At 41.6% G+C, this 140782-nt stretch overlaps 6 protein-coding genes and 2 long non-coding RNA genes across 16 annotated transcripts; 2 read left to right on the forward strand and 6 right to left on the reverse strand.

The window, feature by feature from the left end:
• Positions 1 to 15950: 15950 nt before the first annotated feature.
• On the forward strand, positions 15951 to 85675 carry LOC119119323 (potassium voltage-gated channel subfamily D member 3-like). 4 transcript variants are annotated; one of them, XM_037245712.1, is made up of 8 exons: positions 15951 to 16249; positions 17703 to 18882; positions 75635 to 75803; positions 81012 to 81113; positions 82871 to 82903; positions 83135 to 83227; positions 83343 to 83596; positions 83664 to 85675. In XM_037245712.1, the coding sequence occupies exons 2-8, from the start codon at positions 17780 to 17782 to the stop codon at positions 83836 to 83838; spliced, it is 1929 nt and encodes a 642-aa protein (XP_037101607.1). In that variant the 5' UTR covers positions 15951 to 16249; positions 17703 to 17779; the 3' UTR covers positions 83839 to 85675. The 4 variants fall into 4 exon arrangements, with proteins under 4 accessions (XP_037101607.1, XP_037101609.1, XP_037101610.1 ...); XM_037245714.1 differs by having other exon boundaries at positions 75635 to 75797; XM_037245715.1 differs by lacking the exon at positions 82871 to 82903.
• A 255-nt stretch (positions 85676 to 85930) lies between these two features.
• On the reverse strand, positions 85931 to 89223 carry LOC119119400 (5-hydroxytryptamine receptor 1-like). The gene is made up of 2 exons (XM_037245725.1): positions 87798 to 89223; positions 85931 to 86814 (listed from the first exon to the last, which is right to left on the reverse strand). The coding sequence occupies exons 1-2, from the start codon at positions 88830 to 88832 to the stop codon at positions 86659 to 86661; spliced, it is 1191 nt and encodes a 396-aa protein (XP_037101620.1). The 5' UTR covers positions 88833 to 89223; the 3' UTR covers positions 85931 to 86658.
• A 67-nt stretch (positions 89224 to 89290) lies between these two features.
• On the reverse strand, positions 89291 to 105095 carry ddx20 (DEAD (Asp-Glu-Ala-Asp) box polypeptide 20). 2 transcript variants are annotated; one of them, XM_037245710.1, is made up of 11 exons: positions 105059 to 105095; positions 93045 to 93139; positions 92513 to 92681; positions 92211 to 92339; positions 91978 to 92120; positions 91756 to 91894; positions 91599 to 91657; positions 91372 to 91454; positions 91191 to 91296; positions 90674 to 90775; positions 89291 to 90523 (listed from the first exon to the last, which is right to left on the reverse strand). In XM_037245710.1, the coding sequence occupies exons 3-11, from the start codon at positions 92536 to 92538 to the stop codon at positions 89457 to 89459; spliced, it is 1854 nt and encodes a 617-aa protein (XP_037101605.1). In that variant the 5' UTR covers positions 92539 to 92681; positions 93045 to 93139; positions 105059 to 105095; the 3' UTR covers positions 89291 to 89456. The 2 variants fall into 2 exon arrangements, with proteins under 2 accessions (XP_037101605.1, XP_037101603.1); XM_037245708.1 differs by lacking the exon at positions 105059 to 105095 and adding an exon at positions 93474 to 93707 and having other exon boundaries at positions 92211 to 92325.
• Positions 94402 to 97026, forward strand: parapinopsina (parapinopsin a). The gene is made up of 5 exons (XM_037245730.1): positions 94402 to 94957; positions 95622 to 95712; positions 95786 to 96023; positions 96108 to 96350; positions 96424 to 97026. The coding sequence occupies exons 1-5, from the start codon at positions 94627 to 94629 to the stop codon at positions 96541 to 96543; spliced, it is 1023 nt and encodes a 340-aa protein (XP_037101625.1). The 5' UTR covers positions 94402 to 94626; the 3' UTR covers positions 96544 to 97026.
• Positions 105096 to 105320: 225 nt separating the features above from the next.
• LOC119119404 lies at positions 105321 to 106802 on the reverse strand. Its single transcript, XR_005097291.1, has 2 exons — positions 106661 to 106802; positions 105321 to 105437 (listed from the first exon to the last, which is right to left on the reverse strand). It is a non-coding gene; the product is annotated as an uncharacterized LOC119119404 (long non-coding RNA).
• Positions 106803 to 109559: 2757 nt separating this feature from the next.
• LOC119119401 (rho guanine nucleotide exchange factor 7) lies at positions 109560 to 114398 on the reverse strand. Of its 3 annotated transcripts, XM_037245727.1 has the most exons (12): positions 114144 to 114391; positions 113849 to 114057; positions 112807 to 112924; positions 111802 to 111948; positions 111561 to 111647; positions 111404 to 111491; positions 111109 to 111245; positions 110878 to 111024; positions 110587 to 110673; positions 110413 to 110488; positions 110261 to 110337; positions 109560 to 109990 (listed from the first exon to the last, which is right to left on the reverse strand). In XM_037245727.1, the coding sequence occupies exons 2-12, from the start codon at positions 113944 to 113946 to the stop codon at positions 109871 to 109873; spliced, it is 1182 nt and encodes a 393-aa protein (XP_037101622.1). In that variant the 5' UTR covers positions 113947 to 114057; positions 114144 to 114391; the 3' UTR covers positions 109560 to 109870. The 3 variants fall into 3 exon arrangements, with proteins under 3 accessions (XP_037101622.1, XP_037101624.1, XP_037101623.1); XM_037245729.1 differs by having other exon boundaries at positions 111404 to 111458; positions 113849 to 114398; XM_037245728.1 differs by having other exon boundaries at positions 112810 to 112924; positions 113849 to 114390.
• A 271-nt stretch (positions 114399 to 114669) lies between these two features.
• Positions 114670 to 121094, reverse strand: ttll10 (tubulin tyrosine ligase-like family, member 10). Of its 3 annotated transcripts, XM_037245723.1 has the most exons (13): positions 120950 to 121094; positions 120367 to 120540; positions 120025 to 120268; positions 119810 to 119891; positions 118835 to 118953; positions 118629 to 118749; positions 118047 to 118132; positions 117424 to 117613; positions 116624 to 116795; positions 116374 to 116514; positions 115598 to 115714; positions 115425 to 115518; positions 114670 to 115354 (listed from the first exon to the last, which is right to left on the reverse strand). In XM_037245723.1, exons 3-13 carry the CDS (start codon positions 120257 to 120259, stop codon positions 115116 to 115118), a joined length of 1596 nt encoding a protein of 531 aa, XP_037101618.1. In that variant the 5' UTR covers positions 120260 to 120268; positions 120367 to 120540; positions 120950 to 121094; the 3' UTR covers positions 114670 to 115115. The 3 variants fall into 3 exon arrangements, with proteins under 3 accessions (XP_037101618.1, XP_037101619.1, XP_037101617.1); XM_037245724.1 differs by lacking the exon at positions 120367 to 120540 and having other exon boundaries at positions 117424 to 117610; XM_037245722.1 differs by lacking the exon at positions 120367 to 120540.
• A 4577-nt stretch (positions 121095 to 125671) lies between these two features.
• Positions 125672 to 131217, reverse strand: LOC119119403. Its single transcript, XR_005097290.1, has 2 exons — positions 130857 to 131217; positions 125672 to 128770 (listed from the first exon to the last, which is right to left on the reverse strand). It is a non-coding gene; the product is annotated as an uncharacterized LOC119119403 (long non-coding RNA).
• Between the last annotated feature and the right edge of the window lie 9565 nt (positions 131218 to 140782).

The following is a 140782-nucleotide window of genomic DNA, read 5'->3' on the forward strand; positions in this document are numbered from 1 at the left end:
CATTTTTCAGTTCAGTAAAGCGGAACCACAGACAAAAAAAAAAACATGACGCGGCGTTCCGTTCTCAATCTCATACGAGGAGAATCAGTTGGAGAATCAACGGCACAAGGTGTGTCGCGAAGTGCAGTGTGAAAAGGAATATGTGAAGAAGGCGATGTTTGTTATAATCACTTAATTCTGCCTCCCTAGAAGTAAATAAAAAAAAAAAAAGATTTTGATCCAATATTAAAAGATGTACGATAAGAAAAACACCTTCAACCAGTAAGCAGTATCTCTTCTCAAAACTCATTCACAAAGTGACTTTCAACTGGGTTTTTTAGTACCTCTCTTGCTTTTAACGCAAATACCAATAAAATGTAATTATACACTTAATTGATACCAAGTCGTGATGCCAAGTGTTCCAAATCCTCCCAAGACACAAAGGATTTTTGTATTAAACGATTGTGCGTTTGCTGTGGTTTTTGGTCTAGTCTTGATCCTCATCGGATGATTAAGTCTGGGTGAAAGAAAACCATCAGAGTCAGAATCATCTTCATTTTATGATTACATACAGTACGTATGTCCTAGAAGGAAGTTATTGTAAATCTATTTAATAGGTTTGATATAATGAAAGTATTTAGTCACAATCTGGCTCAGGTCAGCCTTGGAATATTCGAAATTGACGGATGGCACCTTGTTACTGTGGCAACAAGCTCCCGCTCTATGCTAAAAAGGTGATATGATCATCTAAAGAAAAAGATCATTTCACTCCCCATTTAAAAGATAAGCAGAGCATTCAAAAGTTGGCCTCATCATTTTCTTTTTTGTACTTTATTAACTCTGTCCAACAATGCAAAATGTTTGTTTCGGGTTTTCAATCGTTGCCTCAGTTGAATTCAGCAGTGATCATCAGGACCGCACATCCAATATATGTTACACACACCATTTCTGACAAATCGAAAATTACCATAATGATTAACCAGCCGCACTTGGCATTCATTAGATGTGGTTTTCCTCTGCTGCTACCACAAACAAAGATGAGAGAACTCATTATCAAGGCTGTCGAGAGATCAGGCAGGTTATGAATACATAGCCGCTTCTTATCTGTTACATAATTATATTTCATGTTCTAAGTATTGATAATCTGGTCTTTGTTTTTTGGGATCGGATGTTCTGTGCTGAATATCTTACGTCGGCATTATTTCACGTGTAATATGTATAAAACATAACAACATGCATCATGTGTCAAAAGTGGAATGCATAAATTATCTTGTTTTAACAAAACTAGCGAGTTGGACTTTGCCCCACTAAACGTGTCCCTGTTTTATTTATACCGGCTGGGCTACGTATAGAAATGATTGATTCCTTCGAAAGCTCAGAGAGATCCCGTCCCAGGATATTCTGCACACCTTTTATTAGCTTACATCCATTTTACTCGCCGGTGCATGATTCCCCTTTATCCTCGGGGTTCAGACATGTTAGATGAATCCTTTTCATCCACGATTGACTGGAATAAGATGCTCAAGGTTAGTGGAGCTGTGTGGCAGCACTCTTTATCCATTGCTGTAGACTACGATAATAAAAAAAATGAATCTGTCTTTTTAGACATGATAATGGTATTTCAGATTGATTAAATGTCTAGGTGTTTTTCTAACGTGTTTAGAGTGATTTTCGGTACGTTAAAATTTTTTTGATTTCAGGATCTGGGTTAGGATTGGGCTACTATTTTTCTGATCTCAAGAATTCTTAATTATTATTGTATGTAATTATTTTCATCCTTGTAGCCGACAAGATTATTTACATTGTATGTACATTACATATTATTCTGGTTTTTATATTACCTTTATTTGTCCAATATTTTTATCATCATTATATGTAATTATTTTCATCCTTATATCCTACAAGATTATTTACATTGTATATACATGTATATACATAATATATTATTCTGTTTTATTATTTAACCTCGATTTGTCCAGCAGAGACAATTTAGAACAGTGCTGACTTGACCAAGAGGCCGCGGACAACAGAATAAGACAAAGCAATATAAAATACATATACTAGAACTTGTACAGTATTATTTCATAGCATGTCGGCTCAAAATAGACCAAAGACAAGTGCAGCAGTCATATACGGTTACCCTGAATAACTTTTCGAAGTGATGACATAGAGATTAATAGAATGAGTTTCATTGTTAATGCCATGTAATTTGAGCAGGCTTCTTTGTTAGCCTTTACAGTCTTGGCTTCATGCATGTCCTCACTAGCTATGCTTCTTTTTACTCAACTCAACTTAAAAGTCCGAATCAATATCTACGTGTGTAGAATTTACATCCGTGAACATAATTTTGGAAAAGCAAAAGTCATTATCAAGCCACAGCAGTGATTTCTGTGGCTTTGATCAAGATGCATCGCCTACAGAAGTCAACGGGGCAGTGCACAAATTGCAGCACATTTCTCCATTTGCACTGGTCTGCAGGGACGGTGAAGTTTTTTTGCTTGCTTTATTTTTCACAAGCCTGTTCACGAGCCAACCTACAGTCTGGCTTCATCATATGTGGCAAAGTATGACAAGACAGAGTGGACCTCTTGGGGAGCCTTGATTTCACCCCAAGAATTTGTCATTACTTCCTTCCCATCTCAACCCCATTGTGAGGGACCTTATTCATCAACCTATCTGGGTGTGAGTGATGAGTTTGGAGGCCGCGGTTGCAATTCGTCGAAGGGTTCTGACACCGTTTCGGAGCAGCTGCTCATACTTGTAGCGCAAGGCACCCTCGGGCTGTTGTCAGGAGAGAACCACTGCCGCTTTGAATTCCGCTCAGACAGGAAGTGGCTCGAGCAGATACGCTGCCTCACGCCTCAGTGACCACGTACTGTAAGTGTTCTGTTTATGGCGCAGGTAAATTAATATTTATGATGGAATATTCATCATTATGAAACCCCAGCTGCAATATTGAAATGTTTTGCAGTCTGATGACATTTGGAGGCAACTGTAAAGTCAGTACGGTCTTTTTCAGTGAGCACTCGACATGCACGTTCATATAAAGAAATCAAAAATGAGAAAATGCTGGGATTTAGGAAACACGTGGGAATTTCTTGATTCTTGTCGCTGGCTAGAATGTACGCTGTACTTAAATTAGCAAGACAGGAAAATTGGACTTAAACTCCACTGTATTATAATTATTCCAAATTTGACCTAATAACAATAATGTGCAATTCAAGCAACAAACGCGTTGAAAAGTTCATCATGACTCCGTGCAGCACCACTCAAATGATAGCAGGCTGCCTCGAATTAGACGTGTGCGAAGATGACTTTTTATAATTAAGCTGTGTGCAAAGGTTAAGGCTGAATCATACTTCAAAAGTCTCTTTAATTCTGACCTGTCACTCACTTTGTAACTTTATCAAACTGGATCTCTCACCTGAAAAATGTCAGTCACCAAACCACCACATTTAATTAGTTTCAGCAAGAATGCTTGGGGGAATGAGGTTTAATTAACTCTCATGAATTATTTCAAAAGCTTGAGTTGATTTTACATTGCTGTGTCACTGAGTTATTATTATTGTGCTCTTGTCCTGTTACTTATTCATCTCGTTTCTTTTTATGTACTGTGTTATTTTCCATGGTGTACACAATTATTAGGTAATGGAGGGTATCCCGTATCTGACATGCCAACAAAAAAAGTCTCAGACCTGAGATTGTCAGAAATATGTTTTTTAAAATTTTGAGGAATTGAAAAAATGTTTTTTTTTTTTAATTCATCATCCCAATTGCAAACGTCAGATACACCATTAATACAGCATAAATTGTATGGACAGTATTTGTAAATATGCCGCACAAGTGACCATTAAGGGGCACATCCTTTTGTGTTCAATCCCCCTATAAAAACCCTCCAATTTTTTTTTTGCTTCAAATTTCTTGTGTGCGCGCCTGCATGCATTTTATGCTCCTGAGAGCAGCACAGCAGGCACCTCCACCCTGGTGGTGTGAAAGAGGTCCACAGTGCTCTCGGGTGACGTAAATGCAAGGGTCGGCGCTATTCCGGACCTGAACCTACGTATTCTGTGTCATTAAAGGTCATGCGTCAATGTAGAAAAAATAGGAATGCTCACGCTAAAGACTACTTCTATTACTGTTCGTCCGTATTGCCAATTCATTTTGTCGTTTACAACCAAGTCGAAATTCAATTCTGAACTTTTAACTCTATATTATATTTTCAGATGTTTAAAGCAGTCTTGTACAATGTTCACTTCACACATAAGTAAAGAGATGTTACATGTTTCACAACAAACTGTAAGGGAAGGTTTGGTATGGGCCTTACCATGACAAACTACGAAAAGGCCAAACAAAATAGCTCAAAAGTTTTTACACACTCAAGAAACACACACCAAAAAAAAAACAGGCCAAGTTTTAAAATGTTTTTCATCAGTTTTGTGTGTATTTGCTAATGCAAACCTCTGCTATTACTTTCTTTTATGTTTACATGTGCTCCTGTGGTCCTTTTCAGACAAGAAAAGAAACAAACAAAATAGGTAATCTGCAAAATAGAGGCGACATGGGAACGGATGACATTAAGCGACTTAGACATCAAAACCTCGCTGAGGGAATTGAAGCTTGTGTTCCTAAATACTCATTTCTAAAATCATTTTATCATAATCCTTGAATTACCACTGGCATCACTTGAATGGACACACTTCTGGGAAACATAGAACACTCAAGCTTTTAATCTTTCCTTAATCCCCTTTCATTACAATGAGTATCAGTTTGCACTTATCCATCTCCACAGATTGAAGAACCAAATCTCACTACCGTTAACTGTAAATGGAATTCTTTGTCCCTCCTTGGACTGTGATTATTTTACGCCCCTTTAGTCTTTTGAACATTTTAATTAAAAGTGAATTTTGGACTGTGGCAGAAAAACACAACGATGGATGGTGATGTCATTGTCAACTCGGAGACAGTTGAAGAAGCCAGCAGACACGGAATGCATTCCGCATATTTACCGATAATATCGTTGGAAGAAGATTTTTTTTCCCCCTTCTGTTTGAAATATAGTCACACAATCCATCCCATGAGGTACATCCTGTTCCACTTCAACTGAAGAAGTTACTTGACTACCGACTCGATGCAGCGGAACAAATCGTCCCATTTCATTAGACTACATCGCAATAGTTGCCAAATGCCACTTTTGTTGGTTCAAAAAAGTTGGACAACTATGTTTATGGATATAGTACAACTAACACATGGATCACCACATTTTAAATTATAAGTCTGATGAAATATGCTGCAATGTCAAATAAATAGTAGTAATTGTTTAGCTGTTGAACAAGCAGCCATTAAAAAAAACGACAGATGTACCAAAATTAATTAAGCACTTTTGTGCTACCTGCTTAGAGCGAGAAAGCACACCGAGGAGATGACAATAATCTTCCACTAAACTGAAATGGGACCAGGGAATTAAATAAACTAATTACATAGTGAAGACACAGGTAGGTAAAACCCAACACTCGGCAAGGATATGATTGGCTGACACGGAAGCTTTGGCGGAAGGTAATACCAGTCTGCACTTTGCAAACTGTAAGAAAAATTGAAAAATGTCCCTGTTGTATGCGATCCAACACAATGCCTCAAACTAATTTGCTGGCAGCAATTGTTTTGGAAAGTGTAGTAATATTTTCTTAATCAATAAATTTGATTTGATGTGAAACAGAATATTGCCAAGGGACACCAAAGGAATTTCTAAGCTAACTCATAAATATATATATATGTGTGTTTTTTTAGCCATTTAGAACAACTAATCTCCCTTTCCTGGGAGCAATATACACAATGATCCTCCAATTAATTTGATACTTAAAAGCCACTGTATAAGAACACGCCCACTGAAACGCAGGATCTTATTTGTATCTATACTCTTAGATCAGAGAAGCGCACGGGTTTAAAAAGGGAGGTCTACACAGCGAGACCCTGCAATAAAACATTCATGTGACAGCTAAGATGAATAAAACATACAGGTGAGATGCACGGGTCAAGTCAGCGGTAAATGTGGGTGTAGCCCGAGTCAGAAAATGTAAATGATGTCACAAGAGTGACGTTCCAAGCAGATAGGGATGCTCCCTGTCTGAAAAAGAAACATCCGGAAAGAATTCCCCACAAGAGAAAGTAACCTTGCCTGTGATTCTTTATGATAAGAGTCATTCATTATGGATTCGGCTTTGGATGTGGCAGCCTTGAATAATGTTGCCGTTGCCTTATGGGCTATATGGTGAAAATACTAAATGGGTACAACTTGAAAGAAGTTAGCTGGTTGTAGCAGTTGATGGAGTTGAGAGTGAGTTGAGAAATTATGTGACTGGAAGGTTGACATGGTAAAAATGAAGAGAAGTCTCCCTGAATCAACAGCACGACAGATGGAAAAACATAATTTGCTAAACCCAGCAAGCCAAAATAAAATGTCTTTACGCTGAAATACATATAGTGTTGCATAATATCATCCATTAGCATTCGAGCGATGTGTGGAAATGAGCCTTGACAGTAATTGGTTGGAACAGACCACTGTGGCCCATTAAAAAGGCATGGGATGTGACCCACATAAAATTAAATTAAACTATTACCACTCAATATGAGGACGGCATTAATCACGAGCTGGCGTTCGTACGGACAGACACTGATACATAAACTGGGGGAAAAAAAAAGGTTCTCTCTGTTCCCCCTCAGATATTTGCTCTGCTCATTTTCAGCCTGCAGATTAGCCTCGTTGGATCGCTCGCTCAAAGGAAGCTCCAATGTCTCTGACAAGCCGCCGGTCGGAGATTTTGCGCTACGTTTGAGTGGAACCGTCGGCGCTAACACCGACCCTGCTTGGATTCCCTCACAGACGAGCTGCTGGAAGTTGATAGATGTGTGATTGCTGTGCACTTCTCCAAGGAATGCTACTGAAAGAGAACGTTTAGCGGTGCATTCAGAAAAAATGATACGTCAACGGCTAATGTCTAAAAATGCCTCATATAATAAAGTAAAGCCACCGCATGGGAAAGGGATTTTAATACTTTACTTCAATGAGTAGTAAGATATGCGGAATATCCAGCCTGCATGAATCTCTGAATGTGGATTATACAAATGAATATAGGATGCTAATGTGGCTAAGCCTCACATAGCTACACCGCAATGGCGATTACTTTGTCTGGATATTCTCTCCAAAGAATCCGAGATACATTAAAGCGCCAACTGAACATTAACTGGAATCAATACCAGAACCGTTGCAAGCTATCACTGTGCTAAGATTCCCAAGCTGCAGGGGAAAACACTTTGTTCCAGGAGATCATTTATTCTGGAAACGGCAAAACACTGCAGCTTTGTGATCAAAGATTTAAAACAAAAATGGGGAAAAAGTCACAGCTATAAGAGAAGCAAAACCCCGCTAGAAACCTGAGCAAAGACCCCATAGTCACGTAAAATGAGAAGTCCGTGAATGAAAAAGTAGGGCAGGAAATCCAGAGGGGATCGTTGAGCACAAGCCCACAGTGCTACCTGGGCCGGAGCCTCGGGGAGGCTTCTCTCATTCATCATTAACTGCAGCTTTTGGTGAATGACGGCAGAGCAAAGAGGTGGCTGTGAGGAAAAGTGACAGATAACAGCTGCGATGGAGAACCGTTCTTAAGGGCTTTTAGAGGCAGGTCCAAGAGAGCCTTGAGTTCAGATTCAAAAGGCCGACCGAGATGGCTTCCTTAATTGAAACGCTGAATAACTGCGGGGTCTTTGTGGAAATTCTCGATCATCCAAGTCAGGCTGAGGATTTAAGTCAAGTGCTTGTGTCAAGAAGCCTTCTTGGGTCAAAGGTGAAAAGTCTGCAATAAACAAGAGGAACACTTGCCTCAATTCAGTAACTGCAAAACAGGGTCAAAGGGTGAATGGACAAAAGAGAGTAAGTTACAAGTCTTAATTTAAAATGGTTCTTAATAGATTGTCGAAACAATTGTCTTTTTTTTCCCCGTCATTCACTTGCATGTTGATGTCCTTTTTTTTGGATTTGCATTAAAAAGCTGGCACAAAACTGGAAGAATACGTCATGCCGTGATGTTAGACGGAACTCGGGGTGTTCTTCCGCTTTTCCGTAAAGCTTTCAATTCATGGGTGTTCTGCTCTACCAGCGAGCTCCAGCGTCCAAATTTGCAAATTCCTTTCATGCTAGCACGGCATGAGAGAACAACAGCAAAGTCATTCTAAAGGCATTGAGACCCTTCCTGGATAACAGTTTGATGTAGCCAGCTAAACATTCCTATCCATGCGCAAAAGCTTCCACATCACACAAACGTTCAAGTAACCCCAATCCACTATGATTCATCCTCACTCCAATCCTAATATTCTGACTCAGCATTCATTTTTAATGGCCAATTTGCATCTCAATTTGAGTCACTACCGTTTCGCGTAGAACCCTAATATACATACATATGCATATTTACATTTGTTAGAATTCATTTGTTCTTTCAAGAAGGAAATCATCATTCAGAGTGACTGTCATTTATTTCCACGCGATGAGCGGTCAAATCTGAACGACACATTTTACATAACAGGAGGACGACATAACAAGAGGAGGATAAGCACCTGTGAATTCCAGCCTTGGTCCGACAGAAATGATCAATAATTTCATATCACAGCATCTCGATAAGCTCTGCCTCTGCGAGTAGCATTGTTGATACGCATTTTTTGTTATTGGAGCTTCCATCACTCTCCCTCCTCTGCACCCACTTTGAAGGAACAAAGATGTGATTATCAGAGAAATGTGCTTGAGCGTAATATCTGCAAACAAGACACTAGGTTCCAACCAATACTATGAAGCTTGAGGCAATACGGCTTGGACTTGAATTTCTGCTTGCTTTCTGCAAAAGTAAATAAATGATATAGTGCGTAACTATACGTTGTGTACTTTGGTGCACCGTTCATTGAAGCACTGACTCAGCATACAGAAATTCAAAGAGTGTGTTGCATCTTTTGGGTGTCTGTCTGATTTATGGTAATCAGCTTGAGAAGAGCTTCTTCAATGCCCCGTGCAACTCTCTCGGCTCCGGTTTTTGGGCCAGAAGTGCGTTTTCAGCAAGAACCCGATGACGGCGTGGGAAACCATATGCTGCACACCGGGGTGAGATTACATCTCGTTATAAATGGATTTATCTGCTTTGCATACTGTCCAGTTTTTCATACTTTGGAACCTTTCATTCCATCCCACTGTAATTACTCAAGGTTGCCCCGCGAGACAGAACCAAGGATGGGGTCTTATTGAATTGAGAATTTCAAGGCAAAGCGGGTTTAACAAGTATAATCATTTCAAAAGAAATGACACTGTTAAAAGATTTCTGAACTCAAAATTTCAAGGCAACAAACGAATTTTAGGTTTTCATTTTTATTCTGAAATCAACAAAGACTTTACAGAAGTACTTTTTATTCCATGTAATTTTTATATTATCTTTGTCACTGATCTTCTTTCAATGCATGTATCGATGCGCTCTTATCAGGAAGCAACACAGTTGTTGATAAAGGCTTCGGGGTTGCCTGGCTAAACCCAAATAGTAAACGAGCCTCGAGTTGTTTACTTAATTAGACCTTCCTAAATCTCTCCCAAACGCCTTTTGGCAAATTTCCTAACAAACGTGCATAATTACTCATCATGCAGAGCTGTGATAAGGTTTACGGTTGGTTAGGAGGATTAGGATGCCCTCTTGGCAAAGATTTGAACCTTGGGCACAATTTGAGGCAACACATGGAAATGATGATGCTGTTGTGGAAGTTTCCCCTGAAAGAAAATGAGGCAAACACAGCTAGTCATGCAGCATCAATAGGATATTGAACCAGGTGTTTGTCGTGAGATTGCAGAGATGCTTTTATTGCCTTGAACCCAGCAATGAACGTTTGAATTACAGATTAGAACAAAGTCATTCGGATACTGCCGTTGCGTTGCTTTTTCGCTCTTGAATTTGTCTTGTTTACTAGACTAATAATCAATTATGCTTTATCTGGCATTATTATTTGTTAGACGAATTCAGGACATAAGAAAATACCTTGTCTTATTGATAATAGGAACACATGTTGGGAATATAGATTGGTCATTCCCATGTGTGTAAATGAATTCAAATTCAGCACAAATCAGTATGTAGATATTTTTATTTATGGTGCACAGACTGGGATTATTAATTTTTCTATCAGGCCAACTATCAGTTCCAATATTTATAAAAAAATGCATTTTGTTATCGATATAAATAGTGATCAATCCCACCAATTACACACCACACTATGTAGTTAAAGACCCTCATTACAATTTAAATTTACCAGCTATAGTTGTAAATTTAGCAATTCCCTTTTAAAGTAAAAAGCATGACATAAAAAAATAACTTCACAGACAATAATATTGTAAAGAAACCTATTACTTTCGAATGCAAATAACTAGAAATGTGAAATAATGACATTTGGAAGGAAACTAGCCCAACATTGTAACGTTCCTGTGGGGGCAATCCTCTACTGTACAATTTTTTTATACATTCAATTTATTGCAAGATCTTTTCCATGTTGCCATTTCTGTGCACCTTAACCCCATCACACAGGGCGAAATCTGTCACGTTCAACAATGACACACAATCCATTTAACAACACTGCCAGGAAATGCAGAGACCGCCTTGTGAGGTAACAGTGAGTTCACATCCTCTGGGAGGGCACACACAAATTTGACTGATGGATTTTGACATTGACATTGTCCTCTCCAATATAGTGTAAAATTAAGTCTAGTACTAAAGCAGAACTAAATGATATTATCAAGGCAGTATTCTCACATGGATGACTGCAATGTATTCGTTGGTTCACTCGCGGCATGTCGTGTTCTGCTACGTTAGCCATGAATGGAAAGTAATGAGCGACACAATCAGATGAAATATTTAAATAACGCACGCTATATAGCACATAGTGCCATGGACATGTCTATTGCCGGACACACGCAGGAGCACAAATTCAATTATCCCTACGATAAGAATAGCTCTAATAAATGATGACTGAACAAGTGCTGCCAGATTAATGTTGCCATGGTTACAGCAGAAGCATTAGAAACCTTGCCATCTCCTCGCTGGAAGGTGACCGTGTCAGACAGGCAAGCGTCTCATCGCAGAGGCCATTACGCTGTCTTCTGCCATACGGAGCAGCCATCAGTACTCCTTCTACAAATTGGGCGCCTCACCCGGTGATACGGCTAATCTTGTCAGAGCTCACTTGTGGAAAGGCTGGCTCATGGTGTACAGCCTATGGCTTGGGCCCCATTTGCGGCCCGCTAGATTTTGTTTTAGGCCAGTAGCATATGTATACTAAAATTGACAATTAATGCTAATTTCCCAAAAGACTATACAGCTACTTAAAAATGCATCTGGATGCAGATGATTTAATTTTATGCAACCAATTGAGTAACAAATTGCGTAAGATCAACACACTTACTGTCAAGGTGACCTTAAGGCCATTCTGACATTTGCATGCATGTTATGCTCCTCTGTACGCTGTGCTGCAAAAAAATATATACAGCAGGGTGTTAACTGAATTTACTTGTCGGAGTATAATTAGTATGAAAAATCAAAATAAACAAACTGAGCAGCATGGAGTGAATCCTTTGATGCTCACTGCACTGAGGTCACATTTGCTGATATGTGTAAATGTGAAAAATACATGCAGAAAGACTTCTGAAGAAAGTCGATCGTGTTTAAGTAATACGATCAAAGTGGCAGCGGATTGGAAAAAGAAAAATATTAGCAGCCCGAGGCTCGCATTTGAAGAATACATGTGAAGTATTTGTCAATGTTTCCCTTTATTATCCCTTTGTCAAATCAACAGAAGTGATAAGACATTAAAATCCATCATTTTGGCTTCAAAGATTTCTCACTCTCTTGATTAATGCGATGCATCCTCGTTAACCTCCCTTGATTACGTCTCAACCTCAGAATTAAGTTGAAGTTCAGGTGCTGAAGAATCATTCAAACCGTTTCCCTTCTCCAATTAAGCACAAAAAGTCGGCCCAGCTTTGAAAAAAGACTGACTTCGTTTGAATCGGTGAATTGCTGCTTTGTAATGTGCATAAATTATGCTTTTGAATGGATAAAATTGACCACATCAAAAGGTTTAGATCTCGCTCTTCGGCCTCGTAAATTTTCTTGACTAAACATCTGCACATTTATTTTGTCTGATGTTTGATATTTACTGCTTGATTGCATGTTTTCCATCACCGCATACAGACGAGCCTCGAAATGGAAACTGAACGCTTTATTAATCTTATTTAAGCATCAGTGATGAGTCAGACTCTGGGAAATGATATGAGTGATGCTTTTATTCACTTTGTGAAACAGAAAGTTTGTACCCACAAAGAGGAACCAATGCATCCTTTTGTGCACAGAAGAGTATTTGTGAAAAGTGCTGATGTCATTTCGTATTTCTCCGTCGTCAACAAACAAACTTTCTAAATAAATCATTTGATATTAAAGTGACTATCTGTTTTTTTTTTTTTTCCTGTAATCAAATTGTGTCATTTGAGAACATAAATGAAAGAAAAATGGAATTTCACTTGTCACTTGAAGCTTTGTAGGCTGGAAGGGAGCCAAAAGCTCATCTATATAACCCCTCTGTGCCAATGCCTCGCCGAACAGTAGACTAAAGAGCTGCCAGATCAATATGAGACACACGGAGAATAAACTCCACCACAGTTACAGACTAAACCCTTGGAGGACAATTTCAGTCCCACTATACATGTCGATAAAACAAACCAAGACAGGTTGCGGCCAACTTCAGAGTTAACCAGCCTCTGTGAACCCAAAAAGCAAATGAATAAGTTTAAAATGTCAAAAATTAAAGCTAGACACTCTCACCTCTTGTTTGTCAGTGCCAATCACTGACGGAGCTCGGATTGTTTTACTTTGGGGGGGCATGGGGGGAAGGATATTTCAGTGATTTGAAAAAAACTCAAATTCCTGGAAAAATGTTTTAATTTATACCAAAAGTCGAATTTCTGGCCTAGAACCAAGCATATTTCTGGGGCAGGGTGGGGGGGGCAGTACCCCTGTGCACCCCCTTAGTGCCGCCAGTGCTACCAATGCTCAGTCACTGTCTCATCACCATGAAGCACTGTTGAAAGTCTGTTGATAGAATGTCTAGTGGTATGTTAGATTTTCCTTTGAACTTAGCTGGAATGGAATTTATTCAATGCAAATGTAAACAAACATAACCAAGTGGGGAGCGGCATTAGCTTTGTAGATTCAAGCGTTACAGTATCGGTAATAAGGAGTAAACTTGCACGTTAAATCAAAATAATTTGAAGGATGTACTTGCTATGCATGTGTTGATGTTGTGCATGAACATGATCTTGTAAAACACGTTTGAAGGATTTATGTTTATGATATTGTCACCTTGACAAAACTAAAGAAAATGTTCCACAAGGATGGATTTTGGTTTGATTTTTTTATTTGATTTGGTTTCCAAATCCCCTACAATGAGTCATTTATTTATTTGAAACAAGTGTAGGTAAAAGTCAGAATTATGCTTAAGAAAATTAGTTCACAAAATAACTGACATTATACACTCGACCTTTGACCATGGTCAGATGTACTGCATATACATACTTATATATACAGAGCTGGGAACACTGACCTTATTGATTACGGACGCCATTGCAGAGAGATGAAATCCCAGTTGACTCAATTAGGTTTGCATTTTGTCATGCGAAGCATTGAATAATGTGGGAAGCGAGAGACTCTGACGCAAAGCAGGAATGCAAATCACCACATTCACACAAATCTATTATTATTCTTATGAGCTTTAGCACCCGTAACCTTGGGGTGCTTGATTGATACGAAAGTAATTCCTCTAACTACCGTAATTTTCGGACTATAAGTCGCGGTTTTTTTCATAGTTTGGGTGGGGGGGCGACTTATACTCAGGAGCGACTTATATACATATATACGTTTTTTTTTCACTTTTTTGGGCATTTTATGGCTGGTGCGACTTATACTCCGGTGCGACTTATACTCCGAAAATTACGGTAGTTCTACATCTTAATGAAAGTATTGGGACACGTTGTTGAAGTGGGCTCCATTTTGCATACGACCTGAGATTTCGGAGTTTGTCACAAAAAAAAAAAAATTCTATCTACCAGAAGTAGACTTAGACTTAGACTTAGACTTAGACAGAACTTTATTGTCATTTTGTCAACACCAGGTGTGTACAAAACGAAATTTCGTTGCATACGGCTTTCAGCAATGTAGAGGTATTTCGGCTGGTTAAAAAGAAAAGTGACCTTCTATATAAAAATATGAAATAAGATAATTATAAAGTACAAAGTGCAGCAGTGATAAAGTATGTGAACAGTGCAGGAGACAAAAGCAGTATTTACAAGTGCGCAGAGGAACGCTACGTTTGAATGTTCAACAGTCTGACGACAGCAGGGAAAAAACTATTGCAGAACCTGGTGGACCTGCAGCGGATGCTGCGAAACCTCTTCCCAGAGGGCAGCAGGGAGAACAGTCCATGGTGGGGGTGTGATGGGTCACTGATAATATTTCGGGCTCGGGACACGCAGCGCTGGGATGACAGGTCCTGAATGGAGGGAAGAGGAGCACCGATGATCCTCTCTGCTGTCCTCACCACTCTCCTCAGGTTCTTCCAATCGGAGGCGCTGCAACCTCCACACCACACCGAGAGACAGCTTGTCAGAATGCTCTCTATGGTGCTTCGGTAGAACGTCCTCATGATGGGTGGGGGCAGGTGGGCTCTCCTCATCCTCCGCAGGAAGTACAAGCGCTTCTGTGCCCTCTTGACCAGTGTTGTGGTGTTCACAGTCCAGGTGAGGTCGTCTGTGATGTGGACTCCCAGGAATTTAGTGCTGCTGACCACCTCCACAGCTGAGCTGTTGATGATCAGTGGAGCGTGGTGAGGCTGGTTCTTCCTGAAGTCGACGATGATCTCCTTCGTCTTCTCCACATTCAGGATCAGGCTATTTTCTCTGCACCAGCCCACCAACTGCTCCACCTCCTCTCTGTAGTCCAGGTCGTTGTTGTCCCTGATGAGGCCCACCACCGTTGTGTCGTCTGCAAACTTCACGATGTGATTGGTGGTGAACCTGGGGGCGTACTTATTTTAGGTCGGCATCACAGCATTTGTGTGTGTTATTTGTTCATGAGTCACCATAATTGAGATAATCAGCAGACTGAGACTACTAATGTGAGAAAAGTAGAGACACAACTCATGCACAAGTCTGCTTTTATCGCAGCACTCGTGATTGTGCATTGTGCAGACTAATAGATCTTATCGTTCACAATTAAAGTTAAACAATGTTTATTATGCTTAAGCTCTCGTGATCTTGTCCAGCGGAGACAAAAAGGCTGATAAACAAATCAAATGTCTCAGTTGTAACATTTCACATCATGTTCCATTTCGATCAACATTAATGGAGTTGGAAATGGTTCACTGATGGTGTCATTCTGAGAACGCTTGGGATTTTGCCACCTGGAAGCATGTGACGTCATGATGAAACGTTCTATTTGCAGACTCTATTTTTGTCAGTTCTGATAATTAAGGAGAGGGAATTCATGTGCTTTGTTGATTGACTTTGGTATGGAGCAAAATGAGAATCACCTTTTAATGAAGATGTGCAATTTTACTCTTATTAATGTATCACTATAAAACTCATCATCATTCTCTCCAATGACAAAGTCAGAATTTATTTTTGTTTGCTTTTTTTCTGCATCCATTATTGTAATCATCAAAAAGTGTTTTGACTTCATCAATGGAGACCACCACCCCCAGTTTCCAAATGATTCAGAATAATGTTTCAATACATTTCTACGTTTTGAGCGGGAGAGATGAAGAACGAGGGCGAGAGAGGGAGGGAGCGAGAGGGGGGGGGGGGCTCCTCCTCCTCCGACTCGCGTCGGTCTCGCAGCTACGCTCACGTCGAGAAGCCGACGAGCGAGCGTCTCTCTCGGGCGGCGCGCTCTCCCCATCCATCCCTCAGCAGCCTGCAGGATGGAAAGTGAGCTCACCAAGCTGTGCTGCTTCCACTCGTCGACACTTTACTGCGCTGTCGTCTCACGGTGACACCTTTGCCGTTTTCACTTGTTAACTTCGTCACTAGTGATCATTTAACAGACTCGCCTTTTTTTAAAGGGAAAAAGAGAAAGAAAAGAATAGAACACGACTTAAACGGAACTAAACTGCCGTGGAAGAAGGTCGCCTTTTTTGGATGGAGAATTTCCGATCGGTGAGTTGAAACTGCGTCTTTTCTGTTTAAATGCGTGGAGGGCTTTTATAGGCAAATGGTCAACAGTAACTTGTTGGCATTGCGACTTAGTCTTAATAATTTACATTAGCGATGTTTAATTCGTTTGGATTCGTTTTAATGTGGATTAACAGGTGAAACTCAACAGGTTTTGGGTGAACCCCTTGCTTGGTTAGCCTTTAGAGTGAGAAGCTCAATAGTAGGTATGCAATGACAAGATGCAGAAAGCTGCCAAGATATAAAAAGTCTACACACCCATGTTCAAATGCAATTTTTGGTGTTTGTAAAATAAAAACAAGACCAATTTACCTAAAACCATATGATGACAAATGAAGTCAAAATAAACAACTGATATAATGTGATTGCATAAGTGCGCACACCCCCTATAACAGTCGGTATCTGAATTTACCAATCGCGTTCAAATTTGTGTCAAATCATTTATCACTGAATAAAGCTCAAATATTTGAGTAGGCTTTTCGTGACATTTTTTTTTGGGGGGGGGCGGTTTTCTAGCTGAGGCTTAGAGGATTTTTGCTCACACTTACTGGTATTTGGAAATGTTTATATTTCCTTCCATTTCACCTGAGGCCACATCCCCATCTGAAACGCATCAAAAGCTGCCAACATGCTTCAGGGGAGGTAGAATGTTCTTTAATGTTGTGGTTGCACCAAAAAGACCACTCTTGGTTTATTTAGACCATAACGCCTTACCTGGAAAGCATTTGTATGATTTTCTTTCTTCTTCATAAGTTGCCATCAGAACCCATAGCTCAGAGGAACATGGCCGATTGTTGTCACATGTATTAAACAACCAGTACTTGCCAGAAATTCCTGCAGTTCCTTCAGTGTTGTTTTCATTCTCTTGGCAGCCACCAATTTCCTTTTCATTGGTCAATTTTGGTGCAACATTCTGTTGTTGGTAATGCAACTGTGGTACCATGTTTACTCCACTTGGTGATGACTGTCTTCACTGTGTCCCATAGTGTATTTCCTGCCTTGGAAATTCTTTTGCACCCTTCTCAGTTACCTATGCACAATGATATATCTCCGATGCTGTGGAAGCTTTGTAAGATATGTTTTATTTGGGGGGGGGGGAGAAGAAGACAGGGTTCTGCAGAACATTATGTCTCAGTTGTCTGTCCACTCTTGAAAAGATTTTTAAAAAAAAATTCACTAATATAGATTTATAATACCACTAAAACCTGACATTTCAGAAGGGGTGTGTGGATTTTTTTATATCCACATTAGCTGTAGGTTTTAAAATTATTAGTGTGATGAAAATTGCAATTGACCATATTTAAGTTTCTGATGCCGAATTGTCTTTCAAATTGAGCAAACTTTTTTTTACTTTAATGTGATTATTTCATTTTTGTCACATGACAAGTTATGAAAACACACCTTCCTTCCTCCCTCCCTCTCTCCTTTCTCCTCCCAGTTAGCGAATGAGCTGAAGTCAAGCTGGTTGTGAAGGTGCAGGATTTGTTCCCGCCTACACCCCAGGTCGGAGACACCATGGCAGCGGGCGTGGCGGCATGGCTTCCCTTTGCTCGGGCGGCAGCCATTGGCTGGATGCCTGTGGCTAATCTGCCCATGCCGGTGGCGCCGACCCAAAAGAACAAGCGTCAGGATGAGTTAATTATTCTAAACGTTAGCGGACGGCGCTTCGAAACCTGGAAGAACACATTGGACCGCTATCCGGACACCCTGCTGGGAAGCTCCGAGAAGGAGTTCTTCTACAATGAAGAGACCAAAGAGTACTTCTTCGACCGGGATCCCGACGTGTTTCGCAGCGTGCTCAACTTCTATCGCACCGGAAAGCTTCACTACCCTCGCTCTGAGTGCATCTCCTCCTACGATGAGGAACTGGCATTCTTTGGCATCGTCCCAGAGATCATCGGCGACTGCTGCTACGAAGAGTACAAGGACAGGAAGAGGGAGAACGCCGAGCGTCTGATGGATGACCAAGAGGACAACAAGGACGCGAAGCTGCCCAACATGACCTTTAGGGAGACCATGTGGCGGGCTTTTGAGAACCCTCACACTTCTACCATGGCGCTGGTCTTCTACTACGTCACTGGCTTCTTCATCGCGGTGTCCGTCATCACCAATGTGGTCGAGACGGTGCCGTGCGGCTCGGGGTTCAATAAGAAGGAAGTGCCGTGCGGCGAACGTTACACGGTAGCTTTCTTCTGCATGGACACGGCGTGCGTCATGATCTTCACCGTGGAGTACCTGATGCGCTTGTTCGCCGCGCCGAGCCGCTACCGCTTCATGAGGTCCGTCATGAGCATCATCGACGTGGTGGCCATCTTGCCCTACTACATCGGCCTGGTGATGACTGATAACGAGGACGTGAGCGGCGCCTTTGTGACGCTGCGAGTTTTCCGAGTGTTCCGTATCTTTAAGTTCTCCCGCCACTCGCAGGGCCTTCGCATCCTGGGCTACACGCTAAAGAGCTGTGCCTCAGAGCTGGGATTCCTGCTCTTCTCCCTCACTATGGCCATAATTATATTTGCTACAGTCATGTTCTACGCAGAGAAGGGTTCAAGCTCCAGCAAATTCACCAGCATCCCAGCCTCCTTCTGGTACACCATCGTTACTATGACAACACTTGGGTAAGTGCAGAGCAGCGGACACCTTATCGGGTTACAAGTGCATAAGTGAGTGTGTGCGCGAGTGTGTGCGTAGCTTCCCATGTGGCCCGAAAAACCCACAATTGCTTCTGCAGTTTATGCCATTTTTCCCCAGAGATACTTTTTACGATTGATGCACAGTGTCGAGACTACAGAGAAAACAGTCGTCAGTTTACAGCTGTTTTTATAACTAATGGTGCTCTTCTGGGGCATAGCAGCCATCAAGATACTCTCTTCTCCCTCACTAATGGTTGTAGCGTGTCCTTTATACGCAATAGATAAGAGAGACTTGGGAGATTGCACTCCAACAGAAATGCCAGAGTTGAAAAGCATCGCAGTGAGACAAAAACATCTGCTTGGAAACAGAGATAACACCATTGTTTCACATTCTGAGTGACCTCAAGCACTGACTGCTGTGAGGGACCTCACGCTCCCTCAGTCAGATTATGGCACTAGTTGCTGGTTTGGTAGCAAGTGCTTCTGGATGCTTTGATATACTCAACAAGCTCTACATTGGGTGCAACTGCACAGCTGACGCGATGGCATGCGACAGCGCAGAAAAGATCCGATTTTAGATGCTCAATGCTGTCAGGATTGCGTTTAACAATATGTTTACAGTATTAGTGTGGATCCATCCATCCATCCATCCATCCATCCATCCATCCATCCATCCATCCATCCATCCATCCATCCATCCATCCATCCATCCATCCATCCATCCATCCATCCATCCATCCATCCATCCATCCATCCATCCATCCAATCAGGTCTCTCCTCTGTTGGAGCAGGGAGTCACAAATACTTTGATTGACATGCATGTGTGTGTGTTACGTTATTGTACAGTGACGAGACCTAACACACACACAAATGTTTGACTTTCTGCTTGTGCTATTCTAAAGCTGTGTGCCTGAGAATTCCGTGGTTGAACGTGTGAGTCAGAAAGAGAGGCTGACAAATGTAGCCCACTTTGAAATGTCAGAGATGCGGAGGCCTTAAAAAAAAAGTTTTTGACTTAGTTGCTCTGTCACACTCGGTGCCCTGTCATCGTGCCAGTCTGTTGAAAAGCAGATACCGGACTGTGTGGAATCTGCGGAGAGATGAATTTGCTCAGTTGTCTGTGCTCTTGTGAATAACACACAACTCTGTAATACACACCGAAATCTTTTCCCAGTGGAGTGAGACCTCCTGTCTCTTGATGCTTTTTGCACTTTTTTGGGTTAGGAGAGTGAGTGTCCACTACCGTTTCTGTTTCTTAGTAAGCAAGAACTGGAAGTTGACTGATGATGTGGCCCACTACATCTGCTGACAAATACAAACCTGCCCGACGTTCCGCCTGCTGCTCTCGGTTGACACCATAAACAAACACAGATGTTCAACTCAAGCGCACACGTGATATGGGTGTGTTTGCGTTTGTGAGTGAAGACAAATATTGTTGTGACATAGCATGAACGTAGTAGTTCCCTTGCAGGGTTGTACTTTAGGTTTTGTTGTCACTGCTAGGAACATTATGAGAAGCTTCATGTACGACTGCTGTTTAGAACAGGGATTTGCAATTAGATCACCGAGGGTGCCACAGGAAGTGATTCAATTTCAGTTCATTAATTTGAAGATGTTCATTTGTTTATTACAAATATATATTTATCTATCTGTCTATGCCAACCATGTATAGTGACAGGCAGAACAATTTCATGCTCCTTTATTCAAAGGCAGAAGCCACCTGTTGTGAGTATATCAGCTTTGTGTTCAATTTAACAGGCCCAGATTTCACAATAAGTGCATTTTTAGTATATCGAGACAAGATCATTGTGATTTCAGCATTTATACTTTTTGTGACATTTTTGTTTGGTGATGTGGCATGTGTAAACCTCAGCGGAGCCAATTGTTCAAATGCAGTAAATTAGTGATGATCAATTTTCCCGACAAGCTTCTAAAGTAGAGAAATTGTGCTGGATGCACTGGCAAAGCCAGGATTTTGTTTTCCTTGTGGGGGGCATTGTGAATGCCAAGCAGATCTCAAAACAAAAAACTTCAAAAAATGCTGATGAAGATTGAGTATGTTCCCTACAATGGTGGGATGGAAATGTGAAATCAAATCTCAGAAAAATGTGAAAATACAGAAATGTCATTTATCAGGCCTGGTTTCTGGGGGGGTCCAGGCATATTCTACAATGCAATGCCCCCCAAGCCCCTATAGCTCCGCCAATGTTTGGATGATATATGGCTTAGTTCGAACTGCATTATTTAAATTCCAAGAATGTGTTATGCAACTATGTGAGAGATGTAGCTAATATCAATAATGACTCCCATTTTAGTAGTATTATGCCCTGGAAACAGAGATAAGTCTTGAAAGCCTTTCATTTCATTTTACATTAAATTTGATCATTGGGAAGGACAAAGAAAGATTGCTCACATTAACAATATTTTGCTTGTCTCTTGTCTTCTGTCCTGATGCTGCTGGCCAAGTCTCTCTCTTTGCTTTTCCACATATCATTTTCACACTCATATTTAACTTGTCGCTCAAAGAAAAGTTTTCTGCTTTTGCCCGCAAATGTGTGAGTGAGTTGTGTACCTTCTAAGACATAGGTGTCAAACTCAAGGCCCGGGAGCCAGATACGGCCTGCCACATCATTTTATGTAGCCCCTGAAGACAAATTGTGCATCAACTTCATGCGTCAATACTAAGATGACGAATTTCTTCACTTTTAAAGAAATACAGAAATGTTTGTTACCCTTGATCTTTTAAAAATATTTGAACAGTTTTAGTCTCAAGTTTCAAAACTAGTCATTCATCATTTTGTTTTCTAGCCTATACTGCCGTTGACGGTCATAATGGCCCTCCTAAGGAAATTATGACTTCGATGCGGCCCACGACAAAAATGAGTTTGACACCCCTGTTAGAATCTAAGAGGACAGCTTTTTGATGTTGCATCATTCCAACCAACTGTTGGTCAGACAATCAGGTGTATATTTATTATAGCTAACATGTCAGTGTTACTTATAGCGTGTGGTGACATAGGTAGCATATTTAGTGGGACAGTTTTAGCCAGGCACTATAACCAAGCTTATTGCCCTTGCCTGCTGTGATGCTTTTCTTTTTCATCTGACAATCCATCCATCCATTATCCAAACTGCTTTATCGTCACAAGGGTGTGCTGAAGCCTAGCCCGCTGAAGTTCAAAAGAAATCCAACAAATGGAAGATAAGCATGCACATGCTACGGTATATAAAAAAATAAACAACTTAGTCTGTATTGCAAAGGCTAGCATCCATCCATCCATCCATCTTCTGAACCGCTTAGTCCCCACGGGGGTCGCGGGAGTGCTGGAGCCTATCCCAGCCGTCATCGGGCAGTAGGCGGGGGACACCCTGAACCGGTTGCCAGCCAATCGCAGGGCACACAGAGACAAACAACCATTCGCACTCGCACTCACACCTAGGGACAATTTGGAGTCTTCAATCGGCCTACCAAGCATGTTTTTGGGATGTGGGAGGAAACCGGAGTGCCCGGAGAAAACCCACGCGGGCCCGGGGAGAACATGCAAACTCCACACAGCGAGGGCCGGAGGTGGAATCGAACCCGCACCCTCCTATCTGTGAGGCGGACGTGCTACCCAGTGCGCCACCGAGCCGCAAAGGCTAGCAAGTATATATAATTGATTATACTGCTAAACTAAATATATTTATAAGGACCACAATCCATTCCGTATAGAGAATTTATTGCGCCCTTCACTCCTTGCACCACAACCTACACGAATGGATGCACTCAAACATGAACACGGTTGATGTAAAAAGTCATGCTTTATCTATCATGTCATTTTTTGTGGACACACTCATTCGGCCGTTCAAATCGACATCATTAGTGTAGCTCCCGTTTCCCTATAATTAATATCTTCCTTTTGATCGTTGCTCCTTTAAAAATCTATGGTCCATTCCTGGTCTCCCAGACAACCACCGCGGACCTCTCACGGTTGCTGTGTGCCGTACACTCTTTCATTTACAAGTGCATGCGAGGAAGATAAAATCACGTGTGTGCACAACGGGCCATCTCTTCGGCGCCCCAATCTCAGTTTTATTATCGTGTGTGTTGTGACTTTAAAAAAAAGAAGTGCAACTCTCGCCCCGTTCATAATTCATCATCGTAGAACTTTTTATAAAAAGTACATTAATTTTGGCGGGTAACAGCTTGTGAAAAACGATGATCAATGCAGATGAGTGTGTATTGATTTGGGTGGTAAAGAGAAATGTGCAATTACTCTGGTGGCTGATGAGATTGTGATTAAATGAGAGGCTCCTTTTAGTTTTTTTTTTATTAGAGTAGTTAATGAAGCAAAGGATTAATGAAGCAGTTTGTTGCAAAGGATCTAGGTCTACTAGTTTTATTCTTCGTCTTTTCTTAGTCAAGTTGAGCTAACCTGCTCTCCTATTAATTGTTTGCATAATTCATGACATGCATGTTCTGGGAGTCTTCTGCCTCTGTAGTTGCTGGAAATCCACATGGGAAATTGTTGGTTATTTTTAAACTGTGTTCTAATATCGAATGATGATATATATAATTTGCGTCACAGCATCAAGGGTGTACTGTACTTCAAATGAAATGATTTCATAGTGGCCCTTTACAGTCGATTATCTTCTCGATCATCCCATCAGATAGCCGAGCAATCGGATGGATTTGAACAAATCCTCCAAAGGTTTTGTGTCGATCTCTTTCAACAGACTCAGCTGACGTTTTTCCTTTCACCCCTAGTTGGGTTGTCATTGGCCCTAACCATGAGACACTAGTTACATTTCTTCAGTCGTGTTATTATTAAAATAAATATAATAAATAAATATAATTTTTCATTTGCAAACAAAAAATTCCAACAGTACATTACAAATTCATCTGCAGAAGTCGTTTCTATTATCTGAAGGCCAACATAGTCTCATGGCCTCATAGCGGTCTGAGTCTCAAGTCTTGGCATAAAGGAGAGACATTTTTGTGTTCATAGGCGTTCATGACATCTATCATAGTGTGAGTGCATTCCACAACCACCTTTGGCCTTTCAATGCTTTCTATGAAACACTAACCTCCGCATGAACCCCTTAATGTTGAAATACTGTAGATATCAAAAGATGAGGACTCGGATGCCAATCCCTCGCATCTCAACTCTGACCCTACCAGCATTGTTCTCTCTCTCTCTCTCTCTCTCTCTCTCTCTCTCTCTCTCTCTCTCTCTCTCTCTCTCTCTCTGTATATATATATACATATACATATATATATATATATATATATATACACACACATACTGAGAGTAAAGTTTATTTTCAGTGCCATTCCTTTGCTTTGCGGTCAATATGATATTGCTTTCACAAAATGCATTTACCTGGTATAAGCAAGGAAGGGGAGGGGGGAAGCGGGAAGGGGATTGTTATTGCTAATGTGACTGTGAAGGGTCAAGCATGTGCCTTATCTCACATCCCGCCTTTTCAATCATGTTCTTGCTATGCATGCAAATGCTGCCCAGTCATAGCCAAACTAATTAGAGTGATGCACTTGGTGCAATGAAGAAAAAAAAAAGTATACATCGGAAGTGTTGAAATTTCATTATCGAAACACTTTACCTGCTTTCTTGTCTCTTTCGCTCTCACTGCTTTTCATGGTGGACTGCCTTCCAAACCCACTACACTTAAAGTAAGTCCACCCCATTCAATTCAATTACTCTACCAGCAGACATTTACTGAGCAGGCCAATTATAATCAATGGTAAGTTTGCTTGGCATTAAGCATATCATAATACTAAATCTACGATCAAACATAGTTCAATACTCGAGTTTCTGGAGGGCCTGCCCACCCATTAAGTGTAGAATTAGACAACTAAGTAAAATCATCTGCCTAAGAAAATGAATGCTTGAGTGAGCTGTTCTGTTTTTCTACCAGTGAGGCTGATTATCATAATCACCACCCACACAGATTTTCTCAGTTGTAAACAGCTCGGTTGGCAGACGCGAGAGGACAGCGTCCTAAAACCGAAAGGTAAGCAGACCTGCAGTGTTAGCACAAATCAGCTAACAGTGTTAGCAGCATAAGCTTCTGTTAATCATGGATGGCTCAGATAGGTATGGATGGAATTGGTGTTCTTTCAAAATGACCATTACATGAATTGATGTGTAATTCAGTGTTTGGTGATGAAGTGTTGCCTCGACAGGTGATGATGAAGTCTCAACATGGTTGCTTGCCTTTAGTGTGTTTGTGTAGAGTTGCATTGAATCACAGTTGTTTGTGTTTGGCGTTGTGTCCATGTGCCACTAAAACGCTTTTGTTTTCTTGGACACTTTCTTGGCCGCCAAGAAATGTAATAGAGGAGACGGCCAAATTTCGGCGGGGAACTCTGGAAGAGACATTCTAACGAAAGCCAGTCTTTTTGTTTGCCGAGCAGTATGTGGGGCATTTTAAAAGCTGGTTGCACTGCATTCCACAGATATGCCCTTGAAATGTGACAATATATTCTGATGATATAGCCATTTTTGATCCTTGGGGAATTTTGACAAGCGCATCCCACAAACATTTTAAGACACCTGAGGAATGTTTTAAACTTAAAAAAAAATAGACAAAAATTCTCCTGTTTTTTAATGTTACCTACAATAACTCAACTCTCATAGTATTAAGTGCATTCATGCAAAGATACACTTACAATAATAAAGGTGTTATTAAATTGATGGTTCTTTCAACGTGTAAATAGCACTCCAGTTTTATATGTCAGAGTAGGAAGAAGTCTGTTTTAATTTTGCACATTTGACGAGTTTACTCGCAAAAGACTCCAATAAAAAGCCCAGTGTTTCTCAGGGCACTGCGTTCAAAACTGATAATATCACACCATGTGATTTTCATCACATTCTACTGTTCAGTGCTAATGTGAGAAGTATATCACACTTTCAGATGCAAAGCAGCAAAAGGGTGTGATGAATTGGTCACGATTAAATATACAGTCAGTGCGAGAAGTAACAAATGATAGAAAAACTGGAGAAAAGCTAAATTGCATTTGCACGCTTATTCATCTTCTGCCATAAATCACATGACTGCTCTTCACAGTCATGTCAATCATGACGATTTCAGTATTCATCATCTGTGACTATCTATATATAGCAGACTAGCATCCTCCTGCAGATCACTGTATTTGCTTTGTGAAGAGACTGTATCATGTAGATTCAAAATTATGTTTTCAAACCAATGTAAAAAAAATGTACAAGCAGTGCTACTCCTCCCTCTGATTACTAACTTTGCAACTCCCAGTGAAATGTGAACGTTTTACCTCGATGCTCCTCTTCATTTCAATTTCAAGTTGGACCATTGAGCCCCATCTCTTCATCTCTGTGTATTTTTGCAGCGTCAATAATAAACCGCAAATCACTTACTGTGTCCCCCTCACAAACATGCCGCAGAAATGAGGTCCCCCCCCCTTCCTCCCTCCCGCTGCGTGTCTACAAAAGCCTAAGGCTATTACAAACCGAGCACAATATCTTCCGAATTAATTGAAATGTAGCCTAGTATGAGTCTCTTATGTCTGAGAATGGCTGCAATTCAGATGCAGTGTGTGTGGAGGATTTTCCTTGCGTAAAATGTGTGAGGTTTAGGGACACACACTGTAAATTGACCTGCAAAGTAAATTATTCATCACACTCATTTTCAATAAATTACTGATAAATGGGCTGAAATGTGGAGCAGAAATTTGTCAGCAACAAAAAAACTAGATATACAAGTGGAGATGTTATTTTTAAATAAATATATCTGCAAATTTGAGGACTGCACTGGCACGTGTTAATGAAAATTGTAGTTTTTTTTGGGTGTTTTTTTTTTTTTAGGGGCCTATCAGGAACCATGGGGAGCTTTATTTATCTGACACAGTTCATGCAAGAAGTAAGTCAATGTGCAAAAAATAATTAAAAGTTCGACATTTAAACGCAGTTATAAAAAAGACATGTAAAAGCAAAGTATTTGATTGATGATGAAATTATTTTAAAAACGCTTAGAACAACCTTAATCATAGGTTGGGGAAAAAAGCACTTTTAACTTGGATTTAAAAGCTTTAACACTTTGTTGGTATGTTTGGAATCTTTGTTCATTCATATTATTCACTCTATTAATTGCAGATAGCAGTTAATTGACGGACCATATTATACGACGAAGGGAAAAAAACAGCTATTAAGACTGATTTGTGTGTGTGTATTACATATTCCTATTACATAAGGAAGCGTATTATTCAAATGAAATTACCGTTTGGGGATCTATACATGCCAGCTCTTGCATCTAAAATAACCATAATGTATTTATTATGTTAGAACAATATAGGTACAAGATTGACATAATGGGATCACACAAAGATGGATTGTTAAGGGTTAATGAAAAGGGTTAGGGTTAGGCAAGTAAAATTCATATGTCTGTGCCGCACACGTTTTCACGCGTCTCTCGCGGGGAGTTGATAAGCTGTCCCTGTGATATTCAGATATCAGATATTCAGATGTTGATTTTTTTTCTTCTAATGCTGCTAATAAGATTAAAACAAAATGCAGCTTTTTTTTTGCTGCGGAATTCAGCAGGAGGGAAATCCTTTGAGGAGCCTTGTTTTAAAGTGCCAGTGGTCTCACTCAGTAAGCAGAGAAGTGGATTGGTTGCGAGAGAGATGGGTACAGAAATTAAATTGATGGTGCCACCAGTCGAGGGCTTACTAACGTCTATTAAATCTCTTAAAAAAAAATTGGTAATCCGCTGAAACCATTTACAAGTTATTTTTGAAGGTCATATCTTGTGTAGATCATGATCGGGAAGGCCTCTCAAATTGATTAAGTGGACATTTTCCCTCAGCTCAAACGTCATACAAAAATACTTTTGCTTAGTCATTTTTAGATAACCTATGACGACAACTAAATTCGCAGATGCACCGCGCGACCGGCTCATACAAACGTTAATCCTGACAGATTTATTGTAGATCAACGACTGGTTTTGTCAGCCGGCATGAATCTGAAAATGACGAATCGGAATAGTTGAAAGAACACGTACACCAAGTGAATGCGCAGGGAAAACAATTGTGAGCGTTAAAAAATAAATAAAAAATGGAACAGTCTACCTGTACAAATGTAGCAGATTAATCAGATTCATTCAAACGGCGTTTATCACAAACTGCAGGGGAAATGAGAGACAATTTATTTCTATTACCTGGCCCAGATTCATGGAGAATTATCACTCACATTCACCTCTAGCACCATTATCTGCTCAGTAATGAGTGTCTGCCCAGTGGACACAATTGTGTCTTAGCCATAATTGCTCACAGTCGGGTGTTTGCTCCGAGCAGGCTAAATCATTGTTGACCCCAAGATGACTGCAGCAATGATTGGTTAAATCTTGTTGTAATCTGTTTGTATTGTGTCAATGAGATTAAAACAAAGACTTGTTGGTAAGCATTAAAAGGGCCAAATTAAATTATGATTTTTTATTTTTAATAAATGTCGCCATGGGGGTACATTTCCAATACACACAAAGAGCTACTGAGCCTAATTTGATTTTACCTCCTTTTTGATTTAGTTGCAAATGAAGACATGCATAAACATGGGAGTGTGTGGGATGGCACGGAACAAAGGTCCCCTGCTGGAATGGAACTGGCTTCATTGCATGCTGATGGCTTGAGAGCTGTGCAGGACGCCCTGTGGTTCTTTTTGTTTTGCATTTATTTGACAGTGGCAATGTGGTTCGGCATTGTTACAAGATAGGGCAGGAAACGGATGAACTTGAAGCAGGCACAGTTGGCATCTACATGTACATTTATTTATTTATTTTTTATAAATACAATGACAGTAGCGTGGTATTCGACTGACTCAATTAAGTTGTGGATTTGAAAAAGAAAAACGGATTGTTTATTTTTAGTCAACACAACTATATTGCTTACAGCTGATTTTGCATTCAAAGTGAGTTGTCCACAGCACTAAAATGTCACTGGCCATCCTGGGGGAGGCATCCATCCAGTTTTCTATCCTCTCACATTACCAGTGTGGCTAATCAGTGTTGGAGTGTGATGATAGCAGCAGTCTAATGAGTGAATATAGATCAGCCTGTAGTGATGGATGCTGTTGTCAAGTGATTTGGACCATAATAAATGTTCCCAGGCCAGGTGGACTCGTCTGGCAGCAGGAGACTGTACGCACAGCGGCTTCTCAGTCATACCTCTTGGCTCAGTCGGGCCACACGCCAAAATCTTGCTCCTCTCCCGCCTCCAGCAGCTTCATACAATTGGACAATTATGGATGAGCAATAAAGTCAAAATACATTATTAAGCGAACCCTCATTGCACAGCTGCATGGAATACTGGTATAGTGTTTTTGTCTCGCTTTAGTTTGCGAGAACAGATGCAAATGAAGCATGGGCTTCCATAATTGGCTGCGGGTGGATTGTGGATCATACATAGCACTGCTTTATCCACTGTATCGCTCCAAACAAGCAGAGGAATGTAAACAGCTTCCTGTGGACCCATGTGGCACATTTCACTGGGCCATTTGCTTTATATTTTAACCCTCTGAAAGCATGTTTTATCATTAGCATTTTAAACCTCCAGGAAGTGATTATAATTTGAAATTATTAAAGGTTTGTGTCAGTTTCTTGGTTTCTTGTTTATAAAAATTCTCAATGATTTATTTCAAGCTGGGAATAGGATATCTACTGGTCTGTAAATATAAATAAATAAATGAGTGTACGTATTTGTGATGTCTAAAACATTTGGCATGAAACACAGAAACAAGAGTTACATGTAACTGAGAAAGAAGAGTTGTGTTCAGTATATTTGACTCTCGGAGGGAAAAAAGTCACAACTTTACAGAAAATATTTTTATAAATTGTTAGGTATGCAGGACTACATGATAAATATTTTAATGCAAGAGTCCTGCACATTTTTCAAAGTGAATCTGCAAGTGTATAGCTTTACTTATAGTATGGCAAGCAAGAAGGGACATTAATTTAATGCAGGAACTCGTTATATCAAGAAAAGAAAAGACGGAGGCCACAAACTCCTTTGCACATCTAAAATATTTTTTTAAAATAATTTTCATATTGTCATTAAAAACATCAAATCAAATACAGTAGTTTCATCCTAGATCGGCTTTTAATTGACTGGCCTCATGCCCTTCGTCTATTGAGCACTTCTCAGTCATAAAGTCTTGGCCTGCGTCTTGGCCTGTTTCCGTCTCCAGCTGCGAGGTCATTGATGTGTGCTCGATGCACAAAGTATTCTGGTAAACAGTAACAGATTGGAGCCCAGCCCCATGGACAACCAGATTGAGATGGAAAAGCCAGCCAAATGCTTTCAGAACGTCACAGATAGTTGCTATTGTTGAGTCGACCATCACAAATAGATTTTATGCGGATGTATAAATGCCTAACTCACGAGCGGGCACTGTACAATAATTGCCAGCCAATATAGAAGAAGAAAAATTCATGTAATTGAAACTCGATTGCCTAAATTTGATTTATCAGTAAGAGTATGTATCAGTGCTTGGTTCTAGTATCAGTGACTGCTCAAGAATAGAGTACTCCTGGTATCGGTCTGAAAAATAAGTGGTATTGAACATCCCTAACCTTTAGCCTCCTAAACATTAGTAAGCGCTAATCTTTTGGACAACTGGTCCCCGGCGATCTCTGGTTTAATTGTTTGGCCTTTCGTAGAGGATTTCCAGAAAATGAGACAAAAGTAGCCAAGTTGGTCTCTCGTGAAGGAAAACAAACGTATGATTAGTCAGAAGATGGTTCAATTCATCAGGCTATTTATGAGCAGATCATCAGATAAATGCTTTGGTAAGAAGAGGCTGGGCAGTGTGCAGTGATTGATTTGATTGTCACGTAATCCAATAAGCGAATGTGGCTTCTGCATTGCAGCGCTGCAAAACAGAGATGCATCACAGAGAGGGGAAAGCGCTTTTGAAATGACACGCTCATGGGAACTCGGCCGTGCCAATACGTATATCTGTTCCATCGTAATTGTGTTTTGCATGGCGTTGAAAAATCTCTTGGGATGCTTTCATTTGGATTTTATTGATGGGTGTTACTGATCCGTGTGTGTGTGCGTGTGTATGTGTGTTTGTATGTGTGTGGTGCGTGTGTGTCTCAAACTACAATCATTTGGGGATTAGCAAGTGATGGAATGGTTTTATAGGTAGGCTATAATCCTGAGTTGATTTCATAACGTTTTTTTTTTTTTTTAACTGTTTTGTCCGCAGTACACTCAATTTAATTTCAGCACATTCAATTTACATGGCTTTGACCTGGGTTTAGGTACCCTTGACTCTCGGTAAGAAAGGAAAATTACGGGCGACGATATTTAAAGAAACACCCACGTGCCTATTTTAATTGTCACTGTGGTCGTTTAGCTCTTAATGAGGATGTTAAGTCTCCGTTTCGACTTTGAAATGTAAAGAATATAAGAATATATCCTGCCGATCCTGCTTTCTTTTTCTTCAAACACGTATTATCATTTCAAAGTCAAAGTCAAAGTCTGCTTTATTGTCAATTTCATCACATGCCAAAACACAAAGAAATCGAAATTACGTTCCCACTATCCCACGGTGACAAGACACAGTATATATCGCACATGCAGGTTAAAAATAGAAAGCCTCCTCACTCCCACCATCAGCTTTTCTTTCTATGCCACCTCCTCTATCTCCCATTATCACCCTGTTTTCAACACACCCCTCTCCTTTGCCTCCTCCTGCAGCGCTCACGCTGTCTATATTCCACCGCACACACATGCTAGTCAAACATGTTTTTTGGGGTTTTGTTTGGTCCATGTGATATTTTTAGCCATATCATCTGCTGCTCAGTTCATTGTGTTTCTGTGGTAACCCCCAGGCTATAACTGATGCTTCCATGTTAAGTCATTTTAAGTTTTGCATTACTGGTGTGTTACCAAACCGTTTCTTTTTCTATTTTTATAGTATTCTGTACAAATGATTGATAATCTAAAGCTCCATTTATTTTCTGTTATTTCAAACACGTCTACTATAGCAGAGGCTAAACTACTCCCCTCTCTCCATCACTTTGAATCATGCTTTCATTACCAATTAAATTACTGTAAGCTATTGCAACATACCCTCAGATCCACTCAAAATGTTTTTGTTGAATGTACCGTAATTTTCGGACTATAAGTCGCGTTTTTTTTCATAGTTTGGGTGGGGGGGCGACTTATACTCAGGAGCGACTTATATATGTTTTTTTTTCACAAATTTCTACTTGATCATTAACACATCACTTACTTACAAGTATAGTTGACCACTTCACATGTTATTTTTAGTATAGTTGATCACTTCACATGCTTTGATATCTTTATCTTGAACATATTCAAAACATGAAAACTAGAGAGAAAAAATCAAATAAAGTAATTAACACTTTAAAGCGCCATATCCTCTGGACATGTCCCCTGTCACCAGGATGACATAAAGGACGAGAAATTTGATCGATGGATTTAATGATTTGGAGTGACACAAATGGTTTGATAATATTGTTGTTTATGTGATAGTTATTTAAAATATAGTTTATATATCGTTGTATGGGCCTGTGGAATAATTTGAACTGCGGCGCGGCACACGGCATTGTTGACAAAGGACGATCGATAAAAGACGAGAAATTTGATCGATGGATTTAATGATTTGGAGTGACACAAATGGTTTTATAAACGTGTTATTTATGTAATAGTTTTTTTAAATAACTGAATGTTACGTCAGGCCCGTTCTCAGCTCCTCGTTTGTATTTGTCACGTTAGCATACCATATCGTTTAGCCTGTTGTTGCTCGTTCATGTCTGTTCTTGGTGTTGGATTTTGTCGAATAAATTGCCCCCCAAAATGCGACTTATACTCCGGAGCGACTTATATATGTTTTTTTCACATTTTTGGGCATTTTATGGCTGGTGCGACTTATACTTCGGTGCGACTTATAGTCCGAAAATTACGGTACTCAATTTTTCTTTGTCAAACGGTTGCTCAAACACAAAATCATTTGGATCCAGATGCATTTTTTTAGGGAGATGTGTTGTCTACTTACAAAACTGTATCTGAATCCAGATCATTTTATTTCGTACAACCACTTGAGGAAATAAAGTCAATTGGCACAGCTGTTTTTTTTCTTTCCCGTCCAGACATCACTGGCCTGACTCCAGCGAATTCAAATTGCCTCTGCGTGGCTTTTTATTGGCACACAGAAAAAAGAACACATCACTCAATCATATCAATTTTAAAGTCTTTGCACTGGTTTCCAGTTCGTTTTTGTATTGACATTATTATTATTATTATTATTATTGTTATTATTATTATTATTATTATTATTATAAATCAATTCACATATTTTTTTTCCTCCAATGTAGGCTATTTGTCCAACAATCGTCACAATATTATATTGCTTTTATGTCTGCCTAAACATCTCATTTTTTCCTTTATGCTGGGTTAAGCACTTTGGTCAGTTATAATGATAGATTGGATTGGAACTCATTGTAATGTTCTTGTTTCTCTTCCACCACCATCACTTCAACCGGTCCTCTCCTAAAATGATCAGAGCTACCTACAGTACAAAACCCTTTTTAAAATCGACGGTTTCCTCCACGCTGACACGTTTTTCCAAGATGGCATGCAATCTGAGTAAAGGGAGCACACAATTTCGTACTTGCTATTTGGGCTTTTAGCAAAATGAAACATTGCAATCTCATGAGATTCAACAACACGCGTGATACATTCGTGTGATCTTACTTAAATCAACTCCATAGTGTTCTCTTCTCACTGTCTCCATCACACCTGTTGAGACTCAAATTCAACAGGGTGACATGTTAATCATGCTCACGTGCAAGGCTATGAATGGCGGTGTCTGCGGCCACTCTGAAATAGCACTCGGCTTTTACTTGCCGTGTTTGTCAGCTTTTGGTTTGCGGTGAGCATAGCGACCGCGTGTGAAGCTTTCAAAATGCGCCTCCTCTCCGCTGTGTCTTTATAAAGAAATGTATGTATGTGTTTATCAGAGTGAATGCCTCCAGACAGGCTCTTCTCGACAGGCTCTTTTCCTGCGAGGCTCTTCTTGTCGCCCATCCATTATCAGCCTCTTTTTTCCAGAAAGTTAATAATGGACTCTCTTGTTTTTCTTTTCACACACAGCAATGCGTCAGTCAACTTTTAAGTATGTGCGCAACACGTGGGTAGCATTGTTTGGAGGCTTTTTTCTTTTTTTAATTTGTTTTGGTAATTCGATTGAAAAGCACGCTGGCGGAAAAAAAAAATGCGTAAAATGATGCTGTGCGCATCAAAGATGCACGAGTCGCCGACGGAGTGTCATTGTTGCCAGGAGAGGCAGACAGGCATGGAGATAGCACTGACATTCATATAAACAATGAATGGAAGCATGAAACATTCATCTATCACAGCTCTATCTCATTTGTACTGTACTGCCAACATCCATTATTCAACACGTGATGAGTGTACTGCCAGCAAAAGAAAGGAAGCAAATGTGGATAATAGACAGAATGCTTCAAAAATGTTGGTTTGATGCAAAAAAACTACTCATAAGACATTATTGGAAGTCTACAGTTTGAGTATTGGCTAGCTCATTATTTCCTAACGAATAAATGTGAATTCATGTTCGGGTTGTTGGCCGTGCAGTATTGTTTATGTAACTGAACTTGAAATGACCGCGCAAATCTTCTGGCAAAGCGCCGGGCAGTCATTTGTGGATAAAAACAAATGGTAGTAAAGCGCACAGTGTGGACTCCTCACAAAACCTTTTATTGGTTAACAGTCAATAACATTGGTTTAAAAGCAATTAAAATACATCCACCCCTCCATTCTCTGTACCGCTTATCCTCTGTGACAATTGATTTGAATGTAAAATGTGTAAATGATAGAAAAACCGCAATTAGGACACTGATTGCACTGCAATTTGGTCACTTACCATTTGAAAGGAGATTGCGTTCAAGATGGTAATGGTTTTGGAGAGATAATTTTCGCTGCAACATCAAAAATTATTACTCGCAATAATAATGGCGTGTCAACTTGAAAAAAAAAACACTGGGGTCCATGAATGTTTAAAAAAAGGACGTGCAGCTTTGACCTTTGCCCTCAGGTTCCTTGTAGCTTCTGCGCCAGATCTAAAAATTACATGACATATTTTAGGTTCAATATTAATGATTAACATTTGTTCTGAGTTTTGTCAGACGTCTTTATCATGTGGTGGAAGTTTGGGGCTGTACAGCTCGTTATAGTGTCGTTTTTTATTCATTCAACCTACATAAAAGAGCCTCTTGAGGTAAGATATTTTTATTTTTCACACCTCCTCATCACCCCACTTTTCTTTTTGTTTGACAACCTCAGAATATAATGACTGTTCAAGTGGACAGAGTTGTTAGCAGACCCCAAAGGGAAAAGAAAACTCAAAGTCCAGAGAGGATGAAGCACTTGGATAATGACCTCGAGGCAGGCTCCAAAATAAGTGTGTCTGTCTCTCACCTTTCCTGACTGCCCAGGTAGCTGGTAGGGTCACAGTCTTGCTTTTGATTGGTGCACGGTCGCCATGGCTGACGCATTTGGATAGGCAGTGATTGGTTAAAAGCAAAGCCCTGACAGGGTGTTCCAAATTGACGAGGACTGACTTTTACACCCCTGACCCCTTTCCGTGAGATCCTGTCCCAATGAAGTGGCTGGGAGGGGGGAGTGCTATTTTTAGTATTGGGGTCAGCATGAGTGTTGAAAAGAGACAATGGAGAAGAAACATAGAAAGTGTGATCGCAATTGGTAAGGATGATGCAATACAAAATTATATATATATATATATTATATTTATATATTATTATTATTATATATATTTTTAGACATATTGTGGAGCCCTTATATATATATATATATATGTGTGTGTGTGTGTATATATGTATATATATGTATATATATACACAAACACATATATATACACACATTCATTGTGTACGATAATAGTGCTTTTTTTTTCCCGAATGTATGATTCTTGGACATAAAAGATGCAGAGTGTTGTACGTGGGAGAGTTGTATAAGTGAGGAGGCGCAGAAAGGGATGATAGGTCAAGTAGCCCTGATTATGTAAAAAGATTCAGGGAGTTGGTTACACATTTTGCCGTACTTTCTGAGAAATTAGATTATGGGAACATCACACTGAGGGGCGTACTCCAAATGTGCTGATTGAGTAAGTGAGGCATGTCATTTGTATTCACTTTTCGCCTTGATTTAATCAGAATTTCACTGCCTCTGAGGTTTTATCTCAACTTCATTTCTGTTATTATTTAAACCTTCTTCTCACTCTGACTCTCATCTTTCCTCTGAAACCACACACATCTCCAATTCTTAATTTTCTCCTTGGCAAGCTTTGGCTGAGTTCTTGGCTGCATGAGCAGCAACACCAACAGCAGTTTAGCCTCAGATAATGTTGGAGGTGCAGAGATACATGGCCTTGGCAAATGTGCCTACACTGTGTTTTAGACTTGATTTGTACTATTACTTTTACCGGCGCATTATGCGAGGGGATTTATGACTTTCTGGCACCTTTGAAGGCATATACTACGCAGTTTTGTCAAAGGAGGCAGGTCCGTGATTAGTTCTACCCTAAAGACAGATATTTCTACCATAGACCGACAACTTATCCATACATTGAGTATTTGTCACTTGTCTTTTCTATTTCATCATTCTTTTATTCATCACCCCCACGAGTCATTCTGGCCCGTTGAAAGCAAAAGAAGACATATAAAGGAAACGGAATGAGAACACTCTCCGCCCACATCGATGAACAAACATCTGATCTGAGTCATAACTAGACCAAAACGCTCTTCTTTTTTTTGAAGCACTGATAGATGAAGAGCAGTCATAGCGACAACAAACAAATAAGAAAAAAGGACAAAGGGCATCCGGTGAGGAGCATTGATTAGCAAAGACACAAATGTTAACTGATAACAGACTGTGAATCAAGTCGGTCTCGAAGAATGTGAGAAATGGACAAATGAGGCGATGGAAGACGGATGATTTCCCAGAGGGGATGGAGATGGATGAGTGAAAAAGACATTGTCGATGGAGAAGGCAGTAGAGAGAAAATGAGCACTTAATTGAAGTATTTTTGATTGAAAGATGTATACAGTAGCTGCTTGCCCTGAGGAAAGTCAGTCTGTTTTGGCAATCAATGCCCATGAGCAAGGCGGAGAACACTCTGTCATGTATTCCTACAAGTACGTGTGCACCTGATCCTACACTGGACTGTAATTACCGTTTTAATTAATTTAATTAATTGTATTACACCATGGGTGTCAAACTCATTTTTGTCGTGGGCCGCATCGTAGTCATAGTTTCCTTCTGAGGGCCATTAGGCCTGTCAACCCAAATAAATGTATGAACGTTTCATGTTATATCCAGTATAGGCTACTCAACAAACTGATGAATAACGAGTTTTTCAATCAGAAACTAGTAAAAACTGTTAAAAAAATTTAAAAGATGAAGTGAAATAAAAATTGTTAGCAACATCTCTAATTTTAATAGTGAAGATAAATTTGGCCCACGGGCCAGGGTTTGACATCCCTGTATTACACCATATAATAAGAATATGAGGTATCCAAAGTACACTAAATTAGTTTAACAGCCATGGGAAATTTTCTGTTTAACGTTGTTCTTTTTTTTCTATTCATCACAATCTCGGGAGTCTTAATAGGATTAGGCCAATTTTTATTTTCCTCGCCTGTAATGAGATTTGGGGGGTGGCGGGGGGGAATGCTGCTACTTAGTGCGTCTCCCAGCTAATACACAAACACAAATATGTGTTTTGGATACCATGTGCTTCGTTACAAAGGTCAAAAGTGAGACAATGTTCGAGCATCGTTTTCGCACGATAATGCAGGAATAAAAATAAGTTTTGCGGTTACACTATTGTACGGCGCCAAATTCTTGGCTAGTAATCTGGCATCATATTGTCACCAGTGTTTTGTCGCTAAGGAAACTGTGAGAGAATCCAGGTTTGTTTGAAACTAAAGATTGCGTCTTCTAAAATAGGTTATAAATGGCACGCATATACAGTACAAGGCACGAATTATTGGTACCCTTTGCTTCAAACTCACAATACTTACTGAAATACCTTGCAAGGGATAGAGGCCACTGTGCGAATTGGAACCTTCAAAGCAGCAGAAATTATTCCGTAGCTTTCCCCAGATTTGTGCCTCAGGACAATTAAGCTGTAGGAACCTCTGAAGGGTGATCCGTGGAAACATGAGGCACCTGAGCTCAATTTTGAGGCTGTGTATCCTTTGAAAGTTCTACTCTTAATAAATGTGTCCCCTGCCCTCTAAAAATTTTTTTGTCATTATAGGGCGTTGTGTGTAGAATTTAGAGAAAAAATAATTTTGGAAAAAGGCTTTAACATAACAAAATCTGGGAAAAGTGAAGCACTATTAATCAAAGCACTGTAATCACTATTCGAAAGTACGCTAGCTCACCAGTTAGGAATGACCGCTTTAAACAATGATCAAACTTACCAATTGTTTAATTAAAAACAGTATGCCAGTCTACATAAATATGAAAATTAGCATCAATTGGTATTGGTAAAATGTTTGTGTTGCCAACAGACATCCAGGATCATTTCCGGGAATTTGATGAAACCAGAGACAAAGCAGAGCCATAAGACTGATCTCAAATCGGTATCTATGAACCAGAACAATGAATGGCAAGCCTTGGGTTAAGAAGAGTAACGTGGCTAGCCGATCATGATGAACTGGAGGTTAGATCTCACTCACCTTGGAGCAACTAGAAAATCGCCTCATTCATCAGCTGGCAACCTCCAGCTAAACTAGAAAGGCTGTGAATCTTTAATGGCAACTCGTGTGATTTGCCGACCATCAATGAGATAAGGAACATCTTATAAATGTGCTCTTAAGGGCTGTCAGGTTTATTTGCGGAATGCTAAATGCTAATGTGCACCTTTGGTAGCTTACGGCATGCTAATAGCATCATTATGTTGACATTATAAGGAGACCTTTCTTGGGGCTTTAAGGCTTATTTGTGTGTACGCTGTGATCATGAAAAGCCAAAGTAGAAAAGTGTGTTGCTAGGCGATATGATGTAGCTGGATGGATTTTCATTCTCTTTCCAATGGAAACAGGTGGAGGACGTGTGGTCCTGATAGATGACAGCGAGCTCCCTGGCGTGACAGATTATTACAAGTTTGCATGCACGACTCGCACACATTCACATCTAATCTTTTTATCTGTGTTGCATCCACCCCGTTAGGGGTGCTTATTGGTGTTCCACCTCCTAGTGCCGTGTAACGTATCACCTATACTGTTATTTAAAGCACTTCTATTTAACACTGTAGAAGTGTTATTTGTTAAATGCTGTAAATTCACGGATCATGTGGGAGTTCCTTGTGTAAAAGTGCATTTAATTGATAACTAGTCGATTATCAAATAGTTAAATGCGATTAATCGGCAACTCATCGATTATCAAATTGTCCATTTGATTTTAATTCGTTTGATAAACAATTGTTTAGTTTTTTAATTCCAAATTGTCCAAATGGATTTCAGCTTCTTAGCAGTACATATTATCCGATTTCAGTCATCCTCTACGAAAGCAGGTAGATTATCTTTGAATCTATGAGTGAAATGAAACAATCGCTTTTAGTACTTTGAAAAACAATTATTTTGCCTGTTTTTGATTATGGTGTGGACCAAACCATTAACTGAATTCTAAGTATAAATAATGTCATATTTTTTGATAAAGGGATGACATTTTAAACCATTTCAAAAAATGTTTACAATATATTTTTAAATTGTAGATTCCCGTAAACGTTCTAGATAAATTTTTTGCACTGATTCTAAATCGGCCACTGTTTTTTCTTTAGTACATCCATCCATTTTCTGTACATCATATTTTCAAAATTACATTATATGTACTACAATCTAGCAATGTACTTGGTTAAATTTGTGAGGTTATCAACAGGTGGAATGTTTTTTGAAACACTGAATTAGATTGTATGGTATAATCCGTGTTGCTCAAGGTTTTATAGGTCAAACTTAAAAACCAAAACTTTAAATATCTCAAAAATACATTTCTTGCAAATCATGGTCAAAAATACATTTAGGGACACAGACATCTCTGACTAAAAATTGCTGTTGACGAGTATAGACTGATTAATCGAGTAATAAAATCCTCTTGAGTTGCAGCCCTAAATGTTTTGCATTCAAGGCGGCCATGTTAATGTGTACTTCTGGCGAGATTTGCCCCGACAGATGGGGAGAGCTCTGATATTGTCCTGAAAGGCCTGAACCGCTGACTTTTAACAGTGGGGATCATGAGAGCCAGCTATTGGATCCCTCCAGGAGGGAGTTGGAGCAAAACAGTCGAGGCAGGTATCACGCAGAGGCACACGGCGAAGCAGGTGGAAATGCTTGTTCTTCAGGTCAGAGGCTGTGAGGAGGAGATAGAGGGGAGGGAAAATTGTTTCAAGGAGCAGCATTCGAGGAGGGTGGAAGTGATTACGGCATGATGACATCACCACAGATAGCAGGACAGAAAAAAAGATGAAGCACTTACGTCATTCTGCCGCCACACATCACAACTCCTCTCTAATCTTTTTATCTGCCTTCATCCTGTGCTTTACCTCCTCGACATGTGATTTTTCTTCGTTTTCTACTCACAGTACAAAAATGTTCCTGTAACAAAAAAAAAAAATCAATACTTGAATTCGTCCAATGCAGACATGCAAATTTTGCTGAGAGAATTTATTGGCAGTGTTTACTCTTGTCATCCACCAAAGCTCAAATTAAATGCTTTTTATCGTTGTCTGATAGAAAAAGAAAACTCGTGGGGTTCTCTCGAAACGACGGACGCAGGCCGAGAGAAAGACTCGGTCACGTGACGCAAGCTGATTCGTCAACGCTAACGAATAATTGCAAAACGAGAGATTGTGCTGTTGTGGCTGCCTTGTGGTAGCTCGCTCTGTGTTGTCTCTCCTTTTGGCACGTGGAATAATAGATCCGAGAAATTATTCAGAATCTCTTGCCTGTGGCTGCGGGTGGCTGGTATCTGTTAGACAGGGCCACTTGCTTCCTTCCCCCCACTATCGATGAACAAACTAATCTTCAGGCTAGAATATCCGATTAGAGAAGCATTTTGACCTAACTGAATCTGTTGTGTGTGTTTGTGTGTGTGCGTGTTTTTAGATTTTGGGTCCCAAGAATTCATAAAATAAAGATGGGCTGCATCAGAAGTGCGTGGGCAAGAAAATAACAATAAGGCAATGCTTTGTAAAGAAATGTGTTTATATTGGTCTTTTGTTTTGTTTCTTCTTTTTCTAACAATCACAACAACATTTTAAATTCACGAGATTGTTTATCACATCTGAACAAACTTGGATGAGCAAGTCTGGTGCCGCAGTTTGAGTATTTTTGTCTAGCAGTTGATTTATTTATGAGCTCTGTTTAATTGTGATTCAGCAAAAATCTCCGTTTTACACTTTTAGCAGTGGAGCAGCTCTGCTCGAGTGTGGAAGTGTGTCAAGCGGGGAAATCGCTCCCCGAATTAGGAACAGCTCGTCCCATCTACTGTCATCCACAAGCAATTTATGACGATGTCACTTCCTCTAATAGGAGCCAAGAAAAAGATGCGGTCTTGCTGGCAGCTGCATTTTTAATATTAGAGTTGATCAATAAAAAAGGCTGCCTTACGTAATAGCTCTGGCTCTTAAGGCTTATTGGTTTTGTTTGGATCATATTGCAAACATAAATGTACTTAAGATGAACACATTGAAACGGTGACAAAGTGCTGTTGGCTGCCTGATTTTATTTCCTTAACTATCACTTCCTCTCAGACTGAAAATTCTGGGAACTGACAGCCATTTAAAATGAAGCTTTTATCTCTTATCCAATTATGTGCCTCCTTTGCCTCATCAAGAAGTGCTTTGAATAACCTCCAGCATGGTCACATTTTTCTATCGGCTCCGTCTTCAGTATGTTACTACGATGTTGTTAACTCTCTTGTCGGCTTTTGTTTTACTTTTAAATATTTAATCTTTGCTCTCCACATTTTCTGTGCAAGGGCAACGTCTCCCTTGACAAAACTGGAACAACATGAACAACACGATCCTCCTTCAAGTCGCATCGCTCTAAAGGCCCTGTAAAGTACTGAAAACATGCACAAAGGCTAAAAACAATTTACTGGCAGATTGCTGAGAATTGAATTGTTAATCTCTTTTTCACCTTGTCAGTCGTGATGCACTTGGGCCCAAAGCATGAGTTGGCTTTCCCCCCACTATATATAAATGCTCAGCACCCTTATTTTATATGTGGCTATCCTTCACAGTTGAGAGTTTTAATAAAACATTGTCCCATTTCTATTCCTACAATGTGCAGTTACGCATCTCCTAGCTATGCCTCCAACCTTCAAAAATACATATTCCCTGATATGTTATGTTGCGCGCAGTACACAACTCAACTGCAAATTACTATGCTACTTGTGGCTAGTAGCCAGTAGCCACCTATGGACTGGCAATGAGTCCATCCATTATTCCACACCCACCCAACTGAGACACTCGAGGGAAAGGTAACTGTTTATTTTGTCCGCTAGCCCCTGAGCTAACAAGCTAGCAAGTTAGTGAGTTCTCTCGATCATGGCATGGTTCTTCACTATGCTAGCGATTTGCATCTGGTTTTTAATCATACAAATTTAGCAGGCTTTTTAACAATACTCTCCTGTGTTGTGCTAGATTTCCAAGACATTTTGTGTCCCTTTACAAGTTTACAGGATATTTAACTTTAAGAGACTCTATTCAGCTACTGTATGTTTTTCTACCGCAGTACAATAAACTAATTGGTGGTCTATGTCATGTGATCACTCATGCCTGTATATTTATGTGTAAGTGTGCACTGTTGTGAGAATCACACGGTCGCCCATAACTAAGTGTGATTGTGCGTGTGTGTGTGTGTTTGTAATTATCAGTACAGAGAGCTTGTCTCCATTCATTTTTAATGAGCTATGAGGCTGTGTTGCCACCATTAATAGAAAATTAGAGCCGACCATGAGCCAGCACGGCACATAAAAAGCCCAGAATCAAGGATGTGGAGTGCATTGCGTGAGGCGGGTTAATGACATGTTGGGGCTCACTGTCTGCTCTGACAAAACACACGGAGCTGGAGATGGACAGAACGATGTGAAGAGGGAGAAGGGAGGGCAGACTCAAGGGAGTCCTTCAGCATTCACAACAGTCAGCGTGAAGCAATGAGGCTTAACTACAAGGGCTTGGGTTTCAGTGGGATTCATTAGCATGAGACTTGAAACTGCAGTGATATTATCATTCCATGGACCTCATTTTACTCAGTAAATTGCTGAGGTCAGGAGAAGAGCGGTGAGCTTTCTAAAACTTTTACGATGTCAAAGGCAACGGTGACCTCCATCCAGTCAGAAAAGCAGACTGAAATTTGGTAATTGATTTAGGCATGAACGTGAAATATTTGGATGGGGCCCTTGACAAGATGAGATACAATTTTTTTTACGTAAAATCCAGACAATTTTTGTTTGCTTGTTTGGACAGGAAATTTGTGAAAATTTGATAGACTATAAGCTCTGTGCGGTGGCAGCGACTTCACAACAAGAAGCAGTTTGGCAGATGGTGAACTAAGCAGACCCTTCAAGCCGTTTATTGGTGCTCCAAGTTGCAGTTTACTGGCCAATGAAACAAAACAAAGAATAATTTTATTCATTACTCAAAACAACCTCATGGCTTTTTGCCTCATGTGAGTCCATTTAGTCTAATGCTAACAAACAATGCAAAAAGCCATAGACAAGCTAACAAATAACATCTTTGTCTCTGTGTTATAAATCTATAAGCAAAACAACACTCGCAGGAAAATATATTCTTTAGCTTTTTTTGAAAATGACATAAGTTCAAAAACATATATCATTATAGCTATTTTTCATACTTAAACATTTTTTTGTTGTGTTTTGGAAGGCTGGAATGGATTCAAAGAATTTCAATTCATTTCAATTCATTTCAGTGTGAATTCCAATATGAATCTTTTCACTTAAAAAGGATTTGGATTCATCTTGAACCTGTATGTTAGCTTGCCCGTAGTTTGTTCGGACTACACATTGCACCAGACTCTGTTTTTTTGATTGCTTTTGCCATCTCAGGTTTCTGGTAACAACAATATTGCTGCAGCACTATAATAAAATGTCGTGCACCACTGCTGTCTCATAATGAACACATTGTAAAACAACTTATTTTATAGTTATGTTTCTTGTAGTGGCAGAATTTCTGATACAGCGCTTTTATCATATCTCATTAGATTGCACAGATGTACCTTGTGTTGTGCTCTCAGAGCGTGTTGAGGCAAAGTGGTGTTCTTTATAAGCCTTCCCTTGTGTAAGATATTTAACAGTGGAAGCAATTAATTTGCATAATAGTGAATCATACCTCCTCTCATGGTCAGTCATGAAAAATGAGTCCACCAGGAGATTCTGCATCAGCAGATTTTACACAACTCTGCTTCAGACCCCACACATGCTGTTTGTTCACGAGTAAACACGAGACCAAGATCCTGCAGCCTGACCTTCATTCTTTGCTGCGAATAGGACGACGGCGCATTACCCGAGTGATTTGTGAGGCTTCCGTCACTGTGATGTTGACAATTTAACCTGCATTAACATAACTCTTCGTCTTCGCCAATGTCAGACCCTTGCCGCACCGTTGCCGGCCCCCCTTGCTGCCATCTCGAGAGTTAACAAAATACTGTTGAACTCTCCATTTTTACACTACAATGACAGTGAAAAAGATGGTATTTTTTTCCTTGTCGGGAGGTCCAAAGACCATTTAACAACCTGCTAATCTAGAAGACACACAATGGAACAGCAGGCAGCTACAAGGTTGCCGCTTGATATAATGTGCAGCGCATTGCTCTTCCTTCGTACAGCCTAGCAAGGACTTTTAATGGGCCTCTTGGAAGCAGTGGCGCGCCAATGTAGACGTGGCTGGGTCAGCAATCCACCTCAATGGGGTGGCAACGTTAATGCAAAATTTGCATTTTCTTCCATCAGGTGTGGGACCCCAGCCACTCATTCGACGATTGTTTACCAGCAGCCGTTAATAAACCATTGGTAGAGGCCAGAAAGACATAAGGCCTATCAGAATTATACCAAAATGTAGTGTCCAGAAAACCCCCAGGGTTCAAATTATGATGGATTAATTCCAACAGACGACAGTAAGTTCCACCCCTGCTGGGAGCCAATATCTAAGTTCTTGTTGTTCTAAGAAAAACTGTAACAAACATGACCGTTGGTGTGATTCATCCTCTGTTGAATGACCACATGATCCGCCTCTGGAGTGTGCATTTTTGTCCGCTCGCCTCAGATGTTTACCCTCATTACATGACTCTACGAAGCCTCCCAAGAGAGCCTTGGCTCTGTAATGCGGCATGTTGGCGACATGGATTGTGTGTGTGTGCATGTGTATGTGTGCGTCAACACGCTGGGATTGAAAACGCACACACACACGCGTTACATAATACTGACAGAATACGCTGGCTTTTTAAGCACTATAATAGAATTCCAAACCATAGTTTAAAGGTCAAAAGGGAGCAGAAAAGCTGTGCTTGAAGCCCTTATGTCGGAAATTAATACGACACGTGCTTTATTTGAGCAGAAAAAAGTATTTTTAACAGAAATTTAGGAAAACCTACTCAGGCTGATACTCTGCATCACCCTTTGCCCCTTGCTTCTTGTGAGGATTTCTGTTTAAAGAGGATTTGGGGATTTCATGTGGATAAATGTCCTCAGAGAGTTTTTAGGCATACGGTTTCACTTTACTGAAATTCTTTTCACTATATAATGTAATGTAATATATAATAAAATACGGTTTCACTTTACTGAAATTATTTTCATCGTATAATATAATATAAAATAAAATATGATATGTGTGTGTTTGTGTGTGTGTGCGTGCGTGCGTGTGTGTATTTATATTTATTATGTGTGTATTTAGTCAGACACGATTCCTGTGGGTGCAGACAGACAGATCAATAACCTCCTAGAAAAGCTCTAAATAGAACTAAATCATTTTCCCAAATGGATTATTGTGGCAGCAGCATAGGTGAGGACACAACATTCAATGTGCGCTCTTGTGTATTCTTTGAAACATGATTACATCAATACTTGTGTGAACTGATAAAGGTGGCGGCAGTGGTTCGGAATATCATCAAAGCAATATGGGTGTCAATTAAAAAAAGCAAAACAAGAGACGGGATTCCTTACACGTACCATTTGTACCAATCTCAGTCGTTGGTAAACATTGCACAGGTTACACCCAAATTTATTTTCAATGAGGAAGTGGAAGACTGACAAGATGGGCAGGTGAGAAGAAATTGACAGACTGATTTGCTAGATTCAAAAACTATATTTAATATATATTTTTATCATAGAATTTGGCTTTTGTTCCAACAGTTTCACTATGACGTTCATACAGTAAATTTAAATGCATTATGTTGCGTAATAGGATACAAAATGTCGATTACTGCTGTGCTTTCACAATTATTGACGGTGTGAATATATTGACCTTAGCTTGGTAAAATATTGATTTACTTAAAAGCATCTAAGATTAAATTAGTGGGTTGGAATACTACTTGCTTTAGTTTTTAGATATTTTTGCAGAGGCCATTCCCATAGATGCTCTTTGAAGTGATAGCAACAACAAAGTTTTGTTATGTTGACATTTTTTTATGACTGAAGTTCACAGCCACAGGCTTTGATAATAATTAAAATGAAACCAACTGAGACAGCACAACATGTAAAAGAGGAGTTGAAAAGGAGAACGGAATGGGGGGGGGGGGGCAAAAACTATAACGCAACCTCAACCAAATATTGATGTTGGTTGAGGTTACATCTTATCGTCTACACCAGACATGGGCAAACTACGGCCCGCGGGCCACATCCGGCCCACGGGGCCGTTTAATCCGGCCCGCCAAACCTGAATAAATTGTATTGTTAATTTTGTTTTGGGTTATTTTCCCTGCAATTACTATGTTTCCCCAGAAGATGGGGAAGCGCATTTACTCCCGGGAGCCGTGTCAGAAAGCTCAGTGCGTGTGCGTACTCAGTAGTACGTAGTAATTTCATCTATCAGTGCCGAATTTCGAGGGTAGGCTGTGACGTCAGTATTCTCGTAATTCGCGCGCTGAGCTTTCAGATACAGTTTTATGCTAATGCCACCCACGAAGCTTCCCCTGGAATCCTTCCATTAAAATGAGGGGCCCGAAGAAAAGAAAGGTGGACACTGAGTGCCGAATGTTAAAAAAGAGTGGACAATTTGGCTCGACCTAGTACGTGTGTGAGAAGACGTTCAGCCACATGAACGTCAACAAAGCCCGTCACAGATCTAGGTTAACGGACCGACACCTCGGCTCTATCCTAAGAATTACCACAACAAAGTTTACTCCAGACTATGATGCACTAGCAAAAAAGGGAAACCAACAATACTATTGATTTCTTTATTACTTTATTTAGATGTATTCTTTCACTGATTCTTCAAGATGATGTATTTGGTCAGAATGTTTGCCGTTGGATGTGATTTCACCTCATTCGATAAACATATTTCATAAATCTGACCTGCAGGCGCTGAAGTGATGGAAAATGTTATTCATCACAACAGTGTCGTATTTAATAAGAATCACTGATAGTAGTTTTTTGGTGAAATATTTTTTTAATGCTGTTAATAAATGCATTTGTTTTCAAAAAGCTTTTTTTTAATATCCATGTTTTAGTATCTACTAAAAGTAAAAACCTTTTATGCAATGACCTTTACATGTCATTTATATTACTTCACACAAACACTACATCCATCTGCTCCTGGTTCGGCCCCCCGGTCAAAATCTAGACCCCAATTCGGCCCGCAAGTCAAAAGGTTTGCCCACCCCTGGTCTACACCATATCGGTGAACTAAAACCTTTTTTGTAGCCTGTTTGAAGAGAGGAGGATTATCACAGGCATGTAGCATGTGTGGACTTTTAAACATAAATTACATTTGGTTCATGACAACCAGGACACGGGAAACACAAGCTGAAGATTTAAAGTAGATTGGAGAGTTGAAAGTGGTTATGAGGTCACGAGAGGTGTTAAATAAAACACAATCACAATTTGTTTCTCTTCCCAAAGGTGTTTTACAGTGTTGAGGTCAGGGCCAGCAAATGCTTCTAAAAATAAAAATGACTATGGGTGTGGTTTTGTTGTTGGCCCCTCATTGGGAGACGGGCTTCAGTGCACTCCATTTATCATGTTGATCAAATTGGATTTTTCATTTGTTGGACTATGAAGCGTTTTTCGGGAAAAGCGAGATGCAACTTTATTTGTTACGCACACATTAATGTGAACACAAAGAGCAAACACAGATTTTGGGTGCTTCACTTAACTCATTCACTGCCATCTCAGTACAAAGTGATGTTTGATGTCTATTGTCGTCAATGGCAGTGAATGACTTAACACAATGAAAATGTAGTACTGTACTAAATTAAAAGTATTTATTTCCCACAAAATGAGTACTGTATTTTCCGCACCATAAGGCGCTTCGGGTTAAAAGGCGCAGACTCAATTGCGGGGTCTATTTTGTATCTAATCCACACATAGGGCGCACCGCATTATAGGGCGCATGCATGCCATGACTTACGGTAAAAACAAAAAAACGTCACGGGAGCAAGACAGTGAGTTCGGTTGTACTTTATTCTACTGTACTCTCCTGTATTCACATTATTGTTGATTGATATTCATACGCAAATCCGTCCAAGTCCTCATCTTCTGTATCCAAACTAAACAGTTGGGCAAGTTCGCCATTAAACATGCCAAGTTCCTTCTCGTCGTTGTCACGTTGCTCTTCTGCAATGATCCTGGCTTTCTAGAAAGCTCCGATTGTGCCTCGTAAGCATGTCTCGTTGTCTATGCCATTTTAGAGGGTCCTAATGCTGTTTCCTTTGCACAAACGATTGTATTTATTCATCAATGGCGGCGGAGGTACGTACTCAACGTGTTACGTACAGTCCTCTGATTGTTTTTTTGCCCCGATCTACATAAAATGTAATGCCCTCTGATTGGTTCATCGTGTCTTCATGTTACGCCTGTATATTATGGAAGCCACACAAAACAACTTTACAGATTTTGGAATTCGGTCCACACAAAAGGCGCATCTTATTAAAAGGTGCACCTTCGTTTTTTGAGAAAATGAAAGGCTTTTAAGTGCACCTTATGGTGCGGAAAATACTGCAGTTACTTTTCTCCCCTTTTCCTCTGCAAGTTGGCCATCTTTAGGCAGCAAGTCTGTTTTATTTCACCAATTGCAGACATGCTCACTCACAGCTGGCTGCAAAGCTTCTTTTCAAGACTGTATATTTTAACGTTACCTTGAGTTTTCCAACAAGAAAATCCTACCTCTCTCCAAAGAATTAACTTCATCGCCAAGGGGAAAATTCATTGGGCCGTACGTGTCACTTTGCCTGCACTGATGAAAAAAAAATAATAAAAAAGCTTAAACTGCTGATGGAAAGTTTCAAAACTGTGACTTGTGGTAAAACATGTACCGGTATCAACCGGTAACGTAGCCTCAATACTTCTGCCCTCAGTTTTGTCTTTACTTTCTGAATTCTTTTTGCTTAAGATAAACGGAGAAGTTCAAGTTGTATAGTGATTGTTTTTATTCCCGGTGTGTCAATACAGACTCAAATCAACCAGCTCATGTCCCCAAAGTCTTTCTATCTTTTCAAATGTTCACCTCATGCTTCAGTCTTGTGTCATTTCAGATGGATACGGGGGAGTGGGGGTTGGTAAACATGTCAACAGGAGCTCCTTAGGGGACAGGAGACAATCAGCAAATGTTAACAACAGTTCGACTGATAAAAAGAAAAAAAAACTTCCAAAAGTCTAACAAGTAGTAGACCTGTCATCAGGTTACCTGCTAAGTTTGTGTTTCACTGTCAGCTGAAATCGACAGGTGTGTTTTTTAGTGAGGTGAATTGTCGTTGGATGTCAGGGGGAGCTATTAGTGGCTGCTATTGACATCATACTGCAATGCCAAGTGATTCTTCTTCCTGACAGCAAATGAAAAACCTCCTTTTTCTGTATACACATTTCATTGCTGGCACAAATAGAGCAAGGATTACACAGTGGCCCCATGTCCACATGCGTGCCAGAGTGACAAGAAAAAAATGTGGGAAAGATCGCAAAGACTAAATAAAGAAGGTTAGAAGAATTACAAGAGGAGGTAGAGAGAATATAAAATGGTGGCATGTGTTTAAACGTCAGACAGAAAAACGTCGAGACATTCAACAGGTCTCCGTGTTCAAATGTCAGGTACTCGGTTGTCTGGAGGAGCTCTAATTAAACCGAGAACTTCTCTTCTGCGCTCTCTAATTCTTCTCTGAACCTCATCCTTACCCTTTGGGTTCTCACCCTCTCTGTTTCTCTGCTCATTCAAACTCTTCCCGTTTTCGGTTTTGACCACGTTGCCCTCAACAGGCTGCCAATTAGTGAGGCTTGATAACAAATCGAATTCGATAGCGACGCCGCTCTGTCTTTTGTGGAAGTCTTGTGATAAGAACAGACGCATTTAATCTGTTGTGATTAAAATCCGTCTCGAACCATCAACGCGGTGACGGACGCAAACGTGTCAATGTGTGTGTGGAGGCACACTCACTTTGTCATTTAAATCAATCTTGATTGTCACATAGGCTCCTCATGGGCGGATGGTTACCATAGCAACTCCATATGAGGCCTCTGATGGTCTTGTGCGGATTTCTGTGGCCGTGCTTTTGTCCCTTGTGATCCAACTCAATCATCAAAATGGGACCATAACAGATTATGGATTGAAAAATTATTCAAGCATACACTGTATTTTATTTTATTCAATTTTAAAGGGCTATTGTCGAACGCAACAGTCTGTCTCTATTTATTTAAAGGGACAGTGTGTATAATATTTTGCCATCTAGTGGCAAACTAATAGAATGCAATGATCTAAGTCAAAAGCACATACATTTTGAATCATGCAAGCGACGTCCTGAGTTGAGAAAGCATAGGTACTTGAATGAGCAAGTACTTCAATCAGAAGTGTTTTAATTTGTGCTATTGTCGTCTAACAGGAGACCAGACTCTGATATTGTTGATTTACGCTTTCACAAGCAGGATGTTGCCAAAACTCAGATTTGTTAAACGGAGAATAACGGCGCTGTTGGATTGTCTGCGATGATACAGTGACGATGTTCCCACCCAACGGGGAACCGAATGCATCCCGGACAAGATATGCAGAGGGAAGAAAGTTGGGAAGAATATCCAGCTAGTGAAAATTCACCAATGGCCGCGCTGCTATAAAACTGCAGTTGCGTGTTTCAACTATTAAATAAAAAAATTAACTCGACCGTTGAAGCTGTGTCGATATTTCGTACCCTTCTGATGGATGAGCGTGCAGCTGTTACTATTTATATCCAGTGCTTTGTTAATTCTCTGCATGAGGAAGGACAGAAAAGAATGTAATTAGCTGGTGATGCGTGAAAATAGAACAGCTGACTGAAACGTCTTGGACTATTGAAATTCAGGCATGTGTGTGAGCATCTTGTTGTCAGGTCTTTGAGTCCAGTCGCTGTAATCCCTCGCCCCCTCTGACCAATTAAAGCAATCACAGTGCGGCTTGCACGTCGCACGGGGGAATTGTGCATCGAGCGTTAATGTTCCTGCTCTGAATTGCATTGTTTACTGTGAAGTCTGCTAAAAGGCCTTTTTCCCATACTAGCACATAACAGTTCTTTGTGAGGAAATGAAACTGTCTCAAATGTACTCTCTAATTATAGCGCCGAGCATACTCCAATGGGAGAGACGGCGCGGAAGGAGAAAGGCTGAAGAAATCCGACTCATCTTGTCTCTAGCAAATAAGGCAGTGAGCTAACAGTTCTACAACTCGCTTCCTGTTCAAAGCCAACCTGGCCACATGGCACGGGGCTCATTACTGAGGCTCACGGTGGCAGCAGTAGTCACACTCTGTCACTGAGAAAGGCATTTCGGCTTGCCGCCATCACAAACGTCAACGTGGCCGCCTAGCCCGCGGCACGAGAGCTAATAGTCGCTGTTTCATATTCAAAGTCAGCTGCTATCAAGAGGTTGTTGGTGTGGAAGTCTGGCTGTACGTATTCCCAGCTGTTATTTGTGATCGGGAGACTGAGCAGATCTGAGCCATTAATGGACACTATTTGGCAATGCCACAGTGTCAGCCTTTGCCAGCTGAGGCTCCTTAGAAAGGGAAGAGGGAGACAGAATGATGTCACGACTTATTTGCTTTCACCTACAGAAAAATCGAAATCTGTATAGATACATAGATTATTCCACCAAATCGGTGTCAAGGAAGTAAAGCATCATCATTAACCCTTAGGTTTTTTTTTTATCAAACAAAAAAAGGATGTGGGTCACCTTAATGGTAGAAAATGTTTTGAAAGGATATATTTTAGTCTTGATTCAGACTTCTAGTTAGTCTAGAAACTATTTGGGTTTACAAAGGAATCTGCGCATCTATGTGCTCGTGCATGTGCCGATTTATTCATTCTCTGACTTCATACTCTGCCTGTGCTGCATAATTCATGAACGTTCTTTTCACAGCGGAGCATGGTGTGATTCGATCCATGCTTCCATAATGATTCTGGTCTTGATATTGTAACTTGTCATACTTGTGTACATACACTGTAAGATATTTTGAATTTGAATTGAGTTTGAACGGGAAGTCCCTGAAGCATTGATGGTAAGTGTTTGAACCAGTTGACGGTACATAATACTTTAATATTGTTTCATTAAAGACAAGAAAATAAGCAATACATTATAAGTAAGCCAAAAAAAATCATCTTTCTTAAATGTGCCTAATTACGGGGAAACGCAGTTTCTTGCTTTTGTTCATCAGTAAAACAATCAGTGCAAGCGCCTTGTTTTATTTTCAACAAAAATAATTCCTCAAAGAACATATGAGGTGTCGATAAAAAGTAAGATTACATTGACTGCAATAACACATCAGTTTTGCCGCACTGCACACATTTCTTACCTTAAATAAAGTATAAACCAGAACACAAATCCCCAATACAGCCATCACTCAAACCAAGGTTAACATGTTCTTACAGCTTGCAAACATAATTAGAGAAAGTGTGAGGCAAAAGAAGACAACTAACAAGAGTGTACTGTCGCTGAAGAACACAAAGAGAGTTGGGCCACAATGGAGGACAGCCAGCAGGGAGAGAAGAATGTGGCCGTAGGCTCTCGCACAACATTGGGCGGGAGGAGGGTCGGGTAAACAGTAAAGGCAAGGTTGCAAAAGTCTCCAGAGGAGAGAGGACTGCATTATTAAACAACTTTTTGACAGCCTTAGAATCTCCAATTTATGCTTGAGTATCAGACCACGGAGCATCTCTAATACCTCAGCTGTAGCCAAGCCCATTGATGGAAGTCAACAAATCATCTTTAATTATATGCAGGAGAAAATGGCTTTTGTTATCTCTGCCGAGCACGAAGACAGGAAGACTTGGTAGCTTTGTTAGCAGGATTAGACAGCGCCGATTCAAAGAATGCAGGGAGATGAGAATTTTATATATTTTTTTCAATCACTATGGCACCTCAAAATGATAATGGCTCCAGTTCCTTTCACACACCCAAAAGTAACGTTTTCAAAAGAAGTTATGAAGATTGAGCGAGGACCAATTGAGCAACTTACCAAAGACCATTTTGGAAGATATTTTAGACGGGTGGATATATTTGTGCAATTTGAGTCACTCTGCTGTCAGTGGAGTATTCTAGGTGTCCAGGCACAAAAAGGCACACCGCCCACTCCTTTGTTCCATCTTATGTCATCCTTCATGCACCATAAAGCAGCCCACTAACTAACAGCCCAGTCTTGTTGGGGGTTTATGCTCTACTGAGTGTCATTCTAGTTCGCCCTTTTGCTGTCATACATTTCCAACATCCTACTGGGAGTAATGAATTGTAGCATCGTGCAAAGTATGAGTTTTTTAATCTGGGACAATCTATCAACCTTCACTTCAACGAGGTAATCCCAACATTAATCGATCCAAAACGTTAGTTGAAATAAAAAAAAATAACGTTTTATGTTTGGCTACTTCTCTGGAGTCTTGAAATCATGATCAAACTTTAACACTGATTTGTTGTTGTTGTTGTTGTTTTAAGTAATGTATCATATACTCTGTAGAACTGGTGTCAAACTCAAGGCCTGGGGGACAAAAATGGCCAGCAACATCACGTTATGTGGCCTGCGGCAGAAAATTCTCCACTCTCCATGTTTCTTGCTAAATTCTGTAACATTTCTAATTGTCATATGTAAATGAATAACGTTGCAATATTACAAACAAGCCGCTTTTTGCTGGAAGTTGAATAGTTGAACAAACTGTTATGCGGGTTAACACACGTTTGTACCAAGAAGGTTTTAGATGTTTTTGATATCCTGAATCTGAAAATGACATTGGTTTTACCAAATAGGCTGTAGTATTACTTTTTTTGCTTTACAATATTTCTAATAATACATAAGTTATGAGTGTGTGAAACTGTCAAAGCACACTCATTATTAACTAAAAAAATTCCAAAATATCATTACCTCAAAAAAATCCTTTTGTTTCACAGACCTAATGGTCATCTGAGGTAAACCGTAAATACAATGTGGTCCAAGACAAAAATTAATTTGACAACCCTGCTCTACAGTGTCTTGTTCCCCATGTGGCTTGGTTTAACTGCCATCCACCGACCACATTCCAATTGCACACTTTACAAAGTCACTGGAGCACGGTTTTAGGAGCACAACCCCTCCGAGATAAATAAATGACTGTCACATCACCGGTATTGTTGCTGACCAGAGGCATTGAGATGTACAGACATTGTGAGTTAACCGTCTGAGGACACTTTTGGCTAAAAATAGCTCACAGCACTGAGGTGCGGTAGCGCCACAAGCGTGAATCAAGATGTGTGTGTGCGTGTGTGTGCGTGCGTGCGTGAAACTGTATCTCCAAGGCTGCATCTACTTATTGCCTACTCCTTGTGCAACCTCTTAAACATAGAAAGTTAGTAAAGTCTAATATGGTGCACCAGAGACAAAGGAACATTTCCGTCACAGGTTTCAGCCCTCACTTTACTTAGTCGAAAGCTGAGGGAAGGGCAAAATAATGTGTGATGAATCATTGCAAAAGAGGGAAGGTACATTGAAAAGAAATGGCGGTGTTTGCCATGGTGAAAGAAAAAAAGAGAAGGAGCTGGAAAAAGTGGAGAAAGAATTATAGGAGTGAACGAAAGGCATCAGCAGGGAGAGGCAAGAATTCTCTTTCTTCCAACTTCAAAAGGCGCTCGGAGGCACCCGGCTTCGTTCGCGAACGCATGCAGGAATATGAAAGTAGGATTTTGCTCAGTGATTACTAGCGCTTTTAAAAAAGAACCCACTCGCGACAGATTGTAAGGCGGCGGGCCCTGACAACATCCCAGGTCGAGCGCTGAAGGACTGCGCTGGGGAGCTGACGGGTGTCTTCACGGACATCTTTAACATTTCCCTGGAGCAGGCCATCGTCCCTTCGTGTTTCAAGGCTGCCACCATCGTACCTGTGCCGAAGAAACCTGCTCCGTCCTGCTTCAATGACTACCGCCCCGTGGCACTGACGCCCATCATCATGAAGTGCTTTGAGCGGCTTGTCATGGAGCACATCAGATCCATTCTCCCCCCCACCATAGACCCCTTCCAGTTTGCGTACCGAGCCAAACGGTCCTCTGAGGATGCCATCTGCTCTGCCCTCCACTCGGCCCTCACCCACCTGGAGAGAAGGGACTCGTACGTGAGATTGCTGTTTGTGGACTTCAGTTCTGCCTTCAACACCATTGTGCCACAACGACTCAGTACCTACCTCTGCAACTGGCTACTGGACTTCCTCTGTCAGAGGCCTCAGGTGGTACGTGTTGGCGTCAAAATCTCCGCCAGCATCACGCTGAGCACGGGGGACCCCCAAGGCTGCGTGCTCAGTCCGCTGCTCTTCACCCTACTGACGCATGACTGCACTGCAACCTACAGCGACAACCGCATAGTGAAGTTTGCTGACGACACGACTCTGGTGGGTCTCATCACCAAGGGTAACGAGACTCAGTACAGGTTGGAGGTTGACCTTCTGACCGCGTGGTGCAGGGACAACAACCTCCTGCTGAACGTCAACAAGACCAAGGAAATTATTGTTGACTTCCGGAAGGGTCACACCCAACACCTGCTGCTGACCATCGACGGTGCTGTGGTGGAGAGAGTGAGCAGCACCAGATTCCTGGGGGTGCACATCAGTGAGGACCTCTCCTGGCCCGCCAACACCGCATCACTGGCAAAGAAAGCTCAGCGCGCCTGTACTTCCTGCGAAAACTCAGGCGAGCAAGTGCTCCGCCCGCCGTCATGGCTACATTCTACCGTGGCACCATTGAGAGCGTCCTCTCCAGTTGTATCGCTGTCTGGGGTGGTAGCTGCACTGAATACAACATGAAGGCCCTGCGGCGCATAGTGAACACGGCTGGTAAGATTATTGGTGCTTCATTCCCCTCCCTGAAGGACATTTACGCCTCCCAGCAAGGCGACCACGATTGTGAGTGATGAGAGTCACCCCGCTCACTCTTTGTTCGATCTTCTGCCCTCTGGGAAGAGGTACAGGAGCCTGCGCTCCCGCACCACCAGACTCACCAACAGCTTCATTCTCCAGGCTGTTAGGATCCTGACAAATTTAATGGGATAACAGAGGGTGATCTCGAGGATTTATCCCCACTGATTCTGCATTACGTGAGTTGATATTTGAGCACAATGATGATTGAAAGTGCCTAATATGAATAGAAACTATTGCGCAGCTTGCATATTAAGTCCCTACTAAGCTTTTTGGTCATTTAAACCTCCCACGCCTAGGCCAGATGGCTCAGTGGTTTGATGCTAAACCATTCCCCAAACTAAACAGTTAATGTAATTGCGAAAGCTCATAAGGAGCAGTTAAGATGCGGCCAAACATGACAAGCGTATGCCAAGTGATACTCAAAGGTGATTCTTAAATGTAAGTTTTGGAATGGGCACACATTGATGAAAAAAAATAGACCAAAGCCTCATCTTTCATTCATTCATTCATTCATTCATTCATTCATTCATTCATTCATTCATTTGTTATTAATAATATACTTTCTTTTAGTAAGTCAGAGGCGAGTTTCACTACCTGCTTAACAGGAAATAGCCAAAACATGTTAAGCAGGTAAACAAATATGCCTCTGTTTTACTATATAAAAGAAAGTACAGTAATGCCTCGCTACTTCGCGTAATCGTTTATCGCGGCTTCACTATATCGCGGATTTTTTTTCCAAATTAAAAAAACATTTAAAAGTCAAAATAAAACTTCTAAATTGAGGAAACGTGTCTAACCTTTAGGACAATGTAGTATTGCTCCAAATGTTCGTTTACATTCCTTTAGAAGTCCGTTTTCACGTGTTAGCACGATCGCGAATTAGCATCTTTCCGCTAACTCGTTAGCCTGCCCAGTACTTCTTGTTGGTGACTGTACTTCGCGGATTTCACTTATCGCGGGTGGTTTTTTGGAACCAATTATCCGTGATAAACGAGGGATTACTGTATTTTTAAATAAAAGTTATAGTGTGCTATCAGGTTCCCTTCAAGGCATTTTAGAATTCCATTGACCTCTCCATCACATCTTTTTCTCTTTGAGGTTGCCATCCAGACATGTGAGAGTCGTTCATTGGATAGAGAATGACCTTTTGATGTACACGCGTGTTGTTATTTCTGTTACATTGCAAAGGTCAGCAGCGTATTCATGTGTGTGTCTGCTATTATTAGGAATCGGGCACAAGACGACACCGCAAAAGGTGCTTTGATTTCATTCTGTTGGGTGCACGCACACAATCTACTGTGTAAAATCTCTTCTTTTTTTTTCATCCCGAGGGCTTGTACAGGTGTTTGTCTGGGGATTTAGTGCCAGAGTGGAGGTCACAGCTCCTCCCTGATTCAGTTCCAGCATGGACACTTTTTTTACACCTGACTTTTGGAATTTAAATCTTCTCTGTGGGTGTTCCACACAAAACAAGCAACAAAGGACCCTTGAGCTCCGTCCTGTCAAAACTGAGAAAACCCATTTCTGAATTCGCATTGCATGGACTTTAATTGAAGACTTTTGTGAATGTGATTTCCTGTTTGTCTATGTGTACCCTGTGACTGGCTAGTTTGCTTTTCCAGCTGCACTGCGACTCTTCCCCAAAGCTGGCCCCAAAAGCAGTCAAAAGCATCTTCCTCCACAGAACCCATCAATGCTCTTAAGCACATGCGTAAAATAGCCTATTTTTAGTTCTTTATAATTCATTGTAAGGATCTCATTCACAAGTTTTTTTTTGATTCGGGTTGATTTTATCTTTCCTAGTCTCCTGCGCCGGCTGGAGAGTTTTTAATGTGTGTGTTGTTCCTCCTTATTTTGCTGCTTTTGTCCATTTGTGCTGGCCTACATAAACCTTGCACACACCTCCCATCAGCCCCTTGAGTTCCACATGAAACGGCAGCTCAACCGGCCAGTGCTTTCTGCTTTGGAGTCCGAGCGGCAGGCCGACTGTCGGCAAAGCCTTACAAGGCTATTCTGAGCCGCTTCAGCTCTGCTGCCGATGACCCGCTAGACCTGTTCCGTGCTACACTCATGCAGTTCGATATGCGGCGTGGGCCGCGTAGGAGTCACAACATGCTCGCTCTCTTTGGCTCACTGGAGCTCACCGTGAATGCTGAATTTAGCTGCCTGATTTTTACTGTCTTGCCCACTGTAAGGCTTTTCTTGCTGCGTTGCATTTTGCAGTCATGAATCTTGCCATGTCACTTTGTTCTTTCTGCTTACATGGGATTTGTTCTCATCCTTTTTGTTCTTTTAGGTGTTCCCTTGTCTCAGCTGATTGTAAAGAATCATTTTCATGTTTAATGGCTGCTTCTTTATGATTTGTGGCTCTGTTTTCTTGTGCCTAATTTCACTGTGTGCAAGGCAACTTTATTTTTCACATCACCACGTTTAGAAGAATGTGCTTTCTCAAGTCCTGTAGGGATGAAACTTAATTCCCAAGTATATTTGTCTTGCAAATGTTTTGAAATAAAAGGTCACTGGTGAGGAAGGTAACGTCTCTGCAGCCCAAAGTCAGCCATCGCCCAAAACCACGCTGGAGGGGGATACAGGTGCAAGACAGAACAGATTAAATGATCCAAAAGTCACTGCAGGCCCAAGGGCATCGCAATTTGCCTCAATTAATTGAGTCTGTCAGAGCGTGAAAGTCCAAGGTCCTTTCATTGGAAGGAGAGAGGACAGGAAGGTCTGGTGAGGCCTTTTTTTAATCCACATTGCTCGCCCAGATCTGGAATATCTTTTGTGTTTCAGCATCTTGCCTTGGGCTGCTACTATTTGCAATTTGTCAGGGCCTGTAATTTTACACTTGCTCAACTTTTCACCACTGGCTGATTTAGTGGCTAATTTCAAACAAACTCTAATGGCCTCGCTAAACTGATTAAATTACAGACATCCAATTATGGGAGTTCTGGACCAGGCAGCTTGAATTTTGCTTAATGGAAGCCAAATTTTGCCTGGGAGGGACTTGAGAGCCTCATGGTTATTGTGAAGGTAACAGCGTGGAACTAAAGATTGGCACATCATCTAAGTAAACGGCTTATTTTGTTTGTCCCGTGCATCCCTCGACATTGTGTATGGTAGCAAATTGGCTTGATTATATATTCATTAACATAAAAAGAATTCACGCACTTTTGATTTACTAGTATTATTTGGTATTTGAATGTATTTATTGAAGTCACCATTGCCTCGTTCACCTTGGCGGTGGCAGGCAGCCCGACAATATTAGTATGTCCCACAGTGTTGATGAAATCCAGTCAAGGCCATAAATATAAGGCCAATGATACAATTCTTATGTGTTTTAGGGCCTGTTGTCAAACTCATACGCATATTTTAGTGCATCACTAAAGCATAACTAAATTGGGGGTGCCACAATTTAGTTATGCTAACTTTGTGTTCAGTCAGAGTGCATCTAAGCCAGTTGTATAGTGACAGGCAGAACGGTCAAATGCTCTTCCATAAGAAGGCAGAAGGTACAATAAACCTGTTGCCATTCGCACAATTCATAGCGCCCAATTCATTATTTCAAACATGTTTGTTTGGTGGGGATATTTTTCTAATTTAAAATAGGTGATTTGGCTCAATCCAATATGGCGTGGAGTCAGTCCACGCACACACACACACACACACACACACACACACACACACACAAATTGTACATGCTGAGAACATGCATACGCTAGGAAAAGAAAACCTTCACTTTCACTCAATCATGCTATTATGGAATTACCACCACACACACACACACAAACACACACATTCACAGCGGTGCCTTGCAGACACGCAGTCCCGACAATGGAAAAGCTTTCAGATCCACTCCAAATGTTTACCAAAGAGAATACAGAGACCATCTGTTGTGTTTCCATAACCCTGTTAGGTAATTGTGCTTTTGGAGCCGCTGACCACATTAATTAGAGCCATTTCCACTGCCAATGTCAAACACATTAGTTCACATTATGTGACAGCTGTATTTTTGGTTTCAGTAATATCATAATTTGAGTTTATCCCCGCTGTATGAAAGGAGTGTCCTTCAAAAGTTGTTTTTGAAACTATCGATTTGGCACAGGATGAAAGCTATTGTCAAGAGAGTGAGAATGATTTAGTTTCTCTTGAACACACACCAGGTAAAAGTGTTAGCGTGTGTGTGAGTGCTTATGACAAATCTTGATGTTTTGATTCCCCCCTCCTCCCTGCCATGTCGAATTGTTTTGACAGAGCCATTAGCTTTAACATATACATCTCAATGGAAGGAATGTCCGACTACTATACTTTAAACATTATGACCACGTGCACAATGTAATGATATCCAATATGAGAGCTGTATTACATAATCTGTTTTTGCAAAGTTACTATTGCTTAGTTTTGTTTGACACTGTTTCTGCTGATTAAGTCGCAATTGCTTTGTGGTTAGAAGACAAAAGTGTCGTCGTCTTTGGCTAATTGAGATAAATCCTAGCAGACGAATGCAATGTCTCCACGTGGCATATTCTGCTTCATTCAACAATGGCATTTGGAGGATTCAGACAGAGATTCTACGATCTCATTAAAAACTATTTTAAGTGATCATTAGATGGGGTGGAGGATTTAGCTCAAGGACATTTAGTGAAACCTTCAATTAATTTATGTGCTAGGTCAGTGAATTGAATTTGAAAGAAAAGGCGATTCCTAAAAAAGTTTTTCCTTGTCATATTTATAATTATGTACGTTAACTATAATTAGGTGAAGAAACTAAGTTTCACATCAACCTTGAGCGCACTTGAGTACATTTATTGGTGATATGTTTTTAAAGTAAGGTTTATTTTGAGCCAGAGCAACGCCATCCCCAAGTCTGGTTTCCGTCACACTTGTTGTACAACCTCTAAAACTTTCTGTTAAGAGACGGCCCAAGCCAGGTCAGGAAACCCACACACAAAAAAACGAACACAGGCTGATTGAAAAGTAAATCTATTGAGAAGAAAGTTAGAACTATGTTTGTGTATTCACAATCTGTTTTGGAATGCTGGTCATCCAAAATTTCCGCATCATGTTTTAAAAAATAAGTTGCTAAGTTAGTGAGTGAGCGAGCGAGCAAGTTAGTTAGTTAGTTAGTTAGTTAGTTAGTTAGTTAGTTAGTTAGTTAGTTTAAAAAGGCAAAACATGCAGAGATTAGGTCACGCAAGATTTTCAGTGACATTAAAGCCCGGAAAAAAGAAAAGCAATAGAATGCAGAAAGAAAGCAGAAGGGAAAAGATTGACTGCAGCGACTATAAAGCAGAGCGGAAGGCTGAAAATGCAGCTGCGGAAGGCAAAGAGTGGGACGAGTGGGTGCCTGACAAGCTCTTACACACCGGCTGTCAGGCAGTCTGTGAACGTCTCAAATCCAGGTTGGCTATGAGATGTAAACTCTTGCGGGACAACTTGAGTTAAATCACGACATGAGGTCTCCGAGGGGATCGATCGTAAGGGGCGGGGGGGGGGGGGGGGGATTACACGTCTCTTGGTGGCATCTGTCATGCTTGCAGAATGACTGCAAATTTATAGTCATTAAACCAAAGCTGTTAGTCTAGCGCAGTTTTTCCTTTTTTTTGTGTTGATTGCGTCTGTATCCAAATATGACATGTGAAGGGCTGGGAGTGATGTCAAGACGATTGATGCTATCCATTAGGGCGTGTATGACATAATGCTTTGTGTGTTAGCAATAAGCTAGCGGAGTCCACACTTGTGTGGTTGTTTTAAATACAGAATGTGTAATTCTGTTTTTAATGATTAGTTTGACAATAGATCTCAACTGGAATTCAAAGAAAAACAAACCATTCAAACGACAGCTTGTATCTTGAAAAACAAGCAAGTTGGGGCACTCGTATCTCAAGGCCCCCACCATTAGCTCGGTATTAAAACTGCTGGTTATCGAATGAAATAATACAAGTGTCTTTGTTTGCTTCAACTCCTCAATATCTTCAACAAGCCCAGATCCTGAAGAGTGATAAACTTGACAAGAGCACAGCGGGGCGTCTCTCTTCTGTGAAGTGCACGAGCGAGCATGCATTTTCTGGATGGAAGCCAGACAGGGATCCCAGCCAAAAAAGGAAGTTAAATACACAACACGTCTTAAGGCTCGGAGGGGGCAGCTCATCTGCCCATGGAGAGTGACAGAGGTTAATGCAATCCTTTTAAGTGGACACTGAGCCAGTAAAAAGGCAATTTAGAGTGCAGGACACTAAATGAGTCATCTAGGAAAGCCTACTGGGTAATATTGTGGTTTTATTTTTCTTAGAATACATCTTGACAGGCATTTTCAGTAAAAATATGATAATGCTTTTAGTTTGTTCTGTGCAGCTTCTGGAGTAAAATGGGACATTTACGGTAGCTGCTCTTTTCTAACGTGAACATGAGCACTATTCGAAGCGCTAGCACGCTTTTGTTGATGATAGTCACTTGTGTCGTAATGGTCACTTGACCTTTTGGTGGAATAAAAGCACAGCTCGAATACTTACACCGGGGAGGTTGCGAGCCGCGCCATCTGACAAATTGCCGGTTTGCCGCGTTAGCCACAGCTGTCTGATATGCTTGATGTGCAGCAGGAAATATTTGGCGAGTCCATGAGCACGTTTGCGTCCGGTTGTCAGTGACATTTACATAAAAGCCACTTGCTTGTTTTAAAGCCTCCCTTCACTCTCCATCACCATGGTAACTAATTGGCTCATAGTAAGTTTGAAAGCTGTGATGTTGGTATTATCTCATACTCTGCACGGTCTAATTTAATATTCTACGGAGTGGGTGAGCCATCCCCCCAGAGAGTCTCTCTATTTCGGAGCCAAGTGCCAAGCTTCCTTTGAAGGTTATTTTTCCTGTTTGACCTTGAGGAAAAACTGACCTTTGTCAAATTAAAATTTAATAGTGTCTTCCTTTTGGCGTGCCCTCTTTCCTGCACCTCCACCCACCCACTGCGTTTACAGCCTCCCGCTCCAAGATCAGTCAAGATGCAATCAGACAGAATCAATACGTGAAATGTAGGAGTGGGCCCACTCAGAAAGCCTTTCAGGGCCAGTTGCACATCAGAAGACCTTCGTTGCATCTACTGTTTTGCCCGGAAGCGTGGAAATGACAATTTTCGATTGGAACATATTCACAAGTACATTTATTTAAATACATACAAACGGCTTGAGGGGGAAAAAATGACAAACGTGAAACATGCAAAGCAGATGTAATAATACCAAATCATTAAGAATAATCAATGTTTACTTAAACAAAATGTCAAACACATGGGTATAATGTAGTTCAAATGCTAGAATTTTTTTTCATTTTTTTTTTACTTGTGCATGCATATGTCAAACCTTGTGGCAATATGGGAAAAAAAGCTACACGACGTTTAACCGATGAGTACGTTCACATTTATTTATTTAAATATCTCAGAACGTACTTTCAAATACCTTCGACTGTATTTCCCACTCAACATTTTTTACTCCACACTGGCAATTCCGTGCTTGAAAAATTATTTTAAAAAAATTATACATGATCAGAAAGTGTGTTTATCTGTTGGCTTGTTTGAACTCCCATAGGTCTTTCTAAAAGCTGAAATTGTTATGTTTACTGGCATCTGTAACCATAGTTGGTGTAACAAAATCTAGTGCCCATTATTTGTCCGGATACTTGACCCTAAACTTCCCTGGAAAGCCGACACTCAGGCCACACCCACAAGCCAATGTGTAGCCATTGTCAGCTCGGTCATAGATCAAATAGCTAAGTAGGATTTGCGCATTAACCTCCATCTCCATTCTGATTCAGAAAATGAGGGCTGGTCATGTTGGTTTGGGTTGCAACTCTGATGCTGTGTAAGCTTACAGTGCGAGCTGAGGTGGAACTTGGCCCGGCTCTAAAGGGCCGGCCGGCGTGTACCTTCAAAGGCGGCCCTTACTGAGCTGAGGGAAATGCCAAGGATGAATTAGTGATGTGTTGCTGGAAAGCTCTGGAGGAGAGCAGCGCTGGGACTGGTAGATAAATAATCTCTGTCATGCTTCTATAAACACGGCAAGTGGTCGTATGTGTGTCGGTGGGTGTGTGCGCGTGAGTGGAGGACGTGTGCTGCGCCGTACTGTGCATACTTTTGCGATCGTGAATATTTTCAGTGACACTCTGGCACCCACTCAGCGTAACAAAAACACCTACGTGCGCACTTCCCTCCTCTTGCTTGTTGCCTTGTTTCGATCTCTCTCCTGTTGTGACTCATTTGCCTTTTTGACAGTGCACACTCGCAAATGGACAGATGCACATGCACGGGTAAATGCACGGGTAATCCATTCAAGTTTTGCACAGACTTCTTTGCCATTTGGCCTATGCCCCGGGGATTGTTAGCAATATTTTCCACACCAGTAAAGACGTCTGTCTTTCCAACAGGTATCCACCCGGAAGCTCGGGTTCCATCTCCCACCTTCTCCCGCTTGAACTATTCTCTTAACTGCCCAGGGTGTCCCTTCGGTTGGAAAACACACAACATGAAGATGTAAGTCTGGTCAGGGAGGGAAGTAGGACAGGAGGCGCAGCTGAAAGACACCTCTCCTGAGTCTCAAAGCTGCCCTAGTTTTTTTTAGCCTACTTTTCACTAAAACACTCGTGCGGACAGCCCCTCCACCCCCCATGTGCCAAAATTAATACTGACAGGTAGACACTTGTTCGTTTTGGGCTTTTTATATTCATGTGTTTAATATATATATTACACAATTAGAGGCTTTACTGTTCCAATTTTGCAGGATTTTAAACAAAAATGTGCATTTTTTTTCTTAATTCGTGAAGAAAAAGATTATGCTCTCATGCAGACATGGGCAAACTCCGGCCCGCTGGGCTTTTTAATCCAGCCCACCTTGCATGTTTAACTAAAACAATGAATAAATAAATACGCTGTGATTCCATATTCTTATGTTGAGCGTTTCTTCTATACACTGCTTTTTTCATAAATTACTTAATAATAGTTCAAATCTGTAAAGCCACTTTCTCTTCCAACAGCTATGTAAAAATAGAACACTACTAATATGTGTAGAATCTAAAATTGAAAATAAACAGCAATCATGGAATTTGACTGATTCTTTTTGCTGATCAAATCCGTGTTTTGGATAGCACATTGACAAGTATGAAGCGGATTTATCAGCCGGCTGAATGTGGGTGCACTGGTCACCTCTCCATCACACTTGGTCATAGATCAGTACAGTTGATGCCACCAGTGCGGCCGACGCTGATGAGATTTAATGTTGTCCATGCTCTCGGTCAATAAATCAGGAATCATAAAACAGTGTTTGATATCTATGTTTTTTTTTTAACTGACTGAGACCTCTTTGATTCTATTTCAGCTGTTGAGTTAAATGTGTTGTATTGGCTAATAAAAAAAAATATTGTTTTTTAATGCGAAAAATAGCACTCTATAATACTGTTCTTAAGAGCCAATTATAATTACATAATTGAGACAAACCATGCGTCACACTTGCCTTAGGCTATCCGTTAGCCTGTCAATGACATTTCCCATTTTGTGATAGCTTTAGCATGAAGCTAGTGGGCTAAAGGCTAAGCGATGTGGTTGTTTTAAATAAACAATGTGAAATTTTATTTGGTTTTGTTTTTTTTAGTTTGATAGTAAACTTCGAGTGAGTGTGGCAAAAAAAAAAAACAGCTAGAAGCCTTTTGAAAAATATTCATTAAATTCTATCTGATAAACTGAGTCACTGCCTCTGTACCATGCTGGCATCTGTCTCATATTTGCCCCTCAAGACAAACCGAAACAAATCAGCCGAATGACAGCTGGTACCTCAAAACTCTTGAGTTAGGTCACTCATATCTCAAGGCACCACTCTATGTATTTGTAATTCCGGTCTGACCTAAACATAATAATGCAGCTAGAATAATGTATCAATAAATACAGGAAGACTGCTGAACCGTTGCCATGACATAACAAAGATAGTCAAACACAGACACGGGGTCTGTGTTTGACTATCTTACTATACTCTAACAAACCACTGTTTTACGGAAGAAATGGACACAGCAATGTTTGTGTTGTGTCTGTCCCTTAATCCCACACTACAGTTTTTATTCATGGTGCTTTAAATTAGTTTTACGTGAATGAATACAAAGCAATTGTATATGTATGTATGCATGGTGAGGAAAATGGCCACGGCACTTGGGAGCACAGGAAGGAAAGCAAAACATTTTAATTAATTTATATCTTTATATTATACATTTAATGGTGCAATACGTTAGTCATGTCGATCAACAGACTTGCGGCGTGCCTCATAGGGATTCTTGAAGTGGATTTCTGGGCACAATTGCCACTGTATAGGGAGACTGCAAAGATGTTGTCTTTCAGTCGTACACAGTTGCAAATTGGTAGCTTTTGCACATTATGTTACACTTATGAGATATCATTATAACAAAACTGCCTTCATGATCATGAATAGAATAACGGGAAAATAGCAGTATTTTGCCACTCATCTCATCTTCTTATCACTTGATCTGGGAAAATCCGACTGCCTCCTTTTCCCACCTCACTGCAGGCATTCCCTTTTCATGTTTTTTTCCTACCATCTACTCTTCCTCGCTTTGATCCCTGCACGAATTTGTGCCGGGATGCGTTCAGTGGTAACCTCTCTGCTATGACCTTGAGCTCCCGTGTCTATGACCTCTGAACTGCATCCACTGTCTCACTTCTTTGAGCTCCTCTTATCTTTGCGCACAGACTTTCTTCTTTTCATCTTCCAAGAATGATCCCAGCAGAGGCCAAGCGCTGGGAGCAGATTGAAGAGTTGGAGCGAACTGGGAAGACATGATGCTGAGATGTAATTTATTCTGACAAAATGACAGTGTGGGTTCAAGAGCAGAGAAAAGTATAATACTGCTGTTATCCATCATGACATTATGCCCATTCTGAAATCTTGCCATTTTAGTGTAACTATTTGTTGAACTATATCACTTCAATGTGGAAGAGACCACTATTTTTCACCAGCACTGCCAGGAGTATGACATTTTTAATGTGGGCTCATTTATGTATATACAAACAATATATATCATATATAAAATACTACATATTTTATATGTTATACTGTATATATGTATATATACAATTCTATTTTTGTCCTGCTTGTCAAAACATTCAAATTAATAGGAGGGCTCACTTACCTGAATAATACAGTGCAGTTACTTCACTCCGCTATGTAAAGAAGCCAAAGAGAGCCGCTGCAACTCCAGGCATAGCGAGTCAGTCGGTCAGTCATCACAACAGCCACTTTTCAAAGTCACCATATGCGTTTGCAATGCTATTAACGGCGCTAAATATGTGCATGTTTTTGAAGGACACACAGGGTACAACTCCACTTTAAATGGAGTTAAACTCTTCTTGTGATGAAAAAAACCCCAACAAAATTTGGTTGGGTACCAAAAGCTGAAAATATCTTAGAGACCTGACACCATTTTGAGAAAACACATTTAAGATCACATAAACACATCGCTGATTAAAACCTGATTAAAATTTACTGTTGAACAGTGCAATTATCACATTCATTACAACTCTGAACCTTCATTGGATCGCTTGTCGATTTAAGGTTAACAACATCACGAGGCATCAAGTTTCAGAGGCTGTCAATTAACTTTAATTACACATTTGCTAATTAATTTTGTATTTCTCCAGATATTCCTAATCCAGTTGAGTGCAGTTTTCTCTTGTCGGCAGCCTAATTGAACCACATATCAGTGTAATTGTGTCCCGGTTCCTCAGCGTCTCCACACCTACAGCAACGTGACTCAAACTGACTGAGATAGATGGCTTGGCCATTTTAATTACTAGCAGCCTTTGCTGATGTTATCCATACGTAGTGGGCTTGAAAGACTTTGAGATATGGAGCAAACATTCCAAGTGGCTTCTCACCTGGCGTGCACAAGGAGGAGAGGAGTTAATCGAAGGATCTCTTGAGAATCCAAAATGCTGTGTGTGAAAGTGCTAGCATGAGCTAGCATGAGCGCAACTCCCGCGTGATTCGCATTTAAATCTGAAAATTTTACTTGCTTGTTGTCGAGGAAGTGGTTTTAACTTGAGCATTCTGTTTGGAGCAGTCTGGTAATCACTAATTACAGCGGCAGAGCATACTAACGCACACGCTGGCACATGAATGAAGTGAGCTCGTAACACGGCCCCTAGGTCGTGTTTATCGAGAACTAATTGTACTCATGCTGATTTACTGGGACACTCCAAGAGGTTCTGTCAACCTTTGCAAGAGATAGACATTCGTGAAAATCATGTGAAAACCAATTGGAACATTTGTTCAATGCTGCACCAGCATAGTTTTCCTTTTTAATCCAATTAGTCAACTGTTTATACATTTGTGCTATTTTTTTTTTTTAAACAGTCATTTTCAAAAGTTTAGGAGGAGGCTTTTGCAGGTTAACTGGAAAGGAGACAAACTTTAAGGCAGTTAGGACATGATTCTTGTCAGTTTTGGAAATACTTCAAGATAATTAAGTTAGCTTGGGTCAAAGGTTGGTTTTTGTCTAGTGCGTAAAAAACTTTTCTCTCTGCTTCACCTCTCTGATGACACAGACCAGTTCACATACTAAAAAGTAAAATCCTAAAGTACAGAGAGATACGAACTGTCGGGGTGTGTGAGGGGAGGCGGTGTGTCGAATAATTGGAAGTATGTTACAAGAAATGATGGTAATCCCTCAGTGCAATTCAGTCTAGGATTGGGTATATAGTGAGTGATGATAATGACCTTCCTACGCTGTGCAGTGAAGTGAAAGCGTAACACCCTTCACTTTATCAACTTATCTGTGTGTTTTTCTTTCTTAAATTGTCTACTTGACAAATGCAAATTGGACCAAATAACGGATATGTCTGGCCAAAGAATTGGATTTTGCCCCAAGCTGCCCACTGCGGTTCTTTGCAGGAGAAAAATGTCAAACAATGACCAGTGGCTTCATCTGTGTTGCTTAATCTCACCTCTTAAGAACATTGCAGAAGAATGAAAGTGGTCCAGAACACAGCAAACCTTTTCAGAGTGGTTTAAACACTAATAGCCATGAATCAAAGTCACTTATAAATGTTGCTGTCAATCACAACGTAACGCTGTCCGGAACATTCTCTTGTTTTTATCCAAACTAAAATATCTCCGAAAAATCCGTCCGAGCACGTCATCCTTGGATGCACAATTCAAAATTTAATTTATTTCTCTGTCTAGTCTCATCTTGACCTTCATTTCATTTTTGCTCTCTCCTCATCCTCTTTGATTGATCTATGTACCTGCTCATTGCTGGCTAGATTATAAGGAGACTTTTTGTCCCGTTTCCAAGGAGCCATGTATCACCCAAGTTACTTTGCCTTGAGTGACTGGCCATGAAAAGTCAGATGGTGGTACAGATGGATGTTGTTTGAAGGGTTAGAGGCCTGGTGAGGCAGTCTGTCACTGCTTAGCTGAGAAGTACTGATTGTTTTTGGAATACCGCTGTTTTGTATGTTGTGGATACAAATACAGTATTTCATAGAGACCAACTGCTGTGTGTGTGTGTGTGTACTTGAGGCCATTCTCACTTTATCATCATCATCATCATCGGTTTAAAGTCCGCTTTCCAGGCGCCGCTGGGTTGGACTGGGTTCTCGATATGGCCTTCTTCCACCGGGAACGGTCCATGGCCATCTCGTGGTTGATGCCGAGTGCCTTCTTGTCGGCTGCCACGGTCATCTGCCAGGTCTTTTTAGGTCGGCCACTGGGTCTTGTTCCCTCTACGTGTCACTTTAGTTGCACATAATACAAATAATACCGAAGTAAATAAAGTCAACATGTGAACTGCTCAAGTTTTCTTTTATGGCCACTTATTTATGCTATTACCCTCCCAAAGTCAGCTTGGATGGGCTCAGGCACATGCAGGACCCTAATGGATAGAAGCTGTATCGAAAATAGATGGATGGATGAAATAAATGGGTCAAAGATGTCACAATTTACCAAGGATCATAGAAACACATGAAATCACAATGTCATGAGAAAATAGACCCTCATCTGTCTGTTTTCTATCATTCATTATATCTGTCGACATCATTGCCTGCCAGGAAACATCCACAACTCTTACCTTCAACTCAGTAGATTTTTTTTAGACATTGCTGGCTTCTTCTTGATGTCCTCCCATAATATCAACTCTTAAGCTCAGTGGGCTAGTGGTAGAGTGTCCGCCCTGAGACTGGAAGGTTGTGGGTTCAAACCCCGGCTGGGTCATACCAAAGACTATAAAAATGGGGCCCGTTGGCTCCTTGCTTGGCACTCAGCGTTAAGGGTTGGAATTGGGGGGTTAGATCACCAAATGATTCCCGAGCGCGGCACCGCTGCTGCTCACTGCTCCCCTCTCCCCCAGGGGATGGATCAAAATCACACGGGGATGGGTTAAATGCAGAGGACAAATTTCACCACAGCCAGATGTGTGTGTGACGATCATTGGGACTTTAACTTTAACTTAACAGCACTGAACTTTCTCCATTTATACAGTAGAATCTTGCTTAACTTCTTATTTAACATGAACTAGTGAATTACAAGCCTTTAGAGTCATGCGAGGTAGTCATTGTTAATTGTAGTTCTTCTAAGAAATGTGTTGTGGTCATGGGTCTGTTGAAAACAACAAACTCAAAACTCACGTGTGCTTTAGGGAAGCTTTAACTAACACCTCCAATCTTGTCACAATGATTGGACACTAAATTGGCAGACTCCTGACTCAGATTAACTCTTGTCGAAGTCATTAGCGGACATTGCGCGTCCATAAAAACATGTTTACTGCAATTGTTTGTGTGGTATTGGTTAAGAAAAGGGAGGTTCTCAGAAAGTGTGGTCCATAAATTTGACCATTAGAGATTAAAAATAAACTTGTTCAAGTCAAAGTAATATATGCTTTAATTCCATTTTTTCTGCTGTGTGCTCTGAATAAATAAAGATAGTTCGCTCGCCCCCTTGTTGAGATTGTTGAATGTCTTTTTCTCGTTTGGATTTAGATAAAGATCAGATATCATTTTCTTATCAATTCAGAGATCCTCCGTAACTGTACATTTGCTTAGTAGCTCAAATTAAGTTAAGCAGCAGTATTTTATTTACCGTTTTTTTCCGTGTATAATGCGCCCCCATGTATAATACGCACCCTAAAAATGGCATGTTGATGCTGGAAAAAAGCCTGTACCCATGTATAATACGCACCCAATTTTCTTTTTTTTTTTTTTTTTTTTTTTTTTTTTTAAGTCCCAATGATCGTCACACACGCAGGGAGGCAATGGGTCCCATTTTTATAGTCTTTGGTATGGTCTTAACTAGGCTGGATGTATTTTCTTTTGTTGGCGTTGATTTCTCCGACTGCCCATAAAGGCACCACCGCGATCAGATGAAAAGAGAGGAAAGTGACGTGCGGACATGTGAAAAAGGCAGCTCTGTATGGGAGAGACGTTGAAGAGGAATAAAAACACCCTTGGAAACCAAAACTTGCCCCTCGTCGTGACTCGGAGCCGCAACAAATGTTTCGGATTTGTGTAGGGTACATTGTGACAGCAAACGAGCAGGTGATCGAGCAAGCGTCTGATACGAGAGCATTGCGTTCGTATGGAGCGTGTTTGAAGTGAACAGCAGAGACGAAAGGAACAAGGCAAAGTGTTGTGAAATAAAATATTACCTGTAATACGCATTTTGTTATTTGCTGATTGTATTAAACTATCACATTCATTGTCAGTCAAGAAGAGGACTATTATCCCTTCTTTGACGAAATGACCAGAGCACAGTACAAACACACTATTGTCGGTCAGTCCTGTTGTTGGTTTTGTTGTACCATGATTTCATTTAAAAAAAAAAAAAAAAAAAAAATGTAAAAAAATTTGTACCCATGTATAATGCGCACCCCAGATTTTAGGACAATAAATTAGTTAAATTTTGCGCATTATACACGGAAAAAAACGGTAGTTTCTTTTTTTTTTTACTCATTCACTGCCATCGACGGCGATAGACGTCAAAAATCCATTTGAACTGGGCTGGCAGGGAATGAGTTAATGGATGAGCAGTATTAAACTGTCATGATCGAGAATCTGTCAACCTCCAAATCAACTCTGTTGGGGCTCTCTATCACGCCATCACAAAAGCACCGGGGACCTCCCTCCATTCTTCCATTCTTGTGGTGTGACAAACCGGACCGAACGCTGACCTTCTCACTTCTACCTGTGATTGTGTGTGCATATGTGGATGCACACCTATGTACAGAGTTACTTTGTGCATTTGTTTATAGGTGAATTGGAGAATCTCTTACCACCCTTAGCGAGAGGAGCAAAAGTGCGCAAATAGGCATCACATCTGCAAAACAATCTCTTTCCCTCAAGTATGCTTCCATTTCACTGCTTATTCATCTTTGTCCTATGTGAAACATTTGCCTCATTCTCCAGCACCAAAGTCATCTCGCCAAGTCGGAAGCAGATGCAAAAGCTCATCCAGGCAGGAAGGAAATAAATTGTATCAAACCTCGCTTATCACTCACATGTACTTGTATCATGCTACCATTTTTTTTTTTATGTCTGCAAATCTTTATCTCTATGCCATGTATAATGGTGGCGAGATGTTATCATCGGAGACGGGCCAGCTTGACGAAATTGGGGCGGCAAATTGACTGTAGTATTAGAAGAGGAGAGCCTCTATAAAGCAATCTGATAGCATCCCATTATAGACGGCTTGCAGATGAATATGATTAGCTCTTCATTCCTAGTAATGGGAAGATCTTCTGCAGAGGAGAGGAGATTAAATGTTATGCGGTGCTTGTTATTGCCTAATTTGGGTAAAAAGACCATTCAAGTTCTCGGAGGGGACGATGAATACTTTACGGTTTCTGTCTTATAGTTCACCATCTGTCGAGGGCGTGTTCTCTGACTGACGTGTTTTTACATCGCGTTTGGCATGTCCATTGAGTGACTCTTTTCAACATTCTTGAAATTATATTACTTTATAGCAGGGGTGTCAAACTTATTTTTGTCGCATAGTCATAGTTTGCTTCAAAGGGCCATTAAAATTGTCAACCCAAATAAATGTATGACCGTCTCATATTGTACGTATATATGTATAGTATAGGCTACACAACAAACTGATGAATAACTAGACTAATAAAAACTGTTCAAATATTTAAAAATGAAATCAAATCAAATATTTAAAAATAAAAATTATTTAAAAAATTAATGGTCATAAAAATTGCTAACAATATCTCTGTTTTTTAATAGTGAAAACAATTTGAAATTTTGGAATTGACATCTGAAATTCAATGCACCATTTGTCTTCGCGGGCCACCTCAAATGATGTGGCGAGCCGTATCTGGCCCACGGGCCTTGACTTTGACACCTGTGCTGCATAGTTTGTGACCGATATGTCATTTCTCGGACAAGAATATTTCTCATTGTACCTAATTGTGGATGTTTTGTGCATCAATCTGGTACATTTAGATCAGAAGAAGGTCGAGGTCGAGGTCCACAGAAAGAGCTTGAGTGCCTCTTACCACTATCAGTCTAAAGATTTGTCTGATTTAATTCGTTCACCTCAATGTGCAGCCACTTCAGAAGGATGTGTGCTAACAATTGCGGTGAACTCCATTTCCTGTGCTGCACTCGAGGTCATTGAAGACTTTAGACACTATTGATAAAGGATTGACGGATAAGAAGGATTGCACAAGTAGATGTTAAGACAGTGAATCTGAAGAATCCTCCTGAGACATGTTTATATCGGTTCCCCAATTAACACAGCATACATATTATTTCTTCATATGGATTGATAGAGTGGCAATAGATAGGCTATACATCAGCAGCCAATCACAGGATGATTGGAAAAATTGAGTGGAAGATAATCCCATGTCAGTTGCATGAAAATCAGTTAGCAACAGCTTGTTATAATGATTTCTTTTAACTCTCTGCTGCTTATCAGGACCAGATTTGAGCTGTCGTTTATCTCAGCTTCTGGCAAAAGTCTGGTTACATTGCTCACATTCATAATAATTGAAATTTCAGTTATTGGCTTTAATCGTTAATGTCGCACAAGTTGAGAAAATAATTTGTTTTAACATTGTATGAAGCAAACAGGAAAAGACACTGCTTTAAAATGCATTAGTTTGCATTCCTCACACTACCCAGTCAAGATCTGATCATATGTATAAGCAAATGGAAAGCACGTATGATTGAGGGAAGGATTTGGGGTAGTCGTCTGTGATTGCACCTTTGTGCATTTCATCCCCACTCGAGCTTCCTCGGCACTGAAGTGTATTTCTATTTTCATCGTCTGACACATCACCTTGCTTTCTGCAGGGGTGACAATGATGAGACAAAGGCAAGACTTTGCTATATTCTGCTGCCTGTCTTGCCAGTTTGCTCTCAGCTGTAACTCACCTTCCAGCCTTTCAGGGCCAATTAAACTGAAACTCACGGAAAATAGGTTATGATATGAGAACTTATGCCATGCTGAACAAATTGCTGTTCTAGTTTTTTGTACAATTCCTTCTTGTGTTTGGTTCACACAAACACGAATTACAATCTTTTATTGGCCCTGGTGAGTGGAGCGCTTTAAATATTGAATTATGAGTTGGAATCGGTTCTAATACATTTTGTAAAAGACTGTTTTAGGCTAGAAATAGGACTTGTAAACAAACTACCTGCGTTATTTTCCCTTAAATGATATTAAAAAAAAAAAGAACATTGAGACTCGGAGAAAGATTGATTATTTTAGTTTCTTACTTCAGCACTTGTCTGATTCCTGTATCTCCATTTGGACACAAAAAAAAGACTCTAATTGTTCGGTCTGCCTTCTCCGCCGACAATCAGATCACCTCTGACGTGCAGATATATCACCCTGAATTAAGCTGACTAACTTTTAGCAACATTTGCCGTGTGCCTTCAAAACTTAATGTTGTGTGTGTGTGGGGGGGCTGTCACTTTGGAGTCCTCCACATTATTGCCGTTAATCAAAATGACCTTTTCCAATGGCCAAAGTCAGTCATCAGATGGAGCTCATCGAGGTTTCGCAAGACACGTTTGTCTAAGATGCTGTCTTTGTCTTTGCAGATATGGAGACATGGTTCCGAAAACCATCGCAGGGAAGATCTTTGGTTCAATCTGCTCTTTGAGTGGGGTGCTGGTAATCGCCCTGCCTGTTCCTGTCATCGTGTCCAACTTTAGCCGCATATATCACCAGAACCAGAGAGCAGACAAACGACGGGCGCAGAAGGTACAGGTGAACACCATTTTTATTTGCTTCAACTGGGCTCCAGAGGCTTGGATCTCCAGACCTCCAGCCCACAGGGCAGTTCTGACTTCTTCCAGATTAGAGGACTTCGCAGGTTTAGGGTTTTCTTTGAGATGGTGTGTAAAACACACATGTAAGATGGTGAGGCACCACATTGGCTTCAGACATACATTTGACCATCGCGCGTTCTCTTTCTTGATATGCTAAAGATCTGTGTTTGGGAAAATTCATTAATTATATCAAGGATGAACAATTTAAACGATAGGATGGGTCACAACTTTTCATCTGTGCATCTGGGGTGACCACATAGGACCTTAAACTGATTTATAACAAAAATTCAATTTTAAATCTGAATAAAAATACTCATACTAGCAAACTGTTTGAAATCTAGAACATTCAAAAATCCAAACATACTGGTAAATATGCATGTCTTTTTAGGTTTAGCCTCAAGACATGAGAATAATTGTGTTACTATTGTCTGCATGTGACAAATTTGTTCTCGGCATCAGCTGGTCCAAATACAAACTGGGGCTGCTAATCATAGTTTGAGGGCAAAGCCGACTGTCCTAATTCTTCTGTGATGCATCATAGTATTGTTGATTCAGAGCTGGGGGACATCAATCCATTCATATTTCTATTATAAATGAGCTTTTGATTCAATACTTTAATTACAGTCGACGTAATTTGCGTGGAGCCGCACAGAACTTTACTCAGAGCTATTTTGCCTTTCTGGAAAAATAAACAAAACTAAATATGTGAAACAGCTCTAACATTTTATGTTATGAAAATTACAACCACAATACAAACACTTTTGAATGAATCTTTTTCTGACAGAGGAAATTGGTGACAAGGAAGGCCAGAGGCAAAGTGGAAACAGGCTAAGCAAGTGTAGTATCAGGCAAGCGCTAGAGGCGACATGGGCCCAGTGTTCGTTCCTGAAATAGCCCTCATCCAGATGAGGTGTGATTTAGGAGGTCATAACATGTCTGTCTGCTTTTGTTTCCCACTCTTGGTGTGTCCTCCATACGTCCATGACCACTGGGCCTCACCCAAAAACAAACAATGAAATATAGTTTGCTTTTCAAAAGCAAAAGCCGAGGTGCTGAAAAAGACTCGGCTGAAAAGAATAACGAGCCAAGATAATCTCACATCGATCAGATAGACGGACAAAATGAAAAACATGATTAAGCATTGTTGCATTGTTTGTGGTTGGTTTGTGGCAAGAAAATGTAAAACACAGTGGGCCGCCCGATGTCACGGCGTGACAATTTTGGCCTAACGACGACATGTGTTCTGCTGCACGGCAGGCGGCTGTCAGGATTTAACAATCTTAATGTTTCCATACAGTGTAAAGCTACGTGAGGCTCCATCACAGATTTAATGCATAACAAATAATTTAAAACACACACAAGACTAAGCGAGGCTATTATTTTAAGCTACGTCATGTTCATGCGTTAAATGGATGGGTGAGAAAAGAAACTGTTGCTTCATTCCATTTTACCAATATTCACCGTTTAGCCCAGTGATTTCTCAGTGTTGTAGGTGTTTCCCCCTAGTGGTACATGAAGGAATCACAGCCTTAATGCGGTTAGTTGTATTTAACTTAAATGTTTAGTACATACAATCTTTGAGGGATTTTAAACCTTTTTTAGGTTGTTTTTTTAGACTTTTAAGTGCAATACATAAAAAAAAATCTATCTTTCTTTTATTTACCATTTTAAAACCAGTTGCAAACATGCCAGGGTAGGGGTCGTATTATGCAGTGCAAGTTAGATGACTTTTACTGCTGTTTTATGGCAAGTACAACGACCATGTGCTCAGTTCATTACATGTTAAATCACATGAGTTTAATGTGCTTGGAATCTATTGACGGACCAGATTTAACCGCTACACAAGATGATCACTCGAGAGAAACAAGATTGACTTTATTACCTTTTTATCCTCGATTGTTTCGCTTCTCAGCGTTCGACCCCGGCTATAAATTGCTCTGGCAGGTCACACATTTCAATATGCCAATACCATCTACATCGCACTGTGTTCTTTAATGCTCCATAATTTTAACTACGTGTGACCTTCTCGAACATTACGCCAACTAATTAGCAAGTATAACCAGCCAATAAATGCAGGAGTCACTTGGCAGTACCCACTCAGAAAATCTATTCTACCTTAGATCATTTCCTAAAATCAGTGCATTAAACTGTTCTGTATTTTACAATTTTGAAAGGTTGTGGTCGAAGGAAGCTAAGATGGCTAGCAGATCAAATTCAGTGTTCCTCCCTCAACTTCTTTCGCTCTCCTGCCAGCAGAGCCGCGCCACCCCGCTTCTGCATCCGTCTCATTTCAGGTCTAATTTTTATTAACTCTGGGTACCCGCTACAATTAGCTATCTTTCTGGTTGGCAGTTGAGAGACAGCCCAGATTCCTCGTAGTCCCAGCGGCTGCGCGTGAGTTGCATCCACAGCTGCAACACAAACTGTTAATCTGCCCTCTGATTGGCATCACTAGCGTCTCTTCTGTTCGTTGAACATTGACTTCAAAGTTCCCTGACTGCCGGTATGATTGCATGATTTAATCGGGAATAAAGTGTCTAATCTACTGAGGTCAAACTTTGCATGCTCTTAAAATATTAGCATGGGAGTAATGGATTTCAAGATGGTTCTAATTAGCATTCTGGATACCCAGGCGAGATATATTGTAATTGGAGAATTACAATGGCCAAGAATATCAGGGAGATTAAAAGATGGCGATGAAGAGCAAGCAAGAGGGGATTTGAATTTCCTTGAATTTTAACTCCACCCGCTGGTACGTGTACACCTGTCGTACTTGTGTGGTGATTTTTTTTTTTTTTTTTTATTAAAGTACACAGGTCACTGTTAATGCTAATTGTGTCATTCTAAATGTTTATGTTGCATTTAAAGACAAAATGGAATCATAATTTCACATCATGACGATAGAGTCCCAAATTATCAAAACCTAATCTAAACACAGAAAATTGTGTGTATCCTAGCATTGGAAATTGTATTTTTTTTTTTTTTTTAATAGTTGGTGGCCTGCGCCTCTCCTTGTGGGAAATATTCCAATTGCCGAAGGCTTAAAGCAGATACAGAATATTAAACATGGAACAGGAGGAATAAGAAAGATGGCATTTCATTGACAGTGTCAGCCCTCAAATTTCCAAGACATATTTATTTATACTTTACAGGGATTTTAAGTGTCAATTCAAATTGTGTCAGCCAATACACTGCAGTTTGCTAATCCTTAGGCCTGCTAATAAATGGCGACATCATTACTGTATTCTATTAAAGGTTTTGTCACAACACTAAACAACCAGTAAACACGCTGAAGCGATGCATTGGCTGAAATATTTGTCTCGTCCTGATGTGTGACCTTTCAAACCCAAAGAGCTTTCATAGTACAGTAGATACTAGCAAATTACTTTCCGAGCCTCGGCACATTAAGAGGCATGCAAACGTTCTGTCACTCGGTGGCGACGATGATGATGGTGAAGGCATAGCTGTAGCCTATTAAAACTGTGGTTTGGTCTTGACTCATCACGTATAAAAACTACACAGTGTCCCACTTTAATGACTTTAACATTGTCGTGTTTATCTTTGTCGCAGTGAAAAGATAATCACTGCCGGTAATGGCAGTCGGAGCGCCACAAGGTTAACACTTTTTTATCACGGGACAGAATATAGCACAAGCATTGTTAATATAGTTACAAGGTGTGACTATCAAAGATGTTTAAAAACATAGAGCAAATCTGCTCTCATATTGCGGCCAATTCTTTGGAGGCGTGAAACAAAATATACTTTGTGCGTAGGTTTGGAATTGCTCTTCAACACTTATTTACAATGTGTTGATGACTCTGGTCATGAAGCGTGCGCGTGTGTATGTTCTCTCTCAAACTACAATTATTTTTAGGTTTTATTGCTATAATCCTGATTGGATTCCATCACGGTGAGAGATTTTTTTTTTTCTTTTTTTTGTTTTGTCTACAGCACAGTCACCCGTGTTAATGAAAGCCATCTGCCCATAGTTTCTCACGCTCCAGTAATACATCGTTTTTTAAATGCACTTAGGTCCCAATGGCTCAAAAATCTAGCTGGGCTGAAGAAGAAAAAAGATTTCGTATAGCCTGGCGCGTTGGTCGACTCCACCCTCACACGTCCCCCAATGCTGCGCCGCAAGAAGTCACTAGAGAGAGAATCCCAATCCCAATGCGACATCAAAGAGTTATTAGAAAAGTGCTACACTGCACAAAAATGTTAGTGTGTTAGGTGTTATTAAATTCAAATTTTGCATTTGTCCAACAGCAGTTCATCATGAACAATGTTTTTGTATATTGAATAAAATATGGTTTAGCATTTAAATTTATGCCAGTAAAATCCCATCCTGACATTATCTGCATCAACGCGTTTTACATGTGAGCACCATTTCCATAGATTGTCAATAAACCCCAAAAAAAGCACATGACGTACACAACTAACTTTATACATACACCCGTTTTTTTCACATGAATATACTATGTCACTCTTTAAAATTCATTGGCGGAACAGCCACAGGAGATAAGATGTGCCCATGCTGAGGAGGTGCAATTTATTTGACAGCCACTTTTAATGGAAAATTCTTGGCCTTTGACTTGTCAGTTATTCTATTACTCCAACCTTAAGTGTTCTGGAAAGATGGATGTGTACTGCTCTGGTTGTCTCTAAGCTGTTTTCACCTCCCAGTTGTGAAGACTCACACGACAAAACTTGGTTAATTCAGTGAGGAAGAAATGACTTGGATGAAAGAGAATATCCACATGAATGTGATAATACAAAAAAAATGGAATGAACAGTCTTGCTATTTTTTTTCATTAGCTGCACTTCTCTGCTTAATGGTTAACGAGTTGATCTGCACCTATCCCAGCTGCTTCTGCTCCCGTCATTTTCTATCCAAGGAACGTGTGTTGACGTGCAGCGAGAGCATAAATCATTCATAACTATAGCAGGAGATCAGAGTGAGTTATCACCGGAGATCAGAGGGAATGATCTAGCACCGTATGTTTGATTTGATCCTGAAGATCACAACTAATACATGAAGCATGTGAAAGTGCCGTAGCTCATCAGTGGGATGTGCCAGAATGATTCCCCGCGCTGGAGGTGGTGCCGCCCACTTCCAACTGACGTTATTAGCAATGTCTGCCTGCAGAAAGCCCGCTTGGCCAGGATTCGAATTTCCAAGACAGGAAGCTCCAATGCCTTCCTCCACAGCAAGCGCAACGGCCTCTTCAACGAAGCGTTGGAGCTTACGGTAAGACTGGACAAACATTTCGCTAGGCTTCACTGCTCCTTGTACTTCAAATGAAAGGGCAACAAAAGCCAGATGTCTGAATCTCTATCGCGCAGAAATACGAGTCCAAGCAGGAAAGATTCAGTCAGTTTTAACATCTTGTATAGGATACATTTCCCCATTTTTTCCCCCAAATGTTTTATATCTTTGCATAAATGATGTGTCTAGGGCTATTACTGTCGAATATTTTTAGAATCGATTATTCTGTTGATGAGTTATTCGATTAATCGAATAGTCGGATAAACATTTGAGTCAGACAAAATCATTTATTTCCCATTTAATGTTTATTAACCAATTATTGATGTTCATTTGGCATGATTTAGTGATAAAAACAACAAATAAATAAATAATGTCACATAAGAGGGATTGATGGTGTGTGTACTCACCAACCTTTTTGAAACTGATTCAGTTAGCGTTGTGATTATTGTTGTCCAAAGTAAAAGCAGATGTTTGCAAGAGTTTGGTTTGATTAAACACAGCAGTCTGTTTCCACAAATTACTTAAAAATTAATGAATAATTATGGGCTAATTTGAAATTAAAACATGGCTCCAAACATCCATCCATCCATTTTCTGAACCGCTTAGTCCCCACAGGGGTCGCGGGAGTGCTGGAGCCTATCCCAGCCGTCATCGGGCAGTAGGCGGGGGACACCCTGAACCGGTCGCCAGCCAATCACAGGGCACACAGAGACAAACAACCATTTGCACTCGCACTCACACCTAGGGACAATTTGGAGTCTTCAATCGGCCTACCAAGCATGTCTTTGGGATGTGGGAGGAAACCGGAGTGCCCGGAGAAAACCCACGCGGGCCCGGGGAGAACATGCAAACTCCACACAGGGAGGGCCGGAGGTGGAATCGAACCCGCACCCTCCTAACTGTGAGGCGGACGTGCTACCCAGTGCGCCACCGAGCCGCCTGGCTCCAAACAATTATTTGATTATTGAAATAGCTGTTGATTATTTTGGTAATCGATTAATTGTCGATTAATCGATGGATTTTGACACCTCTAGATTATATATATATATACACACACATAAGTCATCTTTGAGGGTTTGCCTCTCTCTTGACACTGATAGTTTCTGTAATTGGATTATCCATCTAACGTATAAGAAAATGCAAATAAAAAGCAAACACATTAGCAAATACAAATGTTTACTAAAATGATGGTTTTGATATAACATCATTGGGCAGCTCGTATGTATAGTATATATAACCCTTCAAATGAATGTTTTGACCAAGAAAACAATTTTTAAATGGGTCATAAATATGACAACATCATTTTTCTCCACTTGTTAAAGGCTACACTTCATCTGTGGTGTGTTGTTTATTTTAGTCACAATATGTCCCACCACCACAGAAGCAGAAATATTGCCCTCTTGTTCATGCACATAAACACATGACTGAAAAAGAAATAATTACGGAAAACAAGTCGTTATTAAGTCCCTGTAGGCAGCCTTGTCAGAGAAACGGCCCGTGGCAAAATGTTATGTATGCAATGTAATGCACTGTACATCCATTAGGGGCACAAATCAATGTTCCAGCTCCATTGATCTCAATGGACGTGCCTCCGGGGTTCACGCTGATAATGTGACCCTGCTTCTGCTGCCTGGCACGTCGGAGGCTGTGGCAGCTTTCTGATTTTAGTACTGAACTCCAAACACAAGTCTAACTCGGCCTGTCTCTTCTTTTTTTTTTGTCTTACTCAACCACTAAAGCAACTTCCATACAAGATGAACCTCTCTGATCAGGTGCTGACACCACATTGCACCTTTCACACTTCATCTGCGGCCTCCTTAAAGAGCGGACAGCAGGTTGCTCAAATTGGAGTGTGTGTGTGTGTGTGTGTGTGTGTGTGTGTGTGTGTGTGTGTGTGTGTGTGTGTGTGTGTGTGTGTGTGTGTGTGTGTGTGTGTGTGCGTGTGCGTGTGTGTGTGTATGCGTGTGCGTGTGTGTGTGTATGCGTGTCTGTGTGTCATCCAGGGTTCTACTGAGGAGGAAAAACAGTTAAGTAAGTCTACCTCTCTCCTCGAGAGCCAGCATCATCACCTGCTGACCTGCCTGGAGAAAACCACTGTGAGTTCAAAAGTGCCCAATACTGACTCAACAGATTGCACTTTTAACAAAGATAACATTTTATGCAAAGTCAAACGTTGTCAAAATTCTGACTCTGACCTCTTAATTGCCATAGAACCACAAATTTGTGGATGAGCAGTATTACCAACAGAGCTACCTGGAGGCGAGCCTTCATAATTACCCGTCTCGGAGCCCGTCTCTTTCCAGCCAAGAGGGCGTCACGGGCACTTGTTGCACCCGCAGAAGCAAGAAGAACCACAGCCCTCTCCCGAATTCCAGTGACCCGGCACACATGCAGCCTTTGACGCACGCGCACCAACAAGGATTGCAGGAGCTCAGCACCATCCATATTCAGCCCCTCAGCACCAGGTGGGATATTGAGCTCACTCACTTCTCCAACATCAGCCACCTTACAAATTTCTCCTTTGCCTCATAGCCGCTCCAGTTTGAACATGCGCATGGATGAGCCAGCACTACTCAACTGTCAGGCCAGCCAGATCACCACGGCGATCATCAGCATTCCCACGCCCCCGGTGACGACCCCTGAGGGCGACGCCCATCTTCCTGCAGCCCCCACCCACCAGAACGTTGTGAAAGTGTCCGCATTGTGAACATGCAGGCGTGTCGTACTCAGAGACTGAACAAAACTCACCGACGCTGAATTGAGGGATAAAGGGGAAAGAAAACCCAGCAGGAAAATAGGAGTTGCGGTTTTCAGAGACTGAGTTTGGTCGTGGTGGAGCCTGCCCTCTGCTGGTCATGTACTGCAACAACACTAACTTCTTGTACAGAAGAGGGACAGCTTTCAGATACAGTGCACCCATGTCCATATAAAGTGCGTGTGTGCGTGCGCGTGTCACTGAGCACAAAGCACCTTTTTATGATTTTTTTTTTTGCATCAGTTTGACTCTTCCGTAGGCAGAAGCTGGTCAAGAAAGAATCAATATAATGCATTATTGTGCCCTTTTACTTTGTGTCATTCTGCTTCACTGCTGATTAACACATCAATCCTTATCACTTGCAGTCTCTCCCAACTTGAGGAGAAAAGAAGTACCTATGATATGTATGTCTGTATTGCCAGCAATTGTGTTTCAAAATTGTGAATGAGTGTGTGCATTTTCTTAGAAGAATTGTGATGTTTTGGGTCCAGGGTATGTGCCTGTATTGGAGCGTCATCTCGGGTGACTGAACTTTCAATTCTTCTGGAAGTCCATCTATGGCTCCGTATACATTCTATTTGACTAGCTGCCACTCTCAAGGTTCAAACCACAAATTTGTATCCAAAATCCTCAGCTCTGAGCCTTTTTATACAACACGTGCCTGTCAATTGATGTCAATGTTAAAATAGTCAAGAATATTATTTTTATTCCGCGACAAAAATGTCAAATTACAGTCTTTGTGTTGCAATCCTAATTGATGTCAATTGGTCGGAATATCCCTTTTGACTGGAGACGCACCTCAAAATGACAAAATTGTTGAACACATACAATTTTTTTTTTTTTTTTTTGAATGGGAAGCCACCCAAATTAAAAGCACAAGGCATTCGCTGAGAATTTTGGACACAAAAATTGTTCTGAGCCCAGGTCCTTTGTGAGTATTGTTAATAGAATATTTTGTAATATTTGACCATTGTTTGGCAGAACCAGTGAAGCTGTGCTCTCTCTGTTTCTCTCTCGCTCTCCTCTCTCTCTCTCTCTCTCTCTCTTGCTCGCTCTCTCTCAATCCTTTGTTTGTATTTTTTCTCTCTCTCTGTCATTGTTGTCCACTTGTATTCCTTATCCCTCCCGTGTGACCTACATGCTTGCAGTAGTCTTTATAGCTGTCAAGCAGCGTTCTTTCTTCCCCGAACTCAGTGGGCATTTTTCAAAGTTGTTGATAATGTGTACTTCGTGTTGTTAGAAAACTTTGGTGTTTGTACTTTTTGTCCCTCCTTGATGTTCCATTTCTTTCACCTACTTCATTTTCAGGAGACGCAGGCAGTGGGATCTAGTTTGTTGGTTGCTATGGCGACATGAAGGACACTTATTGAACCGGGCCCGGAGCTCTCTGTCAACGTCGAGTAACGTTAGATTCCCACAAAGCCCGCTGACGTCGGACGTTTCAGGTGTGCTCACCTCCGAGCTGAGCCTCCCACACGGCCTTTTGTCCTTTTGAATGTTAGTCCAACAGCTTTGTACCGCTGTCGGGGATCCAATTTCCATCCCAATCTTGCTGTTTATCGATGAAGAAATGTCCATCACGAGCCCACGGGCAGTGGACCGACATATCACAATGAGAATATGGACAAGTGTGCGCAGCAAGTCATCTAGCTAGTGCTTAGGTGATGTGGATCTAGATTTTGGTTGTATTGTCAAATTATCATCACAGCCAATATTTATAAATAAAGATGATTTAATCGACATCATAGGTGAACTTTAGAATCACAATGTGCAATGTGCATTTGTACTTTAAAAAAAACATAGCGAACATGAATGCTGAAATGTAAATTCCATAACAACACATTCCTGCTATGTTCCTTAATACAGAGAAGAGTGATCACTCAAAGAAAGCCAAAAATATTCAACAGGGTGAGAAGCAGGAAAAGTGTCATACATCTAGTTTAAGTAGCTTGTACTATTTTTGGTGTAGCGACAGCAGCTGCCTCACTACTGAATTAGTGTGTAGAAATCACCATGCAGGCGTTCAAATAAACAGACAAGCACAGACAGGCAGTATTTTCTGTCTTATTTCAAGATTTTTTTGGGGGGAACCAGTGTAAATCCTGCGTAGCGCGTCACAAGTTGGTAATTTGGCTGGCTAGGCTGGCGGATCTGCGAGAGGGACGGCTGCGCTGCTATTGGCGTGGTCACTGCTGGCCTAATTTATGGCCAATCAAAGCAGCTCCTTTCATTCGGCATTAGGGTTAGTGTTAACCATCCAGTGCAGGTACCCAGTCTACAAAAAGATAGTCCATAGTGTTGACGGGCTTCATTGCAATATTTTGAATATTTCAAACTGCTGTAAAACAGGTGACGGCAGAAATTGTTTGATTTTTTTTCTTTTATGATGCCGAGACGTTTGTTTTCAAACACCATTTGAACCAGGCTCAATGTGTCTATTGATTTTTCTATACAATGAAAAGTAATAGAGCCCTCTTGTAGTGTGTGGCACTCTCTTTCTCTGTCATGTATTTTCATTGGTCTTCTTCGAGAGCAGTCGTTTATCTTCTCACTTTTTGCTTTTGCCCTCCTATGCCACCTGTCGTTGTTGGACTACTGCTGTGCGTATCCTGTTGTGTTTGATATTATTTATGACCTTGTCTTGTGTCCCAACAGTGAAACACCTGATAAAACATCTATATCTGCCAAATTTATAGTCCGTGGACTTTTTTCACCCATTGCCAAATCTGTGCAAATGCATTTGGCTTTATTTACAAACAGGGGATGTAAATGTCAGTGGACCGATTTCAGCCGACACTTCCGGATGGACAAGAACATCTTGCTGAGTTCATAGCGAAACTGTCTGGTGACCACAGTGTAGATGAGCGGATCCACTGCAGCTTGCACGCAGGTCAGCACCATAGCCCATGTCTCCATCTCCAACAGTAACTGTATGACAGAGAAGGCAACAAGATGCATGACATCGGTTCCAAATTTAGGAGGGTCCAGTTTTTGTTTAAGCTGCTGGAGCTCGACAGTATCAAACAGTTGCACTCAGTGGCAGATTTTGATTTATGTGCAGCCACACAGAGTGACAATGCTGTGAGGGCGGCGTGGCAATGCACAAAAAAGGTGGCACTGAATGATGAGAAAAATAGTAAGAGTGCTCAAGAAATTTATTAGACCATGACTATAGGGTTGTGCTCGTGTTACTTTTTATTGTTGCTTGTCCTTTTTTGATGGAGATATAACAAAGTCCTTGATTAATGCACCAATTTATATTCATCCATCCATCCATTTTCTATACCGCTTGTTTAATGCTAAAATTTATGTTTTTCGTGACTATTTGAGCATTTTCAAATTGACCATGTTCAAATAGTCAAGAACATTATTTGTATTCCGTGACAAAAATGTAAAATTACAGTCTTTGGGTGGCATTCCTGATTGCTGATGTTTGACTTGATTCATTTCTGAGGAGCCCTGAGTTGGCTCAATTTGGGATTTTTTTTTTTTTTACAAATGTACTTCTGATAGTGAGATTATTAAAGCACTTGATGACGAGTCTGAATGGTCTAATAAATTTGATAAGCACTTACTAGACGTAACCCTAAAAAATGCTGGGTCAAAATCAATCCAATCTGGGTTAAAAGTTGGGTCAATTTGGCCCAACTCCCCGCATTTTGTTTTTTGCACAAAACAACCTTTCTTTTTTTTTCCCTAAACAATTCAAATCCGATTCACTTCCTGGACCAGTCCAGTATTTAACCCAGCAGTTTTACAGGTAAATCTGCAATGGTCGAACCTTTTGTTGTAGTTGCCATTAATACTGAAGATTATTATTATTCACATTCTTCATTACAGTCATTGTAAACTTGAATAATGCTCCAAATTACCAAATACTGTTTTGATTTTTTTTTTTTTGTTCAACTCACTCTGTCGGTGTCCGGCCGTGTGATGAGGTGATTCATGAGCAAAATGACCACCATGGGGAGCCAAAAGAGCGTGAAGGCGATAATAATGTACCCAAAGCGTTTGGCCAGTTTGCCCTCAACCTGTTTCTTCCCTCGCTCTCTGGCTCCAGGCGTCCTAAGACACACCGCTCCTACGATCTCCGGGAGTGCCCGGCGGGGTCCCCCGGATACGAAGCCCGAGCACTGCTCCCCGGACACGGAGTGCACTGCCCGGCGCGCGGCAAGCGGTTTGCAGTAGGCCAGCGGCGTCGCTGACTGTGGTTCTGAAGCCGGCTCGCCCAGCCAGCTCCAGACCTGCGCGGAAACCGTGGGCATCACTCGAATACCTCGACTGAACACTTTCTTTCGGTGCTGCCTCACCAGTTTGATGATTCGCCCGTAGTGAATGACGATGACAATCAAAGACAACCCCCATATGGGTACCAAAACGTAAGGTCCGAACAGATCCGGGTGACCGCCATTGACAGGTGCTGGTGGCCGGCAGTGAGCGTAAAAGAGGGATTGCTTGGAGAGCATCAAGGCGACGACGGCCAAGACGAGGCCGCATAGCCATATCAAGAGGATCCAGAGGCGAACCCGGGCTCTCCTCCGTTCGGTGTGGAAAGGGAAGGAGATAGCTTGGTAGCGCTCCACGCTGATGCTGGCCAGCGTGAGCAGTTGCACACAGCTGCACAAGGCCCAGGTGAACTGCTGCAGGGCGCACATGCACAGCGGCAGCCGGCCGCCTTCCACGGATCTCGTGAACGAGACGAGCAAGAGCGGCGTGTCCACGGAGCACTTCAGGATGTCACTGGCGGCCAAGCTGACCAGCAACGCGTTGTTGCTCGTCTGGAGACACTTGGTTCGGAAAACGATCCAGCACACCCACACGTTGCCGGGTAACCCCACGACTAGGGTCACGATCAAAATGACGCATTTGAATACGAGAAAAAAGAAGTCGGGCTTGCTCTCGATTTCAGAGGTTGTTTTGTTCCCGGAAATGTGCGCGTCCATCATTCAAGCTGTTTCTCATCTATGGGACGACTTTACGTGGCAAACATTTTGTAGCTACTCCACATCCTGGATGAATCACCACCTGCTTGTGCACTCGAGGATTAAATTTCGAGCACACTAAACAAAATAAAAACACATGATTGAGTGGTACTCGAGTGTGCCATCACTGATTGTCAGCGCTGATTAGGTGCAATCACGTGAAGATGTCTGAGCTTGCTAAATCCTTAACAGTAACAAAACAATGCTTGCAAGTAGATCCCAACAGATGCGGAAACACAATAGACAATAACAAATAGAAAGACGCTTTGGGAAAGAAAAAAATAAAAGAGCTTCGGAAAGATGCACCAAATCTGCACACACACACAAACCGATGAGAAATACCAAACATGATTATGACAATAAAATCATTATTTTATTCTATCGATTTTTATCAAATAGCCAGATAGATAGGAAACATGTCATTTTTTTCCCCTGGTTTATTAACATTTAACCACAAAACAGTTAGCAAAACCACATTTTCAATTAGTAGAAAAAAAAGTGCTCTGCTCCATTTTATGAATACATCACGATTACATGATTCTGAGGACACTAAAGGCTCTTTTTAGTGATATTGAGCCAGCACGGAAATCAGTGTTTGAGCAGTTCCTCCATGTAAACTGTGTTCATACGATAGGCTGCCATCCAGTTGTGTGCTGCCCTGTAGTATTCTTGGTAAGGTTGCCCTTGAAAAGAAGACGTGGAGGCGTAGAAATCATTCCAGGCTCTGTAGCAGTCTCTCCAGTAACTCTCAACATTGGAGTCATCTTCCACGTCAACCCTTTCCAATTTTTGCTCTGTCTTCCGACTTCTCCATTGTTCATTTTGGACATTTGACTTTGGACTTTTAGCCAAAGACGTCCGCTCAATTGGCGCGCCGGCGTTTACACCGAGCACTGATTTCAAGTTGTCAGGTTGGGGTGACGTTCTGCTGCCCGTTGCGTTCGTTGTCTGGAATGTTACGTGAGCTTCCGGTGTGAATGGTTTCACGGCGGCGCTACGACTTGTCACTGTCTCAGGGTGAGTGACTTCGGTGGTCTCGCCACCTGCAGTCAGGTTGAACTTGTCTTCCGAGTCATCTTCAAGGCTTGAAGAACCCGAGGCTGATTTTGCAGCTGATTTTGAGTTATGCTCTCGTTTCCATCCTTGACAGATCTCGCCTCCGTCGTCACTGAGTGTGACAAACTCTCGGCGCCCGTCAGGCTCCCCGTCGTCTCCCTGACCGCTAAACTCCCTGACAATCTCCACTGATCTTCCCGGTCCTGTCATAATGAACGCTTGGAAGTCTCGCTCAGCTTCCTCGAAGGTTATAAACCCGGTTTTGCAGTTCTTAAACGAGCTTAGGGGAGGGATCTTTGGCAGTGCGTCTTGCAACTCTTTACGAGTCGGCGCTGCTTTCGTGGAGCTCTGCGGAAGCCTGTTCTGCACAGTGGATGGCTTTCCGGAAAGCTTTTCCACGGCGTGGCTCATCTTCAGCTTCTCGGCCTCCTGAGCATCCTTTGCGACGACGGGAGAAAGAACCGTCGGGCACGCTTTGGAGCGTACCGTCTTCTTTTTCCCATTCGTGAAAGACTGCTGGGTTGGGAGGCCCAAAGATGAAGCCTCGGCGCAGACATCCCAGTCACATTGCTCCGCCATCAGTCCGGCATCAATGGTGGCTGAATAGAAAGAAGACAGCGGTGACTGGAAGAATTTTGTGTCAAACTGTTCAGAGTGGCCAATTCATTGGTGAGTTACAAATTACTGTGTGATGTCATTATAATTAAACATACCAAACAAAGCTACAAAGTGTTGGTCAATATGCTTACTTGGCAAAACGGACAAACTCAGGCTACATTTCTGAGCAATAGCCATCATCTTGTTCTCCTCTTCGCCATGGCAACAGTAGGTCACCGCAAGGCCCTGCGTGCCTGTGAACAGTTTGATTACAATTCCTCACGATGTCTTTTTTCATTTTCATTTCTAGTCTAAAAGTTATTACAGGCTTCAGTTATGTGGTTTTGTGTCATTTTTAGGGGGCTTGTGCAGACAGGGATATTTCCTGATATCACTAACATCAGTAAGAGTCATTAAATGTCAATATAAATCAAATAAAAAAGGCCATATTAGTGGGACATTTTGATTACTTTCATAAACGCACTTTGGGATTAGTTAGATGACAAAAGCAGGGGAGGCATTGGAGCTAAAAGTCAAACACGCAAACGCAACGCCAAGGAGCAACATCATCTAGTGGTGAGTTTTGTTCATCTCCAGTTTGTTGTTTTTGTAGGCAGAGTTCTAAGGCAGCTCTGTGTCTGTCTCTGAATGACCACACTGGACACCGACCGAAGCGCCCGGCACGTCCGATTCGGTGCATGTAGGTTTCCCAGTCCTGTGGCACGTCCAGATTTATCACCAGGTTGACCTTCTCTGCGTCTATGCCCCGAGAGGTCTAACAAAGGGAGAACCATCATAAGAAGACTCATAGCAACAAGTTGTTGTTGTTGTTTTTTTAAGTGCAACTTACCAGATCAGTGGAGATAAGCACTCTGCACTGATACTGCTTCAATTTGGACATGGCCTCAAGTCTCTGCTCCTGACTCAGACTACCTGTGTAATCAACAGAGAGACTGGAAGTCACATCTGCTACAACAGAGGAGCAACCCTACCATGACCCGGTGATGACAAGTTAAATTTAGGATGATGTCATCTTTTGTTGTTTAGAGGTTTCCGACTTCCCTCTCAAACTCTCACCTGAGATACAAACAGCAGGTAGGCCTTGAGAGGACAAGATGTCTGCCAGATGCTGAGCCCTGCAGGAAAATCAAAGCATGATTAGTCCAACTTATTCAAGGGAGAGAAAAAAAAAAAAATCAAGTTCCGGCAATCAATCAAATCTGGTATAAATCACCTTGTGTGCAAGTTTGAGAAAACAAGGGCCTGGTTGAAAGGCAGTTTACTGAACAACTCTAGGAGGAGCTGCACCTTCTCCTCAAAGACCTTATGAGGTAATGGATGGGACTGCACCAGCTTGTAATACTGCCTCAGGCCTAGCGTGGAGCAAACAGGAAGCGGGACCATTCAATCACTTCAGTCAGAATGCAAAAGGCTGAAATGGGTTAATGGAATGAACCTTTGAGTCCCATGTCCTTTGGGTTGAGTCTGACAAAAGTGGGCTCTCTCATGTAGCGGGTGAGATGTTGAGCAAGAGATTCAGGGTAGGTGGCAGAAAGCGCGAGCATCTGTTTGTTCTCAGGCAAAGAGGAGAATATCCAGCTGTAAATGGGACAAAAAAAGACATTGAAGACATTCATTTGTGCATTTTAGAAGGTGAGGCTTGCAAATAATTTGCTTTGGTCCGCATACTTGATTTGTTCCTGGAAGCTGCCCTCCTCCAGCAGTTTGTCAGCCTCATCCAGAACAAAGAGACGAATGCTGGCGGTGGACAACATGCCGAGCTCAATCAACTGCTTAATACGACCTGTGACAAGAGTGCATTTTTATAATAATAAAAAAAAAAATTGCCATCGCTGAAATTTCGTCTCTTTGGAACCAAGATTTCCTTTGTTTTGGTTTTCTATCATTTGAAAGCTTAGCCATACTCAACTAGCCCCAGGACCAACTTGGCGTCCTTTTGGAGTTGAACTTGATACTAACTAGCCTCTTACCAGGTGACCCTACAGCGATGTGGCATTTCTTCAGATGGAGTTTGTCCTGATTAACAGGACGGCCCCCGATGAACACATGGCACTGCAAGCCCTCCATTGCACAGCCTATCGCCATGACGACGGAGTGGATCTGCACCGCTATCTCTCGAGTCGGAGCCAGCACAAGAACCTGCACAGGTCAGAGTAAAAGTCAACAAGCACTTATGCTTGATTGGGGCAGATTGGAGCCAAAGTCATGAGGCGTGTTCATTAATCAGTAAGAGCACCGAGTTAAGCCCACGTGCACCATACTGCAGAAAGGCTGGATGTACCTCTGCTTTATCGGTAATCATACACTCTCATTTAAGAATATGAGACTGAGAAGCTTGATCTCATGAGATTAAGACACCCGTAACCAAAGTGATTAACACACATGGGCATCTGTTGTTAGTCCATCTATATCAAAGATCACAATAATCTCATTTTAGGGAGGAGGGTAAATAGCAAAGGAACTATGGAGATAAATCAAAAGAGAGCTGCTGAGCGACTTCACCTGTGTGGCAGGAGTGTCCAGGTTCAGAGATTCCAAAGCGATTGTGCAGAACACGCACGTCTTTCCTGTGCCAGACTTGGCTTGTACAATCAAATCTGAAAGAAGAGTTTGAGTGGGCACATTAACAATGAGTCACATGTAATACGTCCTTGAAATGATTCCTTTTCGCATTTAAAGTCGACTGACTGCAATCGTGCTCAACATAATCATGAACGTTTTCCTATAGTTAAGCAGTGTTCGAACTGTACAGTACCTTGCAATAACACTGACCGATTTTGACTGACTTTAAAGTCATGAGTGTGGTACTTGAAAAGTTCAATGTGTATTTTAAGCGGTACTCGGTGTAAAATATTTGAGAACCAGTAATGATTGTGAACCTATTTGACTTTCCCTGACGACATGCTGACATGATGCGACGAGAGTGTGTACCAAGTCCGCATCGGCCAAGCGGAATCGCCTTCAGCTGGATCGGAGATGGTTTTTGAAAGCCTGCAGCTGACAGCCCGTCCAGCACAACCTCAGACAGCAAAAGCGACCTGAAGTCAATCCCCTCCGATAAAATCACATCATCTGTTCTGTTTCGCGTTTCTATATCGTGAGCTGCTTTCTTGAAGGAGGCCGCCATGATTTTCCAGAGTCAGCCAGCCAGTGGTCAACGAGTGCGGGTTAAAATTATCGTCAAACAGTCGAGTCGAAACTACGCTGACCTCTAGCGGCCGGGAGAAAATTGTGACCTTCAAGTTGAACTGGACGGAAAAAAATGCATATGTACGCGCACTACTTATTGCTAGAATGAAATTAAGTTTTCTGTCTATTACATACCATTTCCGTTTGGATTATTTGATTTGAGATTGGTCAAAACACAACGCAATCACGGCACAAACCCTTTCTTTCTTTTTTTCTTTCATGGAGGCAATATAAACCGGTTTATACTATAACAAGAATACATATCAATCTGTTGCCCAGAATCCCACCCGGTTCAATTTATCTCCCTTTATTTGCATCATTTTTTTTGTCTCATCTCAAAATTATGAAACTATTTTGGCGAAGCAGGGAGTTTGTTTGCTGCAGCCGCCGCCAAAACTCGGGTTAAAACTATAGGGTCAGAGTTTCAAAGTAGTGTTCAGGTTTCAAACTAGGGTTAGGGTTTTAAACCCGCGTAGTGTAAGTGACCCAGCTAAGGGCACACACAATCATGAAAAGTGCAGTCTTACAGGATATTAGGCAGAATTATTGTTCACACAATCCGGATCTGCGGATTTAGTATGAGGCAACTGAATATCATGTTCAGGATCAGCTTTCGGTAGGCTCATTTAGAGAGTAGCCTCTTCTGTGTGTTTTGCACTGCAACAGAAAAGCAATTTATCGTCTTTAAGCAAGTTTCCTTTGTTTATTGATACAGTTGGATACCGAATTTGGAATACGATGATCAGCATACTTATTTTTAGTAAAGTTTGGACCCTTGGACATTTTGAATTTGGTCAGACAGTTTCGCAGTAGGCAATGGGCTGTTTATGTTAAGCATTTTAACATAGCAGCTAAAACTCTCGTCCGCTTGAGAGCAATTGACCTAAATTACAAAATGGAGCACCTCGACCCCCATGGAAACTTCTCTGTCTCTGGTAGCGTAGACGATGCAAAGGTCCTCTCCCGGAGCGGCTACACCACACTGGCCGTTATCATGGGCGTCTTCTCTATTTTGGGGATCATTCTCAACATTCTGGTGATTGTGGTGACAGTGAGACACAAACAGCTGAGGCAGCCACTCAGCTACGCTCTGGTCAGCCTGGCTGTATGTGACCTGGGCTGTGCTGTGTTTGGAGGTTTGCCCACCACAGTGACCACCGCCATGGGATACTTCAGCTTTGGACGACTGGGATGCATTTTGGAAGGCTTTGCTGTGGCCTTTTTTGGTGAGTCTTTTTCATTGATTGCTTTCTTTGGGAGCATGTGCGTGTGTGTGTGTGTGTGGGGGGGGTATTTTAAGTTTTAATGGTTTGATCTTCTTTTATGTGTATTTAATTTAAAAAAAAAAAAGTCATATGCATAGGTCATATTCCATCACCAAAATCAGACTTGTGGTCATTAATATTGAGAAATAGATTTGAGATTTGTGTGAAAACGTCGACATAAATTAATTCTAATTTAAAGATTTGACCTGATTTGGCGCTAGAGAGGTCATCTCAGTGATTTTCATGGGGTTATTTATGTATTCAACAAATAAACAAAGTACCTTTCACAAAAACTTGTTCCTTGGGTCAAATTGACCCCAAGGACCAAATTTGTTATTATATTTGAAGACGATAATAGAGTTAATCTTTGCCAGTTCTAGACACACTGACAAATATTCATCGGGTAACTTCAATTCTATGTTTACCTGATGGGTTTGTGGATTATTTTATATCAAAGGTTCTACCCACAGTAGGCTTATTTCTTTAATGAGTATTTCATTCAAAGTTTACTTTACTTAGCTTATTTTTTTCTATTGAATCTTTAATGCCACTGCTACAGACAGACACAGTGAGATCACAGTCAACCTAATGTTTAGCATTACTTCATTGTTCCTTCCTCTGGCAGGTATAGCAAGCCTGTGTACGATCGGAGTCATTTCTGTGGAGCGCTACATAGTGGTGTGCTATCCAATGGGTGCCGCCCTCTTCCAGACCAGGTAAGCATTGTTATTCTTTTCAACGAAAGCGAGAGAATTGGCACGTGCTCAACCATGACTTGCTCCTTCTCAGGCATGCAATCGCGGGCGTGGTGCTGTCTTGGGTGTGGTCCTTTGTGTGGAATACTCCACCTTTGTTCGGTTGGGGCAGTTTTGAGCTGGAGGGCATCAAAACCTCCTGCGCACCCAACTGGTACAGCCGGGACGCAGGCAATATGTCCTATATAGTCATTTACTTTTTACTTTGCTTTGCTCTGCCCTTTTCCATCATTGCGGTGTCTTACCTGCGGCTGTTGTGGACCCTCCGGCAGGTGAGGTCTGGAGAATGCTGCTTTTAAAAAAAAAAAATGTAAGTGTGCAGATATGATCTCATCTAGTATATGTTGGCGTGCCAGGTGACCAAGCGGCAGGTGTCCGAAGCTGGCAGCACACACCGTATGGAAGTGCAAGTGGCACGTATGGTTGTCGCCATGGTGCTTGCTTTCCTGGTGACTTGGCTGCCGTATGCCAGCATGGCCCTGGCTGTCGTCATAGATCCCACGCTCAAAATCGATCCTCTAATTGCTACCATACCAGTCTACTTTGCAAAAAGCAGCACTGTTTATAACCCCATTATTTACATTTTCATGAACAGACAGGTAAAGGACCCGCCATCACGTTCACTGCAATATGAAAGATATCATCCTTATCCTGTTGTTTGTCTTTGTCCAGTTTCGAACGTATGCTGTTCCGACAATCCTGTGTGGATGGAACCCCTGTGCCTCGGAGGCACAAATATCCGAGGTCGAGCCAACAGTTACTTGTGCTCACAAAAACCAAATGGATCCCTGAAAGAATTATACGCTCACCAGACGTATCATTACGTAGACCAGGGCAACATATTGAGCTCCGGTTTAGAGCTTTTCCAAATCATAACAATGTACTGATTGTGTTTCCTCTGTAACAAGGGTAATATAATTTGCAGTGATGTACAACTGCATTGCAGCAACCAAAAACTGTTGGTTTTGGCCAGTAAAAACTGGCTGCAGAGTAAAATCCTGTGGATGTAAAAGTCTACACACCCCTGGTTAAATGGCAGGTTTTTGTGACATTAAAAAAATGATATAAGATAAATCATATCAAAATCTACCAAACAAGTGGAAAAATATTTTAAGGTCCGTTATCAGTCATGCTTTGAAATTATATATTTATTTTTACTACAACACGTATTTGGCATATGGGACAGGGGTGTGTACACTGTATATCACAGTATATAACTAAAAACAGGAAATTCTTGTCCACCATCCGGCGTCTCAGGAGGGGGAAGCAGTGCACCGTCAACACTGTTTACAGTGGAGATGGCGTGCTGCTGACCTCGACTGGACGTCGTGAGTCGGTGGGGAGAACACTTCGAAGACCTCCTCAATTCCACCAACACGCCTTCCATTGTGGAAGCAGGGCCTGGAGACTCTGAGGTGGACTCTCCAATCTCTGGGGTCAAAGTCACTGAGGTAGTTCAAAAAACTCCTCGGGGGCAAGGCCCCAGGGGTGGATAAGATCCGCCCAGAGTTTTTAAAGGCTCTGGATGTTGTTGGGCTGTCATGGCTGACACGCCTCTACAGCATTGCGTGGACATCGGGGACGGTGCCTCTGGATTGGCAGATGGGGTGGTGGTTCCCCTCTTTAAGAAGGGGGACCGGAGGGTGTGTTCCAACTACAGAGGAATCACACTCCTCAGCCTCCCTGGTAAGGTCTATTCAGGGGTGCTAGAGAGGAGGGTCCGTCGAATCTCAGCACCTCCAAATCTGAGTCCATGGTCCTCAGTCGGAAAAGGGTGGAATGTCCTCTCCGGATCGGGGATGGGATCCTGCCCCAAGTGGAGGAGTTCAAGTATCTTGGGTTCTTGTTCACGAGCGAGGGCAGGATGGAGCGTGAGATCGACAGGCGGATCGGTGCAGCGTCGGCTGTAATGCGGACTCTATACCGGTCCGTCGTGGTGAAGCGAGAGCTGAGCCAAAAGGCAAAGCTCTCAATTTACCGGTTGATCTACGCTCCTACCCTCACCTATGGTCACAAGCTATGGGTCGTGACTGAAAGAACAAGATCCCGGATACAAGCGGACGAAAAGAGTTTCCTCCGCAGGGTGTCCAGGCTCTCCCTTAGCGATAGGGTGAGAAGCTCGGTCATCCGGGAGAGACTCTGAGTAGAGCCACTGCTCCTCCACGTTGAGAGGAGCCAGATGAGGTGGCTCGGGCATCTCACCAGGATGCCTCCTGGACGCCTCCCTGTTCCGGGCATGTCCCATCGGCAGGAGGCCCTGTGGACGATCCAGGACGCGCTGTAGAGACTGGAACGCCTTGAGCTGGACGAAGTGGCTGGGAGAGAGAAGTCTGGGAGTCCCTCCTAAAGCTGCTGCCCCCGCAACCCGACCCCGGATAAGCGGAAGAAGATAGATGGATGGAACTAAAAACAGACAGTAAAATGAATCTTACATGCTGGTAAATTAAAATGGACTTTCTTGCCCATCTTGTTACTTGCAAGTTCTTCTCTTTCCTGTAATTGGAGCTGTGCATTTATTTTAATTCAGTGACGGTAAGAGATTTGATTTTTTGATTTATGTATTCTGTGTGCAGTGCTCATTGTCTAATGTTAACTCTAACCACAGCCACAGATTTAATTCACAATATTTGTGCGGCAAATATTTTCTGTCAAAAGATACCCAACAACACATGTTAAGAACATAACTTTTATTTTTTAACTTGGTGTACACATCTCTTTTTCTCCTTGAGGAACCAACCACTCTGCACAACCAGACCTTCATCACCTTATTACCACCATTATGGCTTTCACTGGAAAAACACCCCAAAATAATCTTGGTGTATTTAGCGACCCTTTTCCAAATGCCATCCTTTTTTTTTTTTTTTTTCTTTAAACACGTTTCTATGTTAAACAGCAAAAACATCGCTTTCTTTGTCAAGTCTCACAGTTTTATCATTCACAGTGACCCACTAAATCATCATTGTCACGCTATTACACCCTACCTTGGCTTTTTTATTGATTACAGAAATATTGCTATGACTTTTATTCAAGAAACACAAAAAGGGCAGACTGTGAGTAGCTGTATCAAACCTAGACACTTCTCTTCTATATACAAAGTGAGCTATCAACTATGTACATGCTACATACTGCCACACACACTAGCTCGACGACTAGCCCTGACAGGTGCAGACCTGGGATCGCATCTCTGTCCGAATTGATCCGAGGTCAGCGCCAGAAGTGACCGCGACGCCCCAATCAATAGCCGTAATCCATCTCAGCGATATAGTACATGTTGACATGTAAGTGTGTGAAACGGTTGTGTGCTTGGAGGCTTTCGGCAGCAAGATAAACAAAACAACAAACATTGTGTCAAGAGTGCTTCAAGTCCCGCGAACTACACGACTGCACCGGACACTCAAGTTGTCATTTGGTCCTCGAAACACATTGTTGTTGAATCCTAATTTGGTTGGGATCAATGTGATCTCACATTTCATGCAGACACTGGACTCGTACGGTGACATTTCTTTTCCGGCAATTTCACACACCGACTGAAAACACGGGCGTGTGGCGTACACGAGCATGCGTCAAGATGGTTTCGAATATACACTAGGTAGTCCATAGAGTCTATATAACAGAAACAGGGAACACAAAGGATTGGCGCGTCATTGCGGAAAGATACTTCATAATAAAGCCTTGCTTCTGGGCAACATATTCTGCTCTAACGGAGATTCACAGAGGTTCAGCCGCCACCTTGTAGCACCCACAAAACGACACAAGCAATTAAGTCCTGAGCTCGAGGAATGTGCAACACGTTCCCAGCCAGTCGCCGACTATTACAGCGGGAAAGCACAGCAAAGACTGAGAAATACCATTTGTCGGAAATACCATTGCTTCTGAGAAGTACAAAGTAAGATCTTATGTACAAATAGGAATAAAATCAAGTGTAAAAATAGACACTGCACATGGAGCTGGTCTTGGAGAGGAATGGGGCGGTTGAATCATCGACTGGTGATCCAGAGAGGTAAAATTAGGTGCAAAGAACAGTTCAACAACAACCACTGTCATATCAAACACAACACAATAAGTTGTGAGTCAAGGCAAAGGGGGCATCTAAGGATAAGCAGGTGAGGACTTGTACACTTTCTTGAAGTCATTCTCCTTACAATTGTTGACTGCAGCTTTACAGTGTCCAAGATTCGAGTGAATTAATATTTTCAATGATTCCATTTTTTTTGGGTTTATCATTTAGAGCCATCATCACTCTACGATTTGAGGTGTACTTATAACCCGACTCCGACAGATGAGGTAAAGTACAGTACTGACCGTGTCCCTGACCTTTAGCGGACAGTAAGGTGTTAAAATTCATCTCTGTAAACTCAATTGATGCAGACGTCTGACTTTCAAGTGAAACAAAAGCGCTAGTGTTTGTGTGCGCGTAAAAGCAAGAGGCATGGAGCTAGAGAATGAAGCTTGTGTGTGTGTGTGTGTTTGTGTTTCAGATCATAGACTAAAGGGCCAAAGTGAGGTGCAATATTTCCAGGCTGAGGCATTTCATGAGGAGAGGACAGCTCAGTCCGTTTATGTACAGCAACAGTCCAGAAGAGTGGGAAGAGACTAAAGGGTTAAGGAAGTTCAATTTTGATTCGGGCCACTGTCACTCCTGCGCCTTTTCCACAGTTCAAGTTCTATTCCGGCCCGCATCAACACTGCCCTCATCTGGAGAGCGGTGGTAATAGCAGCAAGGAGAATCATGAACACTCCAACTTTCCTCTTTTGTGATCGCACACATTTTTTGAAAAGTCATTTTTCTGTCTTCAGGGGAGAGCATCTGGATGTCTGTCGCGTTATTCAGTCCCGGATCTGTTGTTGTTGCTATGTGAATCTTTTTCTTCTTCGAGTGAAAGTGTCGCTCCTTCAGTGCGCGAGGTGTGGTTGCCCAATGTATGTGTCTGAAAGGCCTGCTCCTCCGGTCGTGGACCTCCTCACTTCTGGGACCATCCGACACCATTAGAACAACACACTCTGCCGTCTGCCCTTCCCCTGAGCTGAGAGCGACACAGACAGACATGTTAGGCAAACACTTCACAACAAAACAGTCATGGGAAATACTGGCACTGCACATGTAAACATTATATTAGTATGTGATCAAGCACATTTTATTCCCGCAGCATTTCTGGCTTCAGCATCTGCCTTTTGTTTGCAGGGATTAATTGTCGGGATTGGCTATTGTGTGGGGATAAGAAGCCCACAGACAAATTTGTTCAGGAGACAGCTTCAACCTGGCTTTCCTTTTCATTTATTGAATCATCTGAAATAGTGTTGAAGGTTGATTGCTGATAACACTGGATAACAAACTGGGAAAAAATATTTTGACTTCTATTTTTATGATGATTACCGTATTTTCCGCCCTAAAAGGCGCACCGGGTTATAAGGCGCACCTTCAATGAACGGCCCATTTTAAAACTTTGTCCATATATAAGGCGCACCGGATTATAAAGCGCATAAAATAGAAGCTATACTGCATCAAACTGAGGTTGACTAGGGTTGCGGTATGCATCCACTAGCCAATAACCAACGAGCCCTCTGTAAACAATCGCGTTTCTCAAACGATCTCCTATAAAATGATCAGAACTGACTAAAGTTCGATCTAACGCATTGGTACTACTTACCTATGTTTCCCTTCCATATCGATCCGTAGATTTACTCGAAACATTAACAGAGCAGCCTATTTTGACATGAAATAGCCTGGTACGTATAGCAGCTATCGCAATAGCATTAGCCATCCGCAAAGTCTCACGAGCCTCAGTTCGCAAGCTCCCATGAGCCTCAGCAAAGTGTAAACAATCGCGTTTCTCAAACGATCTCCTATAAAATGATCGGAACTGACTAAAGTTCGATCTAACGCATTGGTACTACTTACCTATGTTTCCCTTCCATATCGATCCGTAGATTTACTCGAAACATTAACAGAGCAGCCTATTTTGACATGAAATAGCCTGGTACGTATAGCAGCTATCGCAATAGCATTAGCCATCCGCAAAGTCTCACGAGCCTCAGCTCGCAATCTCCCATGAGCCTCAGCAAAGTGTAAACAATCGCGTTTCTCAAACGATCTCCTATAAAATGATCAGAACTGACTAAAGTTCGATCTAACGCATTGGTACTACTTACCTATGTTTCCCTTCCATATCGATCCGTAGATTTACTCGAAACATTAACAGAGCAGCCTATTTTGACATGAAATAGCCTGGTACGTATAGCAGCTATCGCAATAGCATTAGCCATCCGCAAAGTCTCACGAGCCTCAGCTCGCAATCTCCCATGAGCCTCAGCAAAGTGTAAACAATCGCGTTTCTCAAACGATCTCCTATAAAATGATCGGAACTGACTAAAGTTCGATCTAACGCATTGGTACTACTTACCTATGTTTCCCTTCCATATCGATCCGTAGATTTACTCGAAACATTAACAGAGCAGCCTATTTTGACATGAAATAGCCTGGTACGTATAGCAGCTATCGCAATAGCATTAGCCATCCGCAAAGTCTCACGAGCCTCAGCTCGCAATCTCCCATGAGCCTCAGCAAAGTGTAAACAATCGCGTTTCTCAAACGATCTCCTATAAAATGATCGGAACTGACTAAAGTTCGATCTAACGCATTGGTACTACTTACCTATGTTTCCCTTCCATATCGATCAGTAGATTTACTCGAAACATTAACAGAGCAGCCTATTTTGACATGAAATAGCCTCGCGGGTACAACAGCTATTCGGTGACGCCCCCTGACTACAGTTGCCGTAATGCTGGGAAGCGATGCGACCTTGTAATTTACTAGTCGTACTAAAACGTACTGAAACATTTTGGCAGAGCACTGTGTACAACCAGTATGGATCAACAAATTCATCAGTTGATCCATATATAAGGCGCACTGGCCTATAAGGCGCACTGTCGGCTTTTGAGAAAATTTTAGGTTTTTAGGTGCGCCTTTTAGGGCGGAAAATACGGTAATTTAACTAAAATTGGCATACTGATTCCTGAAGTCATTTTTTTTTCTAGTTGGTTTTCCCCACAGCTTACACTCCAGATAAAATTAGCCGTTGCTATGTGGAAACTTGTTTGTGCAGTTACAAGTGAGACATTGAAATGAGAGGTGTGTGCGGCTCCCAATCCATCAATATTAAGGCAATGCAAACAATGCAAATGTATCACAGTCGGAAGGATTTGTGCTGTTTTTTTCTCCAGTGAAAGCTTTGAAAAATACTGTATAGTTTTTCATGTTGGGGAATAGAAATGACAAAAAAACATTAAAAATTCACATAAAAACAAATATCAAGAGCAAAGCAATTGCTAACAACTTTATGATATCACAAAATGATCTGAACTAATCATGTGAGATGTTTCTAGTCCTCTTTGGCCATAATACAGAAATCCCTGTGTAAATAAAATACTCACCAGTATCAAATCAAACACTGCAAAAAAACACTCTTTATCCATGCTACTAATTAAAATGTCACACCACTTCAGGCCCTTACCTAGAAACTCAACAAAAAGACTACATCTCTCACTGGAGAAACCTAAAGAGGACTACAAATAAAAAGAATCAAATGACTCCCCGTCAGACTCCTTTCTTTTACCAATAAATTATTGTTTGTTCCTTTCATTCCTGACAGAAAGGCCGGGAGCAGGTTTTCCCTTTAAGAAAAAGAGGATGATGGGTTCAGTGAAAGTTGAAATGTGGGTGCAGGATGGGAAATGTGAGGAAAAGCTCGAGCAAAAGGGAAAAGAAAAGACAATGGTTAAGCAGTACACGTGACTCGCATGCAAGGAAGGACGACAGAGATTCATTATTTTATCAAATTAACTAATACACAATATGGACATGGCAATAAAGAGCGCGGGCGGGGGAAAAAGGGCAAAGTGACAGTCAAATGGGCGAAAGAAAAGAACACATGATAGAGACAGTGTGAAAGAGACCGTATTTACCAGAATGGTAGCGGCCCCTCTTTGGAACCAAGATTTCCTTAGTTTTGGTTTTCTATCATCTGAAAGCTTAGCCATATTCAACTAGCCCCAGGACCAACTTGGCGTCCTTTTGGAGTTGAACTTGATACTAACTAGCCTCTTACCAGGTGACCCTACAGCGATGTGGCATTTCTTCAGATGGAGTTTGTCCTGATTAACAGGACGGTCCCCAATGAACACATGGCACTGCAAACCCTCCATTACACAGCCTATCGCCATGACGACGGAGTGGATCTGCACCGCTATCTCTCGAGTCGGAGCCAGCACAAGAACCTGCACAGGTCAGAGTAAAAGTCAACAAGCACTTATGCTTGATTGGGGCAGATTGGAGCCAAACTCGTGAGGTGTGTTCATTAATCTGTAAGAGCCCCCAGTTAAGCCCACGTGCACCATACTGCAGAAAGGCTGGATGTACCTCTGCTTTATCGGTAATCATACACTCTCATTTAAGAATATGAGACTGAAAAGCTTGATCTCATCAGATTAAGACCCCCGTAACCAAAGTTAGTCCATCTATATCAGAGATCACAATAATCTCATAGTCTCAGAGTCATTACTGTGCAATAACATCCTGCTCTTCACACCTTTTTTGAATTTGTCTACACTGTTTTTGCCATTTTTCACATGTCCTGAGTGTTGTTAGTCACCTGAATGTTGAACAGAGGGTGTGTTTTACCGAAGTCAAATTCCTTGTTTGGCACGCTCAAACATGGCGAATAAAAAAAACTCTTGAATCTTGAATTTTAGGGAGGAGGGTAAATAGCAAAGGAACTATGGAGATAAATCAAAAGAGAGCTGCTGAGCGACTTCAACTGCACTCACCTGTGTGGCAGGAGTGTCCAGGTTCAGAGAATCCAAAGTGATTGTACAGGACATGCATGTCTTTCCTGTGCCAGACTTGGCTTATACAATCAAATCTGAAAGAGGACAATCAAGGGTAGCTCACAATTGACTTTGGGTGGCCCACAATTGACTTTGAGTGGGCACATTAACAATGAGTCACATGTAGTACGTCCTTGAAATGATTCCTTTTCGCATTTAAAGTCGACTGACTGCAATCGTGCTCAACATAATCAAGAACGTTTTCCTATTGTTAAGCAGTGTTCGAACTGTACAGTACCTTGCAATAACACTGACCGATTTTGACTGACTTTAAAGTCATGAGTGTGGTACTTGGAAAGTTCAATGTTTATTTTAAGCGGTACTCGGTGTAAAATATTTGAGAACCAGTAATGTGTTAAGATGATTGTGAACCTATTTGACTTTCCCTGACGAATTGCTGGCATGATGCGACGAGAGTGTGTACCAAGTCCGCATCGGCCAAGCGGGATCGCCTTCAGCTGTTAAGTCTTAATGGTTTTATCTTGTGTATTTAATCATATGCATTCCTTCACCAAAATCAGACTTGTGGTCAATAATATTGAGAAATAAATGTGAGATGTGTGAAAACGTCAACAAATTAATTCTAATTAAATCTAATTTAAAGATTTGACCTGATTTGGCACTAGAGAGGTCATCTCAATGATTTTCTTGGGGTTATTTATGTATTCAACAAATAAACAAAGTACCTGGCAAGTGTATTTTAACATCATGGGTTTCCACACTTGAAAAGGAATGACTTGACCAGACTGGGATTTCACTCTTTGTTCAGGTTTTTATTCAGCCAAACAATCAAGGTGAAAAACCTTTAAATCACATACCAAAAAAAATGGATGAGTTTAAACAAAAGATACAATTTTCTTCAAAATAAAACAATGCAGCTTAGTGTTCTTTAACACATACACTAATAAACAACGTAGATACAGTTCAGTTCTTTTTACTGAAAGAAAGAAGGAAAAGGTCTTGAACATAAAGTTATCCTTTCAAATAAAAGTCAATATACAACTTAATGCTTGTCATAAAGACAACACATTCTCCAGACCAACTGTAATGCAGTCAGTGCTCTAAATCAGTGGTCCCCAACCTTTTTTGCACCACGGACCGGTTACGTGTCAGAAATATTTTCGCGGACCGGCCTTTATATAAATAAATATATTTATATATTTATTATTTAAATATTTATATATATAAATAGGATGAAATAAAATGATACGACTGGCATAAAAACAAATATAAACCACATAAAAATAAAACGTTGAATTCGTGGGAGCACCGAGCTCTTTTCTCAGAAATGAGCCGTTCCCATCTAGGCGTAATCGGAGACAATGACACCCGAAGTGGTTACGGTTTGTCTTTAAATGCAGGATGCTTGGTCTCCATGTGCCGAAGCAGGTTTGAAGGCTTCATTGCCTCGTTAGCTAGCCTTTCGCCACATATGCGGAGTGAACTTGGCGCGTCAGAGTCACCTGTGGCGATAAATCCATATTTTAAGTAGGACTCCAGAAATGTTCTTTTAAATGCAGCTTTCCTTTTCTTAGAAGTCGTAGCCTCTTCTTCTTCAGTGTCCTCATTGGACGTTTTTCCCTTTCCGAAGAAGCTTTCCAAACTTCTCTGTTTCTTGCTCATTTTTGCTTGCCTCGCGGGCTTGACTGTGGTGACATGTCACGTGACCGAGACGAGCGCCCTGTGTCAAGAGTCCTTATTTTTCAGACGCACTGACAGATGTAATTGGGAGAGATTCGCCAAATTTTTTATATTTTTCGAAATAAATTCTTACTCATTTTTGCTAGCTTTGCGGGCTCGACTGGGGAAACATGTCACGTGACCGGGACGAGCGTCTTAATCTGAATGAATTGATCGTCAATGGAAAAAAAAAAAAAAACAATTTTTTTTTTTTTTTTTTTCCTGTGCGGCTCCGCGGCCCGGTACCAAGTGACCCACGGACCGGTACCGGTCCGCGGCCCGGTGGTTGGGGACCACTGCTCTAAATGGTTAACTAAATGAGTCCGATTGAGAATTGTGAGCTCACCGGTAGTCCCTTTGGTCTCCTCTTCCCATGAGTTTATTCCTTTCTCCGTGGAGCTCAGTGCGGTTCGCTCCTACTACTGTGTTGCTCGCTGATCGAAAGGATTGTGTTGTTTGCTGCTGTGCTGCTGCTGCTGCTGCTGCTGCTGCTGCTGCTGCTGGCTGCTGCTGCTGCTGCTCACTGGACAAGAGGATTGTGCTGTTTGCTGCTTATGAACCCTGGTGTGTGCGTGCTCCCAATCAGGATAGATTGCGCTCAACTATTGAAGCGCTCTGAGCAGGGCCGGTTCTAGGAATGCACATAAGAGGGGGCAGTCAGAAATGTGAAGGGGGCATGTTCTTTTTTTTTTTTTTTTACACATTTTTAACACTGTTAGTGTTTTCTTCACGGCAGTTGTTAGCTGTGTGTCCAGATCTCAACCTGGAGAAGTGGATTGCACTCTGTCAGGCCTCTACACTAAGACCTGTCCAGCTTGGGTGTCCCACCTGAAGATTAAAGCTTCTGCTGGTATTGCTCTTAGGGTCACTGAGGCACGCAAACCCCCTGACCACAATAAGGTGGCAATCTCTCAGGGGGGGGAACATATAATATGAATGTTATATTAACTATTATTTGAGTTGTCGTTAAGCATTAGTTATATCACGGGTCATTACGACGAGTTTGGTGGAGTTTTTACTGCTTCTTCCAACTCCTACCGCGCTGACTGTAACTTGACACTCTCTGGCTGCGTCTTGCCTCATTTGCATACTCACAGTGATTGGATGTTTACGGAGGGGCGCGGAGTCCTGACAGCAGGCTGTGTGAGGACACACACTGCACCGACATGAGACAAGAGAGGGGGCTGATTAACGTGTGTTTCTATCAGCGGATTTTTCACTTCTAAAAGTTTGATTCGAGGGGGCAAGACATCTGTTTGAGGGGGCGTTGCCCCCTCTTGCCCCTGCGTAGAGCCGGCACTGGCTCTGAGGAGCTCCACTGCGTGCTGCGCATTCACGTCGTACACCTGCAGTGACCCCTTGTGGTCACATGCACCCACAGACAGGTGCGCACCTCCAAGGTCGCCGCAACAGTACCTTTCACAAAAACCTGGGCAATAAAATTCAGTAAATTATTTTCTGAAGGTAAATGTCCCTGGGGTCAAATTGACCCCAAGGACCAAATTTGTTATTATATTTGAGGACGATAGTAGAGTTAATCTTTAATGCCAGTTATAGACACACTGATAAATATTCATAGGGTAACTTCAATTCTATGTTTACCTGATGGGTTTGTGGATTATTTTATTTCAAAGGTTCTACCCACCCCCGATTGGCCCTCCAGACGCTTCTTCCATTGGTGTGCGACAAGTGCGAGTTGAGAGTTGAAACAACTGTCCTTCTGAGGGACTATCAGTCCAAAGAGTCACAGGACACTGCCAAGACTTTAAATGAGCGCGGAATAAGGGAGGTGTTTGCTCGGGACACGGCTGACAATGATCATTTGGTCAACCATCATCAACTCTGTGAAGTAGGTAAGCCACAACAGACTCGGAAAGAGCCAGGAGAACATGAACATATGAAAGTTTTTGTTTGCTGAAGATATTTTACGTTGAACAGAATTGAACATGCTATTTGTTAATTTCACCATTTACAGTATGACTACATTGGGATCACTACTTTTGTTTTCTGTGTCAATAGTCAATCGTATTGCTGCACGTCATATGGATGTATCCACGGAGAAAAGGAAACAGAAGGAGAACATTGTCTTTCTCAGCTTGTGCCGAAGACTAAAGAAAAAAGCTGAAATTGTACGTTAAATAATCGTGTGCATTCTGAGACAGACAATCGCAATAAATCCCTTGTGTATCTTTCCCTCCAGAAAGAAGGGATCGTGACATCTTCTTCTGGCCTGCTCAAAGAAAAATCTGCTGATGTGAACGTGCAGGATATTTTGTATTCAAACACCTTGCCGGGACGCCAAAAGAGACGAGCTCCACTTCCTCCCATGAGTGTATCCCAAAGTGTTGCCAACAACCTCAGCAATTTCAGAGACTCACAGGTCTGTGGTAGGCTAATGTCGACACACCAAGAAAATCATGGTCTGAGGATTCAAATATTGTTTGGCTGCAGAGATCCACTGCATCAGACTTAAGAAGAGCCAAGAGGAACGCCCCGCCTCCTCCCTGCGTGAATAAGCAATCAGACATTGCTACTGAAGGTGAGATGACATCAAGAGAAGAATAGTAGTGGTAGTCTACTCCTTTGTTTACATAGAAATAAAAAAGAACAGACTTAAATGTACTTAAATACAAAAGAAAAAAATATATACTGTCAATTATACAAAACTAATTTTGATTGGTACTTGCAAAATAAAGACACAAAACACAAAAACGGATCGCTTGGAAAGTAATTGTGATGCTCAACTGAGAAGAAATATAATATTATGAACTGATTAACCCCTGCCCCCTCAAAAAAATTCAAATGGGCTACTGATAATTAATAAAATATACATTTCCTATGTGTCTTTTTCCAGATTCAACTGAAAAAAAAAATTAAAACAAGAAGCTGGTGAGATTTCGGCTGTATCATCAAACGTTGATTGGCCATTGGAACTGTTACCAACAGATAAAAGCAAGAAAGTTGGGTAAAAATCAATCAATCACCTATCCATCAACCAATCACGATAGGACATGAGGAGGACCACTTTTCCACATTCACCGCTCTTATATTGTTTAAACAAACATTGAATAGCATGTATTGTGTGTGACTGATGTTGCCGACTTGCCATCCATTGCAGTCCGCTCATCCTGGAATGCGAATGACCCCTTCCTGTTCCTTTTCCCAAATGGGAGTTCAGACCAAAAATGTAAACTGTGGGTTTGTCAAACGCTTTGAGACTACCTTGAGAGTAAGGGCTATATAAATAAACGTAGTCATCTCATTTTAACATTAGTAATGTGATCACAAATACTGTATTTGGCTGGATGGAACTATATTAATGGAATCCCGACCAAAAGCAGTTGTAAAGCATGACAAAAATGAATATATTTTAAAATCCTTATTGTGTAACAGAAACAAACTAAATGAGATGAACAAACCATCATTCCTCCATTGTCCCTTTTTGATTCTGATTCTGTACATAATGCAGTACATAGGCGTTTTATTTGATCTCGACACAGTCAGTCACAGTCACACGGTCACAGTCACAAAGTGACACAGTCAAACTCTTCTGCATTCAGCTGTGTCCATTGATACGAGATTGGTCAGTCGCGATGGCCTCCTTGCGGCCCCTGTGCAGCTTTGGCATGATTGACGGTGCTGTGCGACTCACAGCTGTGTGGACGCTTCTCTCTGGCTACAGTAGAAGGGGAAAATCTTGTTGCATTTTACATGTTCACGCATAAGCTGACGTGTCTGGAAAGATGTGAATGTGTAGTCCCGCTGTCCCTACATCATTGCAAAACAACTTTGATATTAAGAAGACAAAGCAACTGGAATGTGTCATTTCCTCAAAAATGATATGTGAGTGCAAATACTATTAAGCATATCGTAGTACTCATCACATGATAAGCAATTTCAAAATGATGTATGAGCAATTGATGTTGAGACAACACGTCAGTCACACCTGCTTTAAATGAAAGATCCATTTCTGATAATCGTCCAGGCAGGTACACGAGAGCTGCAGAGGCTCCACCAGCTCTCCTGAAATACAAATAGTTATTGAATACAGTAAATACATCCTTGTGCATGTAACAAACGATAGTTCAGTTCACACACCTCTCAGCTCAAACTCAAATCGGCCGGGCAGAGATGATCGCTCTGTCGCTTTGACACCTCGACGGGGAAGCCTTCCCTTTTTTTTTTTTTTGTTAAATAGGAAAACAGTAAGTATTAGTATGACAAATGCTATCGTAGGTTTTGTATTGAGCATCTGGAGTCAACTTTCATTACCTGGTAGGTGATATTGAGTTGCTTGTTATCCACTGACAGCAGCAGGATGTCTTGAGGGAAGAGGATCATGAGTCTTTCTTGGAGACCCTGTAACAACAAAGCCAACTTAACTACAGTCAGTCATAGATTCCAATCATTTGAATCAAGTTTGTTGCAGGAGGGAAACACCTAAAACATGCAAGTTTGACACCCGTGCTGTACGGCGTTTTGTTTTTTCTTCTATTTTAGTTACATCATCATCACTGGACGAATTTTGGTCGACATTTGAAATGATTGCAGTAATGATGATACCTGTCTGTGTGTGTTGATGATATGGACCACTGAGATATATTCCGGTGGGCCCATGTGCTGTATAGGCAAACCCTCCCATTCCCATATAGGAGCATGCAGCAAGTATTTCTTCAACTCCTCTTTTTTCCAGTGCTCATCACAAGGTAGCTGCAGACACAACATACAAAGAATTTAGCAATTAAGGCTTCTTTGTCCTGTGCAGACGATTATACGTAATTAGATGGTCATTACAAGATAGGAGAGAGCACAATGCGAAGGGCTTGTTGGTTGAGTTATAGACTTGTATCTCCTGTCTTCTATGTGTTTCATCCATGTCTGCAACTCTGCAGCATTGGGGCAAATGAAGATCTTCGGGTCCATCATTGAACCTGTACAACACAAGGAACAGTACAGGTAAGATTTTAGCCGTGGTAGGTTTAAGTTTTTGAATAGTTGGTGTGCGTTGGGTTAGGGTTGGTTTGTTTTCATACATTTACCAGAACCAGGAGACAATGGTGAATTAGAATGGACCATGTTGCACACTTACTACTAATCTCAAACATGGGAGGTGACTGTGAACTGTCACTCTCCATGGAGATGACCTGAAAGGAAAGACCGGAAAGTGGAAGCATGCCCTGTGAAAAGAAAAAACAACAACATTTTGTTTAACCACTTCATTGTAACGTAAGGTCAATAATCAGTACCTCATAAGTGAAGTCTTGGTGTGTGTGATCCAGGGAGAGGAGCAGCAGGTGGAAAGAAAATAAAACCAGGAAATGTTCCCGGTTCTCCTGTGCAGAAAAATTAATGTGATTAATAGGACAAAAGCCAACAGAAAACAACACGAAGTGTACTTTTGAAGAAAAAAAAAAAACATTGCGTAATTTGTTCTGAGAATGCATTGGAAAATAGTCTTGAGTGTGCATTGTGCAAACTATATCTGACCTGAGGATATTTGCTGTGTAGAGCCATGAAGGATGAGTGAACGATCTCTCCATACATGTGAGCAGGTCGACCCTCCCAGCCTCTGATTGGCTGCTGGGAGTAGATCCTCTGGTGGAGCTCCCCTCTGCTCTTACCCCACAGCACCCCCTTGACACAAAAAAACGGAATCACACCACAAATCTTTTATCTCTCAGATTGGACCTGACTGACTTCTTGAGTGGAGCGTCAGCATGGTCGCCCTTGTGTTTAGGACTTTGGAAGCTCTTGCTTTCCAAAACATCTTTGTTAGGGAGAAGATCTTAAATTGTCCTTTGATGTAAATTGAATGGTTAGCTTGAACATGTGCCAATACACCTGTGAAATGGAGGACACGTGTACAAAATGGTGGGGTGTATGATTTTGAGAAGTTCTCAAACTCTGTGTTTCCAGGGACAGAGGAGAGTTTTTGTCCCCAAGCAGCACCCCAAAATCATAATGCCAAACAAACATACTTGCACACATACAGCTGAATGTCAGATTTATGTGATTCAACACAATTGAATCAGAACTTTTACTCAGCCCCAAGCGAAGATTGACCTTTCACCTGCACATTGCAAATAATTTTGTGGACTCAAGGGACCCCAGTACCACTGAGTCAGAGGACTATACACATACTAACTAAATAAATACTACTCATTTTGTTTTTGTATTACTTAGCCTTTAAGGTTTATAGCTAAAAAAAATTCAGATAGTGGTTGTGTACAGTACACATGTGGTGTCATGTTACGCAAGGCTCTTTAATGAATTCTTCCGTCCTTCTTAAATTCTAGTCCAAGTATTTCAATGACCTTTTCACTTCCTGTAAACTTTGAATCACAAAGGAGTGCTGAGCGAGTCATCAACCACCATGGAAAACACTGCATTGCGTTTGTAACCTGAGTTTGTGGAAGTCGTCTTCAATAACGGCGGTCGCGTGAGCTGCCAAAGTCTTTGTCATCACAAACACACAGACGCACGCAGACGTACATTATGAGTGGGATGTCGCTCCAGTTGTGGCGCGGAAGTATAACGTGATGGCGGCTGCTTGTCGTCTTTGCTGCTCCTCACTGACAGCTGAAGTCTGGTCTCTCCCAAACTCCACACCCTAAAAACAACAACATTCAGAGCTGTGAACAAACTCACTGAGGGAGTGGGGAGGGGGGTCAATGGGTCAGTCTTGCGCTCTCAAAACACAACATTGAACTGACTGTCAAGAGCCTCCTGATGGTAGACATAATCAGATTACAGACTTCACACACACGCAAGCACGCACACACACACACATACACACACACATACACACACAGACTAGCGACCGCAGTTGCAGATTAGCTTCGAGTAATCGTCTAGTCTTCAATTGAACAGGGATTTGTCCCATCATTGTCAGTAATGTATTAGTGGCCTCCATGCTTGGCTATTGTATTGTTCTAATCTCCTAATCACATGAGTGCTGCATCACTGAGCGCCGAAGTTTGTTCTGCGTCAATATGAAACAATTAGGCCATGTTGGTAAACTGCAAAGCATATGAGGTGTTGCCCTGCTCATGGTTGGCATGACGCTTGAAACCAGGGTGTCATATCACAACATTACTTCGCAGGAATGGCGGATGCAATGAAAAGAAAAATATAATAATGGCAGAAGTACACCCTCCTTGAAAAGTCAGCTTTTACATTGTGATGTTTAGAAAGAAAGACGGAAAAGACTATGTTTTCTAACAATTCGGGTCAGCATTTTAAGAGATGAAGAAATGGGCCTTGGCCTGCATCCTTCAATCCTTCTGTGCTACCCCTTGATTAAAAAAGTGAATACTCCTGATTTAGATGCTAGGACAACACTTGTACATCACTTTGCATGAGGCAATGTAGAGAAGAAGGGCAAAGAAAACCACAACGATTGACACTGACAGACACATCGCTAAGGGGATTCCTGCTCACTTCCTCTTGCGCAACGTGAGCCAAGCCACCCCAAAGAAATTTCTTCTGCACCAAACATAACTTGCCATTCTTTGTTAAAGTGTATACATCTTACCCTAGATGGTCTCCAGAGAGTTCCAGGAGCTCAATCTCATCAGGACCCACCTCGTCCACGCCGGTGTGCCTCTGAGTCACACTGCAGCATCCCATCATGGACAAAGTTTTCACCTCCTTTCTGTCAGATCCGCCACAACACGGCCGGCACCATCTCCCCACTGTGTGTTTGCCACACTCCAAGCAGGCACAAACACATACAAAAAGGGCCTAAAAGAGGATATTGGGCAAATGAGAAGAGGAGGAGGGGCGACTGCTAATCTCCAGTTCCCCCTTTTTTCCCCACCAGCACATACTCTGTTTCCACAAAGCCCGGCTCATCAAAGGTGTTCAGAATCAGGCGTCTGAAGAGGAATTGAAAAAAGAAGAAAAAAAAAATGGTGAAGCACAGTGTGGTTGTTTGTTCCTTCCTGTCAGCTGCCTCGCACTTGTCTGGCACAAGCAAGCGCCTGCCAAGAAAAAGACTCCAAACTCTCTGGATTGTTGTGTTTCCATGCTACTTCCCATTCTGATTTCAAAATGGGATTATTACACGATGAGTCAGCAAGCAAGCCGAGTTAGTTGGGTTCACAGCAACTTGGACAGAAACGTCATGCCTGCACGCTGCTTGTATGAAGTGACTCATGTCACATGACCAAGGAGATAATCATTCCAGAAAATAAATATATACATTTAATACAGTGTACTGGTATTTATCTGACCTCCGCGTTTAGCCCAGAATAGGATAAATTGATGGACTTGTGTATAAAATAAACTTTTCTTAAAAACCTTCCCTCTGGAGTAATTAACATGAGTGTGTCATTGAAGCAACCTCATAGGTGGTCTGATTATGCAGTTTTTATTTTCTCTTTTTTCATTGGCTGATGGTACAGTCATCCCTAAGCCCTATGAACTCTGCCTAGCAACAAGTGGCACTCTAAGGAAAAAGCAATGCTGTATATACAAGACATTTACTAACATTTGTTTTATAATAAATTATGAATGTGTAATTGTGTATAATTTCTGTATTTATTCATTTACAAGGCAACTTGAGATCTAAATAGCATAATGAACCTACATGCATGACATGTTTGCAAATGTAAAGTGTACATGATTTACGTACTTAAAAAAATAAACTTGAGGTTCATCGAAGAATATACTAGTTACTCACTGAACATGCAAATATTTTCTATTTGTTGCATTAAATCAGTGTTTCAACGCATCCTCACATGCATGGTGATGCTGCATTGCGCATGTGCTCATTTTGATCTCCACATAACTATGACGGTTTAAGGTGGCGACACTTGAAGAGCTGTCAGAAGATGTGTGGGCTGTCTCAGTTGCGTTGTCCCACGTACCCGTCTGGGCCTAGTCTTTTGGATTTTTCTTGAGACTTTGTGGCTCTTTCCAGTGTTGTCGGAATGCGAGCCACAAAGTCCGTTGTACAGGAGTACAAACTCCCTCTGACAGGCCAAAGGCAAGATCCGCTGTCTCAGACGGCACTTGTTGAAGATCTCAAGAGTTAAATCTGAAGAGTAGCATCAAAGAAATTACTCTATGAAAGAGGTGAACGTGGTGTTAACTTCAAATGAACATACCCAGTGTCTCTGCTACAGTGCTGGGTATCACCTCTTTCAGCACCTTACAGTTGACATGGAGGGCTGGATTACAGTTCATCTCCAAAAGCCACACCTTTATTTTTTAAATAGCACACATGGTTTTTAAACACACACAAACAAACATGCTTATTCTCGTTGGATGCCTTTCCCACCTTGAAGTCCTCGTCCACCAAGAAGTCACAGCCAATCAAGTCGAAGAAACCCAGCCTGCGGTCCAGCTTGTGTTTGACAGCAAGGAAACACTGTGTCATCATCTGCTGCATGTACTTCTGAAGCACACAAGTGGCAAACGACCACTTTGTTAAATGCGAAACTGGACATACATCATTATAGTTGAATAGAGACTAAGCAATTGTGTTGATTGCATCATTGGCATGAAGACGTATACTGTAGCGTGTCATTAGAATGAGACAATTTGTTGATACGATTAATAAATATCCTTCATATTTGGATAGCGCTTTCACAAAAGCTGCAGCTGTAACTAAGCTCTTTACAGAATATATTGAATAAAATAAAAGAATACAACAGAACAGTGAATAAATATATTTACAGTGAAGCAGGTGTTTGTGAATACAGTGAATAGGGTCTGTCCATGTGTGTATTTTTGTGTGTTTAAAACTGTGCCCGAAGTTCATTACTTAATTCATTATTATTATTATTATTAATATTATTTATGATGTGCGAGAGGGCAGATTTGGACTCAAATCAGAGCAAAAAATATCTAGAAAACTACTTACATTTCTGATTTAAAAAAAAGGTAAACATGAATTGAGCAGAGTCATTATTATCACTATCATAAATCTTATCATTGCAGTATTATGCATCCTCAGACAGAAATGAGCTCTTGCCATCACCTCAATTAGGAGCAAGTTGAGCCTGACTGCTAATTGGTCCCTGTGAGCTACCAGACAACAACAGCCGCACTCACTGTGAAGGCGCCCAGCACCCAGTCCCTTGGCAGATCCTTTGCAACCTGAAAGCAATCGTTAACATAGGCGTTGAAGCTCTCCATGGACCACACGGTCTCCTCCTTCATGCGACTGTACAGAGGGTTCTTCTTCTGCATGTACTGCAGGTTGACAGTAGGGGGTGTACACATACATCATTTCAGCTCTTACAGGAGTGCTAGGACTTTTGCTGCCATTGTTAATGTTGAAGCTCACACTATCAGATTGTACCTGATTGGTCAGGTGGGCTGAGAGATTATTGGAGCTGGGGTCATAGTGGTCACAGGTCAGTCGGATGTATCCGTGGCGAAAGAAGACCATGTAAGGTGACGTGCAGGCTATTAGGAGAAAAGAGCGCACGTCAAACTTCTTCCCTCGTAACAGCAGCGGCCTCTGGATGTAACTGCACAAATGCAAACATCAAAACATAACATGAACATTTTCCATCTCCAAGACCATCACAAATAAATGCCATGTTTGAGCAATTAACATTGCATTGTCACAGAGAAGAGGCCATTTTCAACAGTCAACACTGTAATTTGTCTATATTTAACACATCATGTGGACACTGACCAATCGTATTGATCTCTAAGAAATATTTAATTGTCACCAAATCTTGATACAGGTTTACGAAACCCAACAGTGACGATATGAAGATAAGCAGGGATGCACACACTATTGTGAGGCAATCACATCTACTGTACCGCTAATAGTTTCAAGACATTAACTGCATAAAACATATAATCCACTTTGATACTACACCACTAAAACACCATCTGAGATCGTTTATATCTTAGTTAATAAGGGATCACTTCCAACATAGAGGGTTAGAAAAATACATACACATCACTTTGATAGGGTGCAGTATGTAATTATGCTACTGATACACAACATATGCTTAGATGGGGACCACCTCGCGCAATATGTGGTGTGAAAACGTGATAAAATGAGCAAAGAGTGTATCTCAAGGCTCAATTGCATGCAGGACAAATACAAACTTGAATGTAGAAGATCTGAATGTGTGTACTCACTGTTGGACAATGTAAGCCTGAGGCTGGCGATGAAGAGTCTTAGTGTTGGTCCGCAGGTCGTCCATGTGTTGCAGCTTCAGGGTCAAGGCGGCAACGTCTTCCATGCTCTTCAGTAGGAAGATTCCTCTGCCCTGGTTCAGACCAGTGGGCTTGCATATCCACATTTGACTGGAATTGATGTGTGAACCTGCTGAGTGCCAACAACAGACTCTCAGAAATGCTTGATGGAAAGGGTTTCATGTTTTATTCACTTATTTTAGGCAATGCCATGACGTGAAGATTATTTGGAACGTTCAATAACTAACTCTTGCCTTGATTTTGTCCAACATATTCAGTCGTTGTCTTTGTGTTTGTGCCTCAGCCTTGCCCTTTGCTGATTCGTCGCTAGGGCAACAGCATGTTCCTCAGGTGATTTTATCAGAGCCTCATGGGAGGTGAAGTGCATTATTTTTCCACTGTACACGAGACCATTGCCAAGGCACTTGTATTGTTAACAATGCCGCGCAAAGACAATTCAGTTTTTTTTTTACAGTTTGATTTTGGAGCCTGTCAACTAAGCACAAAGCCTGTTCACCCAGTGTCGTTTGCATGTATTGGGGAGAATAGATATATTGTATCTGTACCCTCCTGCTGAGCAAAGAAAGCCTCTCGCTCTTCCTTCACATCCAAACGGAAGGTTGTAGGAATAAACTCCTTCATTTTCATCTTCCTGTGTTGCAGAATACAGTTAGCAGTTAGAAACAAGGCAGCAATACTATCCGCTTTAAACTACCTTTGAGACTGCCTCAGAAGTACATTAAAGAAAACATTTATGTTTTTATGTGTAAAGATCTGAAATGGATGTCAAACGCTGAATGCAAATTAATGCCATGCATGTAGGAATTAAGTTAAAAAAATGTTTTGAGGTTTATCTTGACTGTTGTAATTTGCATATTGTCACTCATTGTCAAGCGGCAACTTCCCATATCCAAATCTGGTCAATTTGATACTTTTTCACAGTTGATAATATTGGAAAGTCCCGATGCAGGTCTGCCATTTTGACAAATGACTGACCAAATTATAGCATTGAAAATGGCTTGCTCTCTGTTGTAAAATAACTTAGCAATTGTTGCGTCAAACGACACAGAAGAAAATAAGCAAAACTTGGCGATTCCCAGGTTCAAATGGAAAAGGTACCCGTGGCTATTCACAGCAAGTCAGCTGACCTGAACACTCGGCCGTGGTTGACTTTGCAAGTGACTCGCTCGTACTCCCTCAGACTGCTCAGCAGGCCAATCTTGGTGGTGAGAACCTTGTTGTTGGGGATCTGATAAACCAGTTGTTCTCCTGGAAGCAACATGGGAAATGGCCACAATATGAACCCAGCAAAGAAGAAAGCTGTGTTATACTCATGATGAGCCCATCCCATCACCTTCTCTGAAGTTGCGGTACGTGCCTGGAGATTTGGTCTCACACCACTTGAGTTTGAAGTCCTCCCTGTGCTTGTTGTATGTCCTCTTCCATCCTCTTCCCTCACAGTAAGTGCTCACTCTGAAGGGCAGATGAGCGCCATCACGCTTAACCATTCAAGACATTGCCGTGAATGTATTCATTTATTTATTCATTGATCTTCCGAACAGCTTGACCTCACGAGGGTCGCTAGAGCATATCCCAACAGTTTTTGGGAAGTAGACAGGGCACACCGTGAATTGCTCGCGAGCCAATCGCAGGCTGTGAAGGTAATTTATCAGCAAGAGGTTAGACTGGAACTCATGAACCTGGATTTACACTGAGCCCATCAATGGGAGCCTGAAGTCGCACTATGTGCACCTAGCCCTGATACGAATAGCAAAAAACTGTGTAATCTTGTGGTGTTTTGAAGCATTATAGAAAGAAATCCCATAAAAAAGGGAACATTTTCAGTGAAATGCTGAGGCTCCACACAGCAAAAACAACAAAAAGAGAACCTAACCGGGCATACGCGGTTCATTGTACGAGACACTTCTGCATCTGCCCAAATGACAATAATGGGAAGAATCAACAGCTTGGAAATATCTCCCTGGAAGAGTCGAAAACATCACATATTTTTTTTTATCATTTGAACTTGCTGTACATATATAAAAAACAGGTGTCCCAATTTTTCTGTCCAGCCCCTATGGCTTGTCGAGGCACAATGAGCTTTCGACGGCTAAACGGACAAAATTAGCAGAATAATTTCGTCTGCTGCAGCCAGACATGGAGCTCTGTGTTGTAGACACCCGTCATCAATCAGCAACCCAAAGGCTCCTGCTCGCCTGCCGGTGAGGCAGCCAAGAGGACTATCTATCTGCCTCAAAAACTGACAAGTACAATTTTGTTTGGCTTGAAAAAAATGACGTAATGACGAATTCCCACCTCTGTTACTTACATCTCAGCACCATTGGCTCCTCCAAAGAAGAAAAAAGGGCCAGAACCTCTGTGCTCTTCAACATGCTGCACCCTTTCCTTGACTGGATAGGAGTACATTAGCAAGCACTTGAGGATTTTAGAATTAAGGATTTATGGAGGCGTGCACCTGAAATTTGTGCCAACAATAATAAAATATGTAAAGAGTATGATCAATGTGATGATACATGCACGCACCTGAGTCTCTGTCATGTCTCTTTTTGTTCAAAGCTATCCGGATCCGTCCCTTTTTGAATTGACCAGATTGCATCTCCTTCACCTGGACGGTCACCAGTCCCTCTACGACATCACGAGCAGGAGATAATGTTACTGCAGCCTGGTTGTCCTCCTCCACTTCTTTTCCTTGCTTGTGCACTTTGCCGTCATCATTCCGGGCCTCATTGCAGTGCTCCAACAAGCTCTCAGATGACATGATCTCAAGCTGAAATAATCAATAAATTTGATTAATAAATGCATTAAAATACATTGAATTCATTGGAAACATTAATACAATATTTCCTATGTGTATTAAATCCCCATCTGCAATGCAGAACATGGATAGAGATAGAGGTGAAAGGTCAAGTGCCCAATTCACAGTGGTGTGATCTATCCACTCATGGATTGCTGCTTGCCGTTCCTTATGAACCTATTTTGCGTACTTCAATCTTCCGCATTTACTGTTTCTGCTTTTGCAATGTGCGCACCTCTCCTCCACTGAATTTGAAAGGAATGAGTGAAGCCGCGTTAATTGGCCAGAAAGTTGGCTGTGTTTACTCCCACAACGGCGTTTCTAGCTGCACCTGTCTACAAAAATACCAAAAGAAAGAAAACTCCACCCATGCCCACAGTTAGTTTGTGCATTGCCACCACATTGCTCTCATAAATGTCCATTTTTTTTGCTGTCAAGCGAAAGCAAAAGCTTGGCCAAACGGCAGCTTGTGTTTCAAAAAACTCGTTAATCAGGTCATTCATACCTCAAGGCAACACTACTCTTGCATATGCATGTCCTCCATGTTATTTGTTTACATGGAAACAAAAGCAGTGCGATTTTATTTGGACTTTGAGGCATGTTTTCAAAACGTTAGCAATTGCATGTCAACAAATGGTATCATTCTACTCTTACCTTCACACTGGGGGAACAGCACAATGTGAGCTTACTGGTGGATATCCACTCAACGACGTATTGTTCCCAGTTCAGCCTCAACCTCCTCAACTACTCCGCAGACTCTTTCTCCACCTTGTTGATTCAACCCTCCAGCCAGGCGAGGCCAAGAAAACCAGCAAAGCCACAAACAGAATCAACTTGTTTGCCACACTGCCGGTCATCAAACCTCCCCCATCTCCTCTCCACTCCACCCTCACAAACAATCATCAGATTGCCCAATCGTGGAAGCCATGGCAACAGTTACCACTAGGACAATCCTTCCACAGCAACTCCACAAGAGTGTGTCTTGCACAGCCGCCCTGTGTTTAGTTAGATTCATTCAATATTAACTACCTGGAGGCCTCCTGTGTTGTGTCAACGCGATAGATAATATTGTGTCCAAACGCAAAGGGGAAAACTACTTTTTTTTCCCTACAAGCATGCACAACAGTCAAGAGCAGTGTTTTTATTTTTTATTTTTACACCAAGTACCACCTAAAAAAAATTAGCACTCTACTGACCAACAGCCAACATAAAAAAACAGTAGCATAGTAGGCCAAAGTGTTCAAGGCTGAAGTGTTATTCCTAAAAAGGTTTACTCGGGTCGTGCGGCATGGACAGAAATAATGACAACCTACACATAAAACAACCGGGGACGAGTCGTGACAAAATCAACTGTCATGTGTTGCATTGACATTCTGTCTGTCTTTGAAGCTGATGCATTTTAAGGGTAGAAAACGCTCTTAATTGCCATGTCGTGACCAGGAAGTGGCAGGGAGGGTTATTTTTCACCACTCAAAATACATTTACACAAAAATGACAGCACAAATCACATTCAAAATACATTCACACACATACGACAGCACAAAGTCAGCGTTTGAACATTTATATCCATACGATACAATTTTTTAACTTGACCCAAATATTTTCTGCATGTAAACATAGCATGAGTACATTTGCCTCCTTCTGGAACCCAAAATGTCCCAATGCAGTGAGAAGCTTGGCCTGTGAAGTGGGCCTCACCCACCTGGCCCTTTCGTTCAGCCACGCCTTGATAAAGAGCCGCCCGCCATTTGATAGGGACGCTGTTTAAGGCTGCTGCAGGTGGGCAAAGACAACGGGTTTGTTTTACAACCTCGTTCAACTTGTGCTATACCATCTGCCAAGAGGATGTGTGTGTGTGTGTGTGTGTGTGTGTGTGTGTGTGTGTGTGTGTGTGTGTGTGTGTGTGTGTGTGTGTGTGTGTGTGTGTGTGTGTGTGTGTGTGTGTGTGTGTGTGTGTGTGTGTGTGTGTGTGTGTGCGTGTGCGTGTATAAAAAACCCTTATGTAAACCTTAATCTGAATGACTGTTCCTGCACAACACACTCTCGCTGTCACTGACCACAATATTAGGTACACCTGCACCCTCTAATGCAGAAGTGTCATACTCATTTTTGGCACAAACTAAAATGTTTTTCCTTTGTGGTCAACCTTTTTCACATTGATTAAGATCAATTGTGAGTAACTTGGGACCAAATCATCACTATATATGTCTTAATACGTTTTGGGGACGTTTTCATTTGATTTATGCCAAACATTTTTCAGTAACGGTTGAGAAACACTGCCAAACATTATACTGTACTTGAAAAACTGAATAAAACAAAGCGATGTTTGTTTGAGAGTGTATTGTGTATCCTTGGGGATTGGCTCATTCCCACGTCACGTCGGCTTCATCAGGAAGTGCAAGGCAATTACAGCCTGCAGCATTGGTGTCCTTCCACAACCCATTATTAACGCTATTTGAAGGGATTCTCCTTGTGAGTGTTATATAGTGGCAGGCTGGCAGCAATAGAGTTGAGTTACCGTGTAAAGACAGGCGTGCCTCAATAGGCTCGCTCTCTGATTTCCTTACACAAGTACAATGGGAGCATGACAATGTGTTCCCAGGCTCCGTCAGTTCTCACTCCCACTGCTCATAGTGCTAGGAAATAACCAAAACTGTATATTTTCCAAGTGCTACTTAGTTGAGTGTTTTTATGATGACTTTACGATTCGATAAAAGGGAATATCTGCACTTTTGAGTTTCAACACAAAATGATGTGATTAGAGAAAGGGGAAGTCAACCACTATTTCCTGGTAGACAGCTGCATTGACTATGTACTTGAACAATGGAGCCACACAAGCAAATGGCTCCCCAAACCATGACTGACATCACACTGGACATAAAGTCATTTAACCTTTGTTCTTATTCAGAACCTTGAATTCCAAATGAAATGCAAGATTGACTTTCATCTGGAAAAAAAGCACTTGAGACCACTGAGCAACAGACCTGTGCTTTTTGCTCTGGCACTTCTGATGTTTTTGGTTCAGGAGTAGCTTGAGTCATGGAATTTTGCAGCTGTGGTCCACGTCATATGTGGGGGCTCTTGATGCACTGACACCAGCCTCAGCTTTGTGAAGCTCCCCCAGATATTTGAATTGCTTTTGCTTGACATCCTCTCCATCCCTGCCACTTGTGCACCTTTCCCAGCCATGTTGTCCCCTTCCGCTTAACACGCATCACTTCAGCAGTCTTCCTCAGGATTCTGAAGAACACTAAACCAGACTGAGACCATCTAAAGCAGGCATATCCAAAGTCCGGCCCAGGGGTTAGTCGCAGCATTGTGCTCAAATTTCTACCGACCCGCAACCTCTAGCATAAAAATAATTATGTGAGGGCTGTCAGCACTGTTGAACATAGTAATGGTAAAATGAGGCTTCAAATTTGCTTCGTGAACCAGTTGATTTATTTGGACTCCTCTAGATAGCAATGTTGGTTCAATAAAGCGTTTTAAGAAACAGCTAGTCAATGTGCTTATGGTAAACTGGGAGTGCAAGCTAAAAGACTCAATAAACATAACTGGTTCATGAATCATCTTGAAACTTCATTTTCCCATCAGCAGCCCTTGAGGCCCGTAGCTGGACGTGCCTGGCCAAGAGACTGTGGGTATTTTCCAGGAATTCAATATCAATAGGCTGACAAAACATGCAAACTATGATGAGGGTACTGGGAATGAAAATCAAAGAACTAGAAGCTGAATTCAAATTCAGCAAATTTGGCCCTCTATGCATAAAGTAGAATTGTTGCGCCTGCTGATCTAACATTCTTCATGTATGCACTCCCAGAGTCTGTTCCTCTCCATTGTCAGCCAGGAAGGGTCGGAGCAGCAATCTGGTACGACTACTTCAAGCGTGCACAGACCAGCTCAGGAATCCTCTGCAGGCTTTCCTCTAGTCTGGAATGTCATCCAGTCGCGTGACGTCAACAAGGTGGGAACCGACGTCTTAAAAATTGTCTTCCTCTGCTGCTTGGAACATTTTTGCAGTTGAAAGACACACCTCCGCCAAGGCTTCAATCATTTTGACACCCGTGAAAATCCACAAGGGCTTTGTAAGGAAGTGCAGTACATATTAAATAAAACTGATTAAATAGGAGAAACAGACAATGGGTACTTTATATACCAATTAAACATTTTGTTTATGATACTGTAGGTATTGCTAGTGAACTGTGACCAATTGATAGGAAAAGTGAATGGTTAGGCTACTCATGCATACAGACTAAAAACCCGGAGGCCAGTTTGGTGTGTTCCAATTTCCAAGAGATCAAATCAGAGCTGTATTTAACAGCCACACCGACAGCAGTCCTGTCCCAACAACGCACGTTTGGATTTTGCTGGACAAGCTTGCCAGCAAGAACGTCATGCACGTTATTAACATCATCATTATTATTATTTATTGTGTATTATTATTGACATTGTTAATTATTGGTTTGGTTTGGATAATTGCTATAATAATAATTATTATTTTTAGCAGTAAGAGTGGCACTTTTTTGTATGTTCTTTAATTTTGAATTACTGTTATTAGTTGCAGTATATGTACCAGTGGCAGTGGTATTTTTATTATTATTTGTGTTTGGCATGATAATCGTATAATCAATATTACTATATGTTTTTTTTCTACGGGTTTGTTTTGTGATTTAGTTAATTATTGGATTTCCATGATTCCATTTTTATTATTTTATCACATTTTGTATATTTATTACTTGGTCAGAAGAATTATTAATATTGATGTGTAATATTATAATTATCAGTGGTTGTAGTAATATTTGTAAAACTATTTATGCATTTTGATTCTGTCTTAAAATAATGGCCCAAGTAATTTTTTTCAGTTTTTTATCATTTTTTTTTTTCAGAAAACACAAAAAACTCAACCAAACATAGATTATCTTGTATTTACTAATATATTCTTTCCAGCACCCTGAGAAGATCATTTAAGGTAAAAAAAGAAAAAGCAAAATATTACTTTTTTTTAAAATTACAATAGGACATTATTGTAAGAAGGGGATGGTTCCATATGTACATTGTTTTATTATTTATGACAATTATCATTTGTTTAGTTTTGCTATTTGGTTTATTAGTAGCATCAATGTCATGATTATTATAATCAAAAGCTCTAGCCTACAGTGGGACAAAGTGAGAGCCTGGCTTTCGGAGCGGCAGTTGGGGTGGGGTGGCAGTTTTAAAGAGAAGCTCTGTTCTGCGTAACCTGATCCACACCTGACCGGAGCCCGGCATTCCGCTCTCACCGAGGAAAGCGTCAGCAGCACTGTTGCAAGGGTGAGACAACATTGTGAGTGGATTCAGGAAAGAGAAGGAAAAAAAAGAGAAATAAAGACACATGAATGAATTCTTATTGTATTTATTCAATATATTCTTTCACATTACATGTTTTGCCCACGGATAAAATATCGCCACACACAGTGCTTTTATCTACTGTACCTGGAGAGAAGCCAAGTTCCTGGAAGGTATTTTGTTACAGTACGGAGGGGTAGAGGACACATCTTTGTACGGACAAAATTCATCCTTATGCTCGTCACAAAAATATCCCGTCTTAAAAGAACATTCAGAGTTGAGCACAGTTAAACTTTGACTCAAGTCACATGGAAGAATCCAAGTCGTGACATTCATCCCCCTTCAAGTGCAAGGATCGCAGTTCCACAGTCAAGTATGCAAAGGCGCGCACGTGAAGACGCATGAGAGCGAGAGAGCAGAAGGAAGACAGCGGAAGGCAATGCCATTTAATGGACGGCATTACCAGACAGTATTAGACACCAATAATTACATCTAACCATGTCTGGTAAGACGCCTATCAACAGGCTGGCAGGGTGACCTCTGAGGAAACAGCAGCGCAGAAGAAACGGCCTGAAAAAGTTCCTCTTTCTCTTGCGCTTTCATACGCCAGCACCAAGCGACATCAGCTCGAAGACAACGAGCAGGGGGGGCTGTTCTTTTGGCTTGGGTAATGGAGCTGAGTGGGTACATAAAGGTGCGGCTGTAATTCTCCCTCCTTAAACACATAAGGTTTCTGTTCGCTCTTTTGTTTAGAGATGTTCAATTCCCAGTTTACACGTTTGTATTAAATCAGATCTTCATATGTTGGATAGCTAAAATAACAAGAGGCTCAGGTCAGCTCAGTTTCATGATGCACCGCGCGAGCCAGGCCAGATGGGCCAATGGCTGCCACGAAGTACAAAGGCAGGCGCTGTTCATGATAAGCAACCGGCAAAAAAAAGAAAAAAAAAAAGAAAGAAACGGGCTGGCCTTGCACGACCGGTGGAACAATCAACGTACTGCTAGTCTTTTATGCAGGTGGGGTGGGATTGACATTGAAGACGAGAGAAAAAAAAGTCAGGTAGGCAAATTGAATTGAAGAAGTAAAACACTGAAGCTGTAATAGAACACACGCACTCGACCTATTTTAAGTAACATGCTGCTGTCGTTGCGATTGTGCTTATCAGACGTGCTCATTAACTGCATTTTTGCTACTGGCATACTCGCCACACGCGTCTGTGGCCTGACATGCAAAATACGGCGGACAAGTACATTCCATCTCTTTCTTGCGTCTTCTTGCTTAAATTCACCCCTGTGCCATGCTTTAGCTTAATCAGACATTAGCCAAACGTCATTAGGAGGTATCAAGGGAAGCTTTGTTGAGGCAACCAAATGCGACCGACTGCAGCTTTGCGGTCTCCAGAAAACATCGTTACCAGACAGTGTTAGAACAACAGTAGTACAATCCAGCACTGCCCGGTAAGATGGATCCTGAGAGCCTCCTTCTCCGGCCTGTGTAACACTAGTCTGCGGCTGCTAACAATGATTTGTGCGCTTGTTGTAAGCAGATGACTATCATCATCATTACCAGGCAGTATTAGAAAAGAAGATGTAGTCCAATGCTGCCTTGTAAGATGGAGATGATCACCCGTGAAGACCTAGCGGGGATAGACGGACGGACGTGTGACATCAAACATACGAGACTTAATTCAATATAAGCTTCGCTACTCATAAAGTGCTTTTTGTGCCACAAGATGGTGCCAAGGAACTATAAGTTGAAGTGACGTATCTTGACTCAGCTTTGCACATCAGGGTGGGGCTAAGTTTAGCCTGGGTTGTTAGCAGGAGAAAAGAGTCTGTAGCACATGCAATTTGGGTTGATTTTTTTTCAAAATAAAATCAGCCTTTGAAAGGTAATGTGAGATGACTTTGAAATGATACATATTTACAGTTTCATCGATTAATACATTTGTCACTTTTCTGCTACTAAAGTGACGATTGAATGTAAGTTTGCGAGTGCAGCCCGGAGGCGCAACAACGTACGTGACTCGGAGACGCAAACCTAGTCAGCCAAATGCATGCACTTGCTGAGCAAACATTTTGTAGCCGCGATCTACAAGCAGGACATCCACTTGGCGTGCTTAAGAAGGCTGGCGTTGTGCTCTCCAGCCCACACGGGCTGTCACAGAACACTGGGCCACAAAAGTTGTTAATGATTGCCCAAACCTGTTCTGACTAGTCTAAAGCTATGGCACGGCAACGACGGGAGGAAGGGCTGCTTTTTCACACGATACGCGCCAGTTACTAATTTCGCACAAAATACAGCCGAGTTAAAAGTAAGTCAAGTCGGCGTTGTTGCTCAATCACCCTCTCGGGTGAATTGGATTTTTTTCCGACCACAACTTTCAGCTGCAGTTAACTGGCATTAAATGGTGGCCTAAAATATGAGGGGTTGCTCCCCCCCCCACTCATCGGTGGACCTCTGATGCTGTTGTCTTTGTGTTAGTGGAGTGATGAAAGGCTGATGGAATGTTGCTCAGCTCGAACTGAGCGGCCAGCCCGTATGCGGGAGGTGACCGAAACGGCGCTCTTTTACTGAACAACGTGGCTACTTCACAGGTGCGTCGTGCAAAAAGCTCGCCTTCGTACTGAAGACATAGATACTTTCTGAATCAAACATAAAACTTGTTAAATGACACAAAAATTGAATGTTTCTTTCAATAAAACAGAAAAAACACCTTACTGAAGAAAGTTTCGTTGCACTATTTCCATAGTGGCGTCATTGATTACAGAAAAGGTGTGTTATGGATATGGTGAAAGGTTTTCTGTCACCCCGCAAGCAAGACAAAAATTGAGCCTAGTGTTGAAAGGGGGAAGGGAGAAAGAGGGAGAAAAGGTCAGGGGGATGCCAAATGGAGAATGCACCTGTAATCTTACCGTCTTGAAAGGTACCCCAAGCAAAGAATGCCACCAAACCAAAGAAGGTTTTTGGAAGGCAGGGGCTGAGAAAAAAAGCAAAGAAAGGTCTTGAATTTCCACCCCGCCGCTTGAGAACACTCCCGTCTTCCTCACGGTCAGTCAGGCCCCATGAAATGAGAAAGCCGAGCAGACCTGCTTTCCCAGACTCTATTTAGTTAATCATCAGCATTATAAACCGGTGCCGCGGGCCCTCTGAGGACGACAAGAAGGGAGAGGGAGACAAGAAAGGGTGTGAAAAGATTAGACAAAGCGTACAGTACCTGGTCAAAGTAACGAGCCCGCCCTCGCGTCCACTAAACTTCCGCTCATGGTTGAGCTCATTGGCAAAAGTTTGTCCTATTGTACAAGATGGCGCAGCGCTGTGGGAGTTGTACGCGCTGGTGGCTGCCCACGCTTTTTGCTTGCTGCAAGTGAGGCGTGATCAGGTAACTCTGCCCTCTGCGCAGGAATGTGACTCCACTGTGAAGTGAACAACCCGATAGGTAAACTGGCCTGGCCCTTAATCAATAATCGCCGTCTTTGTGGGAAAACAATGGAAAGGAAACCCAAAACTTTACTTAAGTGCAGACCTTATCTCGGTCCCCCACATACGCCGAGGAGCGACCTGGTAACCGAGGCGTTTAAACCCTGATATTGCTTTGCATCCCAAATGTTAAATGGGTCATTTACATTTGTTACATAGGCACTGGTGGCTTCCTCACCTTTTGCGCTTTCTTCACCTTGCCGTTTTATTTGTTGTTTAAAATAAATTACTCATTTATGAAGATTAGATATTGTAGAATCTTTGTGTTTTTTGTGGTGAATGTGTTTACAATTTTGACTTTAATGATTTATTAAATAATAAATACATATATATTTGAAATATTTTTAGAAATTAAATATATCCATTTATAGTATAAGTACAATAAATTTTGATTTTAAAATAATTTAAGTTATTAAATAAATTTAAATATATCTTGTAATTTGAATGTATTAATTTAAAGAGCTATTAGTGTATATTTCAAATTTTAATGAAAAAAATTATCCATTTTATTAAATAAATACATTTATATTTAAACACATTTTTATAAATTAAATATATTAATTTAAATACATATATCTGTGAAGAGTATTTAAATTTTTGATTTAAGAATATATTTATTTTATTAAATGATGAAAAAAATGTTTTACTAAATGATAAATACATATATAATTTTTAATAAAATGTATTAATTTAAATAAGCGTAATAGCTATTATATGTCCTCATTTCTAAATGTCCCAAAGCCTAACCCTAAAAAACCCCGCCCCCTTCAAGTAAATCAAACTACAACATGGTTAAACATAAAAAGCCCTAAACTCCACTTCAGTCTCAAACTTGAGGCTCCCATGTGACCTTTCAGGTGTATGAAAGAAGTGAACTCTCCACCAATCACAATCTTCCACCTCAGTCTGCAGCCTTCGCTGTACAGTGTCTGTCCGTGGTCGACATGTTCCCTCCATTTTGCAGTCTGCTTCCTAGACTTGTGCGCAACTCCTCCGATTAAATCTATTCTAGGAGCACACGAGAGGACTCCATAATGTATAACCAGTCTGTGGTGGAAATTCCCCACTTGAATAAGGATGACGCTGCTGTTTGTCTCCAGTTCGCAAATGAAACTTGGAGGCAAAGAGAACAGAGGAGCCGACATTTTACGCCCGCTAAACGTCTACTTCCTCTTTTAAAACAGTCACTGCTAAGACTTCTAAAAACCGAGAAGGAAGTCAACAAAATGACTTTAGAGGAAAACTAGTCAGTTCAACGGGTTGTCGAGAAAAGTTGTACAATGAGTTACGTAATCTACTTATGCACCGTGTATGGGGCGAATAGGTCCGTTGCTGGGAGGTTACGGTAAAATCGATTTCATACCGTCATTCGGCCGGTTGTCTCCTCGTGCAGAAGGTTGTATGATCGAAGAGGAGTCAACCACTGTCTTCGTGTCCTTTGACAAGTCTGGCAGTTTGCCTTTACCTGCCCCAACTGGTCTATCCAGTTTAGGAATGAACGTTGGCTTCTATTGTTTCCTCGTCTTTCTTTCTGCTTAAACGGAGCCGGAATTTGATACGTGTTATTTTCGCTTTGCATCGAAAACACCCCTGAAGCTAACGCTTTATCCGTACACAATCGCTTACGCGTCTCCTGTTCTTAGCTGACAAACATTCAAAAAGTTGCAAAAAGCGTGTCGCCGAGCAACAGGTTGTGAAGGCAACTTGCATCTTAAGACAATGAAGACAAAGAAGAGATCACATTTGAGAATTTACCCAGCCTTTCCCAGGTGTGGTCATCGAGCCAGAAACCCAATACAAGAGGCATCATTGTGTCGGGGCTTTTGACGCCCGGTTGGCTAGTCCTCTTCTCTCCTGCTCTCGCTGAAGGACACTGGCATGGCGGTTAGGAGGAGTAAGATGTCCCTCCTTTCAGGTAGATGGTAGCCTGCGTGATGTCAGAGCGAAAGCCAAACCCCGGAAGAAAAGCGCATCAGTTATCTTCCTGTTGCCGAAGCAAAAGTTATTTCGTTCCCGCTGTTGTCTTCTCTTCGGCGCCCTTCAACTCTTAAGCTCCTCGAGAAGACAGAGGCAGAATTTGTAAAGGACTTGGTTTACATGTAGCCCGACTCCCCCTCCTCCTCTTTCCCCCCGCAGGTGTAATTTTCAGGTTGCAGCCAATCACTTGGGCCACAGGCGCTTACAGGTGTGTCCGATGCAATGTCTCAGCAAATAGAAACGAAGAACAGACCCCCCCTCCACCTCCGCCCTCTGACTCTCACCTCACCGGTTCGCTTACCTACCACCCCCCAACCCCCATTAACCCCCCAGGTACCTTCTTGTGGTTTTTTTTTTTATGATGTCAGCTCAGGCTTGGTGGGAACGATCTCCTCTGATCCACGCAAACACGATTGGTAGACTGACAAACCGTCCAAACTCACATTTTCAATACAATTTTATGACAGTGAAAACCTCTGCCTTCACGTTTTGCTGTAAACGTTGGCCACAACCTGAAATACCTGCCCTTTACTCCCACAAACTGCCTCCCTTTGTGTCCACACGCCTTTTTTGTCCCAACAGCAGCCGGAACAACAGGTGAACAAAGGGCAGGTGAGTAAAACGTGAAAAAGAGACACCAGAGGTTTGAGGTCAGTCTGAGCATTTAGAGGTGGGGGAGCACCGGCAAACAAAAGGATCGGTGGGCTCTTGTCCCCAGAGGGCAAACAGAGGCCGAATCCCAAACCTTAGTTGGGTGCTGGGCTAGGCGGCCACTTTCGGTCTCCAGGTGTAATTGTCAGGATTAGTCTCTCAACAATGAGCACAATACCAGAACCATATCCGGTTTCCGCAAGGGTGTGGCACGGCTCGCAGCAGAACTTGGCCGGCAAATGTGGAAGAACATAATTGCCTGTATGCAGTTAAACAAACCGCACCAATGCCGACGCAAACAACAACAAAATATTAACCAACGGATTTTGACAGCATATGAGATTAGATATGTGTGAGCTCGCTTCCCATACCACTCCATCGCAAGTTTTCCAGACAATTATAAGTAACCGATTAGCACTTTTTTTCCCCTCCGCCAAGTCACTCTTAAAGGGCGGTTTAGTAAATTGCTGTGCTCCAAAAGGTTTGCTTTGTTTGGGTTTCATTTGCATTACAAATGTGGAGAGGGGTGACACACGGGAGACTGACCTCAACTTATTTGGCTATTGATGGCTATCTAGCCAGCCGGTCACGCAAGGCGGGATGCAAGGACATCAGTCAGCGGGTCAGATGCATCAAAAGTAACATAAACACTGCATTTGCTTGCACCTATTTGTTGGCAAAATCAATCAAATCAAACCGTCAGTGCCCTCTGAACAGTGATAGATGCACTAAAAAGCCAAACACCAGTATCCTACTTTTAGGGATTTTTTTTGGTCCCAAATAAAAGGCCTTGCTCATTAGGCAGCGTCTTCCCATGAAGGGCTTTCTGTTGTATTCTCCACCTGTCTACCTTCTGCCTTCTGCTCAGAGACCGGCAGGATAATTATAGATTCACATTGTCTTAGAGGAAATTGGAGGACTTTGCCCAGGTGTGACTTTTAAAAAGGTCTTCATCTCAACAATCGGCTTGCTCGTCTCCAGATAGTTAGCTTGATGTTGGCGTTACTATCAAGCTAGCAAAGCTTGGTGTACGTTAGGGGTGGGACAGTACGGGTAACTCACAATTCAATATTGTGACCAAAAAAAAGTCATCATAGTGCTATTGGAAGTACAAAAACTTTTCAAGGAAAAGCATCTTCATTGTGACCATGACTTAATATTACCTAAACCTTTCTAATGGCTTTGTGTCAATTTGGGGGTTGCTACCTCTGGAGGAGCATTTCAACCAATTATCTTGCATAGGTCGCTTACACGCAGCTCAGAGCAATGCATTCTGGGACGTTTTTTTTCTACCGTGACCATCTTGGGCGTGTTACACATGCGCTGCATGCACACACAGCTGTGTATGTCTTTCATCAACTTGCTTTATTATGACATTTACAAATTACTTTGACGACTTGCCAGCTGATCTAAAACCGCGATAGCAGCAAAACGTGCGGAGGAATCGACCCATGTCCAATGATGATTTTTGGGTGGAGATTCCGACATGCTGTCATTCTACTTAAAAATGTCTGGAAGATTCCAACTATTTTGTAAGCGGTTGGACACAGAGGCTCACGGACAAATAATCAAGACATACTGCTTTTTCTTCGGATAACGGATTCGCATTTTAAAAGGCCTTCCACAACGTTGCTTGTGGGCATCTTGAACTTTTCCACCTGCTTTGAACTCATCTGATGTGAGCAGCCGTACATGATGTTGCGGAATCCCTGAGAAATTGTCTTCTAAATTGTAATTCCAGTCGCGCTTCATGAAAAAAATCTTTGTCCAACATTATCGAGGGTTGGGGTTAGCATTGTTGGCATTTTCAAACAAAAATATACACAAAAAGATAGTGGAATTTCTGAAAAGAACCAAAACCGTATTAATATGCTTTCATTTGTCTTTCTCTCGTCCAACTCTGTCACGGATCGAGTGGAGCAGGGCGACCAAATGCAGCTTGGACCAGGGTTTATTGAAGGGAAAATGTAGTTGGAAAGGAGGATAAGGGGAACAAGCCAACAGAACTGGCAAACTGACATAACTTAACGGCCTAACAAATATTAACGGGACTGACCGACAGGGCTGGCAAACAAAAACAGAACTAACAGAGACGTGAGACAAGAAATAATCCGAAAGGGAGTGAGGGGCAGGGGGGGGATTTAAATACACGGCACACAGGAGGGGAGGGGCGAGCACACAGACAGAAATGATGATAAAATGTACACACAATGGACTGACCGGGGACGAGTCGTGACAAACTCGTCAGTGCTTCTTTATTCTTTGCAGCTTGCTGTTCTCTAACAAGGAGCTGAAAAAATATAGTTATTCAATTAAAAGTGATATAATGTATCAAATACAGTCCTCATCATGCTGTTCTCGTCTTGACATGGTGGGACAAATCTGACACCCAAAAAACTGATCAACAGTATTCAAGCAGGATGGCTGAAGTGGACAGTGAGCTTATACTGTCAGAGCGTTCCATCAACCGTTTACAACAGATATCGAGAGACTCACAGAAAAGCATGCACGTGGACGTCCTTCAAAATGAATGATCAAAAATAAAACACATTGCTGTTCAACTCCACGGCTGGTTGCAAAACGATACTGAACAGTTGGACAAAGTTTAGACTGTCAAATGCAGGCTTTCACACAAAAGTATCAATTTTTTGTGACAATACACGAATAACAAAAAAAAGCTGATTTTTTTATCTTTGAGATACAAGCATCATGCTTGTTGCCACTGACAGGGAATCACCAAGGGAGAAGAACGAGCACAAGTGGTCTCGCAGCCTTGGCCCTGCCCTGACTTGCCTCCTGCCACCGGCATTGTCTAATTAGCCCCGAAAGAATTAGCTGCGCCGCTCCGTGTGTGTGCTATAATCTCTAGTGGGGAAATTACCATGGAAAGGCAGATTGAAGCATACCAATTATTGCTGCATCCTATTCCACAACACACCTCTTGGCTGGTTTCAGGTCAAACTGTACATTGTTGTGATCTGTATTAGTCTATGACAAGGAGTGCTCTCCATGTTCAACATTTTTTAAATAAAACCTCTTCAATAACCAAAATAATCTCATTATACAGCCACATACCAAGTCAAGGTGTAGGGACAGCTACTCTGAAAAACTGGGTGTGTGTTTAGTTTACCAAGGAGTGGCTCCTCACTTGTGACGTCACAAAGTGAAGAGTCAGCCATTTTCTCTTACCGTGCAGGGCTGGTGGGTCATCGCGATAACGTCCTACTTCTGACTCATAGTTTCTTATATATTGTATATATTTTTTTAAAACTGATTATTTTCCCTACAATACAATCAAATGGAGAAATTTAATTGCCTGACGTGATTCATTGGAACAGACCAAAGGATTGCACGTTTTCTTCCACGCACACAAACTGTCCCAAGCAACGACAACCAAAAGCCACTGGCACGGCTCGAGTTTCACACATTCACAGGCAAGACGAGGCAGTTTGTTAGGGAAATGTGTGTAAATGCTGCCCAAAGGTCATCTTTCATTGTGCCCAAATATAAACAGAGAGACAAGTCCCCCTGCCTCTCAGGCACATTTAGTATTGTAAGGCTTTAAACGGTCGTGTGTGTTCAGTTGAAGGCATTGTCAAGTACTCCGACCATCTCCAAACACACCTGCCCGCCGAGCTCCTCAAAAGACTATAATTAGCTCACAGCTTAATGTGTTTACTAAAGCGCTAGTAACAATGACTTCCACAACGGCTGCAAATACATGTTCATTTACTCTGGCATAACTTTGTCAAGAGTTCCCATTATGTGAGCTTTGTCTAGGGGAAAACTGATGACGTAATGGCAAACAAAGGAACGGAAAATGCCATATTTGTTTCCTTAAAGTACAGTGCGGCAAACCCCAGCATCATTTTCAAACTGCGTTATTTCTTTGGGTAGGAAAAAAAATTGCTGCACTGATATTTTATCTGTAACACCCTAGACTGCAACTTAAACAGTGTGTGGGCTAATGAAGATAAACCGTTCAGAAAATGAATGGATCATTTGCCGTTGATATTCATTTGCAACGTCACCTTTTCCAAATGTTACATTATACCGCAGTCTACTTCTTAAAAAGAACATTCCTTACAGTTTAGTCTAAAAATGTCGTGTGAGCGTATAATACATCCTCTGCATCATAGGGTCTTGTCTACAGGGTAACAGCAGGCCCCACTAATGATACAAGATGTGTTTGTGAGATAAAGGCTCTCTGGGGGGAAATGGGGGGGTTCAGGTGAACACACAGCCAGGAGGTGTCCCACTGAGACTAGTTACCAAGGTAAAGCATCACCTGTTCATTCCTTCCTGTGTGTGCAGCAGTTTGAAGACCTGAGGCTATGCCCAAATAATTGTTTATTGGCAAACCTGTTGTATTATACTCATCACTGTATTTTAATAAGCTATTTTCAATGTGTTTTTTTTTTTTTTCTAGAGTAAGTCTCCAGATGACAAGTAAGTTAGACCTGTGTCCTTCCTGAATACATATGATGTTCAATCCAAACCTTCTAAACTGTCATAGGTATGTCCCAAAAACATCTCAGGACTGGTGTCACAAAAGATATAGACAGGTTGGTGTTGCTTGCTGGTTGGCTGTCTGGCCCACAATAAAGGGGAAACTTGGAGGTTGGGTTTGAAAATATCTTTTGTGACAGCAGCCCTGGAACATTTCTGACACACCTCCTAATTTTTTTTTTTAATTATTATTCCTGGGGCAATGATTTAGTGCACTGCTCTTGTTAAGTGTGTCCTTGGCAAGTGTGGTGTCAGTTTCACTCGACAGCAAGTGGCAAAATGGCCGCCCCATGAGATGGATAAAAACAGGAGGATTTTGCCTCACTAACATGAATATGTTTTAATTTCATTCGTACGACCATAAAAGCATGTTGTGTTTGCGTTTTAAACAAAACTGCACACATGAGTTGATTAACAAACTCCAAGTTGTAGGTCCAGTAGTTGGTACACAGTGAGTCACGACTTAAAAGCACAATGAGATTTTTTTTTTCTCCAGAGGCTACAGTAAAGTGTATTGTAATGATGACCCAGCGAGAATCCACCTCAATTGATACACGTCAGCAGTAAATGATCAGCAGATTTGATCTTTTTTTTTTGGCACGAATCAGGAAAAAATCAAAGTCCATAGCAGAAACAATGCCTGAGTTTCTTTGCTTTACAAAGGTGCTCCAGTCAGAGAGCTACACATTAACACGGGCAGCTGACGGACGAGGCCCTCTCCGAGCTTGGCCACACTTTTACAACCCTGCGCCCTTTTGGATTTGTCTGAGCTCTGTCAACATTGCAGTCTCCAGACGGCTGTCTCGCACAATCTACGGCGCAGCGAGATGTGCCACGCGGGCCTACGGCAGCCATGGAGACCGGCTGTTGCTCGGCTGGTGCCAAAGGAAGCGTTGAGGGAGCAGGTAACACTTGGCATCGCGGGATTGAATGTACACAAGCCTGGTCTGACGCTGATGTTTTATGGCCGTGTTTACTGAGCCTAATCATTGATCATTGAGGAAGAGAGTTGCAGTTAAATCGGCTCTGAATCAACATCCTGCAAGTGAGCTGTGCAGGAAGGTGCAGTTAAACAGCTTAGTTTCAGCAAAGTCAAACTCAACATAAGGTCTCGTTGGGACCAAGCCAGATGAAACTACCCATACGCCGTTTGCTCTCACGGGCAAAACTAGAAAGGTAGTTAAAAGCCTTGCCAATAAGCAAATGAATTGTGTTACATTTCGATGTCATGTTTTTTTTCAAGGAATCAAAACAAATTGTTTTATAAAGCGGCTATTTGAATAGATATGGTATATGTTGTTTTGTTAGGAGAAAAAAAATACAAAATTATAAAGCAGTCATTGACACGACGCACTAATATTATTTAATGTAGTATATATGTAAGAGAGAACACGCAAGACACAGAGGAAGGCCAAATCAAGGATTCAAACTCCGCTCCTCATACCTGCTGTGCTAACCACTCACACACCGTGCAGTCGCAGATGCAACAAGTACCATACCCTTCGATTCAAGACAATAAAGCAAACATTTGTCACAATCCAGTTATGTCCGTTCTCCACTTGCACAACGACTTCCTATTCAGCGGAGGCCATAGCTGCGCATTGACCCTCATTGACCTACCTCAGGATGAACCTCTGCCTTTGAAAATCAGCCAAATCTATTTTCCAGACCACAGGAAGGCATCTCTTCAAACATTGTAATTCCTTTCTCCTCTTTAAGTCCATAATGGAAACTTAGTCCTTGCAGCGAAGGCAGATAGCCCGTATTAAAATCTAAGCTTGTAGGGGTGGAAAAAAAAAAGGGAGAACAACTTGGTTAAGATGTTGGCAGCTGTGATGTGTGTTGAGAGGAATGCGCCGGTGTTATCACTCGCTGAGTTATGCAAGAAGAGTTTGGTGGAAACCTTTGCCTGGTACAGCACTGGGCCTCAACCTCCTTCCACGCACACAGCAGCAACACGCACGTGAAGCCAAAGACGAGCGGGCCTTGGATCTTTCTAATTACCCTCAGTCAATGGGAGGTTATCGCACCACTGACACTCCCCATTTTTCTTCCGATTTCACCATTTATAGCTTTAAGTACGGACTTCAACGGAGGGCATTAGGTGCACGGGAGGCTTGGCGATTAGAGGATGTGGTTAAGTGCAACTCTGTAGCCTGAGCCAAAAATCAAGCCTGTTTTAGGGCTATTGTAAGCATCCCAGTCAAGCTGAACGGCACTAAAATCTTGATTTTTGTGGTTGGAACGTTATTGGATTTAAATCTAAACTAGACACTCACCCACTGGTCACAATTTATTACCATGAAGTGAATGAATTCTGCGTTTACAAAGATAATAATGCAGCATGGTGAGCCATGAGCAGCAGCCTCGGGCCGCGATGCTGAATGGAGCGAGAGCGAGGCAAAGAAGAGCCGTATCGGGTGAACACATGAAAGAAGGAGGTCACCACTTTTAAGGCTATTTGTCTTCAAAGGAGACAGCTGTCCGATGCCGAAAAGCCTTTGCTGCATTCACGTGTGGAGGCGAGCGACGCAGACAGACTACGTCAATGCACACAAAGAGATCCGAGGGTGTGTGCTCGATTCAGAAGAGGCAAAAGTTGTACCGAAGCTCACATCATGTCAGTCGTCTTTTGGCAGCGCACAAGTTTGGAGCAAATGTTTAACAAAGAAAATCTCAAAGTAATCACACTTCTGTCACTGGTTAAATCTAGGTCACATGATTTATCGACACCATGCTGGACACCCAGTGTCTTCATTTTCATCATGTTTGTAGAATAGCCAGGTTTTTTTAGTTAGTTTTTGTATTTTTCTTGGTGGAAATACTCCAATCCTGCCCTAAGGGACAAAGCTACAAGTTTTGTCAATGTATTTGAATTTTCCATTTGCTACCGTCAATCACTGCAGGCAATGCGCAAGGATGTGTATGTAAGTCAAATTTAAGGAAGACAACTTCATCACATTGGCGGCATGTTTTCAAGACTTATTATATCCAGTCACAGTTTTGAGGTTAAGAGAAGTTCTCACATCTTCATATTGTATGTTTATTTATTGTGTTGTTATCAATAGACGTACTGCGCCTTTAAAACTTTCCCCGTTGCCCGAGATTGCTCCTATCTGAACTGAGTCATCCCTGCCGTACGTAGTCAGTTGCTATTTGCATGAGAGGCAAATGAGAGCGCTTCCATCGCAGCATCGAAGCACGTCGTTCTGGGCCTTGTGCGAGCCCCGTTTGCCGTCACGATAAAGTACTTGTTGTTCTATGAGGAGTAAAAAGGGAAAGCGAGGCGAGGACTGACAAAGCCAAATTAGGATTTCCCTACGCAAATAACTGTAGCATGCACTAGCAGCTGCCGGGCACAAAGTTGCTCTGGTGCGTACAGAACGAGAAGAAAACACCGTCATCGCATTGCAGCAGAAGCAAATGTACAAGGGGCCTTTTAATAGCGCCCCTTTGACAACTGCCACCTGGATGGATGTTATCAAGCTCTAATTAAGAAGCACCCCACTCAAGTTTACCCATCTGCTCGAGTGGGCTCTTGTATTCTCCTAATGACGGCTTTCTTAACAAATCCTAAGACACAACGGCAGGGCGACAACAATGAGGGCAGGACGGAGGAGGGCTGGGTGCAATCTGTGGTCGCTAACAGCAGCCAGGTTGAGGAGTTAAGCGGGGTGGGGTTCGCCTTCAGGGAGTCAAAACAGCACCTTCCCAAAGGAGCAGTGCGAGCCATGCAGCTACGTCAAAATCAAAGCATTTTGGAAAGCGATAAGCACACGGCCCAGCTTCCTTGGGAGCAACAACAAAATGAGAGCATGGCGACGTACCCCGAGAGTTGAGCCAAGGTTGGCTGATATTGCATCAGTGGGAATCCCATCATAGCAACTGGCTGCCTGGGAGGAGGAAGCCTTCAGGAAAGAAAAACAACATGAATAGATGGCACCTTTTCACCCGAGGAGCCTCATCACTGTACCTCGCTCGTCTTATACACGAGCCATATTACAAACACGGCAACAACTTTTTTATGACATTAGTACAAAGCTGTTCGGGAAACGCTATTACAGTGCATTATTTATCAAGAAAAAAAATCTGTAACGCAAAGCCATTTTATCTTTGATGTCATGTACAGACACACTGGCGAGGGGTTGCCTATTCCGAAGGTTCCACGTTGAGAATGTACTCATTGAATAGCATACAGACCATATTTATATAGCATCATAAAGGACTAGAGAATGCTTTGAATGCATCGCTGTTTTCCGTTAATGACCTTGCATGGTGCTGGATGGGATGACCACTAATGCAACTACTCAATTCATATAGTGTGTCAGTCATTCTTTTTCAATTGACAAGGCAAAACTAAAGAATGAAAATGCTACTGGTTATTTGGGACGTGTAAGAGGTGCCTGTGAGTTGTTTACATTCAACCTCGGCCTTTAGCAAACACAAGTGACATCATGCATGATGTGATCACTACATTACTATTTTAGTATCCTGGCTAGATTACGGTACATTCGTGATCCTGGCGCCCTTTTTCTGGTTGTTAG

Source organism: Syngnathus acus, chromosome 2, assembly GCF_901709675.1.
Source record: "Syngnathus acus chromosome 2, fSynAcu1.2, whole genome shotgun sequence".
Taxonomy (NCBI): domain Eukaryota; kingdom Metazoa; phylum Chordata; class Actinopteri; order Syngnathiformes; family Syngnathidae; genus Syngnathus; species Syngnathus acus.

Excerpts from the sequence above, each read along its gene's own strand:
- LOC119119400 (XM_037245725.1), bottom strand. The coding sequence starts at position 88,832 with ATGATGGACGCGCACATTTCCGGGAACAAAACAACCTCTGAAATCGAG. Across the intron at positions 86,815-87,797 it reads CACGGCCGGACACCGACAGA|TTACTGTTGGAGATGGAGAC; the intron begins GTGAGTTGAACA and ends TCTGTCATACAG.
- LOC119119323 (XM_037245712.1), top strand. The coding sequence starts at position 17,780 with ATGGCAGCGGGCGTGGCGGCATGGCTTCCCTTTGCTCGGGCGGCAGCC. Across the intron at positions 83,228-83,342 it reads CCTGCCTGGAGAAAACCACT|AACCACAAATTTGTGGATGA; the intron begins GTGAGTTCAAAA and ends TAATTGCCATAG. Across the intron at positions 83,597-83,663 it reads ATTCAGCCCCTCAGCACCAG|CCGCTCCAGTTTGAACATGC; the intron begins GTGGGATATTGA and ends TTTGCCTCATAG.
- parapinopsina (XM_037245730.1), top strand. The coding sequence starts at position 94,627 with ATGGAGCACCTCGACCCCCATGGAAACTTCTCTGTCTCTGGTAGCGTA. Across the intron at positions 94,958-95,621 it reads CTTTGCTGTGGCCTTTTTTG|GTATAGCAAGCCTGTGTACG; the intron begins GTGAGTCTTTTT and ends TTCCTCTGGCAG. Across the intron at positions 96,024-96,107 it reads TGTTGTGGACCCTCCGGCAG|GTGACCAAGCGGCAGGTGTC; the intron begins GTGAGGTCTGGA and ends TTGGCGTGCCAG.
- ddx20 (XM_037245708.1), bottom strand. The coding sequence starts at position 93,669 with ATGGCGGCCTCCTTCAAGAAAGCAGCTCACGATATAGAAACGCGAAAC. Across the intron at positions 92,121-92,210 it reads AGCTTCCAGGAACAAATCAA|CTGGATATTCTCCTCTTTGC; the intron begins GTATGCGGACCA and ends TCCCATTTACAG. Across the intron at positions 91,658-91,755 it reads TTCTCAAACTTGCACACAAG|GGCTCAGCATCTGGCAGACA; the intron begins GTGATTTATACC and ends ATTTTCCTGCAG.
- LOC119119401 (XM_037245727.1), bottom strand. The coding sequence starts at position 113,946 with ATGATGGGATGCTGCAGTGTGACTCAGAGGCACACCGGCGTGGACGAG. Across the intron at positions 112,925-113,848 it reads CTCTCTGGAGACCATCTAGG|GGTGTGGAGTTTGGGAGAGA; the intron begins GTAAGATGTATA and ends TGTTGTTTTTAG. Across the intron at positions 110,338-110,412 it reads ATTTGAGTTTGAGCTGAGAG|GAGAGCTGGTGGAGCCTCTG; the intron begins GTGTGTGAACTG and ends TTTGTATTTCAG.
- ttll10 (XM_037245722.1), bottom strand. The coding sequence starts at position 120,259 with ATGTCATCTGAGAGCTTGTTGGAGCACTGCAATGAGGCCCGGAATGAT. Across the intron at positions 118,954-119,809 it reads GGAGCCAATGGTGCTGAGAT|AGTGAGCACTTACTGTGAGG; the intron begins GTAAGTAACAGA and ends TCTGCCCTTCAG. Across the intron at positions 115,715-116,373 it reads GGGTGCTGGGCGCCTTCACA|AAGTACATGCAGCAGATGAT; the intron begins GTGAGTGCGGCT and ends TGTGTGCTTCAG.